At 37.7% G+C, this 139,145-nt stretch overlaps 1 long non-coding RNA gene across 2 annotated transcripts; it reads right to left on the bottom strand.

Moving 5' to 3' along the window:
* Positions 1-36,537: 36,537 nt before the first annotated feature.
* Positions 36,538-108,271, bottom strand: LOC135305329 (uncharacterized). 2 transcript variants are annotated; one of them, XR_010366554.1, is made up of 6 exons: positions 108,082-108,271; positions 95,626-95,681; positions 66,141-66,230; positions 39,206-39,269; positions 38,461-38,600; positions 36,538-37,046 (listed from the first exon to the last, which is right to left on the bottom strand). It is a non-coding gene; the product is annotated as an uncharacterized LOC135305329 (long non-coding RNA). The 2 variants fall into 2 exon arrangements; XR_010366548.1 differs by lacking the exon at positions 95,626-95,681.
* Between the last annotated feature and the right edge of the window lie 30,874 nt (positions 108,272-139,145).

Below are 139,145 nucleotides of genomic sequence, written 5' to 3'. Positions count from 1 at the left end.
GCAAGAGACAATATACCACATTCATGCAACTAGCCATTTATGATGAGCCTGTTATCTAAATAATCTAGTAAAAATATTAATAAAATTTATAGTAGTAACAATGATGATGATGATGATTATGATGATAATAAAAAACAGAAAATAAACAAGAAAATCTAAGTGACTATACCCCCAGTCCAGGCATTCCCAAAGTGAAGCCAATGTAGACAAGCATCAGGCAAGTGTCCACAAGGCAATTTCTACCACAGCTAAAACCAGCTCCCACCGGGGCACAGCCAGACATGTCCTAAGCCCCATGGTGCCAGGTGCCCACCAAGCCTGTGAGCTTCTGCTATGGGTGGCAAAAATAATATTTACTGGTTAATGACTACAGAAGTTCATAAGTATCACCACGCCTTTCAAATCAATTAGATGGGGAAAAGTCCTAAATATCAGTGAAAACCACACACATAATACTAGATGCATATGAACATTTCAAAGGTTGAAGAATACATGAAAGATGGCCAATTTTTAGACTTTTCATGGACCTTCAATTTAGTCAAACTTGGAAGAGACTGCAAGAACCATCAGAACCATCTTACCTTGGTAAATTCAGCTGTAGCTAGCTTTGGTACCAGCTTTTCTTGGCAGATATCTATCTGTTTCTAAAAGCATCCAGCTAAGGAAGACATCACAGTCTTCATGTATTTCTTCCCATACTATTGCAAATGTTTTTTGTGCTCCTTTACTTTAAACTGACACTTTTTTTTTCCCAATTGTGATGGAGAGCAGTTTATTTTCTCCATTTTCTAGTTACCCTTAATGCTTATGTAGACAGTAACAAAACCTTCTTTTTTCTTTTTAAGGAAAAAACATCTTTCTTCATTCATCATTTCCTCATAGGTTACATTTTCTGCACTTTCAATAGTTCTTGTCCCTTTCTTTCTGATTCCTCCCTGCTTTCATCTCACCTACAAACTCCATTATCTTAACCTGAATGTTTCAGATACTGCTTTATTCCAGACTTCTCTTCCCCAAAATATTACCTTCATAGAATAAGATGAAGGCACACCTTGCTGATATGCCCTTGGCTGTCATCTCAAGTTCAGTACAAGCTAAAACAGAGTGGTGTCTCTCTTCTTCAAGCTATCTCTTCCCTGCCTCCTATCCAGATTTGGAAAGAACTCTTCCTGTCCTGCTAAAAACACCCATAACTTGGATGCCAGGTTTAATTTAGACTCTTTGCTATGCCTGCAAATCCATCTCTAAAACTTGGCCTTTTTCATCCACTCATGCTGTTAAAGTTCTCATTAAGGTCACAATTAACTCACAGCTTACTTACTATAACATCTTGGCCCCAGAAAAGGCATTTTTGTCTATTTATACACTGCTGCCGAGACTGTCTTCAAAACCCACCAGCTTGATTTGCTCATGCAGCTCTTTGCAAGGTTGACAGTAGCCATCACAACAAACAAACAAAAAAAAATTAAAAGAAATTTATAACTATTTTCATTCTATGAATAATTTTTCATTTATTACCCAGGAATGAGGTTCAAGCTTTAATTAGTCCACTTATTTCCCGATCTGCTTATTTGTTCAAAAAGCCTATATGGAGCTACCCATAAATGTACATAACTTTAGGCTTTTCACTTCCCTAGTCCCTTCATGCACACATCTTTGCTGTAGTGCCTAATAATTCTCCACCAAAAAACTACTGATAATTATTAATCTGTTATTGTATCAAAGACAAGCACATTTAATTGACATTGTCCTCTAATCTCCTGGAACATTGGTTTGTCTTCAGTTTTTCACCCTTTATTTTAGATGGACTATAGGCTCTGTTATGTAGTAAGTGCCTGATCTCAGCTTGGGTGTCCTAAGAAAAATAATGGTAACAAAATTAGTACTTATATTGTATCACACAGAAATTGAATGATTCAACCCAGCAAATAAATTCCTACGATAGGATCTTGTACAAGCATTGTAGTTCAGAAAGTTTAGAAAAGCAAAATCGCCTGCCAACATTGCAATATATTTGTTCTCATTAGAGTTGCAGAGGCAGTAGTCCTGCTAAAACTAGTATAATTATGTATAAATGATGTTGGCAGACTTCACAAAATGTGTCAGAAGGACAGAACCAGATGTTTCCTGTTCTGCATATCCTCCGTAGGTTTTACACCATCAATCTGCAAATAAATGTGAAAGTCATTTTAGTGAAGTGTGTTTCTCTGTTTTTCCTGAAAAGATCATCTTCTAATATTGAACAGAGATAGTATATAAGTTACCAATTATCACTCAGGCCTTCTAGGCAATTCAGCTGATCTGCCTTGTATCAGATGCTGCATATTTCCTTAATCCTTGAATTTACTAATATTTTAACTCATTTGTAATTTCATTCCGCTTTCCAAAACTTAAGGGCCTAAGTCTACTTCCACAACTTGCATTCCAGTGCACCTGTGAGTGGATGTGTCTCGCACAAGTGATTAAAGAAGTCTGTGCTACTGAATAGAAGCCTATTTCTATTTGTATGGGGGTTTTTTGTTGGTTTTTTTTTTTTGTTTGTTTGTTTTTGGGTTTTTTTGGTTTGTTTGGTTGGTTGGGTTTTTTTTGTTTGTTTGGTTGGTTGGGTTTTTTTTTATCTTAGTACTCCCAGTTTTCCATGCTCTCTGTAAGCTTTCTTTTGGACAAACTGCAGTAGCCTAGATCTAGTGGGCACATATTGCAGGTTCAGGCTTTTGCATCATCTATCTGTATCTTAATCTTGATGTCTGCCATGAAATCCAGCTTTTCTGTTCCCATTGTTATATAACTTCCATTACCTATGCTTTTGTTATTGTTCCTCAGACTGTAATACTTGCTTCTATACACTTGCAGATCCCTTACATATGGGGGATCTGCAAGTGTATAGAGGTAAGTATTACAGTAACCCCTTCATATAGTGATGAGGTCCTGAAACCTGTTTTTTTTTAAGAATAGTATTTCCTAGAAGCAAGCACATCCTTTAGCGATAAGAGGAAACATTTTTTGGGTATTCTGCATCTCAAAGAGGAGTACTAGCAATTAGGAAAAAAAGACAGTAAAAATAAGTAGGAGTTGGGGAGCATGGGTTTTCCAGCAAGTGTTATAACTTAAATAAATACATATCTCCAGCAAATTTACTGGTAGAGCATTAAGAAATAATCCAGTTGTAAGGAGGGAGGCAAAAGCCTCTCTTATTATACACCTTGGGACTGTTTCTTCTGATAGATAATTCCTGATTAAGTAGTCAGTGCCATGGCCTGATTCACTTTGCACTGATTAGGCTTTCTCAGGCAATGAAGGCTCAGGGTTATGCCTATTTCATCTCAAGCTACATAGAAAATATTCCTCTCTTTTGTTTATAGAAGCTGAGATGAATTGCAAGAAATCCATTAGGTACAACTCTCCTGGACACTTAGAAGCTTTTAGGATAAACATAGTTAAATTCCTTCCTTCTCCTTTTTCTTATACTCTGGTAGGAGATCAGAGGAAACTCATGCATAATGCCTTATTCCTCGTATTTGCAAGCATTCTGAGATCAGAGTCTTTCTGCAGAAACAAAACAAAACAAAACACTTGAGGTATTTTTGATAGTGAATAGGTCTTTAACTGGACTTACAGTTAAGACATGGATCCAAGGACAAATCATGAAAGAGAGCATAAACTGACAAGAGATTGTTTCCTGAAAGGAAAACAAAATGTAAACAGTTGCCAGCCATTGCTTTAGAAAAAAAAAAACCAAAAAACCCTAAGCCCTAAGGGGCTCTTTCATACTTGTGCATACAATGACTTAGTGAGGTATTTTCTGGGAACATCTGCTCTGTTGAAATCTTTAAAAGAAGATGGAATGTCTTCCACTTATTTCCTTGCTTTAAATCTTCATGTATTGTCTCCATCTCAGTCCACACACAGGGATCATGTAGCAGGGATCATCCAATGGTCCCAGTGAGCAGCCCTTTCTGTAAGCCAGCAACAGAGGTTTTATGAGAAAGATGCATCTTTACGAACATTGTCAGTTTAAGCCAAGACAGGAGACATATATAGCTGTTTGACATTCCACAGCTTGATATACCAACCTCTGCCAGCTCTGCAGCAGAGGAAGGGTGAGGTCTGGCTTCAGGCATTGCATGGAGTGCAAGCTGACATGTGGTGTAACAGTCTGAAACAGTCTGAAATCTGTCTCTGACAGATTTATCTTGAGGTTACAGATGACCGTCCAGATGGACTGGAAATCTCTCCTCTGGAAGGTATGCAATTGCTATTTGTAGTCCATTTGAACTCCAGCGAGTGACAATTTGCTTCGGTTTCTCATCTGATTCAGCTGTTCGTAACAAAATTGAAGTTCAAGGTTTGTAGCGCTGCCCAGAAATCTATGGCTTTGAGTAAGTAATTGAACAGACTTAACTGCATTAACTCCATAAGCACCATGGGTTGATGAACGCTTTCTATAAACATCCTTAGCACTGGGGAGAGTCTGACTATTACTCTGCTGTGAATCACAGATATTTTATGGGAAGGAAAGAAGTCACAGTATGGAAGCATGCATCCGTACGAGAGCTAAAAGTTGTCCTTAGCATTATAAAAAGAGAAAGAAGAAAATTATCTTGAGACTGAGGCAGTCCAGTTTCCTCAAGCCAAAGACATAAATAAATATTTGTGTTTCTATTTTGGAGAAATTGATTGTCACCAGTAGACTTTTCCCCTTGATTTACAAAACACCAATTACCTACCAATCAGGTATCCAATAAAGCAAGGTTATATTTTTTCACATGCTATTCATGAAAGACATCCATGAAAAGGATGAAAAAAGCCACAAAAAGAATCTGTAATTGATAAGGAAACCAAAAAGAGATGAATTCTAGGGCCTGGCTAAAGATTATTCTGTCTCAAACATAAAACAAAGGTAAAGATGAAATTTGAACACACTGGAAAAAACTGTCACTGTTCTTCCACATATCACCTTGGGCTACCTTGGTTATCTCACAGATCGGTTGCATTTGTAAATGATGGCAGCTTTTTAAAAGGAAAACTATTTTCTTAAAACATAACCACTTGGTTTTCACTGCAAACATGTAGGTACTCTGTAATTGTCTGGCTTTGATATTTGAAGGGCCTCCACCAAAAGACCAAGATATATTTGGGCAGATATTTTTATTAGGACTGCGCATTCTATATACTTAGCTGCTTAAAAGACTTCTGCCTTCAGAGGAGAAAAACTGCACTGAGTTCTCTTCAGAGTTTTTGAAGAACCCTTTATTATCACAATCATTATGGGAAATTACATGGAAAAATAAGGAATTGTAAGGACTAAACTTCCAGTGTTACTCATAAAAATGTAAACACCCTTCAGAAAATGAAGCCTTGTATTATTTAGCTTGAGACTGAAATCTGTTCACAAAGGCAGATGCTTTGTTCTGTCAGTAAGCAGTATTTACATAGTGTTATTTTGCTAGGCACAGTTGGACTGAAATAGAGGAGTACTTTACTTATTTTAGTCTGGCCTTTGGAGTTATTTGTCCCTGGGAACAGCTGTCATTAGAGAAAGCTGTTGAGTTTTCTTAGCATCTGGAATGATAGTACCTGGTGTCATTTTAAAATGACTTCAAGATGTCTTCTCTAAAACAACATCACTAACTTGTCTCCAGGACCTAAATGGGTTGGTAATTGATGGCCCTTTTTCCTCTGATCATTGATTTTTCAGTCTTCAGGGTAGTACCAGCTATGGATGGCACCTTTTGCAAAGCTTTGAGATCAGTTGGGAGCAATGTAAGAGCAGAACAGTGTGTACTCATGTCATGATGATAAAGATGAAAGGTTCTTGGGAGAAGCTGCAGGGTACGTCCTCATGATTCAAGATCTCTGTCTTCTTTGCTTACTAGGTGTTCATCATCTCTGTCCCTAAAAACTTATCTGAGAGTACTTGAAACCTGAGGCCACAGGAGTATTAGGCCATTCTAGTGAGCAGTACACTGCAGATACATGGGAAGAAAATTTGCTTCTACACTTTAATAAACTCAACAGTATATTTACTATATAGTACTGAAGAGGAAATAATTTGCACCAGCAATAAATTACTATTGTCATTTTCAGAATGATGATTTAAGTTTCGGATGGTAATGCAGAGCCTGTGTCAGTGTTGCAATTGTTATCTTTAGAAATGAAGAAATTGCATGAAATGTAGGCCCTTAAAAGCGGAGCTGTTTGGGGAACAATTCTCAGTGGTGCTGCTACCAAAATGGTACTTTGAGCTCTGTTCTTAATCAGGAAATATAGGCATATATGTTCTTCCTTTATTCTGTTTTCTTTTTTTTTTCTTTTTTTTTCTGTTTTTATGCCTCTGTACTTTCTCTACATCATCAGTGGAAGTTTGGCACAAAAAACCAAGCTCGTCCAATTCCCTGCTTTTGGAACTGTATCCTTACTGACAGCAAGAGACAGATAATGGAAGATCATAGGAAAAGATAAAAAAGCTTCAAGTTTTTACTTTTTGCTTTCAGAGAGCAATCTCATTTTGTTGTTAGTGCCTGTATTTTCTTCTCCTGGAAGAGAATGATTGACAGATGAAGCAGCTGAGTGTTTTTTCTTAAAACAATGTAGACAGAAGCGTTGCCTCCCTGGAGAGGCATGAGTCCCTCATGTTTTGAATCCAACTTTTGAAACCACTGTGATGCCAAATATGATGGGAAATATTTTTTGACAATGAAATTTAAAAATCAGAATTAAAATTGGCAGATTTTACAAGGAATTAATGTCTGTTGGCTTGAAAAGGACAGGTTGCAGAATGTGCGACAGATGAACAGACATTCAGAGGCAGTATGAGGGAGTTCTGGAAATCCTGTCATTCTTTCTTTTATGACCTCACTGGATGAAGAGCTGAAAGAATTACTGATCATACATTTGGGCCAAACAACAGTACTGTTTGAAGGCTTTCGTGTAGTATTCACTGAAGTATAGCTAGAGTGGTTTCTAAACAGATGAGCTCTTATTGAAGGACCAAAGAGTCTGAGACTTAAAAACAAAGGTTGAAAAAGTCCTTCTGCAAAGTAAATAGCATCTGTTCAGAGAGCAGGAGGTTTAAATAGACACCTTTTCTGTATCACTGAACTCAGCACGGACAGCTTAGCTCCTCAACCCAATTTTTCTTATGATATTGATTTTGGACATATTACTGGGCTTTGGTTTGGGTTGGTTTTTGGTTTTGCTTTGTTGGTTTATTTTAATATGACAAATGCATGTTGCTCCAAGTGAAAAATCTAAAGTGCCTTCATTACATAGATGAAAGATATTTTCTTGTAATTTTTTCAGAATCATATATAAAGTTTGTAAAGAGTTTGATTTCTGGCAGGTATGTCCTAGAGAGCATTCCATAGACAAGATAAAGGAGAGTTGAATTATATTTCTGATGAGCTCAGATTTCACTACTGTCCTGGATTCAGCAAGGACAGGATTAGTTTTTTACAATAGCCAGGAGGGAAACGTGGCCAGACTCTTGTGTTATTCAGTACTCTGTCAGGTCACTTGCCAGGGACAGAAGTAAGGGACTGTCTCTCTTTTTTCTTGTTGGGGGAAAAAGCATGGTGCAAAAAATGGTCCTGTACTGTTTTACTTTTCGTGTAAATAATTTTTTTGTCATATATCTTTCATTATTAAAATTGTTGCTTTTACTGTTCATTTTCTTATCCCATTGCTGTTTGCAGTAAATTGTTTTTATCTCAATGCATGATTTTGTCTTTCATGCCTCCAGCTCTCAACTCCATCCCCCGAGGAGGAAGAGGGAGAGGAAGGGGCAGGGGGCAAGGAAACAGCATCTGGTTTGGGAGAGTCCCAGTGAGGGCATGGAATCGGAGAGTACTGTTCCTAAATGATGACAACTAGTAGTTTTGGAAGGTAACCATAACATACAAATGATCTGGTGCAGCATAGCAGCACAGAGAATGTGCTATCTAGTGATTATGCATACCCTACTTACAAAATTTATATTTCAAATTACAAAGAAAGGACAATTAAACACCATCATAAGCTACGTGGTAGAAGAATCAGGGTGCAAGAAATTAATAATTCCTAAGAAAGGAAAAGTTGAGACTGTGACACAAGTCCAAAGACCTTCTCAGTGGATAGTCATCCCCTTCTAAATCATGGTGCTTGTAGAAGAGGTTATTCTCTCTCAGCCTCTTATCACCACCACCTACAAAATTTTTGGCCACTCCTCTGTTGCTGGTGTAGGTTGCACAAATGACATAGAACTGGACAGGTTGCCTTGGACAATTTTAACTATTTACATCAGAATTACACCACATTAGGAAAATAAGGGTGTTGTGATAATCACAAAAAAAAGCTTGTGATATACCTGAAAAATGTTTAACTTCCTAATGCCTAGTCCAAATAAAAACCAGTGCTTGGTATGGCCAGAGCACAAGCTCCACATTCTTTGTCCCACTCCACCATTTCCATTTGCCTGTGGATGATGACCGAGAAGCAGATACTCTTGTGCTACCCTATTTCATGCCCAAGCTGTAAGACCATTATCTCTAACAAAGCCACATTTGAGTGAGTGGAGGGAGTTGCTCCCAGAGGAGCAAAATTTGTTATTTTTCTGTAAGTAAGGAAGTCAAGCATAATATTTAGTTATGGCCAAACTTCTCTGAAATGTAGTCAATGGTCCAGAACATATATCCCAGTCCTTGGACCACCTCCATCTCTCTTGCCAAAACAAGCAATAGCAACCGTGTACACAGACAACAGAGGAATTTCAAACCTCAATTCATATCTATGATTGTCTCATATCAGAAAAGGCATTTTTCGTAAGTTTGCAAAATTAGCAAGATTCAGGTTTTTACTGATGTAAATATCACAAAATCAACTCGCATTAAAATATTGGGTTATGTTTCTTTGATTCAAGATCATAGGACTGGTTTATTTTGCTATAAATTTATTGCATGTTTCATTCTACACAGACAGTGGAACAGGCTTCATGCCTTTTCTTTACAAAGGGAAAATACATTTATTCCTTCATGTAAATAACATGCAGAATGTAATCAGGCCTGATTACAAAATTCATTAAAAAATTGTTTTCTTTCTTAACAAAGCTTACAAAAGTGTGACACATGGCTAGCAACTTATGCCAACAACGTGTACTAGATGGAGACTGAAAGGGCCAAGCCAAGCCAGCATCTGGTTGTCACCTTTCCGTAACGAGTCTCAGGTGTCTATTCTGATGCAGCAGTAGTAGGAGATTGCTTGTGCCTGCAGATGCAGCCAGACAGCATCCAGCATGGCTTGCCAGTGTGTTGCTGACCCTCGATCAGCCACAGATTCTGTCTGTTGTGCAAATGAGACCTTATACAAAAAGAATTTCCCAAAGAATTTCAGTGCATTTCATCATCATCTCTCTCCTGGGAAGCAAGTTCCTCTGAGGCAAGTTCTTCTCTTTAAGGAGCTCATACAGTTCAGATAGGTGTTAATAGCCAGATTCTAGAGGGATCATCACTTCCCCTGCCCTTTCTGCCTCAGCAAGGCTGGAGAAGGGATTTTTCTGCTGTGCTGGGATAATGAGCCATATCCCTCTCTTAGTCGTATTGTGACTCTTCCCTGATGCTGATCTTGCCACAGTTGCTTTACAACTCCCAGACTTTTAACAGGACAGGTCTGCATATTAATCTGGAGCTCAAACACAAAGGTCCCTTCCAAACCAGTATTCAAAAGAAATGTTTTATCTCCTTTCATTACAAAGTACAATACCACGATCCAAGTGGGAAAAGGTGGCATAAGAAGATGCTTGATGTATTGCACTTACTTCAAATGCAAATTTAATCTGTTTTTATAAAGGCCAAATCTCCCTTTGCGCACACACTATTGATTAAGAATTAGCTGACAGAGATCTTTAACACAGGTATTGGTGCAGAATTGTCTTTCACAGAGGGATTTTCTATAAAGATTCTCAACTACATTCAAATTTATTCAGCTTCTCCTGACTAGAAAAATAGACAAAAAGTAAGCCAGGTACTCATCCAGTTTTTCATGCACTATCCAAATGTGGCAGAGATCACATGATAAAAAAAACCTGTGTAGTAGGAACTGCAGAAGATCTTACTGAGGTAAAGATCGTCACGTGCCCTTTTGTCTTTTGAACATTCTACTGCTGATACTCTGAACAGCTGCAGACTGTGAAGCTGTTTCCTGCCAGCCTTTCTGTGAGAAGAAACTACTTATCTGCTTCAAGGAGGGTACCTTTTGCTCAGATTGGATACTTATCTGCATATGGAAATGGCCACTTGCCTCTAATGTAACATATTTCTCAGACACTGCAGAGAAAAAATGTTATGAAGCCAATAATTGTTATGGGACTGCTCAATGGCAAGCTACATTGATTTCACATCATAACATTTCACAGCAGGATGAGACAAACACTGCCCTCTCATGCACCTGAAAATAGTTTCTGCACTGATTCTCCTAAAAGCTGCCCATTGCACATCAAGCAGCAGAAATGAGCAGAGGATATTTCTGAAATATTATGGCACTTGCTACACTGCTCACCCACAGCAAACCAGCTGCAGCAATTCTCGAGTAACATGGACAAAAAGAGTTCAAGCTTCCTGGCAGAAGGTTACATTCCTTATCCCGTCTCCTGTCTCTGTATCACTTCCATTCATTTCCCAGCAAAATAAAAGAAATTATCAGAAAATATCCATATGAAAGGGCAAATCCATCATTCTACAGTATATAGAGGAAAAATAAATTTGCCCTTTGCATAGTTAAAGTCAAAAAAGACAGAATGAGTTACACTTCAATGGGCCATTGAATATGACATTGATGCCAGAGCAAGAAAGGAGAGGACACTGTTGAGTCTTGAAAAATAAGAGATGGGTTTTTTTAATGGACTATAGTCCTTCTCAGGTCTCATTTTATACTTTTAGGAGATAAAAATTTGGGGATTAGAGAGTTCATAAATACAGAACTCTGCAAGGCATTTTATTTAGTGTCCTGTGACATACTAATCAAACAGCCAGTGCTCCACAGTATAATTTTATGCATACTTTATCAGGAAAAATAAGAAAGAGCTAACTGGGAAATACCTAACAAGAGACAGAGATTTACAGAAATCTCATAGACTAGTAGGGGACTTTCTTTCCTTAAGAGAACTGACAGGAAAAGACTGCAAAATGACCTTGCTTCACATAATTAATTTTTTAGTGAGGACCTGGACTACTGTAAAAAATTCAGAGGAAACAAAAACCAGCAAAAGGACAAATGACAACAGAAATGTTTGTGTGGTATGGGGCAGGTAGTGAGGACATGTTGCTAGTGCCTGGGAGGTCTCTTTGCCCATACTTCACCTGATCAGATCAGTAGAGTGTAGGGATGTTCACTGGATGGGAGCTGGCATGTAGTGTTGGCTGGGAAAGCTGCTCTTTCCATGCAAGGAAACACAAAACCAAGAGGGGTCCATCACACAGAGCAAACAGTCCCACATCAGAACAGGCCATTCAAACAAGACACATTTTCACACTAAGACATCTGGCTAACAAGAAACATCAGACAGCCCTGGTGGGAGAGCACAAAAGGCCCAGCAGTAACATAGTGCCATGCTATGCCATAAGGACAGATAAAGAGGAAAGCCGTGATCAGCAGTAGCAAGCTGAAATTACACCTGACTGTGACTTTAGTGAAACTAGCAGTAAACTAATTCAGATTACACAACCACTGTCAATATTTGTGTTTTTTAAAAAGAGCTTTGAGAATTGAAGAAGATCAAGAGCCACAAAATCAGTCTGTAGTTTGGGAAAAAAGGGCTTTAAATAATTCAAACTGTCACTTCATCACAGGTGAGAAATGAAAGGCAACATGCATGCAGTACAACTGTCTTTATTGTGGAAAAATTAATGAATACTAATGGAGCTCTGACACTAAAATGAAAGGAAAAAAGTATGCTAGCATTCAGAATCTGATATCAGAAAAAAATAATAGAAATTAGACACAGCTTTTGCCTAATGTGTCCTCTTTGGAAAACCATATACTAGTCGAGTGTAAATTTCCTCAGACACGGATTATTCAGATCAAGAGAGACAGTAGGTAATGAAACAGAATGAGGTGCACCAAGGGGTCATTTTACAGCATGGGCTCATAGGGACCACATTCCAAAAAGGGCTCCAGCACCTGATTTCAGCAAGTCTGACGAAACTGTTGCTCAAGATATACCCCTGATTCTCGTGCAGAAGGTGAGACCCGTGGAGTGGATTAACTGTGCATGCAAAAACATCTATACCATGGGGAACACAGATCTGAGTAATGGGATCAGCCAGTGTGATCCAGTGCTTCCTTTGTCATTAAATTCTATGGAGCTATGATAAATATAGCCTGAACTATGGCAAACTGTTTACTGCCACGGTTGAGATCTATGAACCTATTTAGGATAGGGTAATGACAACTCAAATATTTGAAATGTTACTCAGGTTTAACTCCTCAATCAAGCATTCCAAGTCAAAACATAATGCACTTGGAGTTACCAGTGATTAGCTGAGTCAGTTTTGCCAGCATGCAGTGCTCCAGCGTCTTACCCCATAAAATTTACTCAGTTGCTAGTTTATGCTGATTGTTCCTGTAGTATATATTATTTGTTCCAGTATTTTTGATATGCTAGGTTGAACTGTTAATTTTCCTTATTAGGAAAATTATTACTAAATATTCCTAATTATTCCTAAGTTCCTAATAGGTTTCTTGAATTGGACAAATAACTCTTCTTCTATGCAGAAATATGACTGCCTCAAAGAGAATCAAAGGATGTTAATAATGTTTCCTGCTCCAGTTAAGCAAAGCAAGTCTTGGTAGTGTTGTTTTATTCTTTTTTGTGTCTATGAGTGTGTCATGTAAAAGACTTTCACTGTATATGGAACAGAAAATAAGTCACTTTCCCTTAACACTCTATGGAAAATTATTATTTTCTTTAATACATGATCATTGTCACTCAGACTTCTACCCAGATTCTTGCACAGAAAAATAAATATAATCTCTGCCTGTTTAAAAGATCAATTCACATTAAATCCATGCAGTCATTTATCCTTCAGCCACTGAATCTTATGTTTAGATTTTTATGGTGTTCTAGGATAGAAACATAATCATGGTTTCCAAATGCATAAAGCTTTGAGCCTTTGATCCCACAATCACAATCATTCATGCAGTACTACTGAAAGTAGTAATATAACTTAGAAGTGTAATGTAATTTAATGAACATTCTTTCACACCAGGAAAACCTTGCTGCTTTCTATTCTCATCATCTGAGTGAAACCGGAGTTGGAAGAAACTGAGAAATTACACTATTTCTTTTTCTGCTGAATTAGGAAAGCACCTGAAAAGCTCAAAGACAATTGAAATTTCTTAAAGACTCTACATATGAACTAGAATAAGAGAATGACCAACAGATATACTACAGGCATTCATTTTAAAACTAAATGTAAAAAAGGTCACATTAAAGGAGGAGAAAATGTGACAAGGTCAAAATGAACTTTCTGCAAAGAGCAATTAAAAGCTGTACCTGAATGGCCCATCAGGAAGAAATTTATCAGAATTTACAGTTACAGTGCCTTAAATATTCATTTCAGTGTTCATTTCTGACACATTTTTATTTCAGCAATATTTTAACACATTTCAGTTGCCTGCCTCTAGTGAAGAGCACTGTTGGGGTTGATGACAAGTGCCCAAACTCTGTCAGGCAGAATGATCTAAACTTCTTCAGTTCAAATGCTGTAATCTACATTGCCAGGGACTATTCTAAACCCATGCAGTATCATGGCAGTTTATACCCTAGAGCCTGATGTTTTCCAGATATAAGTGCTGTTGAGCCTGAGGACTTTCTAAACACTATTGCAAAGCCTTCAATACATGTCTCTTAAATGGGCAAATATTATATACAATGGGCATATTTAAAATTCATTCAAGAGGTCAGAAGTGATACACATTTTCAAAAGAGAAGATCTTTCATAGGTGTCCCTTCTAAAAAGAGAAGAATTGTCATGAGCAGTAGCTGCTCAATGATGAAGACTGAAGTTTAGACAGAAAATTGCAGTTATACTAAGCATTATGCTATCAGGGACCCAGGTAACTTCTGTCTGGTGGAAGCTGCAGCCATGCTGCAAAAAGGGGACTGAACAGAAAAAGGTTCACAGAAAGCAGTGTGTGCAGAGACAGTGAAATTAGCAAACATGACGCTTATGACTTAGCATGCCCTCTTTCAGAGTCTCTGGTATCTAATTTGGTATCTTATTTAAATAAGAAAGCACCTACTTTTACTGAAGAGTCCTTATTTTTTCAAGAGCTAAATCCCAACCATTTCCTATAAATCATAAACAGTGACTGAAGGAATCATGGCTCCTTGCAAAGCCCAGCTAGGACAACTGCAATCACTAGAACTCAGTAACTAGAGCATTTATAGGACATCTGAATTTAAACCTCTACACAGGATGAAGAGATAAAGGAACCAGAGTTTCCAATACAGCAGATATCTCTCCAAATTATCCTACCTTATTTAAAATAGAGGATACTTTCTCCAGCTTCTCCTTTGTCAGCAGGATTTTACATGATGATCAATGTCTTGTAATGACCTGTTGGATGGGCTCTCTGAGCACTCAGCACAATGTGTCCCCACAGACACTGTTAGGTCTTAGAAATCTGTTTAGCACTGTTAACATATACATGTGGGGGTATTGAAATACAACTAAGAACAGGTATATAATCACTTTTGATAATTAATGTAGTGAGATGTAAATGCAAAGGCTTTTTTATGGATCTACATTCTCTCAGCCACAAAAATTTGAGACACATGCAAAGTATGTCCTTTTTAATATTTTCAGATTCTGCAGTCTCTATGTTGTTCAGGTGTGAAGGTTTTGTGGGTTTTGGGGGTTTTTTTGGATGCAGTCATTGCAATTTTTTCCCCTAAAAGCTGAGAAATAAGATGAGAAAGAGACTCTCTGAATAAAATAGTTCATAACTATCTTTGCCATTTTTACCTACTTTGGGTTTCTAATTTGCTACATAAAACTAAGCCATGATATGTTTCATTACCAGCAGCAGATAATTAGAGCAGGTTGACATACACAAGTCCATTTCACTGGCGCTCACAGATGTGAATGACCAATTGTCTGAAGAGCCATTTTTCTCACATAGGTAATAAATAGATAATTGTATTACTCTGGAGATAACAGTGAGAGGTGCAATATATCTTCCTGGAGAGGAAAAAAGATCTTTCAACCAAAGCTTTCAAGACAATATCCTGAACATCAAGCTGACTTTAATAATTTAATTATTTAATTTAGGATTCAACTTTGCTCTCACTGTATAACTGGGACCTTTGTTAGTATGTAATGGAGAACTAATAACAGGTTAGGGAAAAAACACTCAATAGAAATCAATACTGAAACAGATGCTCAGAACAACACAGAGAGCTCCCCTGAAGAGTAGCCACAGATCAGAAGACCCAATCACCTCCTCCCAGTGACAGCTCCATGCTGCTCTTCAGTCTCTCTCTCTCCAGTCTCATTTCCTTGCCTGCCAAAAAGGTTGCTAAAAATCTTCTCTAAATATAGACTACTAAACATAGTCAAAGAAACACAATTGAGAGATTCAACTTTTAAAATCCAACTTTCTAGAGCAGGCTGTCAAAATTAATGACTGAAAACACTGAACCAAGTTTCTTTAAGGATGCTTTAGTATGATGTACTGTGGTTTAAAAATCAGACCACATATGATGAAGGCTTGCATATACTGTGTCTCTGTACCACTGTTTACAAGAAATTCCTTTGTACATTGTGATGAAACCACTTCTAGAGATATTTCTAAAGGAACAGGCAGAATTGAATTGGAAATATTGGTCTCATTTTCAAGTTCAGAGACTTGGAAAACCTTCTGTCAGTTTGAAGGAAGCAAATAGAAGAACATAATTGTTGCGGTGGAGAAAGTAATCCAAGGTGATGGCAATGCACTGATGGAGTTGAATTATGTGGAGAATTAAAAAGTCTTTAAGAGAATGACCCACCATATCCTGAATAGTTTTTCCATCTGAACTGTGTAAGAAAAAAATGTATCAATAAATTGCATGAGGAGGGGTTTTATTCTGAATAATTGTTGTGCAAAAAGACAGGATATTTGGGGAGCCCAGAGAAGGTCACTGGGGACTTATGATGAGCCAACATTTTATTTTTTTCAAAGAGAATGGGCCAAAAAAAATGTCTCATGACAGCATCAATGTAATTTTTCAACACAGGCATGGAAGATGCCAGTGCAGAAAGAAAAAAGAAGCTGACCAAAGGCCAGCCAGATGGGAATTAACAATGTGGATAGTCAAATGGAAACCTGAAGAACAGAGGGCAAACAGCACTGACTGATGGCTAGTAGAGTGATCACAAGAGGAGAAAACCAGGGAAATATCATCTGTCATTGCATTCAGCTTCTCCTGGATGAATAAGAAGAAGCAAGAGACCCCAAGAGAAATTCCAGAGATCTTAAGATCAAAAATCGCTCCTCCTCCAAATCTTCCACCTGACAAATGGTTATGGCTGTAATGCACCCTCAAAATACAAAGGTTGCTCTGGAGAAGCCTCAGACAGGTGCCCCTCTCACGTCATTATCCTGGTGTGCATCAATATTGATTCAGCAGAATACGGGTGGTCAGACTGGGTAGGCATGTTAGTAAGAGCTCCATTGTCATGCCAGGGAAATCTCTGACAGAATTCCAGCTATGTGAGTTATGAGACCTCAGTAGCTATTTTCATGTCATTTCTATTTGTATTTAGATACAGACCCTCATTTCTTGCTATTAAGCAGCTTCATTAAGGCTGTTTTCAAAACCAGGTCCGGGCACTAAAAACAGTCTTAATTATTCCCATAAACCTTTAGCAGGAAGGATATACTGCTTTTTCAACCCCAGCTTTACCACTTCCCTTTCTTTTCCTGGATTGAGACTATTGTGTCCTCAGCCTCTCGTGGGCTGCTAATACCTCATCTTCAGCTGTTGGCTTCAGGAATATCCAAGCAGACATTACTGGCCTTGGATTGTATTCTGCTCCGTGTTTGTGCTTTTTGCTGGCTCCAATCCCTGGTGTGCTCCTCAACAATTCTGAACCAGGAATCTAGATTTTAAATTTGCTCAGGACTGATGAGCACAGAGGAAAGCATTGAGGGAAGCAAAATAAATGGCTGGCATGGGGAGCAGTTTCATATTAAATCACCTCTTACTGTCATGGCCAGCTACCTCCAGAGCCTGGTATGTGTGAGGTACTGCTTCTCTCTTTTATTTGTCCCTTTCTTCTGCTGCCAGACTAAGGCTGTGCACAGAGGAATCCATGAGTACATTTGTTTACCATCTAAATGGAGTTGCCATGCATTAATATTATTTTGATTTTTTTCTTCCTACTAAGATTTTCCTGAGGTCATTTCTTAGGGGCAATGCAGTCTCTGTTTTAACTATGTAGAAAAGTAGACAGACACTCCTGATAAACACCTTCTGACCCGACATAAACAGTTTGTTCCGAAATGAAGTTTGTAATTCATGGGTGAAGACACTATCCCAATTTCAAAATTAGAAAAGGGGCAGCTGGAGCCTTCTCACTGCAGAATATTTTTTAGGGGAACAGCCTTCAATTAGTAAAGAGAAAGGTCTGTACTGGATTAAAACAAAATATATTCTCTTATCAACAATTATGTAATGATAATTAACAACTGTTTTACTAAAAACTGAAATAGTGGAGGGCACAAATAAAGTTCACAGAAAAGCATTAGCAAGAGCTAAAATACATGTAATGAAAAAAACGCACTGCATCTTATTTTGTTCTGCTACAGAAATACTAGGTACCTTTAGTGCATCTAGAGCATTTCTTTTTCACAAGCTCCACTAAATCCCACACAAATGTTACAGAATGTAGTTACCAATATTTACATGGAACTAGAATATGAACATGAAAGATGGCATAGGAAGGAACACCACAGAAAGGTTGTTCACTGAGAACATGTCAAATGTGGAGAAAAAGCACCATCAGAACCATGAAAATTTTACAGGAGAGAGTGTTTGGTAACATGGCATCTGCAGTCTTATTTTAAGATGAGCTTAAAATAAGATGATGGTGAATAATGTATTTCCAAAATGTAACAAACACTCCAAATCTAAATTGAAATGGTTAGGTAGATATTAAGTGAAACACTTTCTTTTGTACCTCACAGCCAGATATAGGGATCAATAAACAAAACATATTTCTTTTGCAGAAAATGAATAAGCACAGCCTGCTTACTGGACTTCATTAGAAGTAACAAAAACAAAAGCATAACAATTGAGATGAATGTGTTTTCCTTCCTTAAAGAAAGATGCAGGATGGATAGACACAAAAGGGGTCTTTCCTTTTACCCACATTCCTAGCAATCTCTATACTGAGGGCCAAAGAGAAAAAGAAAAAGAAAAAAAAGGAAAAAAAAAAAAAAAACACCAAAATACTATTAAGCAGGTCTAAACACAGCAAAGGTTTTGACAAAACAGAAATTGGTCATTTTATCCATGCCATTTGAAAATCAGTAAAAGACAGTCATCTTGACCAAGTAAGGTTTAGCAGGAATGCGTAATGACTGAATCATCTCAATCTTTCCTAGTTTTTTTGTTTTAATAACAGGTATTGAGATAAAACTAAGTGATCAAAGTAGGGGAAAAAAAGTACATTACAGAAATATTTCATCCTTTCCCACAGTGATGTTCTGATCCTTCACCACTGGTGAGGAGAAAATAATAGCAGAGAGGCCAAGGCACCATAGTTTCAGAGAAGTAAGTGGATCATAATAAACACTTGGGGTTTTTTCATGTTTGAAGCATCTCATTTCAGTTATCTCATTATGACTATTTTTAACTTTAACCTTGTAAAACAGAGACAACCCACCACAGCATCTTATTTTATAAGGAATTAGATGTCTAAAACACGAGCAAAAGCAAACCCAAACCAACAGATATAATGAACAATAATTGATGTTTCCTGTTTTAGCTTGTACTGACTCCATGTAGGGTACAATGCCTTACAGTAATATGTCTACACAGTAATAAAAAGTATGACTACTAAAAAAAGTATGACTATAACTAATGTAGAAACGGGAAAAGCAGCTCTTCACTGTCTGCATTGGGTGGTAGCCATGCAGACACGGCAAGGCATGGTGCAGCTTTAAGTATTTACACAGATTTGGAGAGCTTGCAGCTTGCACTGCACTTCATGCTGCAGCAGCAGCAGCACAGCTGGAAGCACCTGAGCCAGCAAGCTCACAGCTGGGACACTTTCACACAAATTGCCAACAGACTTCTGGCATTCCGTCACATTGACATTCACATACAGCTTCAGGATTTGTATTCATTTTGCATGGTTTTGCTTGAATATGAAAAATAAGAGATCTTGTGGCTCATCTCAAGGCAAGATAACTAGAACATTTAAAACTCAAACTTTTTTTAAGAAGAAACATGACATAAAGGAGTTAAACCATGGTTTTATTAGACTGAAAAAAACCCCAGAACCTCTAAGAGAGAAAAAACTGTAAATAATTTGCATTTTGTTGTTCCTGTTCTGTCTTCCGAGTGTAAATTCTTAAAGTACCATACCTCAGACATCACAGGAACCTGGAATTGTGTATGCATGTAAACTCCAGACATTGCACTAGACTTTCAATTGAATGTTCAAAATGTGTGATAGTAGCTATGGTATTACTCTGATAAAAGAAAATGCACATTGCCAGCCATCTGCCATGACTATTCACAGGGGGAAGAAAAAAGCAAAGTAGATGGTATTTGTAGGATAGCCCCTAGACAAAAGAGAGTAACACTGAGATTCATTTTATTTTGTAGTTCTGCTAGAAATAAACATTTCTTAAAACATGCTTCCATAGCAATTCTTCAACAGGTATTTCTTCTTAATTTTACTAGGCAGAAAGACCAAGTGATCATCTTTCACATTGTCTACCAAAGAAAACAAAAAAAAATGCTGGACAAGAATCAAACTGAAAATGTTTGTTTTTTTTGATGTTTTAACTCTATAAACTTCTTCATACTTGACTGTCATATTTGTTTTCACTATTCACTCTTCTATTTTTGTTCAGATTCTAAGATATTTCAAGTGAAATACACCTTAGGTTAAAAACCCCAACGTTTCTATATATACAGGCAAAATTAATAACTTCCAAGAGAAATGACTGTCTAATTATCACACAATACAGTCCTGGTTCTCAGCCAGCCAGGGCCATTTTTCACCAGCTGCTCCTGAGACACTACCTTCACAAAAATAGAATATTAAAAGGTGGACAGCACATTTTATATTGTGTGTCACAAACAAATATATCTTGTCAGTGTCTATGCACACTCCCTTTCCATAGTTGATTGTGAAGGAGAGTGAACACTTAAAAACAATTAAAGAATTAAAGTATCCTGGAGGGAACAGGAGGCAAAGACAAGCAGGGAGTAAGTAGAGGTTAAAATATGAAAAAGTAGCAATTTAAACTGATTATGGTCTCAAAGTCCCAACCTGCTTCCTTAGGAGCTGCATGAGACCTGTTAGCTATTTTTAACCCACTTCCTAGGGTGAGAAATTAAACAGGGATATTCAATAGTTCAAGTTCATTTTATATATGAGCAAAAGTAAGTTGAAACTGAGTGATAGCTTAGGAACTGGCACTGCAAACTGAGTTTTTGGCAGCAACGAGAAAAATATGAATCATTCACAGAACATAAAAGAAAAAGAAGAGCAAAGGTCAAAAATACAACAGTGACATGCAAAATTTCAGATGGTCAAGAGAACATTTCAACTGTTTGTCAGTTTTCTTTCATTGCATTTTATTTCACACTGGGAAGATTATTTGCATGCCCTTTCACTCAAATTTTTTTTAAAGAAAGAAGATTTCATAATAGACATATTTAAAAGTAATTAATCCATTCAACACCAGCAACAAGACAGTCCAGGATTTATATTATTCTGTTAATAAAGAAATCTTCAGATAGCTAAAAATATTGCACATAGCAAGGCATGGCTCTAAAGGCAGTGCTGTGAGGAGAACATGGCTTACTCTTGCCTATCATGGAACACAAGAAGGGCTGGGAGCTGCAACAGTCTGCCAGGGTGAGTCAAAAAGAAAATGCATCATGTGTGAAATGTAAGGGAGTAAAAATGTATTAGCACCTCTGGTTTCACCTACATTGTTCAGCTGCTGAGTCAACCAACCAAGAAACACGGCTAAGCTTTACAGAGTTCTAGTCAACTTTATCAGTGTAGGAAGAATATTTACAGGCTTCCATGAGTAACAGAACTGCAAAGCAACTGCAGAGAAGGACACGTTTCCTTGCTGGGTTTTACAGAGCATGAAAACACCTAAGAATTCTCTGCTAATTTGTGATATAGCAAATATTTTTAACAGAACTAGACTTTTTTGTTTGCTTTTTGTTTTAGTGCATTGTTAAGATTTGTGAAAGACTGCTCATGCAGAAGCCAGGAGGTTGCTATGGGATAGCCATGTCTCTTGTTAACACTCAACCTAGCACTCCTCGTTGGTATTTCAATAACCTCTCTGTAAACTTCCATTTCTCCCTTTAGATCTATTGACTTGGCTAGCAGTTTGATTTTTCAGTGCAACGTGTTGCAGTAATCACACTTGGCAATCACAAACGTGGATTAGCATAGCCAAGCGTAGGAAGACAGGGTGCAGTTTCCTGTCCAGCCTCAGGCAGAAGGGACATTTTGCACAGCTGGCATTGTGCATGTTTGCAAAAGCAACATAAACATGCAAAAGGCCCCTCAGGCTTTACATTTTGACACATCCCAAAGTTCAGCCTAGTTGAAGTGCTACCTTCTGCCAAATGAAACTGAACCTTATTGTGGAAAGATAAACACTACTATATATTAAGAAACTCACAACATTCACTCTAGCAACAAAGTAGAAGTTGTGTCAAAAGCTAGATCAGTATCTGGTGCTACAACTGTATTTCCTAGAAGAGGGAAAAAAAAGTATAATGAAAAATGCTGAACTGCTCGAAGATTTCCTTTCTGATAATCGTTCCCTCTACTCTCTCATCTCTAAGTAATTTCAGCCTTATCAAATCCGAAAGCACCACTGGTAAAAGATCTTCTATACAGTGGATGTAGTTTTTCACAGCTGTACAGTGATCCTGGATTTACTATCAATATTTGACCAAGAGAAGAAGAAAGAACTGTAGTTCTAATAAGATTGAGGGGGACTTACCCTCTTCCTTGATAAGACAACTGTTGTTTGAGCTGGCCAATCTTGCTTTCTGCCTCTGACCCATAATCAAACTCTTATTTTTAAAAAGATATTTAAAAATTTTCATCTGAAATTTGACTGGTATACACCCAACCTTTCCATTATGAAGGAACATAGCTTTTTGCTATAGTTATTTTTCTACTGAGCCATGCATGATATATGTATGAGTAGCCAGTCAATACTGGATGCTTTAAAGAAAGATATAAAAACTGAAGTTGATCAATGATTTTTCATCAATACATATTCTACCAGAAAAATGGGATTTTTGGTAAGTTATCCTCTAGGTTTCAACTGAAAAATGTAGCAATGATTGCACTAACAACAGTAAATACAAAGGGGTGGCTTTATGAGGGAAGTAGAGGTGATGTAATTCAACAAAGGAGAAACCTCAAACTGTGGAGATACTTTTTCAAAGAACTGATGAAAAGGGGGAGGAAAAACTTTTGAAACAGGAAAAATATAGGGGTATTTCTGGACCAGACCTTGACAAAACCCTTCATGCAATTATGCAAGACTCCTGGTGCAAATTGTTTGTCAGTAAAAGGGCTTAGGTGCTGTATTTGTAATAAAATTTACAAAACCCTACACTTAACCCTCTTTCTCAGCCCATTTGTTCATGTATGTTAATGTGCCATAAAGAACAGAAGCTTTTCATGCACTGGGAACTAAAGTGCATGAAAAGTGTGTGTGATGAGTGTGTGATTTCACTAACCCACATTCTGAAATGGAAAGCACTCAGTGAATTACTCAGCTCTTTAGAAAGACCAGCTTCAGGTTTTACCAGCTGTGACATTTCACATGTGACAGTCTCTGACTCCTTATCCAGTCTAAATCCTTATAAATGACACAGTAAGGAACATATATTTTATTTTCTATTAATCTCTTTTCTAAGGGTTTTGGGGTTTTTTTAGTAAATTTTAATATTTTCTTCTGCTTGTTGCTCTATAGACATGCCATCAGGATCAAGGTAGTGCATATTAAGGATGTGCACTACCAGAGAGTATCCTCATAAATCAGGGTCACTACATCTGTGATATTCTACATAATCAAATAGCTCTGATAAGAAAATCTCCCCTATTATCACTCTTTAACACCTTTTCAATTGCATTTTTGCCTGCCAGGTTCTGTTCTACAGCATAGCATTGTTGATATCTCATGCAAACAAAGTGGGCAGATGGGACAAGTCACACCAGCAGTGGCATTGTCAGCCAGATGTGCAACCAACACTGCGACAAATGTGCTATTAAAGTTTTCCATCATTGTTATCCTTTGATTTTACTAGGCTGCTGTAACAGGCCTTTACAGAGAAGCTCTCCAAAGGAAAACTTCTGAGGTCTGTAGTGGATTAAGGATAAACAAATAAAAATAAACAAACAAATACTCTCTAATTCTGCATTTATTTCACATATGAGAACCAAGGACAATCATAACTTATGGGGAAAGGAATGTCAGGTTTTTTTTGTTTGTTTGTTTTTGAAAGCATGTAAAGTTCCACATGCAAGATACGGTGGGGACACAACCATGTGGTCCCACGTCCTACTTTTTCCCCTGCATGATAAAGAGGACAGAGATGTAATAAATAGACTCCCAGAGTAATTGAGGTTGGTAGAAACCTCAGGAGGTCCAGCTTCCTCCACAAATCAAAGCTAACATGGAATTCACATCAGTATCTTGGGGTTTTCAAAACCTCCAGGGTCACGGACTCCATAGCCTCTCTGCACAACCTGTTAAAGTACCTGGCAATCCCCACAAAAGAAAACAAAACACAAACCAACCTTATATCCAGTCAGACAGTCCCATTTCATTTAACAAGCACTGCCTCCAGTTCCCACAGCATGGACCTCAGTAAAAAAACCCCAAACTTTTCAAATAAATGAAAATTCATTTTTAAAGGAAGGAAAAGTCAAGGAATAAAATCTTGCTGTCTTCTTATGTGTTTTGATGAATAATTATTTAAGGCTACACTATATTTTGCATTTATCCATCAGTTCCAACAACTCCCTAAAGTGGCATGTGACAGCTTCCTTCTCCTTGCTCTCCTGTGATCTGTCTGCTTTCACAGTAATCACTTGCTTTATTTTCTAAATTTTCTACCCTATATTTAAGTTCTAATCATACTTGAAATTAAGCATTCATTCAAGAACAGCCTGACAAGAAGCCTTTAAACAGTGAAAGGTGCCAGTTCAGCTTTTCACCATTTCTATTTCACCATTTCTATTTTCATGAGAACCTTCTGAAAAGCATGTAGACTCCCTGTGCTTCAACATTCTGTGACAGAGCAACAGAGAACTCAGAGGGACCATAAAACCACTCTAAAACTGCTCTACTGGGGAGAGCTGATATGTGCAGTCTCTCTTTGATACAATAACCTGAACCATGGACCATTCTTTTTTGTGTCCCCATTTGATGAACAAGAAGTCTTCTGTAGGTCTTGCATGTATTACTGTGTAGAGATTTATAATGTACTGAAGTAGCGAGTCAGGGAACTGGATTGCTTCTAATGTCCTTCCAAAACAAGAAAATGGGGAAGATCAAATACTGAGGCTCACTACTTCTCTCACTGCCAGTTATACAGACTATTTAAAAATCCTGAATACTCTTCTCAAATGTGAAAGGAAAAAAACCCCAAACAACCCTTTTCATAGTATTCCATTTTATGTATGTTCTCTTCCTTGTTAGCCTCTCTTAGTGCCCTTTCTTTAGTCTTCAAACTCATCTTCACTCCCATCAACTTTTTCAAAACGGATAGTGTGAAACCTATCTCAGCTTTGGTGTCTGAACTCCTTTTATTTGCCTACATGGTGTTAAAGGGAAAAAAAAGTAAAAGGTGTCCAATAAGTATTTTCTCTGCTCTCTTTAGTACATACACCTTTACCTTTAATTTTCTTCTATTTTCAGTTCATTGTCTTCCATAGTATTCACTTTTTCTTTCTCTCAAAGGTGCCTGATCTTTCTGTATGTAATATAATTTTCCCTTTTACAGTATCTTTTGATGTCTCAGACCTTTTCTCTGTAAGTTCACCTTTCATTCTGCTTTTTAAAACTATTCAACCAACAATTGTTCAACCCCCTGTTATTATAAGCAAAAAACTTCAAAAGCTTCATTTTGTGTGTCTGAATTACACTCTGATTTTCTCTGGAAAAAATAAATAAACATTCCAGATAACTAACCATAGACTAGACTAGATCTAGCGCACATTTATATATGCATAATATATTCTTACACAAATATATAGGTACATGCAATGTTATGTGGTTTTACATTCAAGTGGCCAACAACTGGAAAGGCTGAGGCCAGAAGGAAGATGAACTCCAGTTTTCCCAAAATGATAAGCAAAGGCGTGCATTTATCTTCATTTCATGGAGCCCAGGGATTACTTTATTGCCCCAACCATCACTAGAAATATGTGCATCGAGACAGCAGATTTTCTAGGTGTTTCTGCCATCACCCTCTCTAATTAGCATAGTTTCTGTATCCATTGCTGAACAAGGACACACACACAACAAACTGAGGACTGTAGACTTTGTATCAAAAAAAATATGGCTTCACAGTTTATTGTAAGTACCACACAATACAACTTAACAGCTAGTTAAGGATTAATAAAAAAGAAAATCAATTAAAAACATTTTTTTTGCAGTAAGTTTTGTTTTTGACAGTGAGACTATGTACTTCGCATAGTCCTTAAGTACTGGTCATTACAGAGAATAACCCTAATTATTTTTACATATATTTACAAATTTCTCTTTAATGCTTGCATGAAAGGCATTTTATGTTTAAAGAACTTTGAAAATATTTTATCCAGTGACTATTTTAAAACAAAATACATAAAGAGTCCAGAAATAGAAAACTGAGGACCGTGTGAATGGTGATTGGAGTCCAAAGATCCACTTTGTTCAACCAGCTACCTGAAATACTGCACTATGTCCCCCCATGCCTTCTCGTACACTTAGAGGAATTTTTTAATTCCTTCCTTCTCCAGTGGCCCAGCTTGTCAGGAGAAGTGGAAAATTATTGCATTCAGTGCAGCTGGCAGCCTAACATTCAGGGCAGGCCCCGACAGAGGGGGAGTACCCTTAGGATAAAGAGAAAAGCAGAGCTCATGGCCCCTCTTTCCTTGCTAGGTGCTGTAACCAGGAAAGCTCCTGCTACCAGTAAGCTCTAGGTAGGGGTTAGGCACTGAAAGACAAGGAGAGAGCCTGACTGTGCAATCAGCATGCTCAGAAATCACACCAGGTTAGACATTGCTCTGTTCAGTGTCCCAGTCCAGCCAAGGCAGGGCGGCATTTCTGGCTGTCAGACCAACACCAATTGCTCTCATCAGCAGATTGTGTCACTACTTCAGAGACACTTATCTGAGACACTTCTGGGATTACCTTACCACAAGCAGAGTTTTTCAGATCACAGTGGTGAGCTCCAACATCCCCAGCTCACCTAGATCCTCCCTTAAGTCTTTCCTATTAACAGACAAATAACCTCACAGAGGTAGTACTTTGTTTCATAATGTACACAGCATAGTTCTAGACACTTTAAAATTTTATGAAATATAAAAGAAATAATTCACAGTAAAGAAAATAAACTCCCATGAAGAAATATTCACTTTCCATTGTGTTATGGCCCCATTTTTTCTACTAAATGTGCTACTGAGGATTTCAAGGGCACCTAAGCATGCTTTGAAATCAAGGTGAGTTATGTTTTGAATACACTAGTTTTGAGTATATATACCTTGAATACAGAAATTTTAACTGCTATTGGTAAGTCATTCAGCACTACTAATTTTTAACCCTAGTAGTGTAGGCTGGTAGAGACGACACAAAGCTGGTGGCAAGTAATGACTTTTTCTTGATCATGTTAATGTTTGAGAGCAATCACAGTTCGTCCCTAGAAGCCTTAAAGCAAAGAATTCTGAGTTCACATCTCCCAATGCTTCATTCTTTATGTTTACCTTTTGTTTCTGCAAGCTTTATTCCACAAACATCAAATGTACAAACTGTACATTTAGAAGGATAAAGGCAGCTGGAGTATACATTATACGCAGAGAATTTATTTATCCAGCCATGCACTGGTCATAGTCACGTCTAGCAGGTGTGAAGCCTGTAGCAACGACATTGTTTTGTACAGTTCCATTTACAAAAGAAAGTTCATCATGATTTCCCAGTCTAGCATGAGACAGCAACATGCCTAGTTACCAACATATAAATGAAACCACCTGCATTTGAGGGTCAAATTAAGTGCCATCTTCCACATCACCCATCTTATAGCATTCAGGACGACTCCTGACTCAGGGAATTATTGGCATCTGACTCCATTGATTCAGAATGCTGAACAATTGCTTTATTAAATTATATTATATGACATTATACCATACTATATTAAAGAGATGTTATACTACAAAGAATACTAAAGAAAACTCGTGGTTGTCTTGAGACAGCCAGGACACAGCTTTGAGTGATTGGCCAAGGAAACAAAATAATCCTTAGCAGAATCCACTTGACAAATCTCTTCAGGTAAGCAATTTTCCTAGCACATTCCACATGTGCAAAACAACAGGAGCAGCAAGTAGAGATAAGAATTGTTTTCTCTTTCTCTGAGGTTCCTTGCTGCAATTCCCAGGAAATATCCTCGAGAAGTTGTGCCTGTCTGCTCTCTATGAAGAGAGCTGTAGCTACACCCATCTCACTTTACAACTCAATGAAACCACTCTCTGAAGGTTCATCTTAAAAGCCTGAAAAGCTGGATTGTCACCCGGGTTGTGTTTTTACTGCACCCCTTGAAAGCTGGCAGGCAGGTCTAGCCCTACATCACACTCTCTGCTGTGGGGTGTTCATCTGGGTCCCTTCCAGCAGCAAGCAGAGACACACATACACACACACACATTCAGGGACTGTGCTGTCAAGTACCAGAGCAGATGGGGGCTCAGGAAGCACAAGAACAAGGCAGTGGTCTGCTGAACCTGGATCCTCTCCTCTGAAAGTGGCCAGCTGAAAATGTCTGGATTGCTATAACAAAAGTCTATGCACATCTACAAAGTAGTGAGACATGTGCCTTCTGAGTCTGCATCCAGAGCAGATTTTCTTCTAGTCACCAATTGAGTTATTCTTTATGAATGCATGGAATTGTTTTAGAAACCCATTTATTCTTTTAGCCCTCTCAAGATTGCACTGGGAATGAATTCACAACATAATGGTACATTGTGTGAAAAAGTACTTAATTTATTTTTAAATCAAATAGTTCCATAGACTGACTTGATTCCATGTATTTTGAGAACAGCGATTAAATTATTTCACACTCCCATTTTTCATGCCAGTCCTGATTTTATGGCTCTCTGTGATACTCTGCCCTTTTCCAGGCAGGAAGGTGTGAAGTTTTACCTTGTTCAGAACATATTCCCTGCTGCTGACTGACCTCATTGCAATTAATCTAGATGAGTTATGAAAAGAGCAGTGTAAATGTGATTAAAACTAAACATGAATAATGTTCACACCCCAAATTTTGAATTCTAATTCACTCCAACAGAGCCTTTAATAGCTAAAGTTGAGACTCAGACCTTGCACACTAACAAACAGCTGGGCTGTCTGTAAGACTTTCTGGCAATCTTGCCAAGGTGGACAGAAGCAGCTCAGATTCAAAAAGTGCTGATCACATACACCCCAGCACAGCACTTTCAGAGCAGAGCTGCCTCAGGGCAAAGCAGAGTGCAGATTGCCAAAAAAGCTGGGTAGGCAGATTAAGCAGTGCACAAAGGAAATCATGGCAGAAAGGCAGAAGCATCCCTGATGTGAAGTGGGAAACAATGCATGTGGGAAAGCCTCCCCTCATGGATACACAGCCAGAGAGCTCCTCTGGAGAGACAGGGAGCTGACCTGCATGCAGCCTTCAAGACCTGACTTCAAGGACACAGCTCTAGAACTAGGACCCACAGAAAAAAAAAAATCCCCGCCAGACATTTTAAGAGCAGTATTTTCCCCCCCTAAATTAAAATTCTAGAAAAAAATATCTGGGTTTTATTTGGCATTTATTTTTTATGTAGTTTGTCCCAAGAAATAGCAGTTATTCACTGTTTTCATGAGAACACAATTTCTTTTATAACCTAAAGAATATAAGATTAACATTTATAAAAAGTTTTAAATTCTTTAATAGAAAACAATGAAATTGTATCATTATATGTTGTTATTAAGTATCTCCATCTTTAAGGAAGATTTATTTCAAAATACATCTTCCATAAAAATTATGGAAAGGAAAGGCACTTATTTTTGAAAACTCAAACCCATGGTCCTTATTTAACATGGTTTTTTGATGATTGACTTCAACTGCTCCTTTTAAAACTTTTACAAAAAAACCCAACAAATAAACAAAAACCTACAGAGGCCTCAGCAAATATCTAGTTTTGACTAAGTAAATAAGTACATTGAAGCTAAGGGAATCACCTGCATGCAAGATTTAGCTATTTATGGAAGTGGTGCCAAAGCTGATTTGTCAACACTTGGAAGAATGAGAGAACAGGACTACAGACCAGATGTTCACCAGGGAAATACACAAGTGAAATGTTGTTTTAAGGGAAGGAAAATTTAGAATATATTTTCCACCACCAATAAAAGGAAAGTACTGTAATAGAAGTACTGACAGAGCACCAGCATTTCCTGATGCTGAGAAAGTGAGGAGATTCAACTGATGCCCAGAGAATGCTTTGGGACTTCATAGTTTGGTGTCATTAATCACTCTCAAAGCAACAGGACACAAAACATCTAATGATCTTCCAGTAATTGATATGGTGACAAGGGATATAATCACTAAAATATTTAAGTAACCCTAGCTCAATACTTGTTTGCAGTTCAAAATGGAATAGCTCAAGATATTGTAGTTGATTAAAACTACCAACTAATAGCATTTAATATTAACTCTTAGTCTGGAAAATACTGGGTTCTCTTCAAATTTCACTGAAAATGCAAAATTTTGCCTTCATATTTTATGTTTACTGGTGTGCGTTCATAGAATAGAGTGTAGAGTGGGACCTGTACCTGGTCCATGATACAAATAGAAATTGTTTTACACTTGCCATCTAGATTTGAGATTCCATGTCATATTTGAAAATGTCAAGTATAGCTGTCTAAACTCAGACAGCTGGGAAATAAAGGTGGTATTCATCAGCTTTAAAAAAAAAAAAAGAAAGGAATGGGAACATGTATAAAAAACCCTCACCAAGCAACAATAAAATGTAATTAAAAAAACCCCAAAAAACTGACTATTTGCGGGAGTGAAATAACATCCTTTCTGCAGATGTGCTGTCTGATGCCGGGATCTATGAGAAAATCCAAGGACCACATAGAGATGGAAAGGCAGAAACATCGTAAGTGCATTAGTCCATCATGAAGCAAAACCATTCCCAGGGCAGACCTTCTTGTGGCGTACATCCCACTGCCTCCCCAGTTATCTACCCTGGTATTGTTGTAACTTTTTGTCTGAGGAAAGTCAAGTTATAAATGTCTTAAGTCTGGTGCCACACTCTGGCCACTTTTCTGATAACAGGAGAAGGCTGCTGTCAATTTTTCTATCCAGGGATGAATAAAGACCAATTTCATGGCAGTGGTGATTTAGAATATTAGACCTGTCAAAGAACATCACATAGAACGGGTGGCTTGAGGGCTCCAAGGACTACAAGATTTCTAGTCTTTCCAGGTTCCCTTTGTTCTGAAATCACATCCTCGTTTGCTTTGTAGAAAATGAGGAGAATAACTGTATGAACTGGAATGGCCTGCCGTAGTATCAGAAGCTTTGCCTTCATGCTGTTGTGTCCAGTTTGAAGGAGTCTGGTCCATTTTCTTACTGCCAGCAGAAAGACTGAGAGCCTTTCCTCCAAGAAGAAGAAATTTAGGAACAATACATTAATCTCCTCTTCTAAGCTGAATGGCACACAATGAACCCCACCATAATACAGCTATGAAGTATTTGGCAAAGAAGTAGTACCACAAAAGTACAAAAGTCAAAGCAAAAATATCAAGGAAGAAGGGAACTGACTTCCAGAAGGTATAAGAAAGGGCTTGTAACTCAATGCAGTGTCTTTGATGCAATGTCACTCAGAAGAGATTACACAGGATGCAACATTTTTCAGAGTTATGATTTGAAGAACCTGACCTGTCAGCACTTTGAGCTAAAATTAAATTTCCTTTTCCTAGTGATTGAGCTATCAATGATCTAGCTCAGAATATCTCTAAGGCTTTGGACCTGGGCACACTTTAAGAATAAAAAGTCTTTATCCAGGCACCAGTTCAGAGGCTGGTGATAGATGGCTCCTCTGCAGAGAGAGCACAGTTTTCAAGTATGATATTCCACCTAGACAGTGGGTATATCACCCAATTTTGAAAACTGCCCTTCCTCTGCTTAAGAATGTTTATCTTCTACTCTCAAACAAGCTGAGTAAGAAAAAAGAAAGAGGCATTCAGCTAGGTAAGATCTCTAAGATAAGATCTCAGAAGGACTATAGGCAAGTTTATATTTCTGTCATGAATTTAAGCTATTTTATATACTATACAGCTTAACAATTATTTTTAAGCTTGGTCTACAGGTGAAGACTAAAGTAAAATAGTCTTTGATTTGCCAAACCAAACTTTCTTTCAAAAAGAATCCTAATATAAAATAAGTTTATTACATTATTTAACAAATATAATAACTTATAATATTTTTCATAGAATATATGCAGAGAAGTTATTAGCTGGTTAGAGGGATCAAAAGCTACCAATTTTTCCAAAGTTTATTTCTAGGTATTCCAACCTGTCTTGTAATTCTTCTCAGTATCAATTTCTAAATACTTTGGGTAAAAAAAGATCCTTTCAGCAGATATTTCAGAGGTCTTCGAAACAGAATTTTATGTGATTCCATTATAATGTTTTCCCTGTCATATTTTGTTGCTAGTTGCAAAGGCAAGTAATTGTACATAATGCTCCCTCCACAGGCTATGAAAGGAGAATATAGTCATTAACTTCACTACTGACATAAAGCTGTGATGGTTTCCACTCTTAATTCAGAATGGCTCCCTACTTCAGCTGTGCTTCTGCTCACAAGTTTCCGATGTAAGAGAGACACCTGTCAGAACTTGCGTCCTGAGACAGTGGCAAAACCATTTATATTCTTCTGTCTCTGTGCTGAGCAGCTTCAGAGTTAAACGGCACAAGGACAGAACAACTGAACATCCTACAATTATATTTTCAAAGATATCTATCAACAAGAGTAAATGAAGGCACTTCAATACAACTTTAGAGAATACAGACAGAAGAGAGAATAGAGAATACAGCAATACAACTGTTGTTATTCTCTACTCTTAATAACAGTCTTAACTTACCATAAATTGAACAAACTAGTTTGAAATAACAGGCTCCAAATTTAACTTTGTGACTGATTTGCTGGGAACTCAAATCTCTGAGCACTCCAGCTGTTTTTTCTGTACAATCTATCTGGTAGTACATGCCTAATCCTCTGGGCTCTCAGGGTGGGGGAAGAAGGTCTGATTTGAAACTTAACTTTCAACAAGCTGCAAACCATTTACTAAAATTCTCCATTTTCTTGAAGGAAGTCTCTATAAAATTCAGACTAATGTTGTGTACAGGAGATGCATAAACACTTGGACAAGGAATAAACTTAAATGGAGCCTAGCTACATACCCTACAACCAGTTTCTGTCACAGAGCATTGTAACTGTTTTCTTTTTGCAATCCCATCTTTCTCCACTCTTTGCAAGCTAAGTTATCTCTAGGATTTGAGCAGATATAACCCAGGTTCTTTTTGTTAGTTGATTTTATAGAAACCATTATGTGATGTGTGCTATGCAGAGACAGAGTAAAGCAGGCAAACAAACAAAAAAGATGGTTGTGTGACAGCTTCTGTGTTTGCAAAACATACCCTGTCACAGCTGCAGTTGCTGAATAGAGACTGTGAAGGTAACTTCAGTCACAATCTTTTTCTAGCAGTATATTTTTTGTTTACTATCAGCAAGCAATGGAACATACTGTATCCAATAAATTTCAACACAGAATTCATTTTGTGTCTGGTTTAGCTAAAAAGTTTAGAAAAACAAAGCCTTCTGATGAACCAATGAAATATAATAAACAGAGCTATAACCTATCTAAAATTTGTGAGAATACAAAAAAAAATCCCAACCCCCCCAACAAAATTAAAAAAAAAAAATCCAAACACCCACGCCACCCCTCAAAAAAAACCCCAAAAACATCCAAACCAAAAAACCAAATCAACTCTGCCCTTTGAAATCTTGTGGAAACGAAAACATGGAAACGAATTTTTTTTTTTTTTCTGAGTGGAAACGGAGTTGTCATAAATCATAAATGGAGTCTTTCTTTTTTCCCACTGTTCTGAACAACAGGACATTGCAATCTTCAAAGCTATGTTTTTAATGAACTTACAAAAAGATGGAAATAAATCTGAATGGATTCTTTTGTTACAACTGTTACAGAAAAATGTGGTATGATGCACAGAGAAGAACAGTCACTATGAAAATTCAGGAGAATTATACAAGAATTTCCAGTGGGTGAATGAATTTCCAGTCAGTTCCTGCCTAGAATAAGGGGATTATTTTCCTTTTTCTTATTAAAGAGGAAAAACTACTAACTGGAGCTGAAGATTTGGGGAGGACAGGGGAGGAAAATTACCTAAGTAAAATGTCATGTCTTTTGAGGAAAATGATCACAGAAACTAAATTTCATAATTCTTAACAAATATATTTTGCTTCATATAAATTAAATATTCACTTTAATACACAAGTGTTTCCCTGCATTAAAGGTTTTCCCTGATTTGTGTTTTGTTGTTACTGTGTCAAGCTCTTTTTAAGTATTCTGTGCAACTGAATTGGCTATAACTATTCAGTCTCCACAGTCATTCACATTGTCAAGAAGGAATTATTGTTTCAGAAAGGAGGGAGGCAAAAGTAACGCAGACTCTCTAGGAGACCTTGTGGCCTAGTTGCCGGAACTAAGTAGGAGATTGGATCACACAAAACACCTAAGTCTAGGCACATGATAGGATCCCCAGAGAGCAGCCACTGGAAAAACATTACATGCACAGTCTTAAAGAACCATGATAAAACTCAGGATGAACTTGAAAGCTCCTCTTACTCGTGCTCCCTAAAATCTGACATTAGTCTAGTTAATAGAGTGGTCAGTGTACTGCGTTAGTAAAGAGAGCTTGTGACACACGACACTTGTTTGGCATTATCTGATCATCGGTCCCCCCAAAGCAATGATGGACACATTACTCTTCAACTCACCAAAATGTACTTCATGCACCATTTTTTGCTTTTTCCCTCGCTATCAATGATGCATTTCACCTTCAATTTCAGTGCCTGACTGAAATCAGCTCCATTATTAAGGCAGGTGGGAGCCAGTGAGATGCACAGCCCTGACTACAGCAATTTGCACAGTGATCTAATACTTCCCAAAGCTCCTCAGAGGCTACAAAATATTCTGTCTCCTGGCCAATACATAAATTATGTTTATCAATGTTTCTCCCATCATACTGTCAAGGCTCTCTGTGATGGACAGAGAAGTTCAGAAAGACACATAGTTACAGTAGAGTAGAACTAAATAAAAAATAGTGCCTTGTTCAGCAGCGGTGGGAGCTAAAGAAGAACTCTGTCCACATCCAGAAAGTTCCATGGGAAACCTGACATGAAAGGACACACATTACTGAGTGTATAATCCTTGTATTTAAGCACCTAGTGAGTTTACTTGTATCTAACATTTCCTTAGTGCTCTAAACATTCATGAGTTTGCCAGCTGTTGCAGAAGGATCTCATGATGATGAGCAACTGGGCAATAGAAGAGCAGCTGAAATTCAGTGTCAATAGATACATGTAATGGGCAAGCCTGCCTGCACATGCAGTAACAAATGAGCTTGCTATTCTCAAGGAGGAGATCCTATAGTCCCTGCAGATAGCTCTGCAAAAACAAATGGTAAAATGCTCACTGATGACCAGAAAGACAACAGAACATTAGGAAATAAGTAGAGCACAAAACAGAGACCATTATGCCATAGTACATATAAGCAATGTGCTCAAATCCAGAATTATCTTCTCCTCTGCATTCAACAAATAGACTATTACTACAAAAAGGAAAAAAAAAATATGATAACACCTCTGTATAAAAAAAAACAAACCAAAGGAACACAATTAGATTCTGCAGAGTGGAGAAGGAATGATAAAAGGGACACAACAGAAATCTGTAAAATGAAGAGCAGCATGCAGTGATGAATAGGGAATAGCTATTTGCTGATGTAATTTAAGTGCTGTGTTACTTGACAAAAAATGTCAGTCATTGAGCTCAAACCAAATATGCCTAAATATTCTTTTCACAGAGCACAATCAAACAGCCTGGTTGCATTAGGATTTTCTAGAATACTAAAAATTATTTCAAAAAACAAGAATTAGACAAACCAATGGAAGAAAATTTAATCTTGAACAGTAAAACATAAAGTGATATGAACACAGGCTCAAGAAATCCTTACAGCAGGTTGAGGGAAACTGTAAAGTGCAATTTCAGTGAAGGAGTAGTCAAATCTACTGCAAACAACCTAGCTTTGTAAATTTGCAGGAATCCAACGGGATTATATCTAGAAGCACAGGATACTCTGAATCTGAAATCAAAGTACAGAACTGGTCTTAAAATTACATTACCTTTGCTCCACAACTGAACTAAACACCAGGGGATTTGAAAAATCTCATCAGGACAACAATTCACACAGAGCAAAAATGCGACAATTTGAAGGGGAATCAGGAGGAAGTTCTGGGTATTATAAAACCCTTTTACTTTATACTTCATGGAAATTTTGCATAGGACACAGTTTCAGTAGAAATTAATTCACAGCATAGTAGCCAGGGCATTATTTTAAAAAGCAAGAAAATGTCATCCTCCCTTTTTAACTCTGCTGCTGATTTACTGATGCAAAACTCCCTTGCATCCTTCATGCTTTAATTATCTCATCTACAAAACAGAGATAAAACATTTTACAAAAAGTAGAGACTCTACTGAGACTTGTGAATTAAATACTTCTTTTCTGATCATCAGCCTATAAAATGAACCTGACAGAGCAGCCCTATTTTGAGACAATGATGGACTAATTTGAGTAAGCTGACTGAAGTGAAAACAGAATTATTAGAACAGCTGTAAAAGGTGGCTTTTACAGAAGTTCTCCGTGTTTTCCTAATGATCCTCTTTGCAAGAATAAGATTATTCTCTGAGCTTTTAATGACGTTTAGCTCAACATATGTTCTCTTTTTTTTTTTTTTTCTGAAAAATAGGAAGACAATAGAGGAAGGAGATTGGTCTCTGTTGACAGTCTGGTTTTATTACCATCAGATGTCTTAATGCCCATGTTTTCTTAGGATGGTGGCAACTTACTTGAAGTACTGTTCCAGTGTTAGGTACTTTAATGCTACATAAGAAATGTCTTATTTATTCAAGTAAGGCCTTGAGAATATGTGCCAAGATTTAACTTCCTAATACTAATAATAGGGTTTTGTCCCTCACCAAGCAACTAGACAATTCAAGGAAAAGTTTATTAGCTACTAAATGCAATATTTCAGGTCCATTTGTATGCAACAAGATGGTTTTGATAAGTTTTTTTTCTATTTTTGAAAAAAATAGTCTGCTTTTCTGTCAACCGAGATCTTATTAAGACTTGATAGTTCTAATTTTGGTTGAATAATGTGATAGACACTGCTGGTGGAGAACAGGGTCACCTTCCTGATACTGGGCTGACATTTGTGCTGATTTTAGCTGGAAGAAAAAAAAAAAAAAAAAGTTAAATTTCTTCTTAACAGCTAATATGAGGCTATGTTTGGGATTTGTGCTGGAAACGGGTCTGATGACTCAGGAATGTTTTAGCTATTGCAGTTTTTCAACAGAGCCAAGGTTTTTCTTCTCCTCTCCCCAGCACAGCAGCAAGTAGGCTGGGGGTGCACAAGGAGCTGAGAGGGGACACAGCCTGGACAGCTGACCCCAGTTGATCCAAGGGACATCACATGCCATATGCCATCTTGTTCAGTAAATAAAGCTATAGGAAGAGGAAGATAAATGGAGCAATAATATTATCTTCCCAAGTCACTGTTGCAAGTGATGGAGCCCTGCTTTCCTGGGAAAGCCTGAACACCTGCCTGCCTGTGGGAAGAGGTGAATGAGTTCCTTGTCTTGCTTTGTTTGCATGCCTACCTGTTAAACTGTCTTTACCTCAACCCAAACGTTTTCTCACTTTTACCCTTTTAACTCTCTCCCCCATCCCTCTGGGACCAGACATGGGGAGTGAAGGAGCAGCTGTGTGGGGCTCAGTTGTTTAATGTGGGATTAAACCCCAGCAACATTACACCAAGTCCCTCTAGATTTTCGTCATTGTCTATTCCACATATACATAAATTAGAGTTAATACTGCCTTTATATATTCCTGCATAGTATGACTTAGCTTTCTAATGGATAACTCATTCTTTTCCCGTACTCTAACAAACTTAATCAGCTAGGTCATGCAACCTTACTTTGTTGGGACCTGTTAGGGGCTGTTTTCAGTTGAGTGTATTTGATTTTGAATCACGTATTTACCCATAGATCCCACGAGATGTGTGTACTTTTAGCCTGCAGGATACTGGGAGAATCATGTTACAATGAAACAAACATGTTATAAAATCCAGATTACAGTCACATACCACCTCGAGGCTCATTGCTCAAACCTTCATTAAAATATAAAACCAGGAAGAGATATGTATTTTGAAAAAAATGCAACATACCCAAGATTGTTTTGTGTATCCTTAGATATAAGCATAGAACAAAATATATCAAAGTCCCGATATATACACCTATCAAGATGATTACTTTTTAGACATAGAAATATACCAGTATGAAACAGTCAACTTGCCATAGTTCAAATGTGATTAAAATAAGTGTGTTTATATTTCTTAAGCTGTCTCTCGTTCGCTTTGCCTCAAAAGTAGAAAATATGAAGTGTTAATATGCTATGTCAGGACAGTACCTGTGTGGTAGAGAATTTGTATTTATGTTTATATGGTAGAGAATGTGGCATGCTTTCACTAGCAAATGAAAATACAGAGTCAACTTGAACAGTAAATTCAAATTAATGACAGATCTCAGGAACTGCATATGTGGAATAAAGACTCCAGATTGCCCTCAAAAAGAACAAATTTACCTTACAAAGAATGATACGTTGAATGCCAAAGAGGGAATTAAAGTTTCACTGTGCTTGTTACTGCATGAGATGCTCTGGTGAGAGTCCAGCTGCACATGACAAGGGCTCACTTGAAACTGGCACTGATGTCATGAAGAGCACTAAGGAAGAGGAAAAAGTAAAAGGGAGGGAGCTAATTTTAAAGCAAATGAACAACCATCATCCCCTGATATCCATACTGGCAGAGCATAGGCTCAGTTGCCTGAATCTAATCTAGACCTTCAAATCAAAACTTAATTACCTTAAGATTTCATTGATATTGAAAATGTAGCCGTAATTTTAAGAAAAATACTGCTTGCTATCCACTTCAGTTTTCAATGTGGAGCTTTTTTCAATAATGCTGAAAACACAGCACATCAGCTTGGTGTGACTTTATTAAGCTAACTCAAATATGAAGACAAGGAATGGAAAACAGTGAATTTCTAATCTGTTTTTCCAATTTTTTTTAGGTTATAAACATATGCATCAGTACACATATCCTCTCCCAGATCAAGTGACAGGAAGCAAAATCACATTTCATGAAAGAGGTTATGAAAACCTAAAGCAAACTTAAGAAGTCTCCTTTTAGATTCTTTACTTTTATTTTTATTTTTTGAGATCCTTAATTTAAACTTTTTTTCTTTTTAAATACTAGCTGGCCACAGTTATCTTATTTTTGCTCCACAAAATTTTAGGCAATTTACATATAATTTTCAATTATACTCACTAATGTTTTTGAGGATGATCTTTTAGAACTCATCTTGAGAAGCATGACCAAGCTCCGTATTATTCTAAAAGCATAAGTTAAATGTTAATTAGAAAAAAATAATTAATTATAGATTTAAACTGTATTTGCATAGAATACTTAATATCACATTATTTTTCTCTTCTCATAGTTCTACAGATTATTGTTACAAATGTGCTGTTTGTAACAACATAAAAACCTGAAGTGGAAGTAGCTGACCCTGGAATGACCACAGCTTACTAATGTAGAGCAGTAAAGGTGTGTGCTGATTTTGGCTGGGGTAGTTAGTTTTCTTCACAGCAGCTGGTAGGGGCTGTGTTTTGGATTTGTGTAGGAAACAGGGTTGAAAACATGGAGCTGTTTTTATTATTGCTGAGCAGGGCTTGCTCAGAGCCAAGCACTTTTCTGCTTCTCACACTGCCACAATGGTGAAGAAGCTGGAGGTGCTTGGGAGCCTGGAAGGAAACACAGGCAGGACAGGTGATCCCAGCTGACCAAAGGAATATTCCAGATCATCTGACATCATGGTCAGCATATAAATGTGAGAACAAAAAAAAAAAAAAAAAAAAACAAAAAAAAAAACCTTAATAAAAATTTAGAGACAAACGTGCAATAGCCAACACAAATCTACAGCAGTCCCCTCAGGGGCAGCTGCCATACAGTTCAAAAGGGACAGTGAGGAGGCTGGTTGAAGATACCTCTTCTTATCAAGCTGGGAGAACGTTCACATCTACAAATCAGGTTGTTTTGGTCTTAATTCAGAAGGTGCATGCACTACCTGGAAGGGGCACCTGTACTGCAGTAAAAACCAGCAGTGAAGCCCATGCTGCCACATCTGATTTAATTTCACTAGCTCACATGCCAATAGCTTCAGCAGAGAGGCACAGTTACCACTGGTGTAAGGACTGCAGCAACTGCAGTGATGACCTGAAGGCAAAGTGAGCACATGCTGCTGGCCAGGCAGCACTTTTGGCCATGACATCAAGGTTTGTGTCAGCCACACCATGCCACTGCCAGCAGTGAGGTTCCTGAGGGCATCTCCCAGCCAGCTGCAGGTGGTTATATATTAGCATGAGCAGTTTGAAGGAGAGGTGGGAGATAACCTAGTTTGGTTTGCTTGAAGGAAGCGGTTGTCAGAAAAGGGAAGGAAAACCAGCGTCAGATAATAAAAATTGTACATTTTCCTACAAGCAAATAACCCTTGTTCCTTCTCTCCTAAACAAACCAAAAACACTGGCAGAGGCCAGCACAGCCACTGAGTCCCACTGCCAGTCCCCTAAGGTCAGCATGTTGTATAAGCCCACCAAAGCAAACACAATACTTCAATTAGAAAGCGTGAAAATAGTGCTTTGTATTTATTGAGAGTTCACTGACAAAAGAAAAAAGCAAACCCAAACCCAAACAAACCATGACTGAACTTGTCTCACAAGATTTATTCCAAATGATGGTTCATGTGCACAAAAGTCATGTAGCAGGCAGGGCTCAGTGTACCCACCTATTTTCTTCCCTGTTCTAAAAGTAGAGGTGAGATGCCATTGAAAAGGATATAGTGAATCCCAGAATAAAGAGTTTCAGATTTTTTCCTCTTTTCAGTTCAAAATCCTGCACAACTTTATCATGCTTGCCTTGCCATCACTTGAAAACCAGTCCAGTTGTCTGAATAACAACTATTATTTCTCCTAAGCCTCGCATCTCTACTCTTATGGGAATGAAAAGAGACACCTAAAGAAAGTCACTGTAGATTTTCACAGGCAACCCTTAATAAAAAACATTAAGAACAACATGGCTGCTGTTTTTTGTTTGTTTTTTTGTTCATGACACAGAGTAAAAGAATGAGATGTTTTTAATACACAGCTCTAAGGCTAAGACAGGAGAAATAACTGAGCATCCAGGTAATCAGGAGTCATCAACCATGTATGTCAATGGGTTTATCCAACAAAAGATACTAAGCTCAGGAGAGTGATCAACAGCCTTGAGGGCAGTGCTGCTCTTTTGTCACACCTCAAGGCTGGACATAAGGCTGACATTGGCTTTAAAAACTCAGTAGCAGTACACCAATAGGAAAGTAAAAACTCTGCAGCCAAGAGAGAAAAACTCTCAGCCTGGGCACCTGCTGGCTAAGGAAGTGCTCTGCAGAAAGGTAAAGTTCACAACTTGAAGCTGAGTTATCAACATGCCCTTGTGCTGAAGAGCCAAATATGGACAAGGCAGCATTAGCAACCAAACAGCAAGAGAAGGGGTTATTCCCTTCTAAACACCACTGAGATTGCACCAGGAGTCCTACGTCCAGCTTTGGCATCCCAAGGACAAGAAAGCCATTAACATATTGAAGCCAGCCTGATAGACAGTCACTAAGATGAGTGGGCAGCTGGAACATGTGGCATCTAAGAAAAGCCAGAGACAAGTCATCAAGCATTAAGAGAGTAACCATGAAGCCAGTTACACACTGGCACAGTTGCCCAGAGATGCTGTGAAATATCCATCCCTAAAGATACTGAAACCCCAGCTAGACAAAGGTATTAAAAGCAACCTCACCTTAGATTTTTCTTCTTTGTATGATGATTGGACCCTCAAACAGGAGCTTCATAGGTAATTTCCAATCAATATCAGTATGTGATAATAACAGCAAATTATTAATACCCTTTTTTCAAATTATCTAGAATACACCCTTCTTTTCAAAAAAATGTTTTTTCTATATCCATTTACATTCTTTGCTTAAAATAACCCCAAAACCCAACCAACCAGAATCACCAATAAAACATTAAAAAAACCCAGAACCTCATAAAATCTCTCCCACATTCTCATTATTAGTTTTGCTTCTTACATGAAGTATCAAAGCACCTTCTTGTATCAGAGAAGTTCTTTGCAATCTTCTCAGTTGCACACTCTAACATGCCAACTAACAGCACACCTCTGACATCTAAGGAATGCAATAGCATCTAGCCAGCTCAATAGGATTACATTACTTAAGAGCAAAGACTAAACTGTAAAGGAGACTTAGCTTGTTAGAAGCTGTTCTTCTATCACTTGGAAGCTATTTTAAGAAGGACAGGTAATTGTTTCTTAAGTAACTTCATTGATGATTATGAGAATCATCATTGATGTATAGTGTTTCCCTTGCTAGCTGAGAAAATAGTTCTTCAACAAATTTAAAGTGGGGTTTCTGTTTCAAAACTTCATCTTTCTTTCATCATTTTTTACTGTGAATTTTGTAACATGGAACAAGATGTTTAATTAACCCAGTACACAATCAATACAAATATTTCCATGTACAATAATGTCTGCAATGTCATTGTAGAGGAAGTTGAATTATATTCTATATTACTAACTATTCTCAGTTATATCACTACTTTCATAGTGCCCAGGACAAATGTCTCTTTTTCTATCAGTAATTTTGTGTTTTAAAAGTTTCTTCTGGTCTACTTTGGATTTCTCCCTTTATCATGCATTTTAAGTTTTTCTGGGTTATCACTTAAATCAACATATTGAGATCAGGATTTATTTCCTGCAAAATCATTATAAGAATTAGATATGAGAAAAAAATATAGGATGGACAGTTCCAACTGCTAGTAGAATTGTATTTTCTGTAATATCTTTTAGGTGCTTTTTTTATTTCCATTTCATCTAATAATTTAAGAACAGAGATACAAATCTTGTGAAAGTTAGGAATGCATTAGGTGGTCAGAGAAAAACCAGAACATGCAATGTAACCAGTAGACAGGAGAGCAATTAAAAACATCAAAAGCAGTTTTCCTGGGCTCAGACTTGTACCTAAAACTATGCATTGCATAATGTTTGCAATTTTGTTTTTCTTTTATATACTGTCTATATAGCGCAGTTCACACAAGTCATTACAACAAGGTTTATACGTACATAAGGTATATACGGCAAAATGTTTCAGGGTTTTTCAGCTAGCTTTAGCTAAATTTAATGTATTCCAGCCCAGCAAAGCAGTTCAACTGACAAGTACAAATTAATTTATTTATATCATGTTTCTTGGGTCAACAGAGAAATTGACACTAATCAGCAACTTGCTGCTCCAGCTATTTCACTAACAATAGTCATAAGCTGGCATTACTTTTAACAGAATAAAATCCTGATGTAAACAAACTGTCCATCAATATTTAATTAAAATATAATGAGGAACAGAAAATGCAGTTTTGGTGCTGGTGAAGGTTGCATAGCACCATTTAAATGTTGCATTGTGTGTCACATCTCCTTATTGACAAGGAAGTGTACATGACACCTGAGAACAGAGTTACTGAGGTGACACCATGCATTTTAATATTCATTCCTCATTTTGTGCATGTTGAGGAAAGAATCATTTTACCCTTTGCATTTCTGCAAATGAACCCATTTCTGCAAAGGGTTAACTAGATTAAATATCAACACAAGGGTCTCACCAAAAGCCTGAAAAAGTCTGTGAAAATCTTTCCTTTAATGTCCATGGCTTTTAATCATGTTATGCATTATTGTTCCAAAACAGAGAATTGTTTTATATTTCTTCTCAAATACTTCTTAAATATTTCTTCTCAAATATTTCTTCACATATACTTTTTGTATATTTTGCAAGCAAATTACAAGTTCATTTGTTTCACTTAAAAACCACACAGAAATTGGGCAAGAAAGTAGAGAAAATCGATTGCAAGGCTCTTTGGTTTTAATTCATGCAGCTTCTTAATGTCAAAAAGCTGCTGAAATCAATGCCATCATAGAGAAATGAACTTATTCAATTTCGTACATTACTTGGCTCAGTTATTCACAGAGTTTAACGGGAAAATTCACAGGTTTGGGACCAAAATTAATCACAGAGCAAAAATGTATCTGTTTTCATACCTTGCAGGCTTTGAACCTCTAAATTAAGATACCTGTGCCAATACCAATTTTCCCAAGGTTCCTCTCACTCATACCCAAACAGAAAAGTCACAAGTTTAAGGTAGGGCTTTGTTTACATTCTTTCTGTAATACCATAAAACCTGAACCTGGCTACAAAACCATGAAGCAATGCTAATATTGTTTTGTAATTCTAAATAGTCATCAGGCATAAGTGTACTGATAAATATGCTGTAAATCAGTTTCCAAAAGAGCGACCAGGACTAAGAAGTCCTTTGTTCATAAATTGTTTCAAACAGTACCTAGCTTAGAACCTAAACCTATGTAACAATGCAACTCCTTTTTTATTTTTAATAGAAGAGCAAAAGTCACTCCTGCATTACAAGAATTCACCTCAGAAGTGAGTATAGTCACATTCAAGTTAACCCTGTATAAGCCAGCTCAGTTCCAGAATGTGTGGGAACTACAAAGTCAAGGGTGGAGAGCTGGATGTCGATCTTGGCAGTGCAGGGCTGCTAGGTGTGGCTCACCAGCAAGCACCAAAATCCAGCTTGGAGCCAGAGACACAACACTCACCTGTGGGACTCGGGGACTGGACTGATGCAACGGGTGTGTCAACAAGCACTAGCCTGCACAGAAGTTACAACACCTCAGTTCAGCTAGGTCCAAATTGTAAATCTAAATTATTTCCTTGACAAACCCTGACAGTAATAACAAGGAACTGTTTCATTTCACCTAGAGCAATCCAGAATCCGTAAATGAAATCGGGCTCTGCTCTAAGGGCACTGGATCCACCAGGTTGATGCCACTGCCTCTGACCAGGAGACTCCAAATGAGGAATGGGACTGCTGTTTCCTAGTCTGCACTAAGCACAGATTTCAGAGTGCCTCCATGTACCTTATAACCTGTACCTTGGGCTCCTTACTTCTGCTGAGCTACAAAATGTGCTCCTGGTTCTTCAAGAGATGCACTTAAAGCGCTGATTTTAGCTTGTTTAACCAAGGGAAATTTCTAAAACCATCAACTGCTGCACTCTAATATAGCTGCAGATCACCTCAGGCAGTCCTTCCATACCCCAGGTGGTTGAGCTAATCACTGAGTGAAAGAAGGACAGAGGAATACAATCTTTCCTTTCAGGTTTTGCTATCTAGAAGGCTCCCATGCTTTCCATTCTTTTTTAATAGAATTTGAAGTAGTTCTGGTTGAAAAAAATCATATTTCTAGAAAATAATTATTAATATAAATAAAAGTACTCTTCCAGAGACATATAAAGTACTCTGCTCCTGGCCTAGAGAATTCAGACAGTAAGAATTTAAAGTAATGAAATTTTAAAATTTTATTACATCATAACATGTTTTCTTCTCGTTGATGTCAGTTGAGCCCAGACATCTTAACAAAAACATTTCTTCTTAGGCTTAAACCACAACAATACTATCTGCTGTTTCTCAACCAAAGAAGTGCTGAAAATCTACTGGTAAAGTAACTTTAAGGAATATAAGTTATGAACTCATATAATTTATGGAGGCCCTTAAGAAATTTTTTCCAAGCCCACAAGCTTGTTTCTTCTGAGAGACTATTTAGGTATGCTTCTGACATCGTAGGCTTACCAAATACCATTTCAAAAGCAGTGAGGATTAGTGCAAGACATCTCCTTCCTTTACAGAGGGCATTTTTTTCCCTATTTTTATTGCCACTTACAGAAAGCCAATACAACCTGTCACAGCAGTACAGTGACAAGAGATCCATAATACTCCTTCCAACGTTATGTGCTTCATTAATCAGCCCCTAAAACAGGATCCATTGAATGCATCTCATAGTTAGATAAATGTACTACCTGTTTTATATGCAACTCTAGAAATACACAATCATCTTTCCTGGATTTTATCTCTTAGCTTTCATTTTGGTCATGTCTACCTGTCAGTACCCTTCCCTTCCTGAAGCTCCATTTTGCAGCACAGTAAGTGGCCTGCTTGCTGCTGGGCACTCAATTCACAGCATCTTGAAAATTCTCCTGTTGGCTGAGCAAGGACTGGAGGAAGAGGAGGTGAAGTAACACATACAGCAGTTCCCAGTGAGGATACGTCCTGTTCCTGACACTTTCCCTCATGGCTACAGCTGAACAGTGGCAGCAATATTCATGGAAGCTTTTCTTTCTTCTATTGCTCAACAGGGAAGTGAATGGGGAAGATACCTGCAACACACTGGATCAGGGTTATTGCTTGTCCATTCTGTGCATTCTCTATTTGACTTTTCTCCTTAGTGGTTTCCACCACAGGAAAGTGCATACAGCTCATGGCCTTCTTCCTGTGTTTTACATTCCATGTTCTCAGCAAATTTTAAGACTGAAATACATGCTGATTTTACTTTGAGGCTTAAAGTTCAAGCCCCATAAGAATAACATGGGTAAAGAGCATTTCAACAGTAAGTATTAACTTGGATATATACATCATATTTCACTTTCCTATCCTTTTCTATTTCTCCTCCAATCCTGAACTGCTTACATCAGCAAAGAGCTCAGATATAATTTCTCTCAAACCTCCAAAGCACTAGACATTCCTTAAACTTTTAGAGATTGAATAACAGCTATGATTTCATCATTTTTCATGTTCTACATTTGAATTTAACCCAAAAGTAAGAGCAAATAATTTTTTTTTTTTTCAGATACCTCTGATAAATATCAGCAGTATGTTCGTGCTACATGGGACACAATAATAGATATTGCCCACATCAGTTGCTTAAAGACTCACATGGGAATATGTTTTGGCTACAGTTCTAGTGAAATCACTAGCCTGCCTAACACCCATCACTGCTTTTTGCAACAAAGAATTCACCTGTATTTTCATGTACACAAAACCTTCATCTCATTACAATGCCAAGGTAACTGTGTGAGTGAACAGACACACACTTCAGACATGCCAGAGTTCTGCAAAATGCAGATTCATACTACACAAAAGATCAGGACTCAGGCTGGCTTCACAGCCTTAAAACTTGATGACAGAAAAATGGTCCATTTGGATACGTTTTGGTGGTAGCCACAAAACCAATTCCAACAAACACTGGTAAAATTTTTCATGTCTGCCCCACAACATGCATACCGAATGCCATGCCCAAGCAAAGCAACACTATGACTGACATTCAGCAGCAAATTTATCATGAAGAGGAATGATTTTAGAACTTTATCTTTCCAGTTTATACTTTATAAAAAACCAATTGAATTCAATAGGATTCAGGAACCTGTAGATTATAAGGGGTTTGGATTACAACTTTACTTCTTCTGGATACCTGGAGGCACTGATGCACAGAGAAATTTATTCTTACTGTGTAATAAGTATAGGAAGAAATAATTTTGCCTTTTGACTTGATCAGTACAATTAAATGAATAAATAATTCAACTGTCTTACATGTAGTGCAAACACCCTATGTCATAATTTCTATTGCTTCTGTGATAAAATCCTTTCTTACCTAGAGATACTATGCCCCCATGGGAAACTGTAAAGTCATACTTAGCATGCCTGAAATTTCCCTTTTGACAGGAACATGTGAACAGACAAAGGATTATTTTCTGTAACAAATACATATGGCAGTTTGCAGCTACCTTCAAGCCATGAAGGATACATCTAATCAGATGTTTTAAGGCTTTTAACACTGAAGAGAGAAGGCAAACAGCAATCAAAGGAGAAACACAAAAATCTCTTTAACTTCCAGACAGACAGTGTCTTGCTTTTTCTGATGCTTGCCCTACATTAATGGTGCAGTAAATACAAACTAACTACGTACTAAAAATACCATGATAGAAAAATACATTGTTAATGCTATTGGAAGTTTGAATTAGAAGCTTTTCTTACTGAACAAGGCTTTGTCAATTATAACACTGCTAATTCTAATCCACTTCATATCTTCATCTGCTTTTTAGCATCAAGCTACTAAATTATTTGTCTTCTCACTCTCACTGTTCTTACTGTGTCATCCTCTACCAATTATCTTTCCTTCTTCTTTTTGGGAACATGCTGTACTATTCCTAATTTTGCCCCTGTTAACCCCACCTCTATCATGTGTCTGTGCCTCTGCTTCCTTTCACCATTAGGCAGAGCTTTTATACTTTCAAAATCTGTTTCTCTGCTTCTTATTAGTTATCAGCTGAGGAATCTAAAATGTAGTACAGTCAAGCCACTCAACCAAAATTGTTTCTAATGTTTTTAAGCCTCCTTATCTGTGTTCAGTAGTCATCTATTTCAAATCTTTTTGTGGCTACTGACTGTGTGTATTTTCCTGCTATTTTCCATAAACTGTGAGAGCAATGTCCCAGCATGGCTCTTCATTTGATTTGCTGCCTGCTGCTTCTATGGTTGCTTTCCCTACTCCCCACTCATCACATCCTAAGGGACCCAAACTAAAAGTTCTGATTTCTGCCTGCCAGCAGTAGTTTCTGTGAGACCAGTAACTCTACAAAAAGTCATCCACAGGCAGACAACATGACTTTCTTTCCCTGCTGCAATCCTTCTTCATCAAGATTTATCCTGTCCTCTGAGTAGCAGAGCTTGCTAGCCTGGTAAAAGCAGAGCACATTCCTGAATAACCCACAAAGAGGAGGAAACCCTTGGGATTTGGTGTCCCATAGAGGACACCTCCCAGGCCCTCACAAGACAGAACAACAGAACCATAGAACCAGCCTGGAGCACACACACTTCTCAATGAAATCACCACCATCAACATCCCTGGGCCTGGCCACAGCTCCCCACACCCCTCAACACAAGGACAGACTTCTCAAAACCTTAGGGCACATTTATGATGGACCATTCATGTCCCCTGTTTTGCTTGCTCACCCACACTGCTAGAACCACAACAAAAGAGGGACAGAGGGACAACCCCTGCACTAGTCACACAAGAACTCAGTAGACAAGATTTATCCTCACTGCAGATGTAAATATTGAGAGCAAAAGAAGTTTGACCTTGAAAACATGTTTCTTTTGGTAGAAAGAAAATTATATTTAACCAATTCTTTTTTTCTGACTTGCTGCCCTGGTGGGGCAGCTCAACTTCCACCTAACAACACTACTGCCAAGCCAGGGGCAGCCTGTTCAGCCTCTACCACCACACTAATCATCTCTGCACAATTTGGACCAGATTTCCTGGCTATATCAGATGCAAAACACCACAATTTTAGGAAAATCATGATGGCAACAGGCATGCCCAGATCCGGTATGACCCTGGTATCTCAGGAAATTAGGGAACCTGTTATTCTTTGGAGACTTTCAGGCTGGTCTAGCAGTAAGAACTAGTGCTTGGCACAGTCCTTTCCATAGCTGAAGTCCTCTCAGATCTCAGTCTTCTTTTCCCTCTGCCTGTTAATGCTCTCTTATTGTCCTATTTTGTTGTATGTCATCTCAGAGACAAGGTTAACCACTTACACCTCATGACACCACTAGATTTGCAGGTTCTTTCAACTGAAATATTTTTAAATCCTTTGTTATAATTAAATTATTTCTCTCCCCTTTCCCCCTTCCAGTTATTTTCTGAAGCAACCTTTATACACATTTTTCTCATATTTCCATGTCTCGGTCTCTCTTTCTTTGTTCATATTCTTTACTTTACTTCTTCCAGGAGACACATACATTAAAAAATGAAAATAGAGCAATAACCATATGCTTCCTTTCTGATCTGTATCCTTATTTACCTTAACAATATCCCATTATAATGAATGGCTCATAGCATTAAGAACCAGTCAGTGCAAAGCCAGCTTAGTTTAGCCCTAAAATGGACTGAGAGATGGCAAAGAACAACTGGAGGACTAACATTTGCAGAGAGAACAGCTGTTTGTGAAAGAACATGTTTCTCCAAGACTTAATTTACTCCATGTAAAGTTTCACTGAGTAGGAAAAAAAATAATGTTCAACACATGTAAAGTACCTGGTTATATAAGAAGGCAAAATACTTTCTTGAGCCCAAAGAATGTTCAGAGTTTCAACCAATAAATACTTAGACACTTGTACCCACTGACATTTCCAAAGTATTTCAGTCTTTCATGTTATTTTCAATGCACCCTACTGTGGCCACGGAAGATGATGAAAAACTAATTTTGATTTAAAAAACCCATAAAATAATTACCATGATGTAAGACAGTGAAAGCAACACCTTGTAACATACAACATATACAAAGAAGGTTTTTTCTGTTGTTTTTCTTGCTGCCTTTGAAAAAATAAAACCACTTTGAGAGCTGTAATGTAAGAAAACAGATTTTTAAAATTTTTTTTTCAAGACTTGGATTAGAAATTAATTCTTATTTTGTTGCTATTTCTTGCAATACCACTTAGGAAATACTCCAAGGGTTGCTTCAGAAAGAGTTGCCACCACCAAACTATCAGGCATTTTTACTTTGAGGTGAAAATGTTATGATTACACACACAAAATACATTGTGCTAATTCTGCTTACCAGAATGCGAATACAATGATCTCATCTCTCTCAAATTAGTCACTTTATATACTTCATCATTTAACTAAATAATCCTATATCACAGAGATGAAATGAGGTGTTTCATTGTCAAAGAGAAAATCCAGTTAACAGTGTATGTTTAAGCAAATTCACAGGTTTCACTGTAAAAGAAAATTGTCACCAGCCTTTGTCTTCTGCACTTGGTTCATCAACCACAATTCAACATGCAGCTCTGAAAAGTATGCAAAAGCAGACTGAGAAAAATCTTCAATCTATTATTCAAGCAATAATCCTAACACAGTTTCACTTCTTGTCTCTTGGCTTTATGATCACCCCAGACTGATGTTTAGGGTCAGCAGATTGCTTTTGACACTGACCAGATAAAAATGGGGAATTTAATTGTTGTTTCACACACCATCACTTCAAATCTACAGTCCAGTTTTTGCCTTGCATGGAAGCTCAGGACACTACAAGAATTTAAGGAGTGTCCCAACAGTTCAGAGCAATGGTTCATCAAGCCCAGTGTTGCCTCTGCAACAGAGCAGTAAGAGATGCTTTTGCTACAATCTATCCCATCCTCTAGTCTCCAAACTCCATGAATTAGAAATGGTGGACAGGACTAACCTCCCCTGTGTACTATCCATCTATGGAGCTGCTGCTCATAAATTCAAGCAACTTTCTTGAACCTGCTGATACTATCCATCTCCACTGTTCCCTCTACTAGTAAATGCGAAAAGTTTGCAACCTTCAGTGCAAAATACTTTGAGTGCTTGAAATTTATTTACTGCTATTTTTGTCTAGTGTCCTTCAATTCTTGCAATTTGAAGTTGATGAACGACACTTCCAATAACTCTTACGTGCTGCCTTTGTGATTGTGTATTGTTTGGTGACCTCACACCTCAACCTTTGCTCCAAACTGAAAACTGGATCTTTGTAAGTCCCTCCTCAGTCTGTTTCATCCACTTTATCATTTTATTTGCCCTTCCCTCTGTTCTTTCTGAAGTGGTACTTTATCTTCCTTTGGGTCAGGATGACAAAACTGCACACAGAACTCAAGGTGCAAGTGCATGACAATCTTACACAACAGCAAAATAATGAAGTCCATTCTATCTTTAAAATCCATCTTGATCATGGCCAAGATTTTTATATTTTTAAATTTTTAAAAACCTGGCTTTGGCCTCTGCTTCAAAATGAGCTAATGTATTTCAGATAACTGTGAAACAGTCATGACAACTCCAGGTGCTCCTTCCTGGGCTGCAACTGCCAGTGATAAGTACATTAAATATTATGTTCAGTGTCCCAACCTCTTCAGTAAAACTTTAGTAATAAGATCCCGCCTTTCCAAATCTGCTGTCAATGAAATGTTGGGCTGTGCAGAGTTAAAGTTTATTTGAGCTTATCTTCTATTTACAAACAGCCTTGTACCCCACCCCTCTGGTCCTCACAGTCTAGGCAATCTTTGTGCAGGATTGCCTAACTCACTTCTTCCTAACCTGGCTTCTTGAAGACGAAACTCTCATTCAATTACACTATGTCTGCATGTGAGAATTTGCAACTCCATTCCCCAGTTATCTTTCAACTTACTAGGCAATTTCAAACACATTAAACAGGAGGATAAAAATCTCCAATACCGTTACATCCTTAAGTTTCATGGAATCAGAAAACTGGAAAGAAAAAGAGGCCTCCACTAAAAGACAAGCTAAAACATGCAGTGATCTGTAGAAAAAAATCTGCACAGAAAGAGGTTTTCAAGATCTCAATTGCACAAGAAGTTTCATCTGGTGTTTGTACTCCAGTAGACATCCAGAGGATGTAGTCATAAGACACAAATCCTTCAGAGACCAATCTTCATTAATTCTAACACTCACAGAAGTCCATATCGATTCACCTCGGGTAATGACTCACAGAAAGCCACTTAAATTGCTTCATGGCAGGAGAGAAGCCTGGACCAGATGCAGCCTCAGCTGGAGTTGCCAACAGCCAACAGCTCTAGTTTGAAGATGCTCTAGGATAAAATTTTCTAGTTAATAGTGGGACTACAGATCAGTACAGCAGAAGAAAACAAAAGCATAAAATGACTTCTATTTACTTCACCAAAATCCATGCTTGTCAAACACAATTGCATCAATTTGCAGAACAGTCATGGACAGTCACCTTTGGAAGACCGGATTAAGAGTAGGAAAAAAGAGGGACACTGTCCCATATTTCCCACTGAGCAGCCTTGCATTGGGAACATTGTCAGCAAACTGGTCAGAGCTTGTCTCCAGTAACAGCAAAACCCTGCCAGTGGTTGAGGCAGCAGCTCTCAGCCCATGGTGAGCGATGTGGCTGTGCTGGAAGAACTTCAGGAGAGGCAGCATCCTCCCCTTCCCACTCTGTCCCACTCTCAGCAGGGACTGAATGTCCAGGTGTTATAAAGATATGACCATATGTCAGTAGAATTCCCTTGTTAAGATTTAGGGCTAGACACACGTCAGTAATCTCAGACCTAGGGATGACTGACAAAGCCTGGGGAGAAGGATGTGCCACTGATAGAGGACACACAGAACGCAGTATTTACAGGCCACAAGGTCATCTGTCAGAACTCCCAAGACAATGAAGTAACTAACAAAGCCAACTCAACAACTGTGCTGAAATCAGCTCTGTCTGGGTAAAAGGTAATTCTGGAGGGGCAGATTGCAGCCTCCAACTCACACACCACTGACCCAAGAAACCCAGCCACTCAAAAGAAGAGAAACACTGAGCATACAGATTAACTAGCATAAGAAGCAAGGTAATCAGCTAGCCAACAGAAGATAGATTTTAATTAATCAGAGAATTATCTTCAGTGTTAAAGTCAAATACAGCTCTAAAAAGAAGCCTGCTCATATTCACGTTTTGATAGGCCAAACAACATGAACAACAAGTATCATAACTTTTCCTTGAGAAGAGCAATTCTTTGCTATTGCTTGTAAGTATAAATGGTTTGTTGCAAGCATAGCTTTTTGGTTTGGTTTTTTTTTTTAATTTTACTTTTTTTTTTTGTTGCTGTTGATATCTTTGTTTTCTTTTTGTTTATATTTTTTTTTCCTCCTCTGTCTGATCAAAACACATTGTTTCTAAACACCTTGCACACCATAAAGTACAGTAATCTGCAATCTCAACCAAAATCAGGTATTTTTGTCAGTGAAGGAACTTTTTTTCTGTGAAGTTACTATCAAAGCATTTAGTTGACTTAGACTTCTATTTTCAAATTCTTATTATGCCTTCGATAATTTTAATAAGACTATTAAATTAGATCTGTATGTATGTAGGCAGCAGCCCCATGTGAGGAGACGTGACTGGCACCAGATGATGCAATGCAAGTGGGAAAAGAGAGAAGTTATAGAACTGTAACAGCTTTCCTCTTCTTTTTGGCAAACCAATAACTGGGATGACCTGTGTTAGTGATACGGTACTAACACTGCACCAACTGACTAACACTGATCTGATATTTCAAGCTAAATGATAAATAGGCATTTAGCATCTAAAAATTAACTAGAATACCATAGAATCCATAATGGTAATTTTCAGTACTACATAAATCCCTGATGGAGAACAGCATGAACATTGAGTGCATGTGCGCCCTACGACAAGAGAGCTGTTGCACATAACAGAACAAGTTACATTCTATAATCCAGATTTGCAAGAATCTTTTGCATTCAAGAAAAAACAGAAAAGGAAGGAACTGCTATTATGCCTTCAGAAAAAAAGCAGCACAGAATGCATAGTCTATCCCAAAGAAGGAAGAGTTATTGGTTATTTTTAAAACAGACAATTTTCAGGGAAGAATTCAGACAGGTGTCACTAAAAAAAAAAAAAAAAAAAAAACCAAAAAAAAACCCACCCAAACCACCCCCCCCAAACCACTACATAATTACATAATTAACAGAGCAACAGTATTCCATCATGGGGGCAGTAGTCTAGGTAGCAGCAGGAATGGGAAGAGAAAGGGACCCAGAAAGTGAAAGGCTAAGATTAAATTAGATTTGCACAACAGCAGCCTAAATCAACTCAGGGTGTCATTCACTTGTAGAGAGTCTGAAACAGCAGAGGCAGAAGAGATAAATATGGCTCCTGTCAGCTTTAATGGCCTGTTAACAATATGGGGTTTGTGAATTTGGCCTCTTTATTGCTGATGATTTTAGCAGCAGCATTCTACCAGTGAGCTCACTGCACAGTCTAAAGTTAACTCCCTTTAACACTTCTCTAAGAGGAAAGATCCAACAGAAACACAAGCAGCTGCCAATGTCTTCAGCTACCCTTCACCTAATATTTTTTATAGTGCAGTCATAAGTTTCAAGACATAGAGGAATTACACAAAAAACTAAAACTGAATTCCCCAGCAGACATGCTGATTGTGTTTTGCTAAAGACTATGATGCAAACACGCAAAGATGTTGTAGAAATCTCTAAGAGTTGAAGAGCCCAAGGATATTTGCTGTACAGCACACCCAGTGCCCTCAGCAGAGAGGAATTAACGAAAGCTGAGAATAATGCTGTGACCCACACAGTTGGTAAATCCCTAATCATAAAGTATGCACAGCAAGACATTGTGAATCAATGAGGCAGCACAGGAAAACATTTGCAGTTGGGTTTTATAGATGCACTTTGTCTCTTTTTCCCTAAAACAACAAGACAATTATTCTGCACCCAGAATTTAAAATTAGACTTTATCTCTAGCAATATTTTACTAGTAATTAGTGCTAGTGAAAATGTGTGACTTTTTTTACTTCTGTTCAAAACTTCTTTTCTTTTAATAAACTCCAGATTTTTACATCCTTCACTTTTTCAAATTGCTAATATCATGTTAGGAAGAACCAGGCTAATGTGGATAGAAATTGCACAAATCTAAAGTCCTGAAAATGCAATCTTTACTCAAGCATTTGAGTGTTCATTAAAAAGCAACAACTCTATTAAAATTTATCGTGATCCTTGGGTGAATTCACCAAACACAGAAGAACAGCTCAGGGACACAGAGTGTACGTTCCACAGTAAGTAGATTACAAAAAGCCATCAGTATCCTTAGGAATAACCCTGCTACTGAAAAAACTTTCTCTGCAGTCACATCAACTTAACTCTCCATTGGAAATACCTGAGGATAAGAAACACACAAGAAATAACATAGTCAGGGTATTGCAGGCTCCTGACCCCACACTAAACTTGCTACAGCCTTACATGGGATACAATAATGGACTGTAAGTTATTTTGAAGTAAAAACCATAAGAATTGGAGGAAGCCAGAAAATCTGGTCTTGTTCTCCTGATACCTGCCAAGATCCTACAGCTGGATGTCAGCTCAAAAGATTATTGTCTTGTGAGCCTATTCTAGAATTGTAAATTAACATGAATTCAAACCATGGATCTAAACATAGATTAATATCTTTGCTCTCTAATGGTAAACTGAAAATAGGATAGCTCTTCTTGGCTTAGACCAAGTTATAAAAAAATATAAATATAAGATTTTTCTTATTTTGTTTTAGGCAAGATTCTCATGGAGAAGAGAGGGAAATAGCATTTCTGATGCTTATGACTTTTGTGTGTTTTTCTATAATTTCTCAAAGCTCTCTACATTTAAGCCTGATATATCTTTATTTTTCCATTTCCTAAAAGATCATCAAAAATTGGCTTTATTCTGTTACACAATGTGGCTTTGAAAAGAGATAAGCTGCAAGTGACAAATCAAGGAAGTCAAAAAAAAAAGTAGAAAGTTTTTGCAGAAAGAAAATATTTCCTGACAACAGGGGCAACCTGATGAGGACACATCTGTGAGATCATGAAGAGATGCCTTTTTGTCTAGTTACACAAAATAGTGTTATAGTAAGTTACAACAACTGTAAAAACAGCAACTATATCAGAGTTAAAAATAAGAGCATGATTGATTGTGATTCCCCAGCCACAGCAGACAGGAAAGAATAAAAGAATTTAAACTTTTAGGTTTACCACATGTTCTTTCTGCTTTTGTGAAATTCCAGGAAATTCTTAAAAAAAAAAAAAAGTAGGCTTTTGGCAAGTATGCCTCAAGCAGCATCTTCCCCCAATGACTTCTCTGGCAGTAGTTCTTAGGCTTGAGGCTTGATTTTAAGTTTTAATAAGAATTATCAAGGAGATCTTTATCAATTTCTAGTTTAAGTGGAGGTCTTTAAAAGAAATTTGTTTTATAAGAAAAGCTGATCAATGCTGACCCGTAATATTGTCATGCACTGCAGTTGAATTTACTATACTGCCTTACTTGGTGAAGTCAGAAGCACCATTTTCTTTGTCTTCCCTTGTTATATGGATTGTTATGAATACACTCAGCTCATAATGATTGTTTAAAATGCTCACTGCACACCTATTTATCTATGGCTGTGCATTGGTTACACACAAGCAACACATCTTGCAAAATCTTCATGTTAGAAGCACGGTCAAGAGGGATAATTGGTAAATGCACTTTCCTGCCTTGAGAAACAAATAACCTTCACCCAACTACCTTTATTTTACACAAGAGTATTTTGCTTTAGCTCCTCAAGTGTATCTTTTTGTTTGCCACCCTGACATCCAAGCTGACTAATGAATGCCTTCATGCCAATAACCAACAGAAACACAGCAAGATCTCCTTAATCTGCAAGACTGCCACAAACATATGTAAATCTTTCCTTAATGAATCCTAATGTGTACTTTTTAATTTTGCTAGACCTTACATGCCATGACATAAAAATTGTGCTTCCCCAAAATACAACTTGCTTTCTAATTCTGCAGATAAGAATTATCCATAAGGCCAAGCTGATGAAGCCAAATGGAAAAAACAAACAAACCAAACCAGCAACAAAACATCCCAGCAGAAAACCACCACATGCATATGTACATACTTATTTTCCACATATTTTCAAACTTACTTTCCATAAGTCTCAACTAGTGATTCAACCATTTTCTCAAAGAAAAGCACAGGTGCACAATATGTTACTCTCTCAGAACAGAGCAGCTGAGAAGGAAAGAGCATCTTTCAAAGTCTGCTTGATTTTGATGCACACCTGAGGAGCTACAACAGGACCATAAAAGAAAGGTGCTCTGTAATGAACTTGTTTAAAACAATTATGCATTTTTCAATATGAGGTAGGAAAGGAAGTTTTTTGGGAGAGGTTAGATATTTTCATGCTTATCCACCAAGTTTACCAGCAAGTAAAAAGAAAACAAAATAAATATTTTTTTTTAAAAAAAAGGAGAAAAAAAAGAAGAAAGAGGTATCTACATCCAACTAAAAAGTCACAGACATATCTTATTCTATGAAGGAGACTGAGAGGGATTGTTTTTAGTTTCATGGAAAATTTTTAATGCAATACCTTATCAGCATAACCAGTACTGGTTATTTCTGGAAAAGTTGTACAGTAGAAGTGATATGTTTCTAATAATGTACTTTCAGTTTTACGAACTGGTCAAATTACATTAAAGTACAGTATTATTTTAACTCTACTTAAACACAGCTGTAAAGACTTTTTTCCAGCCAAGGTACTTTGATATCTACAATAAATTTATTCATACAGACCTTTTTGGAGTATTCTGCAATAAAGAATGATTTCCAGCCTTTTTTAACCCATGCCACCTGTGCTTCAAACCCTCCACTACATCTTATGAATTAATCACTATTCATACAAAGTTCCAGTTATGGTTCCCAACTTTAAGAAATGGGAAAGTCTGTATAGACGTTTTGGGTTTAGCTTTTGTTGGCAGAAGTTTTTGAAGAAAAATAGAACTACTTTGCAAGATTAGAAGGTTTAGTAATTTTTACCCATTTCCTGGAGCCTATTTGTCTTACTGTGAGGAGAATTAGACCATTTTAAATATTAGATTCACAGGCACAAGTGAGAAAGAAAATAACGGTGTTTGATTTATGAAACAGGAGGAACAGACATCTTTGTCATTACAAGGGAGTATTGTTGAAAATAAGTCTATGTAAAATCTTTCTACAGAAAGAATACAAAAGAGATCTCTGGAAAATATCAATTAGATGTGGTTAAAGTGAGTCCCCATGAATAGGCTGGTCATTTAGTTGAGTTCATATCTTGAAATAAACAGCAAAACACTTTGCTGCTCTAAATGCTTTCAGAAGCTACCAAAATCATCAGCTTCCCAAATGAAATGTTTGAAACATGGCTTATATTTTCTTCCTCCTGTCTTCCTCCTATCTTTGCTTTCCACCTTCTTTCCCTGCCTGTTGTACAGATTCCCATTCAGCTGACCATCCATTTGCCCAAGGATTTTCTCCTGGCAGCATTTGACAACTTCAGTTTGACTTTTTCAGCAGAACATGAAAGCAAATGGGTGCTCAGGCTCCTCTGGGGCCAGAGAGAGAGAGGGGCATCTACTCGACCACCGCAGACACTAGTGGATGCTTTTCCAGTTCAACCCAGGATTTGGCTTACATTTCTCATGAAAGGTCCAAGATGCTGCTTTGTGCAAAATAGCCAGGGGGAGGGCTACTCTTGGAGAATCATAAAATAAGTAGCTGCTCCAACTGCACCCAGGCTGAGGGATATAAGAAGTTCTGGCCACCAACACAGCACACTTCAAATTTCTCTCTCCCCCTCTCTGGTGCAGGGCTGCAATACAAGTTTCTTCTTGCACCCTTTCTAGAGCTACCATAGTTAGGGGGTTTATCTTTTTGCTGCACTATTAAAGTAGCCATCTGGGAACCATCTAATTTTTCTGACTACACTTGTCAGTAGAAGTGAAAAGGACCTGCTGAAGAAAGATTTTGTGACACATGAAAGTAAATCTGGGGTACCGCTGTGCAAGTGGTAGCTCAGGAACCTTAAAAAGCATCTGGAAAACAAATCTTATAAAACAGAGGTGAAAACTGTGTATGGTGTTAATTCTAACAACCTGACACTTGAAGAGGGAAAACCACTCATAAGGCCCAAAGATAAACATTCATGCAGGTAACCAGAATGTAAAAATGAAACAGAAAAACTGATTACACAAGTGGCATTGACTCTTCAAGACATCCTTAGGAGCATTTTCAGGTTATCTGGACTAATCATAAAATCACAGAATCAAAAAATCATAAAATTGTCTGGGTTAGAAGGGGCCATAAAGATCATCCAGTTCCATGGGCAGGAACACCCACATCATGAGGTTGGTTAGATCCCCATCCAACCTGACCTTGAACACTTTCAGGGACAGGGCAGCCACAGCTCCTTTTGGTAACATGTGCCAGTACCTCACCACCTTACAGTAAAGAATTTCATCCCAACAGCTAATCTAATTCAGTTTGAAGCCATTCCCTCTTCTTCTATCACTACATATCCTTGTAAAAATCTCTCTCCAGCTTTCATGTAGGTCCTCTTTAGGTACTGGAAAGTGCAAAAATGTGACCTGGGAACTTTCTCTTCTCCAGGCTGCACTCTGCTTTGTGCTGATGCCATACCACATAAATATGTAATATCAAGATCCATTTGAAAAAACATTCTATTTAATTAATTAATTGAACAGACACATGGAGGGGGTTGGAAGATACCTTGTGGAATTTTTGTTTCCTGGTGGTTTTTTGGTTGTTGGGAAATGGGGTTTAAAAGTAGAGTGATTTAGTGACTCATGAATTGGAGTTCTGACAGATGAATTTTGACAAATCTAGCAGTTTTAATCTATCACCATTCCTAACTTCTCATGTCGTTTTTTTACAGAGATTAGCACACTAACAGACGGAAATACATGACTCAATTATTCCAGTTCACAGTGCAGAATATCAGCTTAAAGCACTAATGAAGGTGTGGTTTGTGCTAAGACATCAGACCATGAATTGAACCTAAAAATGCAGTGCACACACATTTCACCAAGTCTGAAGAGGTGATGGCAAGTTCTGGGATGGCAAAGTAGATGCAACAGCATCTTTATCCACTCAGCAAAGGAGAGCAGGACCCCTCAGCCAGATGGGAGATGAGTTGGCAACACTTACATTGTCCAGTTTCCTAACTGACCATACCTTCTGTTCATCCCTTTATTTCAACTGGCTCACTGGACTGGTTTGTAACTTCTGCAAAAGGCTAAGCATAAGTTAGATCTCCCAAGGCTTTCATTGGTTGATATAATATCATTAAAAATATATCTAAAAATTAGTCATTGTAAGTAGTTCAGAAATAGATTTTTCTGAGAAGGAAACCAGAAAATTACTTACTGCTTAAATTTCTATATCCTGTTTCCTACTGCCACATTTAGAGTGCCTCCATTTTTCATAATTTTTAAGGGCATGTTATGACTGAAGGAAGAATATTTCAAGTCTAATCTAACACTTTCTGATTAATTTCTCCCCAATTTCCTGTAAATGACCCCAGAAAAACTGTAAGGAAACTCAGCAGTTAACAGAGATAAGTTCTGCTTACTTTCAAATTCAGTCTCTAAATAGATAATTCTGTTTAAAAAATATCTGAGAGAAAATTTAGAAAATAAATTCATTTGATTTGTATTTTTCACATCTGTGCTTATACTGTGCTTATGCCAGTCAGACAAGGCAGTACTGGAAGGGGTGAAATCTTTAGAGTTGGTTTAGTTGTACCAGTATCTCTCACCTGCAGAGTATCTTTCCAGTCCTACCCTCTCTGTTTCCCTTTTCACTTCTTCTCTTGCACAGTTTTGTGCCCAGTGCTGCTGAAAGCTGAAAGGTCTGCATCTGCTCCTAGATCAAAACCTGTTTGTCATTAAATTATAGCTTTAAACAAAAAAGGCAAAAAGACACCGAAAAGGGGGAGCAAGTGATAACTGAGAACATCTACATTTTCCTCCACCTTCTTGTCCCCAATGTCACCAGAGAATAATAGCTTCCCTGAACTGTATTTACGAGTCTGAAAAGGAAGAGTGGTGAAGTTCCAGGAGACATCTGGAAAGAAGTTAAATATCAACCACTAAGAGGAGTAAAAGATCTTTTTCCATGCACTGAACAAAAGCACAGCTAGTACTTAAAACACAGTAATAAAAACCCATCTTAGGTGCTCATGAAGAGAAGAAACTGGTTTTGCACCCAGCTTACTCCCTTGGATCAAAGAACCCTCCTCTCTCCAGCTCAGACCTTTCCTAAGCCCTTCCTCATGAGTCTGCTAGCACAGACCAATAGATACCTTCACATATCTCAAGAAGATGGGTTCCAGATCTAACTAACCTAGCTCTGTTTGTGATGTCCTTGTGTGTCATTCCCTTCCTTCTCAATCTTATTCAATTAAGGTTAAGAATTTTAAGGAAACATATGGGTGTAGGCGATGGGCTGTCTCCCACAGCTCCCAATCCTGTCCATTCTGTCATTTTTCATCTGTAAATCGGATCAGAAGTGTACTTCTCCTACAAGAGGAGCACAGCCAGAGGAAATGGAATGCACAGAGGAGCACCCAGAAGGAATGATCTGCCATCAGGTGAGGCGTGTTTTGCTTTTGCACCCTGAACTTGCAGATATCTGTCCCTTTTCCACAGCTGTCCTCTACTTATCCTTTAGGTTACAAGTTTAGCACTTCATTTTCACTGATCCACTCATTATGCATTACTCACAGTAGTTTTAATCTGTGGGTATTGTTCAGACTAGGTTTATTTTTCTCTTCCAGTATTTCACTATTTGTGTATGTGTCATCTAATGTAAGGGTTGTGGTGGTAATTGCTACCCTTCTGTGGAAATGCTCAGTAATCACTGCGTAAACCTGGCAAAACATCCAGAACGCAGCTTAGACTTGGCTCCAAGCTGCCTTAGTTTATACATCCAAGTGTATTTTTGTAAAGCTAAACTAAATGTGTGTTTATCAGAGAAGCCATACACTCAAAACTGCCATGGCCTCTTTTCCACATTAAGGTTGTCTGTAGAAAGGAGCTGGAATTGACTACCAGGACATCAGCTATTGTCAAGCAGAAGCCCTTCTGCCCAGAAACAGACAATAATCCCATTCCCAAATGTAAATCAGCCTTGGGCAAGATACTGCCCACGATGCATAACCAGTTATATCTACCAGGACAAAAAGAAAACAAAATGTAGGAACAAAACCCAAATCTAACACAAAAAGAAATCCAGAAGAAAAAAATATCCAACAATTATTTCCCGTAGGGTGACTCAGGTCTCATGCCCATCTATCATCTCAGTAGGTGTTTTGGTGATTACAGCTATAATACACAGCAAAAAATAGGCCAAACAGCAAGGCAGAAAAAAATTGCTGATGGCATACAATTGTAAATTATTTAATTCAATTAATCACTTAAAAAATTATGATGATCTAAGTCATCTGAACAGAGCAAGCAGTATTAAGGATCAAAATCTGCATCAGTTAGTACATCGTCATGCCACATATATCCAGAAGGACCATTTACAAAGAGGATTTAATCAATAGTTGACAATAATAATGCCCACTAGATTGAATAATGTCAATAGCAATACATGCAAACACATGTCTTTGTTTTTTTGGAGAAATAACCTTCTGAAGGAAAAAATAGTAAGAAAATGACAATAAATGAGCTATAGCTCCCTCCAGGCAAAAAAAAAAAAAAAAAGGTTCTAAGAGCAACACACAAGTGGAACGTTAATTAAAAGCTTGAAAGGCAAATATCAGCCAAATAATTTAAAAAACTATATAAAAATAAATAAATAAGTAGAGAATGTGACATGTGACAGCAGCACAAGAAAGGAAAAAGCCCATGAAGGGCAGCAGTGAGAACAAGAGAACTGAAAGAAAAAGTGCACTATGAGTGCACTAGGAGTACACAGTTTTACTCACTATAAAATTGAAATGAAAGAAGATTTAAAGATCCCTTGTTTTTCACTATTCAGTATTGCATCAGGCTGAAGAAATACTTTCTGAAGTAACTGTGTAACATAACTTTGAAAAAATTATAAAGCTTTCACACTGGAAAAAACGCAGAACACATTTCAGAAAGGTATTGAAATGCTTCATAACAAATCTACTCACTGCAGATTTGTATTTCTGGAGGTAAATAAAAAATATGTAGGTACATGAAATGGGACTAAAGCAAAACTGAAAGCAGAATTGTGCCTTCTCTCATTTCCACTCAGTTGACACCTAATCTCCAAGGCATCTAAACACTACGTGCACTTCAGTCTCTGATCTCAAATCCAGGAAGAGTAACTGCATGTCCAGAAGTGTCCCAGGTCTGTGCAGCAGCCTTTCCCACACCAGCTGTCTTGTTGGTAAATCATTCATGCCACAGCTTGAACAAGTTCAGAAAGTGGGAGCTCTACACCACTCTAGTTTGCTAAGCAATAGCGTGATTACCATCTCAGAGTATTCCAAAACAACCACAACTCTGGGAATGCAACTGTAGCTCTCTGCCTGGCTTGAGGATTTTTATTTTGATTTTTGTGTTAAGCAGCCCTCAAAGAAAATACAGAAGCTGACCTGGAAGGAAGGACAGAAAGACTGTGCATTCCCAGCAGAACTCCAAGCATGGAATTCATCTCCTAATGCAGGTGTCTGGGTTCCTCTGTAGTCAAGCAGGGGCTAAGCAGCACAGACAGAGGGCTCCAGACAGCAACTCACTCATCCTAGAGCAGACATGTCAGTGAAATGAATCACTGCTGACCAGCTCATCTTCATCACTGACTGTGGCAGAGTTTCAACACCAGCCTAGAATTAACACCCACTTGCTGGCAGCTAAAGTCCTACCATTACTAGGTAATCTACTGTGAATTAATTGCCCTTGATTCACTCACACACAGCCAGAAAAGGCCATCTACCTTGCTGTACATTGCTAGAGATGCAACTGGAGGGAAGAAGTTTCTTATCCAAGACTTGTGTGGCAACAAGTGCACATCAATATCAGAGAAGAAATAAAGTTATGATCCCTTTCAACAAGTAATGTAGTGGCACCACCAGTTTTCCCTATTCTGAAAAAGTATCCCCACTTCTTTATTAAGAAAACGTACATCAGTTGTTTAAGTCATTTCAGAGATGAAGACAAAAGTGAAATTCTAGACATAGTGTTCTCGAATTCACTGATAAAACAGTTGGGAAGTGCACTATATTTGTCCAGCATGAACAGATCTAGAGATTATTTGGCAAAAAGAGGCAGATTTACCTGAATCACCTCTCACTTTGATCTGAAAAATAAAATCCTGAAGGAAGGTTAACTAAGAGTACAGACAGTAGCACTGAGCAAAAACAGTTCTGGGAGAAGCTGTTTCACAAACTTCTATGTAGTCTTCCCACAAAATAAAGTGGTTCCACGATTATTTCTAAGGTAAGGAAGATGACAACGCAGAGGTTTAGTTGATCCCATGTCTATACAGAGCTCTCACAGTTCAGAGAGAAATGCTGACTTTTTGGAGAAGCTGTAAAAGTTATTTTGAATGAAGATGATAGAGCTGAATGATAGATAGAGCTTTTATCTATTTATCTATTTTTGTGTATTTATGTCATATATATATATATATGTATGTATATATTTTTTCTGTATAAAAATAAAGCCAGCTCTTTTGTCCTGGATAGAGAATTTTCAACAATAAATGCTGTCAGAAGTTTCAGAATGAGCCAGTCATGTAGGTATTATTAGTTAACAGCAACAATTTTCTGGATGTATTATGGGAGAAATATATTGTCTGGAAAACTGGAAGAGTAATCCAGACTGGTAGACATGAAGGATCTGTCATCAACCAGCTGTAGAAAGAGGTTGCAGGAAAGGTGAGGGGAAGGAGATAATTGCTTGAAGGATGAGAAGCCAGAGAGTCCACTGCAACCACAAGCTGGCATTTAAAAACTGCTGACTGAGAAGACAATGCCTTATAGAAAGAATTGCCAGACCATTAGCAAAAGTCCACAACCTTTTATAGAACAGTTTGACAAGATGCTGGGAGGAAAGGAAACAGACAGGAACTGACACAGAATTTATGGCGTAAGGCTGCAAGAGTTAAGAGATGTCAAGGTACAATCTATCTGAGGTGAGCAGGCAAGAGTGCATGATACCCACCTAGTGAGCTGCAGCATACTCCAATCCTAGCATAAGATAATTTAGTCCATAAATAGTTACCACTTCTGGAGACTCCCAGAAAGTTTACCTGTACCTGTTAACATGGGCAAAGGTAAAAGCACATTCTACCAGGCAATCAGCATTCACACAGAAAGTGAGAGCCCAATGCAGAATCGTCATGGCACAGAATGGCTATAGATTTTGCAACTCAGATGGAAGTTCCTGTTCCACCCTCTGCTATTAATGGCCAAAGTCATCAGGCTTCTTGCAGACAACATTGTTACCTTTTAAATTGTGTGCATTGCCCTTAAATCCTAGTGAAAGAGAAAAACAGGACAGATAGCAAACGAAAAGCCTTTTTTGGTCTTTCTCAACCCAACTTTGTTATAGAAATGCAGTGATCCATGTCTTCAAGCAAGAATATTTTAGATTAAAAAAAAAAAAAAAATCTAGGTCTTTGTCCTGATACTACAGACACAGAATACAACATATGTATGACATTTGCCGTGCAACTAAGGAAGGTGATTTGAGGTAGGGGCTACCAAGACTTAAAGGGATGTCATTAAGGGCCATCATCAAAACAGAAGAGTGTATTGTTTAGCGTGACAAATCAGATTCCAGTCCTGTCACCTATAAACAATATTTTTGTAATTTTCTAATACATGTTTTTGGTGATTTGTGCCTTTCCATATGCAGAACATTACGGTACATACAGTAAATTCCTTCCTCCTCATTGCAGATGTTCAGTCTCTGTCCTGGACTGGAGGTAGCAAATTCCTTCAGCACTTAGAGAAACAAGAGTCCTACAGGAGAAATAAGGAGTTACCTGCTAGAATACAAACAAACAAGCAAACCCAACAGTACCCACAGTCAGCATTAGTCACAGAATGTACTACTTGACATTTTTAAAAATCAGTTACTGGACTGAAATTCTGAAACACAACCAACTCAGACTAAGTTGAACATATTAATATTAACAAAACATAACACAGAATTTTATGTAATGTTATTCACTTGCAGTATGCACTTATTATTTAAGAATATGTCACACTACAGAGTTTTGCACAAACATGTGATGAAGAATGCTCCCACATACCCATTTACTGGGGCCGGATGAACTTCCAGAGAAATGTTAACTTTGATTCTTATAGGAATAAAATCACAGTCTAAATCTATTTTTTTCAAGGATTAATAAACTTTATCACCACACAGAACTGCAGTGTAAAAATGATGAACCAGTATCTTTTTAATTTGAAACACTTCATTGTGAACCATAATTACTGATCAGCCTTGTGAACAATGCAATGTCACATTCAGTGGCCCTCACAGACTCAGCTGGATAATAGATGTTCATATTTCCATATTGGGCTAAAATAAGTAAAAAAATGTCCCATGACAACACAATAGAATCTGATCCTAGCTCACAGTCTTAAGCTATTAATTTCTTGGAAATGCCAAGGAAGTCTGCCTAGCACACCAAATTAGCTTGTAAAGCACTACCATATGCTCCCAAAATGAATAAATTCAAGTTTCACCACTTATTTTCAAATTCTCTATGGTACTAGAAGGAACTTCCTTTTCCTCATTTAGGTAAATCTCTTTTTAGAATTTTCAAAGAAACAGAGAACAGCATTAGTGAAATTAATTCATAAATAAGTCAAGACATGAATTTCTAAAATTTTTTTTCAAGGATGGAAAGACATTTAACAAATGTCTCTATCTTAGTGGATTTCTTAAAAATTAAGATATTCCTGTCTGATCAAGTAATAACAGTTTCACAATATTTGTTTGTTATGTTTAAAGCCAGCTATATCTGAGCAAATTTAATGGCTGGACAGCTTTATCCATAGTACACCATTTCTAAAGTAAACAGTTTTATTTTATGCTAGGAATAAGCACATTAAGAACAGAAATCACAGAGGTTTATGAATAAAATCAGCCATGAGTGAAGAGATGTAAAGACAATTAACTTTCTGCTTCATAGCTTAACATTTAAAGCAAATGTCCCATTATTGAGAAAGAAAAAACAGACCACTTTTGGGAAACAAGAAATTACCTTCATATGTATGAAGATATATAATATATATTATATATAATGTATAATAATAGACATATAATATCTATTATATATCATGATATTATCAAGCTGAGCAAGGAATCCTGCATCAAAGTGAAAAATGGGGGCTTGTGGTGCAAAGCAACAATTTCCAGCAATTACAGAGACACGAGTTCCACATTCGGCTTCATAAATGCTGTCAGCAGCCAAGTGACTCCCTTGCTAGAGCTCCAGGAAGACAGCCTTAAACACAATTCCATGAATACAGTGCCAGAAAGCAGCTCTAAAGCACTGCACAGGATATCAGGCTCCTGGAGCATGGGGCCACTGAGCAGCTGCATGGCAGAGGGTCCATCTAGGACTGGCAAGTCATTTCTGCTGGGCAGCTAATATCCACTGGGATGGGCACTGGGAAGGCAGCAAAGGTTGGATGCAGGCAACTTAAAAATCCTCCTGATCTCACCCAAAATGAGCTGAAGAAGCAGGGATTAGTTTGGGTGCAGAGGGTACTAAACAGGGCTGACAGCTGCCCCCTGTACTCTATCCATAGCCCCCTGCAGGACGTGGGGATCACACTGGAGTGGTGGGAGGGCTGTGCAGTGATCCATGAGGGACAAGCAGCCAGGAGCCAGGAAGATAACAGCACAGGCAGGCTCTGCCCTCTCTCTGGCACAGATCCACAGTGGACAAGCAGAGTGAGGTGGGTGAGAGCTGCACGATTCACCAGGAGACCAGCAATCACCAGACAAGGGCAAGGCAGCAAATCAGGGCTGGTGTCAAGCTGGGAAACCCAAGTGACAAATTGAGAATAGCAGAAGGCAGAATTCTGCACGGCCACACACAAGACAGCTCAGGCACAGCAACACTGGACAGGGCCATGAAGGCCCATTAGTGTCCTTGGGGCCATGGCACACTCCAGGTGTACAGGGAAGCAGAAAAATGTAACCTGAAACTCTCAGCAGTCCACACAAAAATAATGTTTCTGGAGTGTGGCTCAATCCTTTTTTGCTTTACTGGAAGAGAGTGACCACAATAATTGGAGATACTCTCCCCTCAGCTTCCAATTTATAGGTTCTGCTATTTATCTTCTTGTACAACTACTGTTCCACCAGTGCATGTGGCACAGACATACAATCTGGATTGAGCTCTTGGAGAACTGAGGAAAATCCACAAATCTGAGCTGGTTCTCAAAATGAACCAGAGACATGTTCAGACTACAAACTATACAGTGCTAAGATAGTATCTTAATTGATATACATGCTTTTGTTATGGAAAAATGCATAGTGTATTTATAGGAATAAAAACACAATGCAGCATTGCAATGATAGTCATAGGTTAAAAATAAATTTAAAATAAACAAATAAATTACACTGTTAGGCAAAACAGCCACTCTGCACATCAAAAAGATTCAAAAGGGTTGGCATGTCCTGCCACCATTAAGCCACTGATAAATAACCATTCAAAAAATTCAAGAGTCCTAGATTTTATTTACATGACAGAGTTTACAGATGACTTGCATAAAATAAATACTTCTATTCACTCTTCCCTCTGTCCTTCTTCCCTCTGACCCAGAAAATTATAAAGATGTGAATGTCTGTTCAAAGGCAGAACAAGTCTCTGTGGTTTCTGAATACTCAAGCAGTAAATAATCACATCATACTTAAGAGCACAGAATGGTGAGCTATTGTTATGATAATGGTGGATACTTCTGAAATAAGTGAAATTTGTGTTTAGGAACAGGTTTTAACCTCATACATGTTTACTTAGCCAATTTTCTACCCAATCCAGACTTTACTTAAAGTTTTTATGTGTGCCCCATTGAAAGGCCACTTAAATCTTTTAAATATGTATTATGATAATATTTAAATGTTATAAATCCTAGTGCTCTCATGTACCCAAATATTCGCTTTTTTTCAAAATAGGTTTAACATAAAAAAATAAATTTTGTGACACGTTATATGATTGATTGACAGTTAATTATGAGAGGAATTCAACTGAATTTCTAAAAGATTAAAGTCTGTGAAAAGGTATTCCAAGAGATGATGAGGAGTCATACAAAATAACACAAAAATAATTGTCTTTTCCTGACAATTCAGTGTTTTACAGGAGAGACAGGCATCCCATATGCCAGGTTTTTTTCTTCTTTGTTTTAATTTTCCTCATGGAGTTCTTCTATTTGAAACACACAAAAGCATGCCAGATTTTTAAATGACATTTGAAGATGCATCGGGCTAGTTCCCAGTGCAACAATATCAGTCACTAAAAGCAAGCATGTTGAGCCACAGTTCTCATGTGAAGCAAAGATACTGAGTTCCATGGCAGAGGTGGAATGGGGAGGAATACTGTTACCGTGTTTTCAAGTGAACAGCTCAGCACAGCCACAGCCCTGATTGTTCTTTTCCCTGTGTCCTAAATATTGGAAAGGCTGTAATTAAGCCTAAACTCTGAAAGAGTGAAATTAAGTTCCTTCCATACTGTGGGTTTGCACAAGGATGAGTCACAATTTATTGTCACAAACTATAAAAAGTTCCACAAGTTTCCCTGTGGGTATCCACAAGGAAGAGCTCTGCTTCAGTCTCACGTGCCATGACCAAAAATATGGATTAAAAAAATAAATAAATTTTAAAAATCTGTTTTTCTCTATAACCAAATCAACTGAAACATGGCAGACCTGGGGAGTTGGTTTGTATATCCATACATAATCAAGCTGTAGAATGAAGGTGTTACCAAAATGAAATACTTCATGCAGCAATAACTGCAGAAGTCTTTGCCAAGATTAAAAGTATTGGAGATAACATGCAGATTTGCATTAAAATGTCTGGAATATGTAATTTCATTATTAGCTTATAGCACAAGGAAGGTTGAAAGGGCACTAATGTGATCTTTTCATTGCCTCCTACTCAAGAGATCTGCAAAGGTCTCATGTAAGAGGTTTGTGGAAACCAAAGCAAATCTGTCACAGTCACAGGTATAAACATTTTACAAGTGTCTGCACTTTTCTCGTAGGCTTCACTCTCCTGTCCTTTCTCAGATCTCAACTCTTCTGTAGTTTCATACTATCAGTTCTAGGATATATGGGTCACCCCAGCAGAAATGTCTGTGTTATGTAACCTGACATTGCCTTCAGCAGCCAGAGGAATGTCACACGAGAGGCAGATGGACAAACTGGCTGATTTTTGCACAGCGTTGTCTGAAGAATACAAAGCAGCAAAAACAACCTACATCTCCCAGTTTGTATTCACAATATCTACGGCTTGATTTTTCACCAGAAAAATTAGATTAGCTTTCATAGAGCCCCAGAAAAAGAACTTCAGTAAATAGTCCATTTCTCTGCCATTACAAAAACAAAACAAAAACCCCAAAAGAACAAAAAACCCCCAAACCAACAAGAAAAAAAGAGAAGAGAATTTGACCAGCCTGTTTTCAAAGACACACAGTGAGAGGTATCTTCAGAGCCTCACTAGACAGTCTTTTCCAGTCTTCAGTGTCCTTATCATTAAAAAAAAAATACCGACATTTAATCTGAATTTTCCTTACTGAAATTTAGGCCTATTTGTACCTTTTCCAGACACAGTAAACAGTTTATTCCCTTCTTCATTATTAAAAACAACAACAAAAAAAAGAAAATAGTTATATCATGAGCTCATTTCTTAAGACAGGAAATAACTGACATATGGTACCACCACAAAGGAGAAATTTCTAAAAAAAACATAAAGGAAAAAAGATATTATTAATGATAACTGCTCAGCTTTAGAAGAGGCTATATTAGTAGCCTAGAAATTCATATTAAAGAGAGATTAAATAGTTCAGTTAAATTAAATATTCTCCGGCTGTTCAGTTTGGATAAATTTCATGTAAAAATACTTAAAAACCTGGCTGAAGTACCACAATTAAATTACTATCTCTAGGAGCCCATGGAAAAAACATAATATCTAGGGAAAAAAAAACCCATATCACATATCTTTACAAAGGGTGTAAGGAAAGATTTGGGGAACTTTTGATTAAGGAAAATTCTTAGAGAAGTGTGAGAATAAAAAATATCATAAGTGCAAAGATGGCACAAAAAATAAATCATAGCTAGGACAGGTTCCTTCTATGAATAAATCACATGAAATTAAAGTAATGTGCATCTTTAGCAGAATTTTATGCCTTGTGAATAGTGGAAAGGCAATGGAATTTACAAATTATAAAGATTTTAGGAGGATCTTATATGAAATTTTCAGAAGGATATGAGGCAACAAAGAGCAAAAATCTGCAAAGGGTGTGAAACTGATAGTCACAGTGCTGCTACATGGTTAACAAGACTCCGCATTTGTCTGCTCAGTATTGTTGGAGGTTTTCATTAATCATCTAAATAATGCAAGAGAAAGTCTATTGTTACTAAGTTCAAAGATGTCAGCAAGCAGGGTTGTAGGAATGAATGGATTCAGAAGGATCTTAAGATACGTCTATCCAGTAGTGATTAATATCCAGTGGTACAGTGCAATTCCTGGGATGGCAAACCTCAGTATGAGCATCCTTACTATGCTAATCTTAGAAGTATTTAGAGTGTTACAAGAGTGCCAAGTGAAAACTGAAACATTTAAAGTCATGTTCTGTTTCGTACAAACTGCAGTGGCAGGAGGAAAGTACAACAATACAAAAACACACAAGATTTATGTTGCATTTCAAGCTGTTTCCAAAGTTACTGGGTAAAGTGCTCATGCTCTGATGTAATATACTGGTCTAATCAACAAAAATGAGGATAAAACACAAATACAAGGTCACAGCAAGCACTTAGAAATGGATTTAAGTCAGGCTTAAGGATACAACTCCTTCTTGTTCACCTTTAGAAGTCTACTGAACACAAAATTACATCTGAGACAGCTGCCTAGGGCATCTTTATAGCCAATAAGCAGACACAGGCACATCAAAGTAGTTTATCTCATCCTAGGATACACACCTGACCATGAGTCATACCCCAGCACTGGACTCTTCTCTCCATGAATCATAAGGGAGACTGCACAACTAGCTCTGAAGTTAAAGTGCAGAAGACTGCACAACTAGATGCCTGAAATTAAAGAAGTTTTGTCTTGTCCTCAGTATTTAGGCAGAAGCTCTGAATCATCTGTGTTGTCAGAAGAATATCAGAGTAGTGACACAGTTCTGGGTTGTTTGGTTTGGTTTTTTTAATCTAGATTACTGCAAAACAAATGAACACTTCTGGCTGCTCTTTTCAGACTAGATTTCTGTTGTCAGTTAGGTGGAAACTGGTACAAGAAGGACATGCAGAGTTGTAAACGTGCCTTAATAACTTTGAGCTCATTTTTTTTCAATGTACACAGCTTACATCCTGGCCCTCTGAGATTTCTGTGGTTTCTGCAATTACAGACACTGATTTCTGCGCTGCTTTTGGATGAAATTCCCTGTTTGATCCCCTCCTGCCACAGTTCACTTGTCTATCAGATGGTGTGGGAGAGGGCAACATTCTCATGGCTCATACTCTCCCATCAAGATTAGTCTTGCCTTTGATTTCAGTAGCACTGAAATTTCACTCACACAGGTTTTGGGCATGGATGAACAGGAGGTAGGATGTTCAGCATTGTCCAGAGACAGAGAACTCAAAAAAAGGAGTCTTCTTCCAAAGTTCTTCTCTAATATACATTTTCAGTAGAGACAAACTGCTGGATGATTATTGTCACCACCTTATAAAAATTTATATTTAACCATTAAAATGGGTAATGAAATCATTCAACAGCACCTTAGGGTGATCAGAATAAAACAGCTGCCACCTGTTCTTCAGAAAGGTATTTTCTCATGTTATGTCCATTTTCTACTGATACCCACCTTCGAGTGCAGCTTTCAAATATTGCTCAATACTGTGTAGCCAGAGGTAAACTGAGCTTATTCCTCCAAGTGGGATGTTTGGGGAATATCGGTGGTTGCTTGTCACCAATACTCCTGATTTGTGAGACAAGACAACACTGTATTTCAGGGGTTGTTGTGTACATATCCCTTTAATTCCATACAACAGCTATTTCCAATTCTCATTGACTACAACACCTCAAAAATCCACAATGATGATTTTAGACACAAAATAAAACATACCACATCACCTTTTCTCCTATTTCATTCATGTGCTGAAGAGCTGAGGACAACTGTGGCTGTAAATACAACACATAAAACATTACCCTTTGATAAAAAGGATTATTGAAACCTGTGTAAAATACAGAGTTACAAGTGAAGCTTCACCATTTTCTGCCTGATTTTAAAGGAAAACTGAGTGACTTTATAAAGGATCATGAACTTAACCTTACAGACCATACATACAACAGCATAATAAGTTATCGGACAGCAAGTAGAGTACAGAACAGTAGCCCTTGATATATTCAGGAGTGGGTTTCTGAGAATGAGAAGATGGGGCTGTGCAATACTGAGGCCATAGCTCCAGCTCTGACTACTGTATGTACCTTCTTTGGCAGCAGAAGTTTTCATCTTCATGGGAGACATTACTTTTAGATGAGTTCTCTTTGATTTAATTTTCCCCACATTTTTCTAACAATATATACTATTTATGAACATTTCAACTTTAGATCTATTTTTTTCCTCACAGTGGCCCATTCTCCTCAGAGGCATGAATTTCTGAAGATCAGATAAACCCCCAATATCAATACTTTCTGCACTTAGGGAAAGAAAAATCTAGTCATGTCACCAGATACTGCTAATGTGCTATGTCAGCAGAATACACGAAAAAGGCATGATTTTGAGTGCCTGGAGAAAACAGACCCAAAGGACAAATAAATTGTTTCTTCCCCTCTTTTCTGAAGATAAGTAGAGACACATGATTACAACTTATGATCCCTGGAAAGTATAGGTACTGGGCTGATAATTTCCCAAGGCATTATCACTCATGTCCTTGCACAGTGGCAGAAATAAAGAGCTCTCCCTTGGGTTAAATATTTGGGGTTTAGCGTCATGCTGTTAATATCATCCCAAGAAACCCTGAAGCACAACATATACTCACATGAAGAATTGGTTTATTTTTAAATTCTCACCAATATTGTATTACTTTCTTGCTTTGGAGGAATTATCACACCTAGTTTCCAAATGATGCACTAGAGGAACTTGAAGTAATCCTGAAATTGCTCCACACACAAAATTTAGTCTTCTCAAAGAGTGCCTAAGAAAGATTCCAAGACTCCCAGGAAAATGGAGGGCACATAACAGTTTTCCAGATACTAGTCAGACAGAAGAGAGAAGAATAAATTTTCATATGTATGCAGTCAAAAACTGCTTACCATCAATTGTCCCCTCTTTCAAAGCACAAAATGGAAATTGAAAAATAGTTTTCTGTACCGAATGACTAATAGCTACAAGAATATGTTATTCTTTATTTGCCCAATTCTTTTTCATTTAGCATTCCATACCTGCTGTAATACAAAATAGCCACCTGAAGTAACCAGACCTTTTAATATCTACCACGGAGGCTGTTTTCCTAGAGGTGTTCTGCTTTAAGAATGAGTAGGTAAAACAGAAGTAGAAGAAAGTAAGTGTGGATAAATATTGGAAGGATTATACCAGTACCACCTAATCAACATATACACTTAAATTATAATTATGTAGCATTAATTTAATCAACATATACACTTTCAATTGTAATTATATGGCATTCATTTGAATCCACTTTTACACATATCTAGGCATAATTTTTGTTCTCTTTCCAGTACACCTCATAGTGTTAGCAGAACTCAAAGTAACTAAACTTATCTACAAAATTATCCATAATGGTAATAAACCATTAGTGATTAAGAAATAGGATAAAATAATATTATTTGCCTCTGAAGCTGAAATCCCTTACAGCAACCCTTCCAATTTTCACATTCAGTAATTTTGTTCATCATGAAATGAAGAGTTTTGAGAATACCAGAAGGGATGAAATCACAGGCATTTTCACACTGAGATTCCATCTCTGATGCTGTTCCAATTTCCCTTTGTAATACAGACATTTGTACCTCCACAGTAAAGTAACTTCGTGGTGGCAAGAGGAGAGAAGCATTCTTCCATAATTTTAAGGGTCCAGATAGACCTTTAAAAGCTATACTACTTAATGGAATTCCTAAACTGGCAAATATTTTCTACTTCCAGCTCAGAAATGGTATAATACAAAGTAAACATAAATTAATTAAGTCTTTTGGTAAAAACGCCTGAGGGCAATTTTTAAGAAAGAAAAACAATAAGTTCAACAAGAACGAGATGCTACAACTTAAGTGCAACCACAGCTTCAATATCCCTGACAGATACCTAACATTAAGTTTGTTTAAAAACTTTTAAGAAAGTATTTCATATTTCAAAAAAAATCAAAATGAAGGTAGCTCATTAGTTTATTTAAGCTTCAAGTACATTTTATATTCGGTTATTTATACTGGAATAATAAACTTCAAATAAACTGGATAAAGCCACAGCTCTGGATAGCTCAGCTTAAACATAACAATATCACAGAGTCAGATTCAACAACCTGATTCAAGAACTGGGCTGTAATTAGATTATGGTTGGGCTTTAGTCTAAAGCCTGCAAGAAGAAGCCTTTGACCTGATAGTCAAAACTAAGTACTATCTCTATTCCTAACTCACTGGTCATGTTCATGTTCCAGAGAAAAATAAATAAAACCAAAATCAAATAGACAAACAACGTTCCATTATATTCTTTAGTGAAAAAAAAAATCTGTAGGGAACAAACAAAGAGAAAAATATTATTAGGATAAAACTGACAATGAAGTTTGAATATTTTATTATTTAAGTTGATGAATTGCTTACAAATTCATATAACAGTGACTATGGTTATTCTGGTCAGTTAAAAAATGCAAATCTCTTTCAAAAGGAGTTGGACACATTGTGTGAAGCACTCAGATTCAGAAGCATTTCTCTGAACACATTTTGCAGAGGAAAGGGAAAGAAGAAATTTCCAGACATTGCCAGCAAAATTACTGACATTTCCTTTCCTTCCTTTAAGCTTTCACTGCCTTGAGTTTTTAGCTTCACATCTCTTACTGGTGGTGCTTTGACACACTGCTGGTGAAATAATTCAAACCTAAGCTTGAAGAAAACTTAAAGCCTATTTCAAGAGTACATGAATAAATATGCTGATTACAGAAAGATAAATTCTATCATTTCCTTCATTATTATGGATTTCTGCAACAAAAAGAAAAAAAGAAAAAAGAAAGGAGCAATCAGGGACTGATTTTAAAATACAGCACCCTCTGACATATGACTAAGCATCTCTTTTCTGCTGCTCAAATCTTGGGTACAGGAAGAAAGTCATGGAAAAATTGCCTGTGATCTTTCAAGCTCATTGTTGCCAGCAGCACTTTTTCCTGCTCTTATCAAAACTAACTGTTAGTGTCCTGGTTCTGACCAGGACATGTTTAATTCTTGCAGGAGGCAGGAGGGGCCATGGCCAGGACCTTCAGGTTATTTTATATTACATCATGTCATTGCCGAGGGCATGGAGAAGAGAGTCTCCTCTGGGGAGGAGGAGTTCCTTCTGGTCAGGTAATCGTGATGGAGGGAGAAGTGGGGTAGACCCAATCCTGAGCATTTTGAATGTGAATCACTCACCGCTCTCTTGTACAACTTTGTTATTCATATTTTTGCTGATAGTGTTTGTTTTCTTATCTCATTGTTGTTTCTAGTAAATAGTTCTTATCTCAACCCAGGATCTTTGCCTTTTGTGCCTCCAGTTCTCCTCTCCATCCCACCACAGGGAGTGATGTTGATTTAGAGAGTCTGAGTGGGAGCACTAAATCAGAGAATGCCGTTCCTAAGCCACAACACAACAGTTGACTAACACAGTCAGTCACACAAGCAATGCAATGAACATGACCCGTGTGAAGTGACATTTGTTACAAGACAGAGCCTGCCTGCCCGGAACATCACTACAGCTTTAGGGGCAGAATGCTTCTGCTGCAAAGTGCTCATGTTCCCTCTTCCCTTTTAAAATCTGGCATGGTGAGAAACACAGTCAAGCTCTGGGAGGTGAAATGAGTCATACAGTGCCTGCTGCTTTCTGCCTTTGTTACAGTGAGATAAAGGTCAGCAATATTAAGGTTTAACTTACACCATAAACAGGCTCAAACCTATTCTATTGTCACCCATTTACTTTCTCTTTTCTTGTTTATTATAGCATCCTTCTTGTCAGAGCAGAAAATTCTAAAATCAGTCCTGATATGAAAACAAACAGGAAACCAACTCCCAGAAAAGTTTGGAAGTGAAAAATCTCACAGCTAATTTTTTCAATGTAATTTTAACTCAAACAAAGTTGGCCCTGGAACTTAGGAAAATAAGACCAAACCCAGTATAAAATATTGTCAAAATATTGTCCAAAAAGCTGATTATCAAATATATTGATCTATTAATTAAGTGAAACACCAGTCTCTGCAAAGCTTTTTCATTATTTTATGTGACATATTTATCACTTTTAATAATGTCAGTACACCCCACCTCCACAAAAGAACCAGTGAAATGGCATTTAATGTACATCTGTGTACAGTTAACAGCTTAAATGAGAAAATGCTTATTCATGTCTACCTCAGAAAACTGAATGAATGAACTTCCTCTGGGCATGATCAGTGATTCTTCATTGATGGGCAAGGGGTTTGAGGTCACTACTAACTGCTATGCTTGTCTGGGTGAGTATTTGCTTCCACAAGATGAGGCTGAGGCACCATCTTTAGTGCTCTAAAAACTCTCAGCAAATAAGGCATTTGTTGTTCATGCAACAAAATAATATAAACCAGCAATTCCTATGCACGCTTGGAGAGCAGTCCAAGGTCAAAGAACTCGATTAGAGTCTTGAGGGCAGGACCAGGATAGTGTCTGCATAAACATGACAGCAGTACTGTAATTAACTTGTACTATGTAGGATGTGAGAATTTCCTGTTTTCAATGTGTCAGTGGAGGATTTCTCCTTCAAACATGGTCAAAACTAAAAAGGAAAAAGAAAAAAAAAAAAAAAAGAGAGAGAAAGAAAGAGAAAGAAAAAGAGAGGGAGAACAATTCATTGTGATAGTGAAACTCCAGGATGGTCTAGAGCTGGGTGAAGGCTGAAAACACATTTCAGTAAACAGCATCACACCAGTCATAGGAAATTATATAAATATTGCCAAGGAAAATCTATATCAAATATATCAAATGACTGGGGCAAAGTGTGAAACAGAGCAGGAGAACCAGCTACTCAGATGACAGACTGGAGCAGAGGTTGCATCTTCCCTGATGGTCTGGGATCCCAGGCTGTAGAACAGAAGGACAATGTCACCTGAGCAAGGACCAGTGAAAGACAGACTAGGGGCAGGTTCAGCCAGTGTTGGTGGGACTGCTTTGGTCAGGGTTGCCCTGGCACCAGAAACACTGAGAGGAACAGGCTTTTCTCCAGTATGGTAATCTTTACCTCAGCCTGGCAGACTGAAGCCACAAAAAATGGGGCAGCACAAGTCAGAGTCTGAATATTACGATTTCCTGTAGATCCCTGAGAGGCTGAAAGGTCCCTGGGTCACTGTACAATTTTAGAAGTCTATCTTTAGTGACACAAAACTGCTTACTAAGTATGCTTTAATCACCTTAATCCTAGAATTGGGATTCTAGATATGAAATGCAGCTGCAGCAAGTGGGACAGTGCCCTTTGCTGGCTGCCTAAATTTATGGCCCTGTTCTTAATGCTTACAATTTTTCCAGACTGACTCCATCTGAGGCCAAATATTTTTGACATTGATACAACACTGTTTGGGTCATACATAAGAGAAGTTCTCATGCCTGCAATTTACCCTTCGACTCCAGGACCTATTCAACTTTTCATAAGAATCACACATGGTATATTAATAAAGTTTGGATGTTTCATACTCCATATTTTTTCCTAAATTACATTCCCACTGCCCACATCCCTGCTTGCTTTGGTTAGTTTGGAAAATCCATGCAATCACAGCCACTGAATGAAGAACACTGTCAGAGTGTAATGCGAACAGAAAGCCCTCCAGCTTTCCATTCTTGCTCTGTAACCTACATGTAAGTTCTTATTATCTTCCGACTTGACAAACTGGGGGGAAAAAAGAATTAGTGAAGATCCCAACCACATATAAAATCACAATGGTTTTAAGATCATTCTGTGAAGTCAAAGCAGAGCACAGCATGGATGTTCATTCAGTTTCCAAGTAGCAAGTAGAAACACAGAATAATATAGGCTTGAGTTATCTAGTCCAAACACTTGCTCAAAGCAGATCTCATTAGATGAGGTTGCTCAGGGCTGTGACCCATCAAGCCCTGAAAACAGTGGAGATTCTAGAGTCTTCCAGGCAACCTGTTCCTGTGTATAATAATGCTTATGGTAAAAAATTGTATCTGATAAGAATATCCCATTTGTCAGCTTTTGTCCTTTGCATATCAATCTACTAGTGCACACCACTAAGAGGACTCTGGCCTCATCTTCTCCGTATTTTCCAATTAGTCAGTTGAAGGAACAGAAAGATCTCTCCCAAACCTTCCCTTACTTAGTCATCTCCTCATATTTTATGTGCTCCACTTCCCTGGCAATCTCGATGGCCCTTCAGTGGACTCATTTCCATATGTCCATACCTTATGTTGGGAAACCCAAAAATTGGCACCATACTCCAGATATGGCCTCACAAGTGTCACAGAGGTGAAAGATCATGTCCCTGGAACTGCTGGATATATTCATGCTGATACAACCCAGGAAGTGCCTGATCTTCAGTGCTTTCTTGACTGGCCTTTTTTTTTTAATTAGGTTTATTTCTATTCTGAATATATTTCAATTCTATTTCTAAATCTTTAGTTCACTGGAACCTAAAATAAGACATTCAAAACTGAAATAACGCCCTGCACAGGGGTTGTCAGTGTTTTAAATACAACCAGGAGGAGCTGGTTCAATTTCTCCATATACTTTTACCTGAGTCTTTGTTTACAACCAAGAGCTGTGCTGATTTTACCACTATGATTTTACCTCTTACTCTATAGTCACAAACCAGCTTAAGAGAATTTCAGCAATTAAACTGAAGATCTTTTCAAACCACTGCCAGTAGAATGACTCCTTACAAACCCACTCATTAGGGCAAATGGGAGTTAAGATCCAAGAGGTGCCAAGTAGAAATTACGCTGACAGCAATAACAGCAGTGCACATTGGTACTAATCCCCCACCATACCACACCCATACAGTAAACCCTGTCGTGAAAGTGCAAAGACTTTTTGAACTAGTGATACTTTTCAAGCTAGTAGGGCATTGCCAGACCATGGCTTAAATAATTACTTTTTTTTCATATTAACTTACTGCTTTAAGAATAGTAGGCATAAAGATCTCTCAAATAGAAGGAAATTATGGTGGTTTTTTTTTTCTGAAGCCACTTTAATAAAAACAAAGACATTAAAATTTCATACCGAACATTCTAAAATGCTGAAGTATTAATTCAGGGTAATAACTCCTATAAGTATCATTGAATTATGCATTTTAAATTACAATTTTCAAAAATGGCAGTGGGTATATTACAAAACTGAAAATAAATTTCACAAAACCTATTCAAAGTATTTTCTATGCAATGATTTGTGTGAATTATTTAACATTTTTATTAACATTGTCTGGAAACGTACAATTTTATCTGACTCGTATCTTGAGATCCTTGAAATGTTTAAAGACCTAGTTCTGCAAGTTTTCCTACATAGGCAGGCCACTAAATGCACACATACACACTTCTAGAACTCAGGATATTCAGTACTGAAAATACAAACTAGTGTTGAATGCTAACACCATTTGAATTGTATTATATTTACATTGTTCCCTTTGAAGCACTATACATTTATTCTTCCATACTACATTAAAGAAAAACTCTAACTTTTGCCTGGTTTTCATGCTTTTTCAGAAGTGCATAAAATTTAGACCTTAGGTAGTGAGACAGAATTCTATCACAGGAAGGTTTTACTTTAAAAATTCAAGTGTATCCTGTGCCCAGCTAAACTGCAGAAAAGAATAGCATTGCTTAGTGCAGCGTCTGTTTTGAAAGAGATATGGCAGACCAAATAATTAAATCTGAAGCGTTCAAGCACCAATTAACATTTGACTTGGACTTCAAGTAAAGATTTATCTATATCTTATGTTATCAGGACCATCCAGACCATCTCTAACTCATAAGAGAGTGAGACACAGACAGATGATAACATCTATTGAAAATTAAAGCTGCTTAATTGTTTGAGTCAAGGGAAAGGCAGCTGATGGGTAAAATTTCCACAGGAATTTTCAACCTAGATATGCAGAGGGAGGTAGGCACCTCAGTGAACAATACTAGATGCTGAAAATGTCTCAGATAGATCCTTCTCTATTGGTGAGCTTTGCTGACATCTAAATCCCTGGCACACATATGCCTCTGTCAGTTAAAATTCAGATCAGTTAGCAGCCAGTAATGAGTGCTGCTGATTATGCTCACAAATTACTTCAGTTTGCTACTCTTTGAACCTTTACTCTGACTGGGGAAATAAACAAAACTCCGGTTTTCCTGTCCCAAATGAATCTACCCATAAACCCAGTACCCATCTATTTCTCTTTTTCCAACATTCAATTTGCCAACTGCTGCCACTTCTCCTTTTCAGCAGCTCCCAAATACATGGACTGAATTCAACCTTTCTAATTAACACATATGAATAAACCCCAAATATTGGATGTTATTGCATAGCTTAAGATATGCATACCATTTTTTTTTCCATAGGGCTACAATAGGCTTCCAACTGCCAAAAACCAGTTAATAGGAGGGAGAGTAAGAATTGTGCAAGTTTGATACAACTCAGCAGGCATAAACAATGCAAAGTATTTTGTATGAATTTCCCAAAGGATATATCAAGAACAATCTTCAGCATGTTGAAGATTATGAGTAAGGCTTAATTTGGGGTATTAATAGCTATCCTGACAATTTCATCTCTGCAAATGTTATTACTATTACAGGAAAAAAAAACCTATATCCATTTTGCTGAGGCATTAGCCTAGATCTTCATGTGGTGAGAGGTGTTTTTTAGAATTTAAATTCATTTGCAAGGAATGTATTTTGGAAAAAAAAGAAGAAGAAAAAAAGAGAGTACACTGGTATCCAGAATTTTTTATGAGATAAAAGCAATACAGTTTTTTTTAAGCTTTGCTTTTACTTTTGCACCCATATGTTACAGGTACCTGCAATTATGTGGAGGCACATTCAATATTAACACTTAAATATTTAACTTCATAGTATGTCTATCTACACAGCATGTCTAAATGAGGAGTCTTGTACTCACAATACATCATTAGACAAAATCCCACCTGAAATCAATTTGCCCACAAAGCTGTACCTGTAGGAATTGAGAATATGAATACTTCTAAATTAAACTCCATGTCAGTGTCAACAGTTTTATACTCATTAATGACTGCTTATTATGTGATTTTATATCTTATGGTAAAAGTCAATCTCAAACCATAAATGCTTGATTTTAAAAATATGTGGGACACAGATATAAATCTGTAGAAAAACGTGTGAAACCACAACATAAAATCACATGTCTTCCACAGAAAATACTGTGGAAAATACTAGTGACCCACTAGTGCTACAAAGAAAACAAAAGAAATTATGTGCAAAGGAGCTACCAACAAAATCTTCAAAGATGTAACAATGCATTCAATCCGTGAATAAGTACAGGCTTACACCCCACAAAATTCCCACACCCTAGTTGGTAAGAAATTCACAGTCGCCAAAATGCACTAACATCCTTGATTAGCATAATGTGGAGAAAGAAAATGTCAAAAATCATACTGAAGCTATTTTTTAAATTATTAGATCACAAAAATTACTGTCTATCATTTCTCCTAAGGTTGATTACCATGAGGAAAATGATCTTTTAATATTTATGCATAAACTTATTTTAAAATAAAGCCTAAATAAGAGAAATTGTGTTGCTATTCTCACACTGGAATTCTATATAAAAACTCAAGTTAAAATATGAATAGAATCCTGTCATTTACATTTTGTATTCAAAAGGCACAGCAATATTTATTCTTAGCTAGAAGTCACTAAAAGTGCAATCATTCCAAGACTTAACCCTATGAGAATTGTTCAACTAGCAAAACAGAATAGCAGCAGGAGTTGTGTTACTACCTGAAGTACAACAGAAAGCAGGGCTGAGAGAAACAGTCTATGTAAACATATGTCTCAGCTATTATTCGCTCATAAATAATTCCAACAATGCACCGTTTTCTGAGCAAGACATTCTACAATAAGTACAACAGTAATTTTCTCGCTAATTATATGGAGCACAGGCAGATCCACAAATCTGTTTTTGTTCACTAGCTATGCAAATTTGCCTTTTATAACGTCACAGAAGGCCAGAAAAATATGGAGAAAGGAAGGAAAATAACTGATGCCAACCATGCAGCACATAACAGAGCAAGTGGAAGAAATTCATTTTGTCTAACTGCAGGATGGCAGCATTGTGATTGACACCACTTACTTGGCTGCTTAGCACTCAGATGAGCAGACTGAAATTGCAGTGAGAAGACAAGACTAGGCATTCTAACATATGACCACAGTGCTTCTGCTTCTGTTGCATTTCTTCATCAGAGAGAAGATGTAACTTCAGGGTTAGACCTTTCCATAAATATGTTAGCATGAATAAATTTGTACCTTTGACTCAAATCAATAAAACCTTCCAGGTGTTTCCATGGTTCTGGAAAAACTAAAGCTTCTAAACTTTACAGATTGTTCCTTGAAATATAAGGATGGGATTCAAGCCTACAGGTTTGGGGGATTTTTGTTGGTTTGTTTGGCTTTTTTCCTTTATGGTTAACAAAACCACAAAGAGAAAAGAGACTAATTCAGTGATAGACACAAGTTCTCAATAGAGAATTTGAATTGAGGGAACAAGAATCCTGTGGCCCAGAAAAAGACCACTTGTCAATGTAGGAGCTGCAAAGAATCAGATGCCACAAAAGCCCAAGTTCTTTGCCATAGATGAAGCTCCAAGGCACATCCTGAGAAGGGGATATGTCAGAAACAGAAAGAAACAATAATAAAAGAAAACACTCAAGATGAAAGTAACTCTATCATCTTCAAACAAACAAAAAAGCCCCAAGTCAGAGGTGATAGAAGAAGAAATTGGTTTGAGGCTTAGATGCTTACAGTAGATGCTAACCATTCCCAAGACAAAAGCCTATCAAGCACAACTAACAGGAAAGAGAAGCTCTTTTCAGTGCGATAGAACATGCTGCAAAACTGCATTCTGAATTCCAAGTTTGTTAGCAGAACTTTCAGTGTCTACAAAGGAAGTCTACCACATCTTCATTGTTCTCTCCATCTTGGGCCCATCACGAACTCCACCCCAAGCTCAGAGCAAAAACCATATAAAGGAGACATCCCAAAGACAATCTTTGGCACAGTCACAGCCCACTGGCAGATGCAATTCTCTGTGTCATGGTCCCAGTCCAGTGCTGTTGTCACACAAAAGGTTTTCCTGGAAGCTTCTGTTGCTTGTGTTTTGCAGACTTCTCTGAAGTCAGTCTTAGCTGGGAAACATCTTTCTTAAAAACACATAGTGAAGTCCTGCTTCTTAAAGGGCATCAGGTCAGCTGAGTAGATGGGCATAAAGGCAAGGACTATCTGCCTCAGACTTTTTTTTTTTTAATAGATTTTCATGCAGACACCCCAAAAGCAAGTGAATATTGTATATAACAACAGAAAATACAGGGGTAGACAAAGACCCCTTTGGTGCTGCAGGTATAAAATGAGTTCCATCACAAAGCAAGACCACTGTTTCAAGTTCAGTGGGTGTTTCATGTAAATAGCACTTCCTTCAGATTGTCTCTCAAGTTTCTCTCAAGTCTCAAGTTCTAGGTCAGATACAGTGCTAACTTACCCCTATCAGTGCTGTCTTAAGATGGCTCTTGACAGCAAGCAATCTATGGTAGGTTAAAATCAGAAAAGGCTATACCTGCCAAACTTTCTTAAATCAGGAAATGTTCATATTAAAGTCAGTGTTTTTATTAAAATCTTTACTTTCTCACCATTTCCTGTTTTTGGGGAACCTGTTACAGCCCGTGAGGAAACTGAATGAGTAGTAACATTCCCTCTGACAGCTTCCCAAGGACGCATTTTCTCCACACATTCTTAGTTCAAAACATACCAAGGGTTTCATCCATCTCTGGCTCAAGTGGACTCAAAGGTCACCATACAGATTTAATTCAAAACAAGTCCTGGTCCCAGCTTTAATTTTGCAGTCTGGTGAGTAGTGGAAAAACTAAAGCAAATCTGCAATACAATAAAACAGTTCTAATTCTATCACAAGTTACAGTCACTAGACATTTTTCTCAATGCCTTTATGCAATCATAAAAATTTTATTCTATTTTGCTGATGCAAGATACTGATTAGGAATAAAAAAACCTATCACAGAGTTCTGAAAAGCAGAAATCTTTGCAAATTACAGAAAAAAACCAAGACTTACATTCATTTAAGCTTTATAATGCAGTTTTATGATATCCTAATTAAAGTATTTATTAACCTTAAAACTTTTTGATTTTTTTCAGCCTTTCTTTCAAACTTTTTTTAAACTTTCCAGTCACTTCTAATGGGGCTATCGAAGAAATGGAGAAAGCATGCCAGACAACTCATCCAGGAAGAGAGTACCAGTACTAAAGAGTACTAGTCTGGAATGGGGACTAAAAGGAGGACAGTACTTCTCTCACTCTTTTAGAAATACAAAAGCAACATGTGACACAAAAAAATGTAATGAGAAAGCATCAGAGGCCCATATCTGCCTTCTCCCCACTCCTGCAACTGCACATAAATGCATTTAAGCAAAGTCAAGATTGCAAAACATTTCTGCTGAGCACTATCCAGAAGTTGTAGCCCTACAATTTTTTCCAGGCCCTGTCAAGGTATATACATATTATGTTGTTCAAATTCCTTTTCCCAGTCCATATTTCATAAAGTAAGTTGCTTATCAGCAACTGGAATTCTTCAAAACATTTACATATACATGCTCCATTTATGAGCAAACTGCAGTTACTAGGATGTAATTTCCATCTTTCTTCCAGTGGCTGCCCATCCACACAAATGATACTTTGACAGAACTCCAGGCTCAGCTATCAGAATCCTGATGTTCTTCATTGAGACAGTAACTGAAGGATCATCCTCCCAAGTCATGTCCACAGTGACTAACTCTGCAGAAATGCAAATCTTTTAAGACTGGGATTCAGCTCCAGAGCTGTACTAAGTAAATGCTGTGATAGAAGACATTTTTCAGTGAGGTCCCAAACACAGCTTGAGCTCTAATGCAGAATTTTGTCAAGGTACAAAATGCATTGGCTGTGCAAAAATGGATTTTCCTTTGGATCTGTAGATATTAATAGAAACAGAACTTTCCAAGACTAGGAGTGAGCACTGTAAACATAATAAGAAAAAGTTCTCATAAAACCAAAGTTGTAAGGTATGATTTCACTCTCACAGGAATTAAATTTAGCCTTGAATATTGTCTTTAGGTGGCAACAGGCAAAGGAGAAGCAAAGACACTGGCTTGGTGTCAGAAATACATCTGAGATTACACTTGACACCATTTGATCCAAGAATCTGAAAGTCTAAGCATTTCTTCTTTGCATTTATCAGATGGGTTCCCTGACCCAGGTTACTCATTTCAGATTCCCATTTTGCCAAAGGATGTTCTCCCTCACCTGAAGAAAAGCAGGAATGCTGTACCAGTTTCTTAGCATTGAACATAACAGTATTTTCACCATAAAACATGACAACCTCAGAAGCAGATCCAAAATGTTCTGCAGGCTCTGAAATTGCATATTCATGTTGGGTTTTCATTCCCCTCAGAGCCAGTGTCATCCTTCTTGCTGCTGAAACAGATCACAAAAACAGAAGGTCTGTGGGGGTCTGGCACATCAAATCAGGACTGTGGGAGATGCTGAAAAGGGCACTGATGCTTACTGATGCTGGCTTAAGCTATTCAAAAATTCAGAGTGCAGCCTGTGAGAACTGGTGTGTTTGATAGAGATGATGCCTGTCTGAAGAATGGGTGGTTCTTAGCCAAATTCATCAAAGAATCTGAAGGCATAGTAACCCTGAGACATCATAAAAGTACACCCTATCTTGAAACATAGTGAAGATAGAGCAGTGACTAAATCATAAAGCACCTTGTAGAATTAGTTTAAGGAGACTTAAATATTCAACAACCACTAAGTGTAGCTCTTGGGGATAAGGTTAAGTGCTGACATGACAGTGCTAGGTTAGCCATTGGACTCAATAAATTTAGAGGCCCTTTCCAACATTAACAATTCTATGACTCTATGATTCCATCATCTTTGTCATTTAGGCTGTAAACACAGAATGCTGTACAGTTGGAAAGAGATGCTTCCTACGCTCTCCAAAGCTACCTTTCCTGCATTCTTCCCACAATGAAAGATTACCTAGAAATACATATTGAAGACCAGATATATCTAGTGCAGTACAATAACCTAGGAAGACAGTTTCTTTTGTTCTGGCTTAATTTAACACAGTCTAGAGTACTTTGTATTAATACTTTTCACCCAAACCTGGTGTTGTGTTAGGAGAAGACAAAGAAAACCCATTACAATCCCCAGCATACTTACATCCAGGATTAAACCACTTTACAAATGCTTACTCAGCTAATATATTAAAATCTGTCAATACCCGCTGAACCTCAAAGACTGACTTTCTACCACAGGAGGTATAATATTTGCATGAGGCTTACACTTTATTTTAGTTGTCACAGGCATTCTGTGGGAGCCATGAAGTACTTGTCCTATCACAGTAAGATATTAAATAAATGAAATGCTGGACAAAGAACCTCCGATTTAGCTATCATCTGCCTGCAGTGTTGAGAACCTACAGAAAAGAAGTGTTTTCTCTTAAAACAGTGGTTTTGAGAGAAATAAAAACAGTGCTAAAACCAAAGTTCAACTAAGTGCATGTAGAGAGGGAGAAAATGTTACTTTAGGTTTTAGCAATGGTAGAGCTATAAAAAAAGTTATATCTGTATGCACTACAGAATGAAAATAATTCACTAACAATCCCCTTCACAATGATAACCAATCACCAAAATGTCAAACAAAAGGCTGGAAAACTTTATTGAATCAGATGCTCGTCAGTCTTCTGACAAATGTGTCAGCTATGGGCATTTTAGTCAGCAATTTCAGTAACAACCAAATGGCCTTTTGTACACTGCACATGAAGAGAGCCTTCAATTGGCACAGAAAATAATAAATCCCAGGCTTTTGAACCTTTAGTTCTCACTCTTTTTTGGATATGTTGGAAGAGATAAATTGTAGTTTTACTGATCTCCTTACTCACATTGATCCAGAATGTAATTCTATTCAAAAATTTTATAAATTGCACGCCTCATTTAAAAATCTGGAATCAAATGTTGCCTTCCAATGTAGGTCATCAGCACAATTCTCTGAACAACTTCAAGACAGCAGGCTGTATGCACAGCATAACAATGCTCACAAATAACTACCCAGTGGCAAAGACATGCACACTGTACCAAAACCCAGTTTGAGGAATGGGTTGGAAATGTTCAGACCCAGAATGCTTTGAATCTGGGTGCCTCAAAAACACACTGCTTTGGGCAAGGTGTATGTATCAGCTGTATTTCTGTGGGTAAAACGCTGTCAATCACAATCTGCTTAAAAAAACCCCCCAAAACACTACAACAACCCCCCACAAGTCACCTTTTCTCTCCAAAGAACCACAAGGGATGGAGTCAGAGGAGGGACAAATTTAAACTAAATGAATAATCTGCTTAGCAGCAGTAATTCTGCCAGTTGATTGAAATTATGCCAAGTTTATTCCAGATTCACATTGCAGCTTTGGAGATAATCTGGATGTACAGAACTCAATCAAGGAAAAGGCACCAGGAATCTTATTTTCTAAAGTAAATTTTTGCACTTTTGATAACTCTGATTCCTGACATTCATGTGCCCAGAGAACAAAAAAGGCTGAGAAAAATGGACCATTTCAAACATGTATGCAAATTAGGATTATTCAGGAGAAGTACCCTTCCACTGACAGGCCAGCTTGCTGCTTTTTCATTACTCAATGCCTAAACCATCACTTCATATGATCAGTATTTTAAAGTGAGAGCAAATAAATCTCTTGGGAGCACTAGCATAATGCTGGCAGCTCTTAGCAGGACTTAGTTAAAAACAAAAGCTTCCAAAAAGAAAAAACTGGGCTCACAGAGATGACATATTGCTCAGGTTTATTTCCAGATGGCCCAGAAAGGATCGACTTGTGAGTCCAAAAGAGATTTGCTTCAGGAACCCCTGCTGTCACTTCTGTCAAACAGTGCCCTTGTGATAAATTGTCTTAAGAGTTTGACAGAGACTGCTGTTTCTTACATTGCAGAGAGGAACTCTCTATTACAGTATCTTTTCCCCGAATCTCTTAGAAATACTGAATGTACATTAAAGACAATAGAGAAAAGAAAGAGAACTCTTAAGTTTTTTAAGTGTATATCTGCTAAAAAATTAATAAAAAACCATAGTTACTGTAAAAGCTGTATATTGATAAATTTGAGTACTTGAATTCAATTTGTTCATGTAACAGAGCATACTAGAGTATTAAATAAGTAGTATTAAACCTAACTGCACCTTTTTTTTACAGAATTTGATGTCTCAAATTGGTTTTCTTTTTGTTTTAGAAGATAAATTTTGTAGCTTACACACAGTGAACTGATAGCTCTTATAAAATTGCAGTAGGGCAGAAACATATTGATTTGCTTTCAGTACACTGAAGCTGAGACAGGAATGCATAGATGTCTGCTGTCAATAGATGTTTGCTATCAAAACTACTTTCCTTCAGAATGTCCACCTATTATAATTAGAATAAGTAGAATATAAATAGAATTCAATGCCATTGGGAAAAACTTACAAATAAAGTTGCTTTCCTCTTAACACAGATGTAAAATTCAAGAAATAAGCAGCAAAACCTGAGTATTAAGACATAAAAGCCTTAAAAAACCCCAACAAACATCTTAAAGAATCAAAATAGTATTTCAAATTACTCCCATATCCCTTTTTCCCTTTACAACATCAGACCTTCAAGAAAGGAAGATTTTCACACCAAAGATAAGCCAAAGTTAAATTTGTAAGTAATAGAAGACTCCTAAAATTAAGAAGCCCCCAACTACAGCTTAGAATTATCATTCTTTAAATATTGTGAAAGAGGCAAGCTGAACATCAGAGAGAAAAAACATGTGAGAGGAGGGAATTTATTCAGGCTGCTCATCAATCTACAAACACTAATTGATGAAAGTGGTGTTCTCATAGCCATGCATTTCAACGAATGCTTCTAAACAGCCATTTACTCTATAGTTACTTATGAACTTTATCAGAGCTTGACTTCAAATGCCATGTTAAGTGCTGTATTTCAAATGCAAAAGCAGAAATATAAATAGTGGCCCAATAAAGATGCTGATTTATATGAACTCATTGCAGCCATGATTACTTCCAAAAAATCTGCACATTCAGTTGCATGAGGAATAATTTAAACTTGGAGAATAAATGACTAAAAAGCACATTCAAAAAACCCCACAACTACCTGAGAATTTGATTTTTCAGCTACCTCTTATGAAAAGAGACTATGGGAGTGACCTCAAACAGACACAAAGTCTAGCTAATCAGGGACCCTGGAAGAAGGGTGGAGAAAAGACTCAGAGTGAAAAGGCAGTATGACGTTTTTTGACCAAGCAGGCATCACAGGAAACACATTAGTCAAAAATGTGGAAGAGATGGAAGGAAGAGAGTCCACTGAAGGTCTGGAAACACCATTCTAATAGTGGGAAATGACACCTGTTTTACAGACAGGTCTGACAAATGTTCTTCTTACATAAAGACATCCAAATGTTTCAGTCTGTGAGTACAAAAATAAAATATCTGAGCTGACCTTTTTTCTGCACTGCAACCTGTCACATCTGCCACTTGAATGCAAATATAATGTTCATGGTAATATGAACTATTTCTTTGAATAATTAACTATCATTTTCATTTGGATGACTGTGATGCTGATGACACTTCATAAATTTCAATAATTATTTCTCCAGATCTAAGGATCACAATTTGTACTCTTTGTGTTGCAAAACAGAAACAGTACTGTCTACATCTGCTCTGCAGAGAGATGCGATGGAATGTCCTGCTGTGGTTTGTGCCATAACTCAGCAGGTTGAGAGTTTACTGTTTTGAAATAGTTGTCCCTATACACCCCCATCACCTAGAGCTGTTACCTGACCCTTTTCTGCCTTTTTTCTTCAAAGCAGCAAGGAAGTTCTAGAATATTTCTGAACTCCTACAACCCTTAACATCCTGTCCATGAATGCAATAAAATATACACACAAAAGTCATTCTTTTCCCTTTGTGCATCTTCAGTTTCTCTGATACACACAGCAGGATAAAGGACATGCTCTTCACATTAATGCATTCAGAAGTACTCCCAAGAACAAATGGTGTTATCACAGATGTGCAATGTATCATTTGATGGGTTACTGCAGAATGACCTGTTTTGTGATGAAGAATTAGGTGATATCACCCATTCATCAGGAAGTTTTCAGTATAGTTTCCATTTGCAGTTTCTTTTAGACATCATTTCAATGACTTCAACCTGGGAAAAGACTAACACAAAGAAGCTACACAAGAGAACTCAAGAAATGGGGCATAGAAGGTTACACAAAATAAATCACTTTTAACAAATGAAAAGCTTGAAGAAGTAATTTGACATTTGAAGGCAAGGTAGCACCAAACCAAGAAAAGACCTGTCACATCAGCCTACACAACCCTACTTTTACAACAAGAAGTATGAAGCCCAATGGTGGCACACAGGTGTAACACAGCTGAAGCTGACACACCGAGGAGCGGGGCATGCTGGAGGTTCAGAAACCAGTGGTGATCATATGGACCTGAAATGCAAGGACTTTGCATTCCCTCGTGCCAACCATAAACAGCTCCTGCCGCAGGAATCTGATACTAACATCAATTACTTGATAGCTGTTCTTCACAATTAAAAATAATTAATCATACCATGATCCCTTCCTCCTCTGACCAGCATGACAGCAATGGAACAAAATGAAACCTTTGTCTCAGACAGTGAAGGCATTATGGTGGGACATAAACAGAAACAAGTCAGAAAACACAGTGAGACAGATGTGTTTGCAATTTTGGTAATCTCTGAAGTCAAACAGCAGAAGCCATCAAAAAATTTTAGATTTCTATGCTATACAATCAAATAAAGAAATTAGTGAGGAAGTCCTATGGTTTTGCTAAGGTGTGTCTGAGAATACGAAGCGCAATTTCCAGACTATGTCATATATTGCACTTAAAAAGAGAAACTCACAGTATATTGCATACTTACAGACTTTATTCAGGAATATTTTTAGTAAAGAGTAAATTTCAATCAGGGGTTTGACTGAAATTTCTGCAGATAGAAGGAGTCTTTGAGGCCACTACACAATACTGTGAGATAGATAATCAAATAAGATTATAATTATGCACAGTTTATTCTGCAGTCTAAAAACAATATGACTCCTTTACAGAAGGCAAATGATGCCATGAAATGCAAAAATTTGATTAAACACAAAAAAATGTTCAAGAACACAAATTAGGATTTTAAAATTAATAAAAACAGAGGAGATGGAGTAGTGAGGACCTGTCCTGATTAAATACTATCTTTAACATGCATTTAGACAGGCAAGACTTCTGCTTAGGCAGGAAAGTAGTATTTCAACATAGGTTGCCAAGATCCCTCCTCCATTTGTCCTTCATGAAAAGACTACCCCCTGCCTTCCCATTTGGATTTGTCTCCTAATCTAATATTTATTCTTAGATTCCAACCAGCATTGGTTTCTGATGCATAGAAATGAACTTACAGAATGAAGATCGCAGGAACTAGAGGACCTATTGATTTTTTTGCCCACCTAATTTAAAAGACAGCATGTAAAAAACCAAAGAAACCTGAGCTTCTTGTTCTCCCGCTTTCAAATAGGAAATGAAGAAAGGTCATGAGCACATGTAAGGAAAGATGTACATTTTGGAAAAAAATATGATACAAGTAATGTCAAAGTTGATGATTATCCATGTTTAAAGGACTTTCTGGAGGGCATGAGAACATTCACTGCAATTAAATGAAATGGATGAGAAACCTATATATTTGAAAAGGCTTTTGTAACACATAGAACAAATAACAAACAAGTTGCAATACGACCAAAAACCAGACTTATTTCTACTATAAAAAAATAACAGAAAACTCAAAAAAACCTTGCAGACCCTCAGAAAATTCATAGAAGGAATTGCAAGGAGAGGATCATGTCTCCTATTTTAAGTTTTACTTAATGTGCTTGTCATAAGACAAAGGAAGAAGCTACATTACTTGTCATATTGAAGAATAGTCTTCTAAAAATAGACTCATCTTGTTCCCTAAAAACTTACAGCCAAACTAAGAAGCAGCACGGAACTTACCTAATAGAATTTGAAGACTGAATGGACACATATATATCTGTGTTTACACACACATACATATATATATATATACACATCACTTTAATGTCCACTTGTTCAGAATAAGGTTATGAGCATAAAGTTATGATTATTCAGAGTCTATCCTCTGAGAGGTTTCAGCATTACAGCTTGCAAGCAGTAAACGACTAGATACTGAGGAGACAGAAGATGAGAAAATATCTGTCAGGCACTGTTTTATGCAAAATCCCAATTTCCACATACACTCTAGTCTGTAGATGCTTGTAAGTGCATTGCTGTCACTGCTATCCTTTCTTCAGATACAGTGTGCATCTGCTAAAAGAAGATCTATGCTTCACACATAAAATCCAGTTTATATTTCGTTTTCTGTTGATTTATAATGTTAGGCCTTCAGCCACGAGTTAGATGCAGTTATCTTTGTAAATCCTTACACTGTGAGATGGAGGGTGCCTACTCTGAGCTTAATGCTCAGATCTATGAAGGGATTAACCAGAGAGGTGCTGGGGCCCAGTGACCCCTGCAATGCAATAGACACAGATCACAAAAACATGTCTCAGGGAGAACAAAGATCCCCATAGTGAAATTCAGAGAAGTGTTAGCACCCTGGGCTAAGCACCCAAGCCAAGGCTACAATGAAATAAGTCTTCTACTTTGAACTCCTATCTGAAAAATTTATCCTGATTTTACTCTTTAAAAATAGAGGGTGAGAAAACAAAAAACAGTGAAAAAACTACCTGGCAGCTTGGACAGTGAGGATAATTTTTTATTTAAATCACATTCAGTGCACCTTTATCTAAGTGGATCTCTATCTGTTTTGTCCCTCCCAAAGGTCACTCATGGATTATGCACGCAGAGAGAGAGATGGGCTTGGGATCCTTCCCACAGGTATTCCCAGGAGAAAAGATCTTCAGTAATGCTTACATGTAGATACAGTCCCACTGTGGACATATTTACAAAAAAAAAAAAAAAAAGAAATTTTGCCTTCTCCCCAGAACTGGAAGGAAGATAGCAGTATATCTAGTATTGATCATCATTTTTTGACTGAAAAGAGACTTCCTGAAAAAAAAAACCTAAGACTGATTAGACAAAAGACTAAATTGTGTTTATTTACACATATGTATATGTGTATGCATGTTCATACTCTAGGAGGAAAACAAATGCATCAAAATTAAACTCAGTATTAACATTACTCAGAACAAACTTCTCTCCATGCCCACAGCAGACAGTGAAATAAGTAACCACAGCAAGGAAGAGTCAGTGTGAATATTAGAAAAACAATAAGAGTATTCAGGCATGAAAATCTGTGGCAGAATCACTAGTATTGGAGACAAATAGAACAAAGCAGCTGATCATCTGTTAGGTTAAAACATACAGCTGAAGTCCACTTAGAGGAGGGGGGAAAACCTATTATGGAAGGAGGGTGAGTTATTTGGCCCCCTGAGATATGTTCTAGCCCTAACTTTTTGTTGATGATGAAGGAAACAATGCTGAAGGAGAGCCTTGCTACAAGAAATATTAGGAACATTTTGTTTCTGCGACTGATTCCCAGCTCAGTAGCGTATGTTTTCGTGCAGTGATGAGGTTGTATGAATGAAAAATGTTGGTTTAGCTAACCTGGAGACCTCTTCTTATGACAATTTGTCAAACATACACAAAACTTGCAGCAGGACCTGGAAAAACATAGTCATGTGATCAGATAGCCTTAAATAATTTGTGTGACCACAAACAGTGGCCAAATCTTCCTATGTCTGCCTGGAATTTTGGAACAGCACATGATGTAAGTCCCTAGTCTCCACAACCCAAGGAGTAAAAAACCAAAATGTCCATTGGCTAAGCCACAGAATCCTCCCAAATGCCACCATACATAAGTTACCAAATAAGTGTCCATTGTCATGAGCAAAGTGTCTCCATTTTGAAACGTACCCCAAGGAAAGTCTCCCAGATGATGTAAGGATTGACAGATCTAGTCTCGTCACATTCATTATAATCAGTTTTTCAGCCCCACTACAGGAAATGTATTTGTTCCTAAAATCACCATTTGGTTTCTGGGTACATTGTAAGTGCCATCAACTAGGCACAAAAGATAGTGTTCTATGATTATTAGATATTTTTTGAAAAAGCAATGTTGATGTTCTTCACATTGGAGAGCAAAAAAGTGCAATTCATTTTTGCAGAAATATACCCTTTTATTAGCTGGAGATTTGACTGGCCTAAAAACACTTGATCTAAAATTATTGTCTTTTCTGTTGAAGCCTGTCAGGGATCAAGAGATATTTATGGATAATCTCGAACACCTACTCAAAGAAAGTTATTTTATACGATGTTTCTGCTTTAGCTGGAAGACGAGATACCAGTCTTAATCTAAAGCAGATGATGTCACTTTTCTCTGTGTCCCTCTGTGCACTGATGAGGAAGTCTTGCTAAATTCCAGCCTTAGGACAGGCCTTTCCTCCAGGAGCAAAATGACATGCCTAACTCAGGACCATGAAAATGAGTGCAACATCTAATCTGTCTGAGCTTCCTCCAGCATGGATAAGGGATTGATTATGCTGATTAACATAAAGTGCCTTTAGACGCAGATTTTATAGTAAGTCTTATTTGGAATCAATTCACTTTATTCCCATTAGACAAATCAACATATTATATTTTAATAGGGAAATGTGTTGAGCATTTTGTTTCCACTCTGTTTTTTCTTTTATCTCAATTGCAAAAATCTCAGCTCCATTTATCTCCTGGTAAGTGGCTATTAATTTTCCCAAAGCTAACATGCTTTCACTACCTAGCTGTTGCTACTTTCCTTCAGTTGTATTTGTGGGAACAAATAAAACCTAAAGCTCAATGGTCATTTAAGCTTACTGCTTTTCTAACTAATCTGGGAAAGTGGGAATTAGATTTCCATATGTTTAATATAGCTTGTTTTTTGTATGAGGAGAGTTTTTAAGGTCTTAACTCTAGATTTTTTTAAGTATTTAGAAGTAAAATGAAGGAAAGATAGGATTAAACAATGAATAAACAACATCTTTAAGGCATCTGAAGCTTTCTCTTAACTCCAGTCTTATGCACAGAATAAGAAAACTTCAAATTAATTCAGTTCCTTGCCTCCATGTTGCATCCAAGGTAAGAATAAATATCTATAAGGATAGGTACTACCACACCCAGCTCAAGTCCATTTTCTGGTTTTACCCAGTCCCAGCTTATACTTTATAATAAAATGTAGTACAACAGTAATGATACACGTTCAAATAGAACTTGGAGAAGTGTTAAGAAAAATTGCTTGTGACCTGCTGCAGGGTTAGAACAAAATCTAATTAATTGCTTATTAAACTATTAATGGTGGTTATACATAAACAAGCAGGATTTGCATATGCATTCACTCTTCAGGTTTAATTTCAGCCAAGGAATCACATTCATTGCAGTACACAAAAATGAAAAAGCTATATAATGTTAGATAGCAAATAGGATAAGTATGGTACATTTCTTGATTCCCTTACTGGTAAGACAACCAAACAGAAACAAAAATCCTGTCATAGAGTATTTGCAACTTGCCAATTTAGACACAAGTTTTATTGGCCATGGCTCCAGCAGTAAAAGCCATCCTTAACTAATAATGCCTAAAACATACTGAGAAAATGAAATTAATTTAATTATGAGAATTTCCCTGACAGCTTTACATTATCCTATCCAATAAGTCCAAAAAGTGTTAATAACACTTTAAAAAGTGAGACAGAGTAGATCAGCAACTGATCTGCAAAAGTAAAATAACTAGAGAGCTGAGTGAAAAAGAAGGTAAAAAGTAGAAAGAAAAACCATGAAGCAGCTCAAACTTAACAAGAAAATGTGAAGTTAGTCTACACAATAAAGACAAGATGATGGAGCATTTTTATATAATTTTGGAGTTTTTTACAAGTTTAAATATTAACAAAGTAGAATAATACAACTTTCATACTATCATCGACACCTTCTTCATTTGGTAGAAAAGAATATAAATAATGCATGAACAATCCATTAAACCTTTCTAGTTCCAAACATTATTGTATCTTATAGGCAGTCAAAATATGAAAGTCAGTTATGTGAGCACTTATCATTTATGCTGGTTAAGGCACTGTCATTTTATATTCTGGATCCATATAATTAGGTAAGAAGTTGTAAAATATAATCCTATGCTCTGTGGCAGTGTGATTAGGATTAAGCACATAAAAGAGTTTTGCATGTTTAAGTGTTAATTATTCCTAATTACTAATCAATTAATGCATTTTTATCTTGTTTTTCAAAAGAAAGCCCATTAAAGCTTTTTCTTTTTCTTATTAAATCAATATTCTATAAACTCTTTTAATGCTTACATATAAAAAGTGGTTTTGCCCATTTTTCTTATTAATATTTTTTTCCATAAAGAGCCCTAAAATTACCATTCAGGAGAAAAATGTAAGATTATACATGAGGCACCATGCCCTACTACTCAGACAGTAACATCACATATTTTAACATAATGGTTACTCAAAATGTTAGTAACACTGCAAATCACAGCTTCTAACAACTGTCAGCAACCATCAGGCATGTCAAATAAAAAAATTTAAAAAAAAAAAAAAAAAAAAAACAGGACAAATTGACAGCTATCAGAGCAGCAGATGTGCTGTTCAAAATCTCTGATTTCTTACAGCTATATTTTGGGTGGAGAAGGGTGTTGAGAATGAAGTAACATGAAAAGCTCCTAACTCTCTCCAAGCACTAAGCAGACAATGAGGTTCCTTTCGAATACTCTGCAGCAAGTACATCCAACATCAGGGAAAGTTGGAGCACTGCTACCATCTACAATGCCAGTGTCTCTGTTTAGGCATGCCAGAGTAGTGACATTCTGAAATTCTCTTGAATATGATAACCACAATCCACACAAAATGCCTCAAAGAGCACCTTTACCATTTTCTGTTACTTTGTCCCTCAATGTGTCTTAACATCAGTGAATAAATAGAAAATTTAGCAGAGTTCTAGAAGAACCTGGAGTTTGATGGAAAAACAAGGTTCAACAACATATAAGAGCCTCCAGAACCACTATCTTTTATCACAGTTTGCAACCTCAAACCCTTAACCTTCACTGAGTGGGTTATTTATTTATTTTTCTCACAGTAATCAAACAATTAATGAGTATTGTTTTGCCTTATATTAGTAAAATTAAAACTTTATTGCCTTTCCTATGTTTAATATCAAAACTACAGCAGAATTTACTAGTGGTGGAGTCATTCTTGATCACGACCCCACTGCCATAGGTATAATTCACAAGCAATTTCCATTCCTCTTCCTGTTTTGCTCACTTCATCTCAGCAGCATGGCAAGCACCTTAACATTTTCTGATGAGTACAGCTTTCTTATTTAGGAAAAAAAATAAAATTTGCTGTATGTAAGGGCTGTGAAATTCTTCTACTGACCACATTTGTCCTTCCCTACAATTTTTAAGACAGTTTGGAATAGCAGCACCCTCATGAAACACATGCCTTAAATTGACATGTCCGAGAAAAAAGGTTTCAAAACTCATTTACATGCACTAAACTGGTGCATGCCTACAAAAAACATTCAACAAGCTTGGCAGAACTGATTAAACTTCGCCTGTGCTCTGGCTCTCCCCAGCCTCTCTCAGTTTCTGTTAACCTCTGTGAGTGGTGCAGGCTATTGTATAAAATCAAAGGGCTACAAAGATGGCATACAAAATACTTCAAAGCAAGCAACTTACTTGCTTTTAAAGTAGGCTCTGCTATTTTGTTGAAAGCCTTACAAACCAGTATTTTTCCCTCTGCATGGGAAATAGACATTACATTTTTTTACCTTAACCGTGTCAGACACAGAACCTCCAGACATAACAGCATCATTAATTTATTATTTAGGTTTCATTGATAGGCCCAAGAAGATTCAAAAAAACAGCATAAATCTTTTACATAGATATTCATTTGCCAGTATTGCCTGGTTGGGATTTTCTTTAAAATAGAGCACATAGCTTCTACATCTTCTCTAAGGCCATGATTTGGATAAACAGCAGAGTTCCAGTAATTATTCAGTCAAATGAAAAGGCTACTCATGGTTTCTTAGGATAAAACAAAGGGCAGAGGGAACCTAGCCTATTTTTCCCATACATGGACACACTCCTGATTCTAGCACGTCTATTTAATGATGTGATTTACGTTGTGAGTAACACATTTTGGTGATACAATCATTCCAACATTATTGGGTTGAAAAAAACTTAAAAAGAGAAATTTTGCATCAGACATCAGACAAAATCTAAACCAGATTAGGGCATACCAGTAGAAGAGGATAACACAGTCTGTTTTCACCTGCTGCATTACACAGGTCATAGGGCCTGGCTGTGACATATTAAGTCTTTTGAACACTAAGTCTCAAGTAAAAGACTCTATATGTGACTTTGACACAGGAGAAGAGGAGTGGTGGGGAGAAAAAAATAATTTTTAAATTTGTGGGAATATTAAAAAGAGATTTGGCAAAGGACATGGGAAGCAGAAGGTAAAACAGGAAAAGGAGAGAAGGTTATACACCAGAAAAAGTGTAGGTGGATGAGGAAGGAGCATCAGTCAAAAGAAAGCACCGTGAGCTGGTGAAGGATAGATACAGATAGCTTTTAGTCCTTGATATACTGCAAGAACATCTCCAACATGTTGAAGGAGTTCTCAGTGGTTCAAGAACATCATGCTCTATATTAGGCACTTCATGGTAAGCTGGCATATTTCTTGGTTAGACCATCATGGCTGTTCCAAAGGGCCCCCAGTGTCTGAGGAGTTATTCTGGAATAATTTCCTCTGAAAGATGTCTAGTTCACATGATCATGACTATCCTGAAAACTAAGATCATTGTGAATGGAGAGAGTCAGGAAGGTTACTTCAGAAATGTATTTTCCTGCTTGATAACTGACTGCTGATGTACACAGAGCCTCAGAGAGCAAGATCAATGTTTAGCTATTGTCTGCTTAAAATGCTGACACCTAAACACAGAGGAAAACCAGTATAAATGCTTGGAGGGGCACATATTGATGCACTACCTAATCAATTAACCCCAATTTGAAGATTTCGTGGCAATAAGTTTCTTAATTGGAAAAGAAAGTGCTATTGTGTTCTAATCATGGCTGGATACAGGAAGTTCTTTTCTCATACATCAGTTAAGTGGACTCAACCACAGCAACCCTAAATTATGTAAATATAGGTATTAACTCAGGAAACATTTGAAGCCTATTTGGAAGGTCTAAATTACTTCAGTAGTGAGGCTGAAAACCACTCAAGCATGCAGAATAAAAAACCCTGCACTCACTGAGCTGAGATCATGCTTATGTTAAAGCAGAACTATAAATATGAGTTGCATGTTGGCATCAAGTCACTCAATCTGAAAAATCCTTAAATGCAAATATGAGAAATGCAGGAAATTCTTTCTTCAAGCATTTAAGGCTGTATGATAAAGTATAGGCACTGGTTCATTTTCCAACAATTTCCAAATCTGAATACCTTGTCCTAAAAGACAAGATATTGCAAAGCCCAAACCAGTAAACTCCAATTGCCAAATTTAAAAATGGTCGTAGCCAGGGCCTAGAGTGAAGGTGTGGCATAAATTCCACGCTCCTGACCTATTCAGAACATGAGTTTGCCAGTCTAATGAATTTGTTTACCTTGATCCAAAACACCAGTGAAGGGAATTAGATAATATCACGTAAAGAACTATTACACTTCAGCTTTCATATTGTGTTTGCAAGAAAAGGATGAAGAATCATAGTCAAAGTATTTGTGCTGGAGAGAGATATCTACAGTGAGCTCTTGAGATCTCACAAAGCAATAAACAATACACCTAAATAGGAAATGTTGGAGGTAAAGTGATACTGTCATAGCAACTGACTGCCAGAAAAACTGACCTGACTTTTGCAGCACCAGCTGCCCAGAACTGAATAGAAACTCCAAGATACACCAGACATATGTCTCCCATGCCCCTGAACAGTCAGAGACATGCAAAGATGAATAAATACAGTAGCATTTTTCACAGTAGCCTAAATGCTGTTAAACATTTCTGCTGCATAAAGTACAACGAGCTGAACAAAACACAAACCATTTTAATTTTGACTCTAGCCAACGAGCTTCAGAGCACACACTGTGAACAAACTATAATTCCTAATGCTTTACAGCTGGCAGTGAAGTGATCATTTGCAATAGACACAATTACAGGACTACTCATTCATTAGGCACAGTCATTGTCAGACAGTTATGAGGAAGCCCTTCTCCTAGCAGCAGCAGCAGGGATTTTTAAAAGTCTGGAGAGCTGACAACCCTCCTTTTTCCATAGGTTGTTCAGGAGCTCCTCAAAATTTGGAGCTCGTGAGTCCACAAACAAGCCTCTGAGGAAGTCACCTGGGGATCCTCCAGTTTATTTCCTTTCCCAGAGAAACCCTCCTGCATAAAGAATTCCCATGGAGCCAAACCTTGTTCCTCAGCCACCACATCACACTCATGAAGGTGAATCCAGGACAATAAATATGTAAGATGAACAAAAACAACCTGTCTCTCTGGAGATTATTATTTTTTTCCTTGGAAGGCAAAACATGAGTTTTAAAGCCTCATTAGACAGAGGAAGACTTGACTGTGACCTTTTCATGCTTTGGAACAAAGATTTGTGCTCTTGATTAGAATAATGTTGCTGTTATCACCTCCCATTCCTAGTAGCGTACGTCAGTCCTGATTTTTTTCCTGAAACCTCTGCACAAAGCCAGCTATCAAATGTATGCATGCAACATTCACATATGACATTGACATATGCAGCAGATACAAAAGCACATTAAAACTATTTTTTAAAAACTTAATTTCCTTCACAGCAGAATACCAACACCACTGCTTTTTTCTTTAGTTACTATCAGTTTCTTTCACTTTGTTGAACTCTGCCACATGTGGAAAGATAAATTATGTATTGATTTTTTCCTCTGTTTAATAGCCTCATGAACAAAGAGGTAGTAGTGTTGAAAATGGTGCTTCTGGGACAGAAGGGACATCACCTGCAGAGCATTTTGAATCACAGCTCTCTTTGGAGTGTTTTTTCTGAATTTAACAGACTTATCACCACAGAAGCACACTTCCAGAAAGTACATTCTGCTGATTTTTCCTCAAATTGGAGCAAGGGAGAGCCATATGCATCTATCAGTATAGTTCTTCTGCCAACAGTACAGCACAACTAATGGTCCTTTTCTACCTCTGTCTCACTCCCTTTGCTCCTTCATACATTTTATGACAGCACACCACTCTCAGTGTCACTGTTTTGTGGCTACTCCCATACCTGGTATCTTTTACGTGCCTATAAAAACCATCCTCCTGGATAGAGCTGCCCCAAGAAATGCATCACTGACAATTTCAGCCTTAGGTGAGCAATCACTTCACCATAATTCATTGTGCCATGCACAATTATAACTACTATAGGTTACTTCTTTATTGAACAGTACAAATCCTTCAGCTACTAACAGCAGTTTTCTGAATGCAGCAGTCATAAAATATTTCATTTCTCTCCTCTTCAAGCACATTTTGTGACGGTGAGTTAATTCAGCTAAGTTAACTAACACCATAGTGAGAATAGTTCCCTCAAGGTATTTTGTTATTTCTTATTTGAAGTCCTCAGCCAGAATAGAGATCAACAACGCTGGAGGGTGTGCAAAAAAAACCAAAAATTGTTTATTAAGACATGCTACCACAAAAGAGCTGCCACAGAGTTTTAGGCTCTATTTCAAACACATACTAACAATGTCAATCATCATTTGGTCCACAAACTAAATAATAACACATATTCCAGCAGGAGCACTCCTTTTCTTATCAACATTTAAACACCGAATTTTTCCTTCTTGTTGAAACATGAAAGACTCCAAATGTTTCACAAAGTATTATTTCAGCTATCTGGATTTCTGATCAGAAACCAGCAGCCAAAAAAAGACCTTAGCAGAAAGGGTAAAAAATTTTACTAAAACAAACATAGATACACAATTTTTGAGAAAACAGCAGAGTACATCAGAATTTTATCTCACTGAAAACATTCTATGTATCACATTTGAATATTTTTTCAAGTAAAATGTGTGGCTACATAAAAGAAAGAATTTCTATCCAAAACAAAAATCTTCCCATACAAGTACAAAATTTAACTGCTACCCCCTCAAAAAAAAGCAAAAAAAACAAACACACAAAAAAACCCACACAACAACAAAACTACTAAAAAAAAAAAACCACACCACCTAAAAACCTTCTCATAAGCAAATCTAGGTGACCTCAATGGGTTTATGGTTTTTTCCATCTCTATTTATGGTTCAGGGTTTTTTTTTTTCAAAATATTTTATTTGGGAAAACTAATAAAAGTCACATAAGAAAAATCCACAGCAAGATTCAATGTTATAGTTAAGGAGGACGAGCATTCCCATTAGCTCCATCGTTAATGGGAGGTGTGTGGATTCTCTTCTCTACCCTCTGAAGAGAAGCCTGCTACATCTGTCATTCCTCCAGAAGAACCCTAAGCAATGGGCTTAGTCTTTCCTACTCATATGTGATGGCTGTTTAAGGATTCAGTGAAAAAGTGACTTCCAGCAGCACCTGGGCACTGCATTACTGGTGCAATGCATTGCTGGTGTAATGCAGAGAGCATCACAGCCAGCATTCCTAGCCCTGGAGGCCTGGACACCAATCTAACTGGTCAGAGCACCAAACTGACACTCAGTGTTCCAGACATCTGTTAAAGCCCCTCTCTGCAGGCCACTGGCCTCTCCGTCACCTCCTGCTCCTGGCATGGAGTACTATACTACCCTTGCTCTTATTACAAGTAAACAAAATAAACAGTCTGTTTAAGGTTGCAGAAAATCCATTCAGTCACAAAGCATTTCTTTGATTTCCCAGTCAGCTTCTATTTATTTTTTCATGTGCTTGTTTTATCCATTTTGCTTCACTGTGCTGGGTCCTAAACCCTGCTTCAGCAGCTGACTTGGACAAAATATTGATGCACACAATTCTACCTACAACCTTCTAGGGAAGAGTTTGCAGCCCATTTCTCACAGCTCCTCAGACTCATTCCTTTCTTCCTTAAAGCTCAGTCTCTGTCCCATAGGACAGTTTATGACTCTACTGGAGAGTTCACAAACTGGGCAGCCCCCATCCCTTGAGCTCATCACAAGCAAGAGCATCCCTCTACAAAGCTTGGTGTGTGTCACTGCAACTTCACTCACTTGCTGGTTTCTCCAAGGAATTTATTTGAGGATTTCCTTAAAACTTACAAGAAACTTTTTTATTATTTGTGGGAGATTATGCAATAGGCAGTGGTGGTCTTTGAATATGCAAAATATTCTGCCTGTCATAAAAAAAAAAAAAAAAAAAAAAAAAAAAAAAAAAAAAAAACCAAAACCACAACAACAACAAAAAAGGGGATGATTGTGCCCTGAGTTAAACTAGAGCCTCAGCTCTGTCCTCTACACAGAACAGAGCCAGCTATCACTATGCATAAAGCAACTTCAAAAGCAAAACCAGATATTTTCTTTATGAAAAAAAGGCTATTGGTAGTAAAGAAACAGTTAAAGTATGAAGCCAAGACATTGCTTCCATATCTATGGAATAACATGGAAGAAAATGGCGAGTCCAGTGGTGTGTTTGTGTAGAACAAAAGAAGGCAAACAGAGCTTCCTTCCAGCTCCTGTCCCAAAACTGCCTTTTGTGCTCATTACTCACTAATGGTCACTGGCTTTCAATGGAAGGTGAAGTAACTCGCATATGTCTTAAAAATTAAAGGTTTAAGACATCTAAATTCTTATTAGTCAGGAGTTGTTCCCTTCTCTCTGCTTGAATTGTGTAGATTTTTTTCAAAATGAGATTGCAAGTCTAGTGACACATACCCTTGTCCTTGTGAAGAAAGCTGGCTTTAAGGTCACCTATGGCATATTAGGATCCTCCCCCAAGGAAAGGAGACAGGAGAGGATTCTCTGCTACAGAAAGGAAGGATGAATCAGAGACCACAAAAGCTGATTTTGCTGTAAACTCTGGATCCATGGTAACGTGGGAAAGGATTTGTGGTCTGCATCTGAATGTTTGAAAATTCAAGAGTCACTGTTCTGTCATCTATCCTACATGTCCACTCACCCTGCACATTTCTGAGGGTTTAAATTACTGTGACAATGCTCAAAGTGCAGGGCTGACTTACATTTAATCAATATTATTAATATTAAAGTACTAAGGTACTGAACTGTATTTGAGCAGTCATCAACATGATACTTGATACCTATGTTGTGATGGCTTCTTCTATTTGTGCAAAAAAAGGCTGTTTTATAAGTACAGCAAAAAGGGAGAGAAGATAGGGAAATACACCGGCTGACAAATCCCTGAATGCTGAGATCCTTCTATCAAAAAATAAAAAAAAAAAAAAGCAAACCCAAACCAACCTATTAAAGTATTTCTGTTTTGCTCTTGTGCCTGAAGATACAGGTAAGAGATGTTCTCTTACCTGTACTAGAAAATGTAAAGCAGTAAAGAACAATGTCCACTGATGAATTTAGGGGAATGTTCTGCACCATTTTTCAGGTTGAAAAATACCTTATTCCACAAATATTTGAGTGAATGGCAAGTATATCCAGTTTGTAAAAGCACCATATCTAAGGGTCATGGAATTAACCATTAGGAAAACTATGACACTTGAGAGCACAGTAGTACAAACACAATTTTGTACAGTTTATACAAGTGTAGGCCCTACACGAATTTGTGTGAACCACAGCTAGAAGACTGAAAGAAAATCCATTAACACTTTCCACTTTTAGACATCCCGTATCCAGTTCAGTAATTTAATTATCACTGAAAAATGATGGACATTTATTATAACATAGTTTAAAATGATCAGATTTCAAGAGATTCACTACACCCATCACCATATTAAAAAAAACAAATTTCACAGAGTTGCTGGTTGACCTGTGTGTTTCACGTGCAACATGATTTTACCCATCAGGGAACTACTGAGTGAGAAGTCAACACCAACACAAAACACACAATCCTACAGCATTCAAGGCTAGTTTACTTTCATTTCTATTGAGATTCATAATTGTGTCACCTGCTGAGCTGGGTTTTTCTGCTCCTTACCACTGTCCCACCTCCTCAGCACTATTTTATTTATTTTTAAATAAAAAAAAATTATAACAGACTTAGTGCAACAGTAAAGGCAAACATTTCAATATGCAGAAGTCAAGATAATACAAAGTTATTGTTCCCAGAGCTATATTGATTTTACCACAATGAACACACTTTACAAATAATTGTATGCATGTATTACTATAGCAACAATTTTATATAAATCACTCAGCATAGCCAAGCAATAGCTACTATGGGAACCTTTATATTTTTTATTTACCTGACATTTTTTATCTATATGGTTTAACTGTTGTATTAAAATAATTTAAATTTTCCTGGCTTTATGTTATAGTTTTACAATATACTGTGGCTTACTCCAATACATGCCACTATTGGCACTACCAAATATGGAGAATGTGGGATGTTTTTACTACAGAAGGTAAACTTTAGGAACTTTTCCAAGTTCTCAGCAACAAGTGACTCAAAATTAAGAGCAAATTATCAATGAAAATTTGGGGCATTTCTGTCAAAATATACAGAAACAGTTTCAGAAACTCTTCTAAAGCTTTTAAAACATGTGTTCTACTTTATAACAATAAAAGCACCTCAAAGCTGAAAGCATGGACATAAAAGGAATTCAAATTTCCATTTAATCATCAAGAGTTAGTGTAAAAGGAGGATGCAAAATTCTACCAATTCTGGCAAATAAAACAACTAATTTTTTAAGGAAAACTTACTATACAGAACTTGCATCCCAAAATCCCAGATGCAAGTATTTACAAAAATTTCTTAAAAACAAAACCAAAAATTACCATCATCAAACCAAATAACATCCTTGTTTTATATCTGAGATCATATTAATGGAATATTCCTGATAAAAAAAAAGAAAAAAGTTGTAAAATGTTCATCATCTCACAGAAAGGGAAGAAAAAGGAATTCTCATCTGTGGAAACCCAGCGAGTATAATACTTACAAATACCCGCTCCCTTGTTGAGGCTGTCCTGCTTACAGTCCTTCAATGCTGGTGTTATGCAGGACTTCCAACTTTTTAAGCAGCTACTCAAAGTTTTGCTGGGAAATAAAGGCCAAACCTTCAGAGAGGTAAAACACCTTAGATATTTTCACAGCTGATGCAAGCTGACTCATTTTACTTCTCTCCACAACACCTGTTTTTTGTCTCAGCTGCTGATGCAGTAGCTCATATTCACAATAAAACACCTGATGAAATCAAGCTGAAGAGAATGCAACAGCATTTTCCCTCCCTGACACCACCTGTGGCTTTCTGGATATGTCTGAAAGATGGGCAGTTCTCTCTCTCCACACTTCAGAGACACAATAGTAATAATATATTCTGACCGACAAATGCAAAATGGAATTGTTATTTTACAACATATCTCAGGTATCAAAAAAGCAACTGTGTCCCAGCCTGTTGGTGATCTGTTTATACTAGAATCCATTTTTGTTTCGGTAATTTGTGAGCCACAAAGTCATCTAGAAAGCAAAATATCTGAATATCTCTCACAGAGAACACTGCTAGGCATTCCCTTAGAGTTAATATTAATACTGCTTCAGGGTATGGATCTTTCTAATTCCAAAATCTAAAAGCCATGGAAGCAAACCATGTATCCCTAAATAAAGGGAACACATGAGAGTCAGATGATACATTAATTAAATGCAGGAAAAATTATACTGGAGTTAATATTTTAATTCAAACTGTGGTATTTTACTTTCTTCCAGTTTTACTCTCTTGCTTGATAAATCCTATTGGTCTGTATTCTCTTCCTCTATTTCACCTGCTGAGGACTTTTGAAGCAAGGAAATACTAAATGAGGATCTCTCCAGAACTTGGCTGCATTACTGCAGAGTGATTTCTTTACCAAGAGTCCAGCATTGAAAGAGATTTTTGCATTTCTAAGGCCAGAAAATCTATAGCTGAGCTAACCAATGATGATTGCAGATGAATTTTGATCCACATCTATTTTACAGCATCTTTGAGTTAGTGAATTCAGTCAAGGAAGAAGGGAACACTAAAATTTATGGGTTTTTTTCCCAGAAATTCTGAAATATAAACTCAGTAAAAATACCATTTGTCAACATCTAGCTCAAAATAAAATAAAATAAACATCCTAAAAAAAAAAAAAAAAAAAGCTGAGTTTCAATGGAAATTACTCATGATTATGGACCAAACACAAAATACCTTAATTAAATAATATTTGTCTCAAAAGTTTAATAAGCTGTACTGGGCCTGGCTGGGGTGGATTTCATTGTCTTCACAGCACCTGTATGGTGGTGTGTTTTGAGTTTGGGAATTTGTGGTTAAAAGCTAAAGTTGTGTTGATAACACACCAGTGTTTTGGCTGTCACTGAGCTCTGCTTGTACAGCATCGAGGGGATTTTGTGGGTTTTTTTCCTTTTTTTCTTCTCACTCTGCTCTTGCAGACAAGTAGGCTGGGGGTGTTGAAGAAACTGGGAGCAAGCACAGCCAAGACAGCTGACCTAAAGTTACCACCAGAGAGATACTTCAAGCCACATAACGATGTGCCCCCAGTAAAAGCTCAGCAAAAGGGGGAGGAAGGGGGAGCTACAGCATTTATCTTCCCCAGGAATTGTTAAGCATGATGCAGCCTTGTTTCTGTGAAATGACTAAACTCTGCCTCTTGATGAGAAGTAGTGAGTGAACACCTTATTTTGGTTTGCTTCTGCTTGCAGCTTTGTCTCACCTATTTAGCTGTCTTTATCTCACTTCTGCCCCTCTGATTCTCTCCCCCACCAGAGCGGGCTTAATGAGCAAGTGACTGGTGGAGGCTCAGTCTCCAGGTGGAGTCAACCTACCACACAAGAAAAATAAACCAAATACATAGACTTCATTTTATATCAAGGCAGACATACATGCCTATAGATTCCAGTTTCAGATTGGGAACTAGAACTAGAACAAGTTCCCTCAGATGGAAATAGCAGAGAACCTGTCCAGACGAGTAGGAAGGAAAAACAGACTCTCAGTGTCATTCATTGAATTCATCAGGTCTGATAAAGGCTTAAGAAGACAATGTCTGCTCCCAGGCAGTGCTAATCATTAAGAAAATTAATTAGTAATAGGCAGAAAACTAGAATTAAGTGCAGAGCATGATGGACACCTTCAGAAAAAGTAGAAAGCCTTCCCTGAACATTAACATACTGAGGAGGAAGAAGAGGAAACTGAGAGGAGCCTGTGTAAGAATGTTAGAACATTTGGAGGTGGGGAGGGGCAGGGCACAGGAGACAGAGACAACTCACCTCTGATGTTCATGTGGCACCGAGAGCTTATATTTTCCTACCCCTCCTTTATATATGGCATTTGAAAGAAAGAGTCTGGATGTTCTCATTGCTTTGAATTCCACACCACTTCAGGTCCTGGACAGTGAGGTGGATGCAGCATTGGGAAATATCTGGTTGGCCAACACCCTTGTCAATCACTGTAACAGAAGAACAACACGTAAAATTCTCTATTAAAATCTCTCCTCTTTCTGGCTGGTAGAATAGCTTTTTTAAGAAAAAAGCTATGGCCACAGGTGGAGGGCTTTAAGAAGAAAACTTTGTTGCATGAGCACCTAATTGATTAATACTAGACACCCACAGTATATTTATTACTTCTGCTGCCAAAGTTTCACTCTCTATTGAAAGACACTCAGCTGAAATCAGACTGGCACCTCAGAAAGTATTTACTCACAGTTTATGTTATTAAAAAGAACCCAAAACAACAAATCCTGAGCACTCAGTAACTTGTGTATATACATCGCCTGAGGTCTTTGTGCACAGCTGATGCATGTGCATCATATGTTCAGACCTATCTTTATTCAAATCTAAGCTACAAAATGGATAGTGCAGTGGGAGCATAGACCCTACCTCACAGTATTTTGCAGGGAGAAATATTTACAATAACTTCTGCCTCGATAATGAGGAAGATATCAGGCTTCTGAACTTCACAATTTCAATATCTAAATGTATGAGGGGTGGGGAAGGTGTCCAGGAGGCCCAGGGGAAGAGGAAGAAGGAAGAGACTCAAAAAATGTTGCATTGTTTACTAAGATTACCAGATCGTAACAAATAAAAATGGAAACACCACCAAAGGTATTTCTGCAATCATCATATTGAAGCCTAGCTCTGATCCACTGCAGTGCATACAGGTAATAAAGATGTTACAAATGTGCACAATTTTGAGCATTTAGTGAAAAATTAGTATTGGCTCCCTAGAAGTCGCCCACTTCACTGTCATTCTGCATAAGTTGTTCTACATCTAACTGTTCTAAAATGAATGAATCAAGACATGTTCTTGGGTGTTCTGCAGCTTCTCCACTAATTAATTCAGACTTTTCTTCACTTGCATTTGAAAGAGAATATGAAGGCAAAAAGGTTTGTGGATTTTTGCCTGTATAGCTTTTCTCATTATGCAGCTGAGTGTGATTTAGCCCATGCATGTACCGTCAGCAAGCAGACCAAAACTGCTGAGCACCCACAAATATTGCTGAAATCAATAGAAACTGCAGGGACATTGTGACTTTGAGACACATCTTATCTTTCTTCAGAAGCCTAGTCATAGTTGGAAGACCCTATTCTGAAGTTGTGTAAAAAGATTTCTGTACTGGTGGGTTTCATCTGTTTCATTTCCAGAGAGCAGAGTCAGGCACATGGTACCAAACAGGCCAAGTCCCAGGGCAGGGTGGGAAGAAAAGAAGGAAACCTCTGTCTCGAGATAAATGGAGTTCAGAAGAATCACAAACCCATTTGTGCACACAGGCAGCAAATCCACGGTTGGCAAAGTTATTCTATAACACATCACTTATCGTTGCAAATTAACAGGCCCAGCAGAGGTTCCCAGTGAAAAAAACCTCTCTTTTACCTAGCTTGGATGAAGATGGAGTGTTTGGCATTCAAGAACAGTGCAATGGAGCTATCCTACAAGCCTTGTCCTTATTCCATCTCCTGTTAAGCACTGCCATCAGAAGGACAGGAGAGATATATGGTAGTCATAGCACAGCATTTTCAAAGCTGAAAAGGCCAGGCTGTACAGCCCATCTGCCTTCATCATTACTGCCAGAGGTTAAGATGTCTCTGTATGATTGAGATGAGTACTAAAAAGGCAATATGATAGCTGACCTGTTTAAGGAAAGGTCCTTGCTTAGAGTACAAGGACTGTAGTTAACACTGCAAAACATGTGACATCATCAAAGAAAGTGAAGGAGTCAAGAGGGAGTCTAAGATATGAAGGCATTAAAAGCTGCTTTTCAGCAAGTTCTCCTGGGATAAGATTCCTTTCCCAGCACAGGGCTAAACTGAGAAACAAGAATACAAAATGCAGTAGATTCTCTACATGACACAAACAGCTAGAATATGCCCCAGGTGGTAGAAAGTACCTGTCAAACAAAACTGAAAAGATATTTTCAACAGTGTCCTCAAAATACTCTGTTGAGACAGAAGATGCAGAACCTGATAACATTTTTTTTTTCAGAAAAGTTTGAATTCATTGCTTTTAGAGGAAAATAGGAGTGGATCCCCAAGAGACCCCCACTAGAAAGACAACTTGTGGCAGGGAGCAGCAAAAGAACAGTGGGTGTGTGTGCCCACCCCACCAGCCCAAGGCAGCTACAGGGCACCAGGGAACACTCAGCTCTGGGCACTGGGCAGCTCCCTGGAGATGGGACAATGATGAGCTGGGATATGAGCACAGCTTGGTGGGGCCCATGACTGGGTACAGCAGGGCGGGGCTGCACTGAGCTGGAAAGCAGATTCTGCTGTGGCATTACTGAGACAGGGCTGGGCAGGGACAGTCAAGGTTGCTGGTACCCCTAGAGCCACACAACTTGCACAACACCATAAGCAAGAACTGTAAACAAGGAGTGCATTGCAGTTTTTGGTTTAAATTTTCCAAGTTTCACAGCTACCTAATAAAATTTTACTTGCTCCTTGTAAACCCTGCAACATCTTGTTACAGGTCCTCACATTTATTTGCTTTTCTAGTGTAAGAAGTGCATTGATTACAGTGGCTTCAGTGAAAGGCAAGGTCTCGTTGGAGCCTAGAAGTAGAAAAATAGCTGTAAGGCTGAACAAGGAAAATGTGAGCTGCTGAAGGAGACAGGTGATTTAGCAGCAGCAGGTACAAATAACATCGATGTATTTAATGCCATTTGTCTCACTAAGGTCTACCATACCCCTGTGATTAGTGAAAGGGATCATGGAGATCTACCAGGAGTCCATTAGGACTCAGGGATTGAGAGAATTTATCCCACACAATCTCTTGGGATCCAACAGGCTGTATCCTTGCAAGGCTGCTCTCTATTATCTTTGAAAGCTCATAGAGATCAAGTGGTCCCGTATGACTGGAGGAGGGCAAATGTTGTATCAATCTTCAAAAAAGTCAAAAGGCAAGGGAACTTGAAGTCTCACTTTGACGTCTGGGGAAAAAGAAAATCACAAAGCAAGTATTTTTCAAGAGTGTGGGCACATGAAGTCGATTAGGTGACCATCTATTTAGCGTAGATTGTCTTCTAGGGTAAAATTACTAGATTGGGGGATGAAGGGAGAGGAGTGGATGTCATTTACTTTCATCTTCAGAGATATTCTTGACTCTCACAATATTCTTTTATGCAATTTATGATGGTATGATGTGTATTGGTAGACAATTAGATATGAGAAAACCTGCTTGAATGATCAGTCTCAGCAGTCAGTAGATAGCCCATCCTACTGTACCTGGAGGCTAGCAACAAACAGAGCACCACAAAGGTGTGGGACCTGTCCTTTCTAGTATACTTATCAGTGACTTGGAGGTAAGTGGCTGTACACACTTTCATCAAGTTTGCACATGCATCAAATTAGGAGAAAGAGCTGACATGTTTAAGAGCAGGACTTTTTAAAAAGGGATCTAGACAGACTAGAGGAATAGGCCAGCAGGAACTTAATTAATTTCAAAAATGAAAAATTCAAAGTCCTGCACCTGGGAAGAAATGAGGCCTTGCATGAAGGCAGACAGGGAGTGATAGGCTGGGAAACAGCTGTACTCTTAAGGACCCTGGGCAGTCAGCCAGAGGTGTACCCTGGCAGCAAAAGAAGTCACGGCATCCTAGGGTATATTATCATAGCTAGTAGATTAAAGCACTTCATAGACCACATCTCAAACACCACATCCAATTTTCCCCCCTCAATACAGACATTGATGAACTGGAGCAAGTTCAGCAGAGCTCAGTGGAGAGCTACTAAGGCATTCAGGGATCTGGAGAATTCACCTTATTATTAGAAACTGAGCTAATTTGGCTTGCTCAGCCTGGAGACAAGGCTTCAGAGGAACCTAGCTGCAGCCCTCTAATATCTACACAGAGGTCACAGACATGATGGAGGCAGGTTCTTCAAAATTGTGTATGATGGGAAGAAGAGACACAGCAAATATTTCAAATGATAGACTGAGACTGGCTGAAGGGAATTTCTTTTCACCATAAGGGCAGACAGTCATAGGAACAGGTTACTCAGAGAAGTTGTGCAGTCTCCCTCCTTGGAGATTTTTAAGTATACAAAGTATATAAAATTCCAAGTAATCTGGTTTGAGCTCATAGCTGATCCTACTTTGAACGTGAGGTTGGACTAGAGACCTGTTTAGGTTCCTTCCAAAATCAATTATCCTGTGATGGTGTGATTATATTTTCTATCCAGTATAGAAGGTTTCAAAACCTCTTTGCATTAAGGCTCTGGACTCCATGCAAGTACATCTTTTCCAGAATATACAACAGCATACAATTTCTATGAGCAATCAAAATTGGAAATCACAGCTAAATCACAGAATTGCAAAAGGTTAAGATTAAGGTTAGAAGAGACCTCTCAAGATGTCTGGTCAAATCATTCTGCTCAATTTGGGTCAGGTAGACCAGGCTTCCTGGGGAAACCAACGTATGCAGAGAAATTTCTCACTCACTCCACTATTAAAGAGAATTTCTGTCCTCTGCAGAAACCTTTTATTTAAAACAAAACAAAAGGAAAACAAAACAAAACACCACAGTACCCAGTAACTTCTTTACCTGCAAATACCAACACAGAAATCAATCAATCCTCACATCTGAAGAGCAGCAAAAAAACCCTAAGAATTCCTAACAAACTTGGTGAAGCTTTGTGGAAGTCTGACAGAAGATGACTAAAGCAAAGACACATGGAAAACAAAATGGAACTGGTCTCAGGCAAACTTTAGTGGCTTCGTTTCTTTTAGCTCATAGAAATATATCTGCAGCATATGTAGCTGTGTTGAGTACAGCAACTGGAAATAATGCTATGGATCCTCAGGCTGGAATTGTTGGATACTCTAATAGCAGAGTAGGTCAAGATTTTTGAAATTGAAGTGTTACCTGGGACTTGATATCCATTTGGGCATTTGTCTTCATACATTCTGAATGATAGTTTCTGCTCACCTTAATACAGGCATAGGAGGAAATAAAAAAGCAATTAATTAAACAATATGGAGGAAGGACTTAGTAGTTTCCCTAAAGTTACTTGGGAAGGTGAATTTTAGATATACTACAGAATAAAATTACAACTTTCTGTATCTTGAGACAGTACATTTCTCCCTCAAAAAGGTTTACACTTTCTCACCTGAAGTGCCAAATGATTTACTTAGCAACTGATTAACTTTTAATTTCATAATCTCTAGCCACTATTTCACCTAAAATAGAGAAAGTTATCACTGTTCTTATTAAAAATCTGGAGATTTACTCTTTTGCTTTCACAACTCAAGGACTATAATTATAATTGAGATGTCAATGAATTCTTCTGTATTTACCATGTAGTATAATGTTTCCTAAGTGAATTATAAATACAGACTTTATATTATTCCTAGGACTCTCTTCAAAGCCAAGTTTCCTAAGGTATCACTTTATTCCTGGATAAATCTTACCTTAGTGAAACAATGACTAATATCTAGCATATATACAGTTATCTCTCTTCCTCATTAAAATACATGTTATCTGCACCAATAAAGCAGCTTATCCCTGCTTCTCTCCTCTGGACATGAAATACCTCTGCTGCTGCCAGTAGAACATTGTATTCATGTGCCTTTGTCTCAAAGAGATGATATGCTTTTTCCACTAATTCATTTTAAGATAAAAGGAAATAGATTTTTCAAGTATGTGAAGGACAAAAAGTTAATCTGGAATAATCAGCAGAGATTTACCAAGTGCAAATCACCCGTGACCAACCCAATTGCCTTCTATGATGGAATGATGAGCTGCATTCCCTGGACCAGGGGAAAGCACTGGATATGATCCACTTTGGCTTTCATAAGAATTTTGACACAATCTTCCACAGAAGCTCAGAAAGCTGAAAAACTATGAGCTGACTGAACTGTGAGATATGTTGAAAACTTCCTGGACACTGTGGGCTCACAGTAATCAGTGGCTGAAAGTCCAAACAACAGTCAATACACAATGAAAATCAGGGAGTTTTTGTTCTGGGTCTGACATTGTTCCTCATCTTCATCAGCAACCTGAGTCATAAAAACAAATGCACTTAACTAGAAAATGTAAGGACACTTCCAAATGGAGGAAAAGTTGAAACACTGAGCAGTAGAGTCTTAATTCACAGCAGTTTGAGAAATCTGGAAACCTGTGAACTAGAGCAAGAGGAATTTCCCAAAGCTTAATAAGCAGAGCTGCAAGGTTCTGCACTTGGGGAAGAATAACCTCACACACAAGTCCAGCTGGAAAGTGGCTGGCTGACTGACAGCCCTGCTGAAAGTACCAGGGACCACAGCAGGTACCAATGTGAATATAAGCCATGGGGCAGTCTCCCTGGGAAGCTGGAAAGCCAATACTGGGCCACACTGAGGAAGGTGCAGCCAGCTTGTCAAGGGAGCTCCTGCACTGCAGAGACCATGTCTGGAAAGCTGTGCTCAGTCTGGGGCTCTGCTGCTCATGAAGGACGATGAGGGGCTGAGTAAGGCCCAGTAGAAGGCTACAAGGGTGGCCATCACTTGGACCCTTAGAAGCGATTGAGAGAGCTGGGCTTGTTCAGTCTGGCAAAGTGGGAGAGCTAACAACACCCACAGCTGCTTGGGAGGTAGCTCCAGTGACCACAGACAAAAATTCTCATCAGATATGGCCAATGGCAAAACAAGGGCCACTGGGTAGTGGTTGCAGTTAGGGAGATTGAAGGACAGGCACTACAGAATATTATTCACGTAGGTGGAATATCCAGCCTCAGAGGTTTTCAAGGTTGTCAGACAAAACAGATTCAGACTTGCTAACAGTCATGCTTCAAGCAGAAGGATGGACTTGATGGCCTCCACAGGCCACGTCCAAACAAAATTTTAATGATTTTTGTGAAAAGTTTTGAAAAAAGTCACAGTGACAAGTGCAACTAGTTTTTTAGATTAATGCTTAGAAGAGTTATAGAATATGTCCTCTGTTCATGAAGTTTCTTGAATAAATGTAACCGATAAGAGTAAGGACTAACTAAAACCAGTAAGATCTCCCTTCATATTACCTACAATTAAAGTTGTATATGACGATTCTTCACCTATTCAGGAACAACAAGCATTTACTGAATTACATATCAACATGGAAAGGCAGTTTTCCATAGGCAGAATATGGCCTAGACTTTAATCAGAGAACAGTATGGAATGCCATTCCCATTCTATAATGTATTAACATAGTTTTGTTTTTACTGCCATGGCACCTTGAACACAGGAGCTCCAAAAGTGTCTAATATTTGCTCAGAGAAAAGAATCATGAGCATTAATCTGTCAACTTTTTGGCAGCTCTCCCATGCAGGATTTTTTTTTTTTTTTAACAAGACTGAAAAGGGTCTGCCACCAAATAAAAATAAATTAAATAAAAATAAACTGCAAATCAATTTGCAGTATTTGGTTTCTTCTTCCGGACTATAAAGGAAACCCCTGGATATGATGCCTGTCCTGGCAAACTCTCAGCTAAAAAGCCTGCCTCCTACCATACATATTATTTAATATCTGCATATGCCAGTATTACGCCAAATGCTAAAGTGTTTTTTCTTGCTGTTGGTCAGTGTTTTCAAATAATAAAAAAAAAATAAATTTGTATGTAAACCACATAATTTGTGGGACCCACCTTATATGCTTCAGCAAAACAGTTTTCTTTTTAATCATTGCATTTAAAACAAGCCACTCATCTTTAACAAGGCTAATGAGCTATTTAGTACTGCTGCTGCAGCCATTCAGTCGTGCTGACTTTAATAGTATATAAAGCAACATATTAAGAGAAAACAGGAATAAAAAAGCCCACTTGTGGTGGAATTATAAAACAGTTTATAGAAAAATCCTGGGAACTCATAGAGAATACTCAGAACTCGTAAAAAGGTACTGAATTAACTGCATGTGCCTATAGCAATAAATTAAAGGCAAGGCAAGGGCTCAAATACCAGCCTACACCCATCCGTAACATTTAATTGCTAACATGTATACTCCATCAACAGTTGGCAATTAATATTCTCCCAGACAGTGGGAGATTAAGTACAGTCTGCAGGATAAGAGAGGTCAGGGACAGTGTGCTGTGAATGCATAAATGCAGTATGGTCCGTTCTATTTTCTACCATAGGCACAACAGTCTTCAAAAAAAGCTGTTCAAAAAAAGAATCAGCATTACACTCTCTTGTGGCCCAGAATCAGAATGGATGTCAAAACCACAGATGGTATCAGGTAGCACCAATGCAAGTTGGTTTGTCCTTCCTCCAGAATTAGCTCTGCAGTGCTCTTTATTCTTTAGCATGTATTCATTACAACACTACACTGCTCCTTCCAGGAGCAGTGTGTCTGGCATTCACTGCTGTAACCACAGCTCACAAAAACATTCCTGATAAATCAAAAATGCAGAGCCTGGCTACTGTACTGCTGACAATGCAGCCACAGCAAGAAAGAGTCAACCCAAGTGGGTAGAGTTTTTAACCAGTTTCCATCGTGTGGCTTTCCTGCTGCAGCAGTAATATTGACAGTACCTGAGCTCAGCAGCTTTCAGCTAACTCAACTCATTCACCCCAGCTGCAGCTGCTATAACACAGGCATACCACAAAGTCCAGTTTTCAAAAGCCAGGGATCTTCACAGGCTTCTCTCAGCTGCTGGCCAGCTGAGTTGGAGCTCATGGGACACACAGAGAACAGCTCACAACCTGCCTTTGTGAAACAGAAGCTGGGGTGATGTGAAGCCCCTACAGCAGTGACAGAGATCCTCAGTGGTACCTCCTGAGGCCCAAACTGTACCCAAAGACTGAGCACGTCCAGGGGGTCAGCCCCACAAGTGAACAGGCAGGTACAAGGTTCCCCGCTCTGTCACACCAGAGGGTTTTTCTCCAGTGATGTTGGGCTTAGGGGAAGTAGTTTTAACCATGTGGATATGCAATCACACAACATGTCCTCCCAAAGAAGAACATCCAGATCAACACAGTGTACCTTAAAAAGTAGTGCAGCACCCCTACCTGAAATCAATATGCCTGAGTGGGTCTGAGTAGCAATAAAGGCAAATTTTGTCCATGATACTGATAGGAACAATCCCCTTCCTGATAATATGTCTATAATCATAAGAGAAAAATATTTCATGATTCATAATCCCATCAAACCAGTGAAATTCAGTAAGCAGCACACGACTTGGTTTAACTGCCTCAAAAAAAATCCAACACTGCCAAGCATTTTAACTTCTGGTCCTTAACACCCTGAAGAGTTTTCAGGGTGATACCTTCAGTAACTCATCTTCTGAAGTTCTCATAATAAAGTTTTATTACCTTCCTGTAAGTAGATTAAAAAAAAGTCATGCCTCTGAGTTAGGAACGAGCACCAAAAGTGCTTGGGTTTTTTTTTTTTTCATTTTCCTTCTAATAAAATAAAAAACAGTTATTCTATGCAAAAAATGAGGAAAAAATGCAACACATCCAGAATTCCAATTGGCAGCAGAGGCTACCCAAGTGTTTCGCTTATAACACTAAGAAAAAGAAAATAAGAAAAGCTATATTTCACTCAATGGAGATTGGTAGTCCTTTCACAAAAGAAGCCCTCTCATTTAAGGGAACATGGAGCTATTCTGTTAAGTCTTAAAGACCTGCCTTAGTGAAACATTAGTTCCTCAATTGGATCAAACTAATTTGACTTAAAGTAAGTGGGAGGAATGGTTTAATTAGCACTATTGAATATACTCTGCACCAGACTAGATTTTCCTCTCAGCATCAGGCAGAACTCATTAAAAAAGAGAACTCAACCTTTTGCTCATAATTACCTTTGGTAGACCAGCACTTGAGACAATTTTCTAATTGCAGAAGAGGAACTGCACAAAGCTACCATATAAATGCATATATTAATTTAGTTTTATTTTCTGCTCAGCCTTCCAAAACTAATTATTTAACATTGAGGTTAGGAAATTGGAGAGCAAGCCTCAAGAGGAATGGGGCAGAGGGTCTCTTAAATAAATTGCATTTGAACCTTGAAGGGGAAGAACAATTCTAAAAAACATCTTGCATGATTGCGTAAGAAAAAATGCCCCCCAAACAAGCCCTATAAAGGACACACAGTTCAGCATTGTTTTTGTCCTCTCACAGCTGCCTTATGAGATTGGAGAGTTACATGGCAAACAACATTCACTTCTAAAAATAAAAGTAAAGTTAAAAGTAAAGTTCTGTATATGGAAAAAGTAAAGAGATTTGACATAAAGTGACAGGTTCTGAGCTGACCATAACTATCTAGAAAATACAACTCAGATTTGCTCTGTGGCAGCCAATAGAAACATGAAAGCAATCACTAAGACCGTCCCTGATGAAGAGAAGAACAAAACACACAGAGAGAAGCATAAAAGAAGGTTTTCCTCTTCTGCATTTATTACCCAGAAGGCACACTCTGGGCTCATAGCACACATACTGAAATGTGCACACAAGAAACTGTATGGAGCCAATGTTTTAAATCAAGTCCTAAAACAGGCTTTGTGAATGCAAGGAAACGGCTTTCACAAAACTTCGTTCATAATCAACTAAATGGCCAGGACAAGTTCATATACCAGTGTCCCTACTGGGCACCCATAATCTGGATGATATCTCGAGGAAAGGGTGAAAAGGTGACTTACTGAAGTCACCATGTCAACCAAACATTTCCTATTGCACAAAGGAAATCTCTCACCAACTTTAAGACTTGCTTTGACTATGATTAGGGCACAGCCAAAGATCAAACCAAGGGGTGTTAATAGGACAGAAAGGAGCCTGACAGCACTTCTGAGAGAATTCTCAGCATCTTCCAAGATACACTTCTAAGTCTGCAGGTTTTCTCGGGAGTAATATCCATGTTATGTTGTATAAAGGAATGCTTTCCTTTGCTTAATCTAGAAAATCTCTGTCCTACTGTCATTCTGCTCTGTAGATCTCCATAAAGCCCATTTACTGTTACTCCAGCTGAATCATAGATGGGAAGCTGCTGTCAAAAAAAAATTATAAGCACCTTCTAAAAAGGCCACTTTCTCTCTGCTAAATTACTTTTGACAGCAGCTTGTAAATTTATTGACAATAAATTCCTGTTCCACTGCATAACTTTAAGAATTGTTTTCTTGATAATAGAAAGAAACAAGTCAATATGGAACCTTGTTCACTACCAGGTGCAGCAGAATCCTGCAAACAGTAACATGGAGTACAAAGACTGATGAGAGAGTCAGCACTGTGGCTGGATGCTAACACTGGAAATCCTCAGATACAGTCTCACTCAAGGACATGAATCCTGATGTCACCCTGTTCTTCTAAGTTCTTCTAAGCCCTCTGACATTTACATTCTTGTAATGGAGTTTCTCACGCACTTTTATGTAAATAATTATTGTTTTACATTCTTTTCTGGAGGAGGAGAAATTTGATGGACTGTTGGTTTGTCCAGTGTCATTGGAGAGGTGGCAATTTCATCCTCCAATCCACTGTCACTTTTGAAAGTCTATAAATATTGGAGTCAGGAAATAAACCCCCCTTCTTCTTACCTTGGAGTTCCAGTGTCCGTGCCGTTTTATTTCGTGTCCTATTGCGATGTTCTGTTTCTCAACAAAGCACTGCCAAAAACCCATACAAAGTCTATCTTGTACCTTAACTGCCCCAAAACAGCACGAGACAACAGAAATCTCTAAAAATAAGCTACTTAAATTTTAGTAAATAATTTTGTCAGCCTTAGACAATCAAACTATTCTTTATTTCACCTCATTAATTCTAGTTTGTCTTTACCATGTCTTTCATACAACCCCCAAGCAATCCATTCATAAAATAATTGCACTGTCTCATGACAAAAACCTTGAATTACCTAGTAAAAATAACTACTAGACAGGAAACCTATGATTTGATAGTATTTTCATTTAGTTTAGCATATCCTCCCTTTAGTTGCTCCACTGAATGGGATAAAAGAGGTCCTTATTCAGACCAACATGACCAAAATCAGAAACAGACTTCTTTCTCCTTAGAAACAGACTTGGAATCAGTTAAGCGAGGTCTAAGCTTTTGATGTTCTTCTCAAAGAGTCTGATTCAAGAATTCACAGTACAGAAAAACACAGGAAAATAGTCTTTACTATTGAGGCATGTAAGATTTCTTCTTAAAAAAATACAGAGAAAATGCAATTTAGGAGAACCCTAACTACATAAAATATGTTATGACAAAAGCACAGGAATTACATTTAGCAAAATGCATTTTAATAACTACAATTAAATTATTATGAAGTATCTTAAAGTGAGACTTTAATATAAATGGAAAAAAAAAAACAAGATTAAAATCTAAATCATAAAAATGACTATATTTTATGGTGTTTCACCAGAATTATATCTAGGAAAATAATGAATTACACAATATCATAAGCATAATTCACATGAAGATTTTCTCTACAAACCACATAAGAACCTTATGGCAGACATTAAATAATAGTCTCTAATTGAAATTTAGGTTTATCTGTAGCACCCAAGTGATTAAAATTAATATGATTCAGAATTGTTTAAGGGAGACATCTATGCAGGACTAATACAAGACACGCATTTCAGAAGTCAAAATCCCTCACCAACAAGTTAGGTCTTTGCTGTGTTCCAGAGCAGCACACACATAAAAATATTGCATACAAACAGAAATCTTATTATATGGGTACGAATGTTAAAGGAAAAATATTGGGTTTTCTGTAAATGGGTCTCCCCTTTGCCCCTACAAATGAGTAAAGACACAAAGAAAAACATGTTAGGGGAAAAAAAAGCCCCACAGGCATATAAAAATAATTATGATATGAATCTTCTCACACGTAAAGGCCCATAGGATTTCTTAGTTCTGATGAAGCTCAGAAAAAATCCTTCAGTCTATTAACCTCTTGCAGAGTAAAGAACACTAAGTGCCTGAGAAGCAATCAACACAATTTATTTGGACAGCATTTCTGCAGTCTTAATAAACATTCCTACTCAAGACACAGAAGTATCTGTTAAGTAATGGAATCTCCAAATCTTGTTATTCCTCATTTTTTTTTAAATTTATTTTTAAAATCTCTCCCTCTGTCCTAGACGTTTTCCACACACTACCTGATGTAGAGGGCATTTCCACACTTCGTGGGCATTGTAAACTGAGGACAACAACAGAGAGGCAGGCCAGAGCCAGAGTCTTCTGGCTGCATGGATGTACTAGTGTGACATCCCAGTCCACGTGGAAAAGCCACAAAGCACGGCAGAGAGGCGTAAGCAGCACACTGGAGGCCACACGGGGTTTGGCTCCTGAGCACTGCTAGGAACAAGAGGGCCAGAGGGATGAACCTTTTGCTGCCTGCTGCTCCAGCAGGCTCTGGAAGCGTGGGAGCAGCTGCCTGTGGAGATGTATGGGCACTGCCAACCAACGCTTTAGGCTGTCACTGGGTGAGTGTGGTTGTCATGGGTGGACACGCTGCCTGTTCCCTGCTGGCTCCCCAGCCGGGCTTTGGGAAGGCTGCCTTTCACCCATCTCTGCATCCTGCCCCAGCGCAGCTGGGGGAGGCCAGCTCTTCCCTTGCACCTCTCCAGCCGGTGGGGATGCTGTGTGAATCCACACGTGCAGGTAACCAGGCTGACCACCAAACCAGGGCTGAATGCAGAGAGGAGATTTATCTGCTTGCCTCACCAACAGCGCTGCACAGCACAGACACACAGGGATACTGGCTCCATTTGGCTTAGTTCATCCCAGCAAACAGAGACACACAGGGATATGGGCTCTGTTTGGCTTATTTCATCCCAGCCAAGGGCATGGGCCTGCTCTCAGCCCCAATATATCAAAAAGCTTTGCACACACACAGTTTTTCACAAGGCTGCCTGATACAACTTCAGTACTGCCAATAGTGTCAAAATACTAGCAGCTCCCTGCCAACCATTTTATTTTACTGCCAAACCTGCAAAACAGACCTACTTTTTCCATATATAAGTAATATAAATGGGTTTTTTTATATAACTATTCCTTTCTAAACTCTGATTTGCACACCTGCCTGGCTCCTATCCCAAACTTCTCTAAGGGTTTTGAACCCTGACTTTAACTCAACAGTTCTGACTAAATCTCAACCTCAGTTCTTCTCCAAGGACTCTTCACTGTGCTCTCCCAGGTCATGACAGGCCTTAGCAGAACCTCTTATTCCCTGTCTTCACTAAACGTCTTCACTAAGAAGAAGAGAGAGAAATTGTCTTTATTATTTGCCAGTGGGCCCTCAGATTGTTCTGCTCTCTCTGCTCTTTTTGCTTCTGCTCCACAAAAGAGCATGGAACAGGGAAGGAAGGAAGATGGATGAGTTCAGCATGCCTCAGTTGCAGACTTCATTTGATGCTTCTGCCTCTGAAAGTTAGCAAGCAAGGCAGCAGAAGGCACTTTAATAAAAAAGAAAAAATAATAAACTAGACTGGCTTCAAAAATTGAGAGACAAACTGAAGGTACTTGTTCTGATTAACATCGCATAGACTTAAAAAAACTCAAAAGCTACCCACCTCAACCAGATAGTCTGGAAGCAATATCAAATTTAGGTCTTCTCAGGAGAAGCAAGCAGGCTCATGGTAGGACCCAAAAACATAGCCAAAAGCAATACTTCATGCAGCACTTTCCTCACAGATCTGCTTTCATCCGCAGAGCTGGGCTGTTTAGTGGCCCCCATGCCTCTGACAGAAAAGGATGATAAAAGAAATAGCACAACATTTAAGAAAACAGGGAAGAGAAAAAGACCCAAACCACTTAACAGAGAAAAACCAGGGCACCCGGTGAGAAACACTGCAGAAGCAGTGCCCTGAAAATTGGTTAAGACAGTTTCTTCTCCTGTGTGCTGAAAGGCAGCTATCTGTCACCTTCAAGGGGTATATAATGGCTGCTGCAGATACCATTTTTCAACAGTAAGGTATGGCTAGGTCACATGCAGCATTAAAAACACAAAAGGGTAAGAGGGAAGGGGGGTAGAGCTCCATCATGTCAAATATTTGTGCCTCATTGAGTTTGTAAAAAACAATATGTACATTAAATTTCAATACAGCACCTAAACGCTGAGGAAGGTGTAGCTGCGGAAATAAATTTTAAAAGGACAAAGAACTAAAGAGTTGAATTTTTGTACAAAAACTGAGCTTGCTAATGCCTGTGCAGAAAAAAGTGGTTTGTTTATGATAGCAACAATGCAATCCAATAAATCAATGAAAAGGGAAACTGGTGCAGAGTTTACAGAATTTAAAATAAAAAGAAAATCCCCACAGGGAATTAATCAACTTTCCCTGCAAAATGTTCACCATTTAATACCATGTTATGTACAAAATACGCCATTAAAACTTTTCTAAGCTATCTTTGATTCAATATCTATTTCATGTAGCTTTTGCATTTGTGGATATCTTTAAGAACTGTATTTTGGAATTTCTAACATAGTAGTTTCTAGTGTTTTAATTAAACTTCAGTCAAGTAACAGAACTAACATCACTTTTCTAAGACACAATGCATATTGATATGCTGTATACATCATTCCTTTCAGTAGTCAATCAGAAAGCTGGGCATCTGAAATGTGAAGTAAACATACATTTGAGATAAAACTAGAATTGGTATATTTACATTTTAGTCACAATGCTGCACTTCTGTACTGTGATCTTGTGCTAAAATATACTAGTATTCTGCCCATTTTCAACAGTATGTGCTTCATTTCACTTTTAAATTCACTGGTGTTTACTCTTGTAGTTCAGAAGTAAAGAATATATAATTGCACAGGAGCACTCTGAATACATTCAGAGTGATTTCTTGGTAGAAACATGGAGAGAAATACAATTGCTGGCTTCTAAGAATGGTAAGCACTTCTCTATTTTTGGTGGGCTGACCCTGACTAGATGATGATTACTCACCAAAAGCTGCTCTGTCATCCTCTCCTCAGCTGGGCAGGGGAGAGAAAATATATCAAAAGGTTTGTGGGGTCTAGGTAAAGGCAAGGAGAGATCACACACCAGATACCACTGCAGGCAAAACAGATGCAGCCTAGGAAAATTGTTTTAATTTATCACCAATTAAATCAGAGTAGGATAATAAGAATAATCCCTCAGTCTTAAAAACATCTTTCTCCTGCCCACTCCTCCCTTCTTCCCAGGCTCAACGTCACTCTCAAATTCTCTACCACCTCTCACCCATCGGAGCAGGAGGACAGGGAATGGGAGCTGTAGCCACTCCATCATATGTTGTCTCTGCCACTCCATTGTCCTCAGCAGAAGGGCTCTTCAGACTCTTCCCCTGCTCCAGCGTGGGGTCACTCCCATGGAAGGCAGTTCCCCATGAACTTTTCCAGTCTTGCAGGTCTTCAGCAGCTGCTCCAGTGTGGGTCTCTTTCCATGCAGCACAGCCCTTCAGGAACACGCAGCTCTACTGTGGGTGCCCTTCAGGCTCACAAGTGCTGTGAGCACTGCTACAGCAGGGGCTCCTCTCTCACCAGCCCACAGGTCCTGCCATGAGCCTGCTCCAGCATGGGCTTCCTACAGGGCCACAGCCTCCTTTGAACACCCACCTGCTGTGGTGTGGAACCCTGCAGGAGCTGCAGGTGGATCTCTGCTCCCCGTGGAACTCCGCAGTCTGCAGGGGGACAGCTGCCCCACCATGATCTGTGCCAGAGGCTGTGGGAGAATTTCTGTCCTGGTGCCTGGAGCACATCTCCCTGATTCAGCCTGGCTGAGGTCTAACTCATGGGCAGCAGCACATTAAGACTGAGATTTGAGTTCTGATTGCAGTGTGTTAATTTAGGATGGAATTCTTAATAATTTGTTATAAAAAAGCAGTTCTCAACAACATTCTAAGTAAATGACATCCATTTCTTCCCCCAAAACACAATTGCTTCTGATGCTTAAATGATTGTGGTGTCCAGTGTGCCCTGCCATTGCTCTCCTTTAGACTTAATCGCTGTATTCACATACACAAATTGTTCTGAGACTAAAAGCCCTGCAGCTAAATGTTGAGCCATTCCAATACTCTTTGATAAATAAAAGACAGACACTCTACAACAGATGTATTACATTTGGGTGGCCAGTAAAATTCATTCCATTGCTGAAACCACAGTCTGAAAGATTGTATTTTCTAACAGAATGGCCCCTGTGCCATTATACAAGTAGTATATGTAGCTCTGGAAAATAAGTTTGTTCAGGAAGGAATGAAATCACAATATATGAATGAGAAGAATGAAAATAGCAAAAGGATTTCACATTATGCTCTGAATATTGCATAATGTTCATATCTGTTCTGCTAACAGACAAGTGTGCAAATGGAGGACAGAGAGATGAGTGCTTAGCTTTGATTAAAAGACCCTCAGAACAAACTGAACTTCAGAAATGTCTGTGAAACAGCACAAATTTTAAAAATGGATATAGGAATATTTCAGACACAAAGTTCAATTTATCGTGCTATCTGAAGAATCAAAAACATAGCAGCTGTTGCAGACTAGTTATTTTAAAAAGCTGTAAATTAAAATGGCAAGAAATAACCTCTGCCACAAATACAGAAGACTTGCAAAAAGCTATTTCAAGTAGGACAAAAAAAATTACATTTTGTTAATAGGAAAGAAATCTCATGTAACAGAAAATGAAAATTAAAACAAAACCATGTCCAAGGGTGTTTAATTTGTCTCTTTATTAAAATATACAAAATGGATTAATAGCTATTCTATTTAGCTTTTGAAACTACAATTTTAATACTGCTGTGATCTCTTTCGAAACCTAAAAGGAATGCAAACTTAATAGTGCTCCTCTGATCAAGTTATGTTCAATTACACATGCATGATAGACCCATTCACAGTTAATGGGAATGGAATAAATTCTACCTAAATTACAAATTGCAAACTACTGTCTCCACATGATTTTCATTTAAAAAATAGCCCTTCTTGTGAGAAGAGTAACCAGCTAAACAAGAGCAGATAAAAGAAATTTAGGAAGGAAATAAAGAAGGTGGGAGAAAGGTAGAAGGAGGCAATCTATTAAAATCCTACACTAAACCAGTATGCAAGTAATTTTCCTGGTGAGAAGATCCAAGAGAGAACAACTGGGACTGGAATTAAAAGTAATCATGTCCTGCTCTGTGATAAATGTTCTATTAGCTTGTAGGTTTCAGAGCAATATTAAGGGCTGCAGAATAGCGGGAAGATAAGAATTCTCCCAGCCAAAACCAGAACCAGACAATCTTGCGGATGAAAGTGCTGGTGAAAATATAATTGCAAAAGTTGGCAGATTTTTACACTTTCAGTACCACTCTTTTGCTGAAATGAGTTCCTGTCACACATTTGAATCTTGCACAGGAATGAAGAAATTTTCACTGTGGCACCATAAAAAGGTCTGGTGTTTCCAACCAGAGAGCTCAACAAATTAATGGAGTTCCTGCATACTCTTCTAGGAAGACCTCGACTTTTAGAGAAAATTGACACCAATATTTCTGTGGCTTTGAATTATTTATCAAAGAACAGAAAAAAACAACAATTAAAAAAAAACCCCAACCATTTATAACTATCAGTTTTATGCGTGTAAACATTTGCTTGCCCTCTTGCATAAGAATCTCCTTGTATGAAAAAGCAAACAAGCAAGGCTTGGAAATGGATGAAAGATGAAGCCTTTCCATACCTCATGAGGAAGCAGCCCTCAGGAGCAGGACAGGTGGCAGCTCAGCAGAAGCAGGTCCAGGATGGGTAGGGAAGCCAGGCTGCCATCCAGTAGAGGACACATCAGAGCAGACCTGGGGCAGACTTCTCCAGAGCCATCCCAGATATTCAGGCTACCAGGCACTGCTTCCCTCAGATGTCCAGAGCAGGAATTTAGTACCACTGGCCTATTTTTTCAAAGAGATCTGGGGTGAAGACTGCAAGCAGCAGGACTAATGTGCTATTTGAGCTATTCCCTAAGAATGAGGTCTAGCAAGAAGGCTTCTGATAACACCTCCATTGCACACCTTCGTAGGACATTACACTAGACATTGTAATCCCTTGGTTCAAACCTGATGCCTGGGCAGCTGCAAAATTCTTGGTTGCATCAGTATTGACAGCAATTAAGTCCAATGAATCTGGTGTAAAATATGTAGAACTAAATACTGCAAGCAGCCACATTCTTTCATTTCTCCTCACAAGATAGCTGGCAATCTCAGCTGGCTGAAACTGCCCACAGAGCATCGCAGATGAGCCACTTTCAGCAGATGGGCTGTTGTGGTTATTATGTCATTTGGGTAAAGAAAGTCCCAGGGAGGTCAAGATAATGCTCTCAATAACTTTGTAAAGAAGAGTTCAGGCATTATTTTAAGGCTGTTCATATAGGTGTTATATGTCGAATTGAATACACTGAAAATGCAGAATGAAGGGCAGTTGTTTTTTTCCAGACAGAAATATTGCAAACTCAAAGCATGCCATGGCCCTCAGAGAGAGTTGGGTGACAGGATATTTTCCCTAATTTGTGCTTCAATAAATTCATGTACACATCAGAAGAGATTGACAGTGTTTTCTTTAGATGAATATTTTAGTAAACTGCACTTAAAACAGAAACACAATATACCAATTACTGAGGAAATTCTTGCCGAAACATTTCAGCTTTCATTTTGAAGAGCCTGGACATGAGAAGAAACAATAAACTCAGATCAATTTATAGCATTTGAATTACACTGCAGAATTTCTTGGGTACCAGAGCATTGTTGTATAAGTGCATAAAGTCAGACACCACAACTACAGCCACTACAATGCACTATTCTCTTTGCATCATTTCATTTATTGCATTTCGGCGTTGAAAGTCAAACAAATGGGAGTGCTAATCAATGAAGTGACAGTGCTAATCTATCTCTTCATCTGAATTTTGAACAGAGTGTATGTACCTCTTTAATGATTACAGGCTCTCAACTTTACTGTTACTCAAAAAGCATGTATGAGATAGTACATTAATTGTCATCTGGAACTGTCCCTGTACACCAAGTGTCTGTTTTATAATTCAGTTTGAATTAGTTAACAGAGAAAGAACAGTGCATAATGCAGCAAAATCTCTATTTTTTTAGAAGTTTACACTCATTTACTAGCATTATGTCAAACTGATAATTAAGCCTGGAATAACAGCCCAGCATTACTGGGCTGCCAGCCTAAATACTGTTTAGTAGATAGGCAACTAATCACCTGTATGTGGCTCCCAACTGTCCATCAGACAGAACTCTGGTCTAAAACTCAGAACACCTGGATTGATTCACCTCCTGACCTTGGGCATTGCACTTCCCATGAATGTAGAATTAAACTAAAAATTGTCTACTTTTGAGAGAAAAGATTAGAAGAAGACAGGCTAAAAAGCAAGTAGGCTGCTACACATTGTTAGCTGAAACACCTCTCCCTTCTCACTTCAATATAAAATATCATCAAACTTCAGACTATTTCCATGTTGTATCTCATCAATTCCATGCTTCAATCTCTTAACAGTTTCTGGGCTTCCCACTCTTGCATTGAACTCAAACAAGGTATCACTCAGAAATGCTGATCATGCAAAAAGGTACATCCAAAGACACTAGGAAGTACATTTTCATAAGAAAAAAAAATAATTCAAAGTACTCTGAACATTTAAAAGAACATAGAGAATTAGAGAATGTGACAATTTTAGGTTTAAATCTCTTTGTACCTTGCTTCATGCTCTGCCAAATGAAGACAGTTTATTTCCTCTCTTAGCATATTCCTTTCACTGCTTCTCTATACTTGTGAAACTCATTCTACAGTAGGAAACAGTTTTAGAAATTGTCTCTTCAGGAGAATATTTGAATTATGCATTAAATAAGGAACTAGATGAATTACAGAGGGTTAGCTATATTTTTTTTTTTAAATTCTGGCCATGCAAATGTAACTATCATTGCAGAAAATTCACTTGTTTGCTGAACATTTTAAGGTTTGTACTTCAACATTATATTAATTCTGGACTAATTTTCATTTCTATATTTCCTAGTTTTTTAATACTTACACTGCCCCTATGCTGCTCAGCAGGCTTTATATAAAAGGGCATAGAAATGAGAAATATTTTTGGAATATTATAAAACTATTGAGTTTAGTTTCAAGTTCAGATTGAGCTTTCACAGTAACTCACATTTTATGTGCTCCTACTCATCCCATCTCAATTAAAACTTGTACATTTGCCAATAAAGATTTCAAGATGAACAGTTCATTTATCACATTTGCTTGAGTTACTCATGTCTAAATTATATGTCCATTCCAGCTACTTACCACACAGCAGTTGGAAGAACTGATTAAAGACCATGGATTCTGTTGCCAGTGACAACTATGATAAAAGCTCTTAAAAGAAGGAAGAATTGGATCTAGTGCCATAAAAATAATGTGATGGAACATAGCAAAGTTTTCAAATCTCAGGATGAAATTATTTTCCAATATGACAGATGCACTTGCTCTGATAAAAATGAAAGCCTGGCTTGCTAAACACAAATCCTGTGAGTTAAGAAAAGACAAAACAGCAATGTACCTGTTTAAAAGGGAAAATGTTAATTGTTGCAGTAGCCAAGAAACAGAAAGAATATTCAGTTTGTTTTTAGTTTTCCAAAGAAATGTTTCCTTCATGTTCAGAATTGCCATGAAAAATAATTACAGGAACACATGGCAGGGAGCAAGGAATTAATATGCAAAAGGAAACAAAACTGTGCTGAAGGGGTAAGCTTTCCTGTGATCATACTGATAAAGTAGTCCAAACCTGCCTGCTTGCTTGCTTGCTTCAGAAAACTCAGTGCTCAGCTGTGAATTACTCTTCCTTCTTGCTTGCAAGACTAAAAAGTTTGAAATCTAGCTCTTGCTTTTTTTGGTTAAGCTGGTCATGCCTTAAGCAGCTGCACAGCACACCTTAATATAAATCTTTCATCCACTTTGGCATAAGCTCAAACTGCAATGGCTGAACACTTAAGCAAAGAGAGAAATCAAAGAATTACATGTCACTCTCTAAGAGAGTTTCCAGGATAAAATGAAGTCCGACAAGATTAGGAGAATTCACACAACCTGTTCAGGGAAAACTCTAAAAATATTTGTAAATGAATGCCCTGAATGAAAAATGCATTTTTTTTTTTCTTTCACCGTAGAAGTATCAGGAGGGAATCACCCAAGAAAGTGCACATCTTGAGCATATTTTTATTATTCAAATAGACATTTTCTGACCTACACCCTCAGTTTCCTATACTTAGCAAAGTTGCTCATGGCTTCACTGAAGTTTCTGCCTGCATAAGTAAGCGTGTGGAAACAGCACACTAGGAAAGTTATGTGCCAGTAACAGCTAGGGAGGATAGCTGAAAACCATCCAGTTAAAAATTCCTGATTTTAAATGGAGCGCATGGCATTTTAGTAATCAGGTCACAACTGTTTAAAGAAAGGTGTGCCTATATGCAAGTTTTTCTGCATGGTTGTTTGGTTGGCTCCTTTACCTTTTCCCACAACAACAAAAACCCCATAATCTTAGATCCTGCTCCTGATTAAGAGAATGTCTATTTTAATAGTTACTCTTTGTTACTGTCTCTATTGCTGTATGAACAAAGGTATGGTTCTGACTAACAAACTCAGAAAAGCAAGTGCTCATTTATCAAGTTTTTGGGATTTATTTTTGGTGAGAGGATTAATTATTTGTCAAATAACATATGGCATTGTTAGATTACTTAGTCATTGGTCCAAATATATTTTCTAATATTGTTCTTTTTTCATCTGCCAGTAAGGCATTAGCTGTCCACCTCCATGCTCAGGACTCAAAAGTATGTTTACTGTACTGGTGAAAGTTTTGGCATAACATCAGTGTGAAAGTACTCAAATATTTATATGCCAAAGTTCTGAAGGCAAATACAGACTATGACTTATACTGTGGATGCAATTACCGTGTCCTTAATTCCATGTTAAGCTGTGACCCAAGTACAACTATCTGGCCCTTCTCTCCTCTCCCCTCCAAGTTATAAAAGAAGAAAACCAAGTATGTGGACCCAAAGAAGTTAAAAAATAAGAGCAGCACCCCAAAGGCCCCTGCTTTTCAGTTCAGACAGACAATGTTTAATAGTGTATTTAGACAAGTAACTGAGCTATTTGAGCAATGTGGGAAAAGAATCTCTTGGCAAGGATGAACTGCATCTACAGCCAGTAGACTTTGCTAGTAAAAGTCAGTATAGATTAGATCTATGTACCTGTTTCGTTACCACTCATCTCCTAACTTTATTCTGCAGCATCCTGGAAATTCTTATATTTTATTCAGATGTGAAAGTACCTCTTGAAAGTGGGACTGAACAGCCTGATAGAAAAGATATATGCTTTGCTTGGATCCCCTTTTTGCAAAGGATGTGTCTGGGACTACCTGCAGCCTCAGAGGAGTTTGGTCAGCTTTTAAAAACTTCATGCAAAACCAGGAGAGGAAGAAGGAGGGAAAACACATTTTTTCCCATGTGGTTTGACTAATACATCTCAATCCAACCTTCCATCTCAGCAGCAATTCATGAATTAACCAAACTGTAGCATTTTTGAGCAAAGCAGGAACTTGGACTCATTGGAAAAGAAAAACTGCAGTTAGAAATTGCAACTGGAACTCAGAACCCAAGTGAAATGGAGATGTCTACAAAAATTCCTACAGAGTGAATCTTTCCTTCCCTAAACACTCAATTCAGCAAGCAAATAAAAATGCAACATTATACTCTAAATCTTTTCTCTGTTAGAAGTTTATTCAAGATTTTGATGTTGGTTTTTGAGAGAAAGAGTTGTCCCCTATCTCATTTTCCTTCTTTAGATTATATGAGATCTGTCTGTTTCCCAGTCAACAAAAGGGTCTTTCTGATAACATGAAACCCACTGGTAGCATGCAACAAGCAAATTAATCACATTCATATGAGTGTGGTTTGATTCAGGCTTTTGAACTCAGATAATAAGGAAAACTTAATCCTAATGTAAAAAAAGCCCAAGGGTTTTACTAGTTGGAGAGTAGAGGCTTCAACCAAGTATCAATGAATCAATGCCATTTCCAAGTTCTCTATAGAAAAATGAATAATCAGTTCTTAAAGTAATGCAAGCCTTTAAAAGATCATATCTCCTAGAATAGCGTAAAAAAAAAAAAACCACCAAATCAACTAAAATTCCCCCTCTTGTTAAGTCCAAAAGTTCTTGAACTAAAGATAGATGAACAAATCCCTTGTAACTTAGTCATTGCTGACAGTGTCTCAGGATATTTAAAAACATGTCCACAAAGGTAACTATAAAGCTGCAAAGGTGAGTTTATATAAATAACAGTCCAATTTTTTTTATTATGTCTTACATATTTTGAAGAAATTAATTTCATCAAAGTAAACCTGAAGTTTTGTCCAGGAGAATTAATGCTCCAGGAAAGGTCACAATTTGCTGTAATCTTGTAATAAATTCAAATACATTTTCCCAGGTCTTCAAGGAAAAAAATAAAAGTAACATAAAAATATATTTATTGTTCTATTTAAAAAACAATTAAATCTCAGATTTGTTTGACATGTTATCCAAATAGAAGGTTAGACTATTGTAAATGGGAAAAAATGAGATTTCCCAAAATACAGTGTGTAACATCTCAAAATAGCTTTCCTCAATACTATAATTTGGATTTTAGTATTTTCCAAACATCCTTTCTTATATCTCTATGTTTTTACTGATAATTCTGAATAAGGACAAGCACCGTTAATGACATAATCAACAACAGGAGTACCAGTAGAAGTCAGACACTTAGCAGGACCTGGATCTCCGTGCCTTAGATGTCTAGCTCCTGCTGAAAACAATGTCAGGCATGGAAATTTGTTCAAGAACACGTGACAGGGTTCTTAATACAGATCTAGACCAATATAAGCCATATATAATATCACAGCATTATAAAATACCTGATTAAATGAATATTCTTAGCTATCTTCAGCACAGAAAGATAAAGAATTAAAGTTTACCTTGCATCCATTTTCTACTCATCCTTCATGAAAAATAATTAATTATGCAGCTGAAAAAAATACTTTTATATAGAACTGTTGCCTTTTCCTTACATGAAAGGAGAAGGGGAAATTTTGAAAGAAAAAGAAATAAAGGGAAATTTTAGTGCATTTCCCATTGTACAAGAAACCAATGATCAAACACAAATAAACTGCTTGGCTCCAGTATGTCCAACCCTACCATTAGAGTGAAGTGGAGAACTGGGGAAATCCCTGCTCATGAACCATGTGCTAAGTCCTCTTTAGCTTTCTCAGGGACTCACAGAATTTGTTTTACAGTGTACAGACTTAGGAAAATTGGCTATACCTGCCTTAATGCATGGGTTTGTATTCTACCTTCAGCAGGGAATTGTATTTATCTTCCCAAAGCTGGAAAATAAGGCTAATGCTGCAATAAAACACATTCATATATAAGCTGAAGTATTCCGTGTGTTTGTCTCTACTAGAAAAAAGAAATAGTTCATAAAGTAAAACTTGGTGGGGGGGCGTTACATAGACCTTGATCTTCCCTTTCCATCATGTTCTGCCCTTTTCATATCAGCATGTTAGTAAGTGCCCTGGATTGCTCATCAGAGTCATGGTCTCTCCAGATAGGTCAGAAGTTTGAGTTAACTCAAAAGCAAAAGAAGCATTTTACTGAATAAACTAAAAATGTCCAAGATCTTTCTTCATAGGAAACATTGGGCTATGTAAAGGTTCACATCTGACATTATTAGGCTTTCTGCTCCCTTAATGCATAAAGCATTGTATCTTCCTGATAATAATAATTGGAGTGGAATCATATTTTAGCTGTGAGACTATTTATCTGTGCATCAGATTTTTTTTAAGTTCAACACAACTGAGTAGTGATCAACCACAATAAAACACATTGGTCACTATGCAACTGAAGGTAAATCAGAGACACACAGAACCACCATCAATGCCAATTAGTAGCAGCCTGGTCATGTGTTTGTCTCACTGTAAGTGGCTCTAAAGAATGCTGGTTGCAACTCTAAGTGGTTGCACACAGAACCTTGCAAATGTAGCACAGAACATTTTAAGTAAAATGGTAACTTCTTAGGCTTGAAAAGTACTGGAGAGTGAGGGCAGAGCAAGGTTTACATAGCCCTGATCTGCTCAGCACAGAATATAATGTTAGCTTTGTATTCCACTGCTAATTTTACAGCACCAGCAGTGCCATTCTGCGCTGTTAAATTTATGGCTGATAATTCAGGACAAACAACTAACACATCCATTTGTTATGTTAGCCTGTAGAAGAACAGGCAAGTGGGTGCACTTAAAACTTTACAGAATAGGAAATTAAGTTCAGAGTACCCTGATGTCATAAAACACCTTTATGTTCTTTTCCGAGAGAAAAGGAAAAGTATGTCAAAAGCATTAACTGACCTTGTGAATGCAAAATCCCATACCAGGAATTACAGAAGCCTACATTTGTTTCCCCTTACACTTACTAAAATGTAATTATTGGCTGTAAACACAAATATCCATGACAAGTTGAAAGCTGAAATTTTTAGACAAATAAGGAAAAAAGCCCATAATACAAAGCTATATAAATGCCACTAATATTGGTACTAGCTGCATTGCTTATGCTTAATAATTAACTGAAGGTTTGAATTGTAATTTAGCTTTAATCAACACAAGTTTTAGGTTGGAAAATACTACTGAAATAGAGAAGGTTGGGAGTTGTTTTTTGGGTTTTTTTCAAATGGCTTTGCTTATGTTGCCATATTTATTACAGAAAGCACTTTACCCATTTCAGGGCTGTTGGTGAATTTCAATAGCTGGGACAACAGAGGTTTCTAAGGAGTTTAAGGTAAAATAGTGTAAGCTGTGATACCATCCATCACACTTTCCCCACAGGGACAATATCAAAAGTTCCATATCTGCCCATGGGGTCTAACTGTGATTTGGAAAATGCCATTTCTTAAAAATCACATTTTCTTCAGTCTTCACTATTTTTACATTCTCTAATACAACAGCTTTATTTTTTACGAAGTTAACTACACTTGAGAACTGCAAGCCAATCAAATCCACTACTACCACTACAAGCTAAATTAATCAGCAAATGCCAGAAAGCACATTCATCACAGCTACTGGTTTGCATTCCAATACCTGCATGATGGTTTGATATTTATTCTTCTGATCCATCAGCTGGCACAACATGCTGCACAACACAAAGGCCACCTTCTGCATCTAAACTGCTGAGGCAAACATAATTAAGTATATGCCTTGTTTGGCTTGACCCTCAACACACTAAATTCAATCCAATACAGAGACATACAACAGAAAGATGGTTCAAAGAATCATCTTATTGAAATAGGCAGAGCAATTATTCAGCAAACAATCAGCTTGATGAATTTATATTACCTATCAGAGCTGTCTCTTTAGAAATTGAAGAATTATGGGAAATCTGGAAGGTACTGTAATGTTCAAATTATATTATTTTTTTAATGCAAAAACATGCTATGCATTAACCTAATTGGAAAATTATGCACGTTTTATGCATGTTTCCTTTGTTTTACACCAAATAATATATTATTGCATAAGAGAAATTAGCTATTAATAAAATGCATTGTTTTCACAGAATACAATGTGATGATACAATGACTAACCTTCCCCTGCTCAAATCACAGACCTTTTAATCTTTCCAAACAATTGAGTTTTTTAATTCCCTGAGCACAAAAAAATGAGGTAAGACTTCTCTACCTCTTCCCATGAATTCATATTCATGCAATTATTTAGAGAAAAGAAAGATGAACAAATTTGGGGGAAATTTTAAAAGAAACATGACACTAGTCTGAAATCACATGTGATGAATCTCACACCAAACATAACCTTTTGTGGAATTCAGATAATTTGGAGTTATAAAAAATATTCTCTTCACCTAACATTATCATTTGTACCATCAATGCTAACATGTTGTGCTCCTCAGCAATTAGTTTGTGGTGCCAGACAATGGCAACTCCTGGTTTGGTTTGCAACTGTGGGTGTCACAGACATGATTTTTGAAATGTAGAGGAACTTCGGAGCCATATTTCTACTAGTGTCATTATCTTACTTGAAGCAAACAGAGATGATGAAGAAATGAGCTCTACAAACACCTAAGGGAAACATTTAATGGTCTCCACAGACACAGAGGTGTATGAGAAAGCAGGACACTGGAAAGTATTCAAGAGAGATTTCTAGATAAAAATGTAAATGTTTTGGAGAAACCAAGGCATTTTGGAAGACCAAGATTCAGAATCTAAGCAAAGAACATAGAAACCAGTAGGAATAGAAATTATAGGAACATAGAAATATACTATAAAAACCCAGGAGTAAAAAGGGTTGTAGGAAAGGCAGAGTTCAAATAAATAGACAAGTCTCTTTGTGTTCCAGCTGAATGCTGGTTGCAAGCAAAATAAGAACATGGGAAATAAGGAAGCTAAATCAGAAAAATGAGTTTGCTTTCCAAGTATAAATTTACCCTTTCTCAAGAGCTCAAGGTTTCTGCAAGCCCATTCCTGTCCCACAAACAGTGATCAGAAAAATGCAGCAAGAAAGCTGTGAGCTGGGCAGCAGCTGCTCTCAACACTGAGCAGCAAGGCAAATGAAGCCTCAGGCAATAGCACTGCACTGACAGAAAACTAAATG

The sequence above is a fragment of the Passer domesticus genome, chromosome 1 (genome assembly GCF_036417665.1).
Source record: "Passer domesticus isolate bPasDom1 chromosome 1, bPasDom1.hap1, whole genome shotgun sequence".
In the NCBI taxonomy this organism is placed as follows: Eukaryota; Metazoa; Chordata; class Aves; order Passeriformes; family Passeridae; genus Passer; species Passer domesticus.
This window is presented reverse-complemented; position numbering and strand designations above follow the sequence as displayed.